Source organism: Diceros bicornis, chromosome 3, assembly GCF_020826845.1.
Source record: "Diceros bicornis minor isolate mBicDic1 chromosome 3, mDicBic1.mat.cur, whole genome shotgun sequence".
In the NCBI taxonomy this organism is placed as follows: Eukaryota; Metazoa; Chordata; class Mammalia; order Perissodactyla; family Rhinocerotidae; genus Diceros; species Diceros bicornis.
Window position 1 is genome coordinate 25,472,761 of NC_080742.1, and position 144,179 is coordinate 25,616,939.

Sequence of the window (144,179 nt, forward strand, 5' to 3'; positions counted from 1 at the left end):
TGGAATAGTATTTTAAAGCTGAAACGTATTTTCTCTCTCTGCTGATAATTTTTTTCTCCATCAAGCTAATTCTTGATTCTCTAAGATTGAATGAATATTATGTGTAAGATATATAGAGAAATTTAATCATTTTAATTGGGAAGTTTATACATTGCTTGGTAGAGCCGTAAATTAGAACAAGGGATTTTTATAAAAGTAAGAATAATGGTTCCCTCTGGGGCAGATAAGGAGTTGGTAATAAGAGTGGGACACATGGCAGGAGCTTCTGTGGCTCTGGCAGTATTCTGTTTCTTCGCCTCAGTTGTGCTTACATGGATGTTCTCTGTATAATTATTCTTACTGTACATGTGTGTCTGGAGTACACTTTTGTTGATATGATATATTTCATACCCACAAAGATATCCCTTGAGAATAATTTGTGATGGCTAACTACTACCATAGTTGAAAGCAAAGCAATATCTATGTTCTATCTCAACTTGTGCTAAGCTTTTGCTTTAAAATATGTCTGAATAATAAAATGGGAAGTCTGCTTAATGACCAGGCAAACATCCAGTCAAATCCATAAAGCCCTCCTCTCTTGGAACTAACAGTTTAGCAGCGGGAGGGGAAGGGTACTGACAACCACAAATAAACAAAAGATGTCATATAAGAGCTGAGGTCAGTATTATTTGGGGAAATAAAATACTCTGTTAGAGTCATAGGGGGTACTATTTAGAGAGATTGTTCAGAAAAGCCCTTTTTGAATAGTTAATGTTTGAGTAGACACAGAATGAAGTTTTGAACTTAGATTTCTTTTCCAGTTTTCCTCAGTGGAAAGGTGGACCAGAAAAAGAATAAGTCTGCCAGCAAAGGGAGCGAGGCAAACCTTGTGTGCTTCTGCCTAGTTTCTGAGCTGGGGGAGAGCATCTGTCCACAGAAATCAAAATCTCAGGCCTCCCCCTCAGGTGCACTTAGAGTCTGAATTTATAATCCTCTGTGGACTAGGGAGCTCTCTCTCCCCAAACCTGAGGGTTTCTCATAATAAACGAATCCTAGTCCAGTGATACTACTAGCATATCTGGTAGAAGAAATGAAAAAGGGCTCAGAATTAATGAACTAATCATCCAAATTAAGAAGTTAGAAAAAGAACAACAGAGTAAAGGAAGTATAAGAAGGAATTAATGAAGATAAGAGCAAAGATAAATTTAATAGAAAATAAAGATAAAAAAGCAGAGGGTTGACAAATCCATAAATGAATTCTTTGAAAAGACTAATAAATAACGAAGTATTTTGTAAGTTTAATCAGGAACAAAAGAATGAATAAGAAAAAATTGCTACAGGTAAAAAAAATCTATTTAAAAAATTACAATTTTTTACCAATGTTTAAAACCCTGATGAAATAGACAATATCCTAGAAAAATATAGATTAAAACTCTCACTTAAGAAGAAGAAAACTTGAGTAGACCTATAATCATTAAAGGAATTGAATCCACAGTTAAAGATCTCTATCCCAGCCCCTACATACACATATACAGGTAAACAAGCAGAAGCCACCAGTCCAGATGATTTTACAGACAAGTTCTACCAAAACTTCAAGAAACAGATAACGCCATCTTACACAAATTGTTTCAGAGAATGAGAAAGAATACATAGAAAATTGCTAGTTCATTTTATGAGGCTAGTGTACCTATGATACCACAACCAGACATGTATATGAGGAAGGAAAATTATAGGACAGTGTCACCTAAAACATAGATGCAGAAAGTCTAGAAAACTTATTGGTTGAACAAAGCCATGTGAAAAGTATCAGGATTCAAAGTAAATCCTGAAGATGTTGGCTTTATCTCATGAGTGCAAAGATGGTTTAACATTAGGAAATCTATCAATATAATTAACCACATTAACAGATTAAAAGAAAGAAACGTTTTTTTGAGGGATGGGAAAGAAGCATTAATTACATATGATTCATGACAAAAACTCTTAGAACTGGGAATAAGAAATGACTTTATTACCTAATAAAGAGTATATACCAAATTCCACAGGAAATTTCATACTCAATGGTAAAATGTGAAAAACATTCCTTTTTTTTTCTTGTGAGGGAGATCAGCCCTGAGCTAACATCCATGCCAATCCTCCTCTTTTTGCTGAGGAAGACCGGCTCTGAGCTAACATCTATTGCCAATCCTCCTCCTTTTTTCCCCTTTTTCTCCCCAAAGCCCCAGTAGATAGTTGTATGTCATAGTTGCACATCCTTCTAGTTGCTGTATGTGGGATGCCGCCTCAGCATGGCAGGAGAAGCGGTGCGTCGGTGCACGCCCAGGATCTGAACTCAGGCCGCCGGTAGAAGAGTGCGCGCACTTAACTGCTAAGCCACAGGGCTGGTCCCAAAAGCATTCCTTTTTAAAATAGCGAATGAGAGAACTATGTCTGCTAGCATCGTGTCTATTTAGTATTGTACTGGTACTAGATAATAAGATGAAGAAGACAAACAGGAGTAATAATAATAAATGAAAACAAAAAAGAAAAGCTTTAAAAATAGGAAAACAAGAAACAAAACTGTCATTGTTCACAGATGATCTGATTGTCTACCTAAAAATTCCAGTAGACTCCTCAGAGTAACAATGTACAGTAAGATCTCTGGGTAACCTGATCATGATTCAGAAAAGATGACATTCCTGCGAACCAGCAGTGAACAATTAGAAAACATGTAGTATCTCTTCAGTTCTAAGATGCACATTTTTTCTCTCACAATCCACCCTCTCTGAAATTGAGAAAAATCATACAATCAGTGTCATCTTAGAATTGCTGTGGGTCTGGATTGAAGTCGAGTTCTTCCAGGCAGGATTTGTGTTTGCTTCTGCCATTGACTGGGGGCACTGCTAAGCTGAGACGACCTTACCTTAAGTTCTTTGTCCAGGAGTTTTTGAACCACGTGGGTAGTGTGAATTCATACTTCAGACCAGCATGAGTACTGCCTGATGGTCCAGATTCTCAGAGGAGGTGTTTTGTTCACGTCAACTTTTGCCAGGGTTGAGACAAGCAAGTTCTCACTTTCCATGTGTCATGTATTTATTATACTGAGGCTCTAGCCCTTTGGGTCCCAGCTGTATGTGGAGTGTCCTATTAAACTGTATGCTACATAAAATAACAGAATAACAATACTTGTTACAATTAGTGACATCCTAAATTTGAGGAATGTGATAATATTTTTAATAGATACTACTGTTAACAACAAAAAACTGTAATAATGTATGGGATGTAACCTGGGTAAGGAGAGAAAGGACATTATGGGAGTCAAGTCCAATATTCCGAACTTAGATAAATCTGATCATTTAGTTCACTGAAAGTTTAAAGGAATTGAGATCATTTTTTTAATGTAATGATTAATGAAGATTGATAAATGATAAATGAAGATGGTGATCAATTTTTTATTGTAAGAATAAGCAAATGGGCTTACACAGCTATATTCCAAGACTGATTTTATGTGTGGAATCATTTCTTCAGAAGATACTAGTTACTGGAATATATCTTTGAAGGGACGTGCTCCCTTGGAGAATTGGAAGTTAGATTTGCCTGGAGATCAAGAGTAGCCTTAAGACTATACCTAATGACCTAAGGTTCTTTCCAGTTTGGCTGTTTCTTGCAAGTTCACTCATTCAACAAATGTAGCCAGCATCTACCACAAGCCAAGCACTGGGCTAGGCTCTGGGTTTTCAATAGTGGATCGGAAATAGAGGATGTCTGCCCTCATGTGAGCCTCAGTGAAAATAGTAAGGTGGAAAAAAAGGGAAGGAAGGAAGGAGGAAAGTAGGAAGGCAGACAAGAAAGAAATCATCAAAGAAATGAATTAAATTACAGATTTTTAAAATGTGCCACGGAAGAATCAAAGAGTGTGCTGATGAGGGTGAGGAGGCCAAATTTACTGTAAATATGGTGGTCAGGGAAGCATCTTTGAGGTTTCATCTAGGCTGAGCCCTGAGGGATGAGGAAAACCCTGTTGTCGTGGGGGTAGGGATAGAAGAGTCTCCCAGATTTCCCAAGGTGGCAAAGACTTTGGTATGTTCTAGGAACTATTCTAAGGCTTGTGTGACTGGAGCTCAGTTGAGTGAGGGGAGACTGAGGTGAAGAGAGGCTGTTGAAGGTGGGTGGGGCCAGAACTTGAGGATTTGCAGGCCATGGTGAGGAGTTAGGATTTTATTCCAAGGGCACAGGGAAGCAGTTGAGGATCCTAAAGAAGGGAATGACTATCCATGTTATAAGAAAATTTCTCTGTCTGTAATTGTCTGGTGAATGGACGAGAGCAGTCAGAGTGGAAGCAGGGAGAACATTGCAAAGGCTGTTGTAACGGTCCAGGTGGAAGGGCTTGTGGTGGCCTGATCAGGACCTCAGGCGGGAGAGGGGTGACAAGTACATAGATACAGGATGTTTTGGAAGTAGAATTGATAAAATTATCTTAGAGCAAATATAATCCTTCAGTTTTCTTTCTCGTTCTACCTCTTCCCTTCTCTGCTTCCACCAACACAAGTAACTAAGGTCTTAGTCTTGAAGTCTCTTCAAATTAGTGGCTGCAGGAAGGAGCTGGCTGTGTTGGAATGGAAATTTAAGCAGAATCTAAAATGAATTTAATTCAGTACTATAGAATAGTTTTCTTCTCCTGATTTAAAAACATTTTCTCCCTTCCGTTTTACAAATGTTTACCTATTAGTATTGATTTCTGTTTGCTTAACAGAAGCAAAATTATTCCTTGCTCGTGTAAGTGGCTATTTGCATCACTGCTAAATGTTTTCATAATATTTAAGAAGAATAATCTTTTCTAAATATCAATGTTTTGTTTTGTAACTTTAGGCCGTTTTAGGAACTCCTGCTTCACTTACCATTTTCATACTAATGCTTTTAATGAATGGATGATTTTAATATCGAGTTTTTTATTGCGATATTTTTAGTGAAATGCTAATCAAAAAGCCTGTGTAAAAGGAGTATTGTTTATGTCTCCTCCCTCCTTACCCCCTTCGTTTCTTCATTTATCTTTTCTGGTATCTAAATGATTTTCTTCCTTGCTGTTACCTTTTCCCGTGCAAATGTTTCTTCTGGCTGCATGGGACAACAACATATGAGTGAAATGATTTCTGGGTTAGTCTCGGTAAGGAAGAAATGAAATAAAGGAGATAACAGGGTGTGAGTCACAAGCGTTCAGCTTCTTTAAATGTAATCGTTATGTCTGGTAGTAACTTTCACCTCAGGTCAGCTCATGAAATGGGAGATAGATATATGTCTATATGTAGATATATATTTATATACATGTAGATATATGAACCATTGAAATATGTTTCTCAAAAATAATTTGTTTATTCAAAGATTATAACTGGCAAGTTGGGGGACATTTTTGTGTGGAGAAACTCTAATAATATGTTACTATTTTATCACTATAAAGTGCTGTTTCAGTTTGGTCTTCAGGGGACATGGTGGTCATGTAAATTTCATTTGGCTTGCTTTTGTAACTGCTAAAGTAGCTGGTTAAAAAAAAGTCATAGAGGGGGCCGGCCCGCTGGCGCAACCGTTAAGTGCGCACTCTCCACTTCGTTGGCCTGGGGCTCGCAGGTTCGGATCCCGGGAGTGCACTGGTGCAGTGCTTGTCAAGCCATGCTGTGGTGGCGTCCCATATAAAGCAGAGGAAGATGGGCATGGATGTTAGCCCAGGGCCAATCTTCCTTGGCAAAAAAGGGGCAGGATTGGCATTAAATGTTAGCTCAGGGCTGATCTTCTGCACACACACACAAAAAAAGTCTTGAAGGCAAGACAGAATGCATGCTCATAGCTGAGCAGGGCTTGAACTCTGCTCTACATTTAATGGAACAAAGCCTCCAAAGAAAATTAATGTAATATTTATATAGTCATGTTTTTATGGATTAAAGACTTCAGAATATGAATTCTATGCAGAAGTAAGTTCTTTCATTTCAACAGTAATGAACTCCTTTCTGCAAGGCATTGTTCCAAGGTTCTACAGGGAGTTGTGATTAAGAGGCTAAAGGTAGGTGTAAGGCTCAATTATAATCTGTCCTATTTCTCTAATAATTTTACCTTGATTCTATATTTGCAAAAATCCTTCTTTTTCTTTGAATCTGGGCCCCATTAGCTTATCTCCACATTTCTCTTAAGCAGAAGAGTCTTCTGTGTTCCTTTCAAGTGAAGATAAAGTTACAGACACCATCTCCTTTAACTTTAACATTAGAAATTAACTGCTCTCCAAGGGTTTAAAAAGTACTAGAGTTATCATCTGGGAGTCAGCTTGAAGTCATTAGAATTGGAGAGAGAAAATGTGTCAGTAGTCTCCTGCATTGTTTTTGCTTTTTGTTCGCTTCCTTGCTTTTGCCCTCTTTTGTGTAATTCCCTGTATTTGCTCTAAGAAGTATTAATGGATGTTCTCCAAGTTTGGCTAATACAGTGCAGACCTTTGTGCTGTGTACAGGTTACAGGCTTATAGATGTGCTGAGATCTTGATTTGCTCAGCCTATGAAGCAGCCAGAAGGCCTTGGGTGGCCCGAGCCCCTTTCTCCAGCGGTGAGCAGCCATGACATGACCAATGTTGGGAAGCATTGAGAGAGGGAAAGGGATGTAGGCAATGTGCAGAAAGGCTAAGGAAGGGGACATGGATAAGTAATGATGGATTAATATACATTTTTAAGCCAAATAATTTTTGCAGGGCAGTGATTTTAAAAACAAACTTTTTTGGGAATAAGATAAACTGTACAGTTGATTTAAATGTCAAAAGTATTAGATAGCAATTCAAAGCTCTCAAAATGCTCTCACACATGTATCCTCTCACTTGGTCCTTCCAGCAGTCCCAGGGGGAGTCAGGATGGAGATCAAACTATCTCCAAAGTTTCCCTAACTTTCAGAGATTTAGAGGACTTACTCATGTTGAGCACTTTCTAGCATTATATCTCCTGTTCATTAATAAATTTACAAGGCATGCAGATTTTAAAGGGAAAACACAAGCGTGTTTATAGCTTCTAATTTTGTCTTGTGTATGAAGCAATGCAAGTTCTGGAAGTTTGCTAAATATGACTTCACTTTTTCACTATTGCTAAAGCCAGAAAAGGAGCTTTTAGAAGACTCTCTCCCCAATTACTTAATGTCTGTAAGCCTCAGTTTCCTGTTATGCAAGAAGGGATTAAAATAGTACTAACATCCTAGGGTCAATGTATGGACAAAGGAGAAAATACATGTACAGTGCCTACCACAGGGCTGGGCACTTTCTAAGTACTCAATAACCATCGTGGTATATTGGCCCATTTCATAAGATTTGTCAGTATATGTGATGATTTTTGTTACTTCTTCTAGGTACAACAGAAACTTAGAAGAAGCTAAAAGAATTGGGATAAAGAAAGCTATTACAGCCAATATTTCTGTTGGTGCTGCTTTCCTGTTGATGTATGCATCGTGTACTCTGGCATTCTGGTATGGGACCTCCTTAGTCCTTTCAGGATAATATTCTCTTGGGCAAGTACTCACTGTAAGTGATGCTGTATTACGAAATGAATCCTTATTAAAAATTCCAGAGAAATTGAGTTGTGTTGGCTTGACTGTAGGAGAATATATGTTGAAGAACTATTGAATAATACACAGAGACATGCACTACTAGGTTAAAAAGTATAAAGGAAATTAGATGTATTCAACAGACACATTTGTCTTTTTTTAGGTCCCTTGCACAGTTTATCCTGTAGCCTAAATAATGTTGACATCACCTATCTCTGTAGCATGAACTTTGATTTGTTGAGATTATTTCTTTGTGCCAGACTCTATGCTAAGCACTTCACTTTTATTTTCTGATTTACTATTCACAACAACAAATGGCAAAGTACCAGTTTAACTTCTTGTCAAATTCTTTTGAGTGACATCTAATCTACCTCATAAATTTATGGAAGTATAAATTGTTACTTTCCTAAAAGAATCTTCCATTAAGATGTTCTCTGCCTTTCAGACCTCTGTAGAAGCACAGAAGGCCTGCCATTTGATGCTATCCTTTCTTATTATTTCTTATGAAATAATTCACAAACCAAGCTCAGTCTGTATCTTGATCTAATAAATCACATACTGTTGGGAGAGTCACTCAGTTCCTTTTTCATAGGCCAAGCACGAGCATATTGAGTAATGACAGACTGTATTTTGTTGAGTCCTTTCAAACAGTACCCTTTCTCAGGAACCACATTTGTAATGTGTATGTAATAATTGCATCTCTTGTTTTTTCAAACTGTTGCCTCATGCAAAATGTTTGAAGTTATTTAGTTAAGAATGACTTTTCCCAAAAAGCTCTTATTAGGATAGTGATGCTGTGGGTAAACATAGGTTGTGATAAGAGGTGTATTCTGCTTAATTATACTGTAGATAAGCAGTTTCAAATCCAGTGTTGACTGAACCCAGATCTGCCTCACAAACTGCAAGCACCCGGAATAGTAAGAGCTCAGGAATTGATATCAAGCCAACTTGGTTTGGATTCCAGGTGTGCCACTTACTCGCTGTATGATTTGGAGTGGCCACCTAGACTTCTCAAGCCTCCGTTACCTCTTCTGCCAAATGGAAGTGACAGGAATGATGTGCCATAATTTTTAGTATTGTTGTAAGGCCTAATTGAGAAAACGACTATAGAATCACTTAGCAGAATTCCTTCTACGTAAATTATTGGGTACCCTAATTCCTGTGTCATTTAGAAAGAAATGAATAGTGGCATTAGTTCTCTTTAAGCCTGAAGAGAAACCAAGTCAGGTCTTTACCAACAACAAACTGATTTGGGCAAAATGGAACAAAACCAGAAAGCTGTTTATCAGACTCCAAAGAGAGCGCAGTCTGGTAGTGGAAAAAAGACTTAACCCGAAAAAGAATAATGTGTTATGTGTGTGGGCTTTATAGTTTACAAAATTGTTTCGTTTGATACAACAACTCCCTTAGAGTAGGGAAAACAGATAGAATCTTGCCTATTTTTGCAAATGAAGAAATGGAAGCCCAGAGATCCTAGGAGAATTGCCTGAAGACATATAGCCAGTTAGTGCTTAATCCGATTCCGATGTGGACCCGGCTCTTCTGCCTCTCCTTCTAGGCTTTCTTTCCAACCTGTGTATACACTGCTGAAGATCTAAACCAAAATACTTAGCAGTAAATAAATATAAATCTGTTGTATTCTCATATTCTGGTCCTATAGAACTTATATCATTGTTTCACTGACCAAGTAAGACTAATTCTGCATTGTAAATTGAAAACTATTTAAATTTTTAAAATGTTTTTGACACCCAGTATTCATGAGTTTCCTTGCCATTTTAAAATTTAATTAGCTGTGTTAGAAGAAAGAAGCAGTATGAAAAAAATTGTAGTCAACACTATCTGAGTAACTTCATGGTTTTCCTTCACATTCCTCAGGTCTTCTCTTCTGTATTGATTGGGGCTTTTAGTGTTGGACAGGCATCTCCAAACATTGAAGCATTTGCAAACGCAAGAGGAGCAGCTTATGAAATCTTCAGGATAATTGATAGCCTAAGTCTGGGCTAGCCATTTATCCATCTTTCTAAAAGTTTTTCTGATTAAAAGTCAATACCTTTATCACTTAATCCAACTCTCCACAAATGTCACTAAAAGCAGTTATTGTAACCTAGTAATCTTCTGAAATTTCCTTCTGTTTAGAAGCCAAACATTGACAGCTATTCGAAGAGTGGGCTCAAACCAGATAATATTAAGAGAAATTTGGAGTTCAAAAATATTCACTTCAGTTACCCATCTCGAAAAGAAGTTCAGGTACAATGATAAATGATTAATCAATGGTTCAACAATGTATTGCATGAAGACTTTCTGATACTTTCCTTTAGAGATTGTAAAAAAAAAAGTATATTTAAAACTAGTTTTGAATTGAACTGTCAGTTCATAGTCCCAGTGCCTGTGAGTGGTCTTTAAGTTTGTGATTCGTCCTGGTACATGTTGAAGGGCCTCAACCTGAAGGTTCAGAGTGGGCACACGGTGGCCCTGGTTGGGAGCAGCGGCTGCGGGAAAAGCAGGACAATCCAGCTGATGCAGAGGTTCTATGACCCGACGGAGGGTGTGGTGAGATGGCTCTTGCTGAACTAGATGCTGTACCACTCAGCAGTTGCCCCTGTAGATCACACGATACAAATCCGCAGTGTATGAAGATCACATTTCCTCTTTATTTCAGGTTAGCATTGACGGACAGGACATTAGGACCATAAACGTAAGGTATCTTCGGGAAATTACTGGTGTGGTGAGTCAGGAACCTGTGTTGTTTGCCACCACAGTAGCTGAAAACATTCGCTATGGCCGTGAAAATGTCACCGTGGAGGAGATCGAGAAAGCTGTCAAGGAAGCTAATGCCTGTGACTTTATCATGAAACTGCCTAATGTAAATCCTTCCTGATCTTTGTCGTGCTCGAGGTTCACAGAATAGAATGCTGGCCTGATGCATAAGAATTTAGGAAACTATTGTAAATTGGAGGAACCTCCTAAGGTGAGAAATCCAGATTACATCAGATTTTAAAGCTTGAGTGGTATCAACTAGTAGCAGGATATTTTTAAAAACGGGTTCGTTATTACTAAGTTTTAAGGAACTGGACATTAATGCCTGTGAGGTTTGGGTTGATTACTTCCCATCTTAAAGTGTGAGCTAACTTGTTTTTTTGCTAAATCTTCCTGTGTTTTCTGTATTGTCGAAGTTTGACACCCTGGTTGGAGAGAGAGGGACTCAGCTGAGTGGTGGACAGAAACAGAATCATCATTGCACGAGCTCTGGTTCATAACCCCTAGATCCTCCTGCTGGATGAGGCCATATCAGCCTTGGACGCTGAGAGTGAAGCAGTTGTTCAGGTGGCCCTGGACAAGGTCTGTGAGCCTCAGTTCAAACCGACCTGATTGATAAGCATAAGAACATGCCACTGTGAATTCTTCTTAATATTAAAAAAAAGGAAATTTCTGATTGCTTCTAAAGTGATCCCTTCAGCTATCAAAATAAAATCATCAGGCCTCTTTGCATCTGTTTGTTTAATTTCTATTCATTTCTCTTTTTTTTTTTTGAGTATAGATGAATAAACTTTCTTTGAAAAGTACTTGCTAATTTTAAAAATTTCACAATGAGAAATATAGACACCAATGAAATTGGTTTTCATTGCGATCTTGAAAACTCAGCCTTAGAGATAACCCCGTTGTTTAGGTTTTGTGAGTTTTACTGTTGTCAACAAGAGGAAATAAAATCTGAAGGTTCACATTTGATTTCCAAGATGTTAAATGCCTGTTGAAGACTCCTTGGGACATGAGATACCTCTCATCCACGGGAGGGGGGCTGGAGCCGATGATGTTGGAAACTTACCGAGCCCTTGAAATGTCCTTGACTATCAACAGAGTTTGAGCTTCCTGCAATTCTGGAGTCCATGTGACTCATTCACCAAATTGGATTTGAGTGCTCCAGCTATGCCAGGCACTGTGCTTGGTCTCTGACATGTCGTGGTAACCAGGCTAGCTCTGTGAGGACAAGGAATGTGGAGACCTTTTAACCCAAAAGTGCTCTGAGGTGAAGTGTCACAGTAGAAGTCAAAGATGAACTCGTATTTGTTCCAACTCTCCTCCTCTCTAGTAATAAAACAACACTGGATCTTCCTTTAAACATCCTGTCAGTGTGCTTAATAATAGTTTGTTGAGGGAGGAAAAAGCAGGTTACTAACAATTTTCTGACCCACAATAGAGGCAAAAGGGATTGTGGCTGCTTTATTTCCCTTCACTTTGCTTATCTGTAATTTCACATCTGTGTTTTCTTATTATTCTGCAATGGATCTATGTATTAAATTATAAATGAACAATTTTACAAGGTTGCATTTAAAAATAATTTTTCTTTAGAATGTGAATTTTGGGGGTATCCAACATGACTCCCTTTGCTTGAAAACATCCAAAAATTGATCCATTGTCTTCTCTACTTCACAGTTGCTGCCACCTAATTTTTCTCATATGTATTTTTTTTTTTTTTTGTGAGGAAGATCAGCCCTGAGCTAACATCCATGCTAATCCTCCTCTTTTTGCTGAGGAAGACCAGCTCTGAGCTAACATCTATTGCCAATCCTCCTCCTTTTTTTCTTTTTTTTTTTTTCCCCAAAGCCTCAGTAGATAGTTGTATGTCATAGTTGCACATCCTTCTAGTTGCTGTATATGGGACGCGGCCTCAGCATGGCAGGAGAAGCAGTGTGTCGGTGCGTGCCCGGGATCCGAACCCGGGCTGCCAGTAGCGGAGCGGGTGCACTTAACTGCTAATCCATGGGGCCGGCTCCTCATATATATTTTTTTATCTTCTCAGAGTTTTCCACTTCGCTTTTGCATATTGATCCTAATACCTTCTTTTGTTAGTTTGTTTTGAGGATTTTATTGCTACTTCCTGGAAAGAAATAAAGAGTAACAAAAATCGTAAACATTGCGAAAGTTATAGAGGTTAAAGAAATCTCAGAGAAGTTCTGGTTATCTGGCTCTGCCCCGTATTAAAATAAAAATGAGATTGGGCATTTAAAAACACTGACATAGCTCTTCAAATTTTCCATAATGCTTCTACCTAGTAGTAAGTGTCCTTTATTAGGCATTTACTGTGTATAGGTCACAATGCTTTATGAGCATTATTTTAGTCATCGCAGTTACTCTCATTTTGTCTATATGAATAAACTAAGCCTCATACAGGTTAAAAGATCTGGATAAAATCCTGGAATTCATAAATGGGAGAACTAAGATTTGAGTTCAGATCAATGTGATGCTGAAGTCTGGACTTTGCTTCCTCACATTTATTGTCCACCTTGACCATCCACTGTCCTGTGAGATAGGACATTATGATGCCCAGGACTGATCGCTAGCTAGTGAGCACCAGTACGGCACACCGGCCTGTGTCTACTCTGATTGCCCAATGCCTGGGCTCTAGGCTTTTTTTCACTTTTATAAGCCCCTGCTTATTACTATAAACTTAGGCTGATAGAGATTAAGTGAAATACTTAGAGGCTTATATAATATTAATATGTGACTATCATATGTGTGTTTATATTTATTATAATAAAACATCACTTCAAACCTTTATCAACTGACTATATATACATTTATTGAAGTGAGAGACTATCTTATATAGCTTAGACAGTCTTCAACGTCCAAGGCACTGGTATTCAATAAATACATAAGTTGAATGAATGAATTTTTGCATATAATTATTCATGTATTCAAAAACTAAATTTTTCTCTTGTTAGGCCACAAAAGGCCGGACCACAATTATGAAGCTCATTGCTTGTCTGCAGTTTGTAATGCTGATGTCATTGCTGGTTTGGATAATAGAGTCATTGTGGAGGAAGGCGATCATGATGATCTCATGAAAGAGAAAGGCATTTACGTCAAACTTGTGACAATGCAGGTATAGTCTGACTCTAGAGTTTCCTAAAGTATCTGAAGAATAAGGTGATTTGGCTGTGTTTTGTGCTATAAATAAATATTACTTAACTTGATTATCTTGAGGAGTGGGGAAAAATTCTTGGATTCAGGATCAGACCAGTGTTTTAAATATGTTTTCCTCTCTTGAAAGACGGGAAAATAAAGAAGGAGAATTAGAGAAGAAAGTAAGGAAAACTTTAAAAAGATTTTTTTTAAAGCTGAGCTGTCTACTCATTCTGGTAGCGACTAGCCCCATGTGGCGTTTGAGCACTTGAATAGTAGTTAATCTGAATTGAAGTGTTGTAAGTAGGACGTGCATCCCAGATTCTGAAGACTTAGTACAAAGAAAGAATGCAAACTATCTCAGTTAAGTTTTTACATTGATTACATGTTGAAATGCTAACATCTTTGATACATTAGGTTAAGGAAAATATCTGATTAGAGCTGTTGTAACGTCTTTCACATTTTTTAATGTGGCTACTGAGAAAATTTTAAATGACAAATGTGGCTCACCGGATGGCTTGCACCATATATCTGTTGACAGAACCAGTCCAAAGCAAATTTGAGCCGAAATCACGCACAAAAAGGGCATGGCAAGATAAGATACATGGAATGGATTCCGTGTTATTTCAGCATTATCAGTGGTATTCCTTCTTATTTCATGGTTTTAATTTTCAGATATCACAAAAATATCACAATATCACAAAAAAAGAGCCGTTTAACTTTATCCTTTCCTGTAATTACTGAAATTACCATTTTCCTTGATATCTGATGTTCAGTGATTTATGTTGGTTAACTGAGCCTAACAGGCTTATGCACATTTCTTGTTTATTTTAGACAAGAGGAAATGAAATTGAATTAGAAAATGCAATTGGTGAATCCAAAAGTGAAACTGATGCCTTGGAAATGTCTCCAAAAGATTCAGGATCAAGTCTAATGAGAAGAAGATCAACTCGCCGGAGTATCCGTGCACCACAAGGCCAGGAGGGAAAGCTTAGTACAGCAGAGGGCGTGGTGTGGAGGAGGATGTAGAGTTATGGCTTCAACCCTTCTGTTGTGGCTTCCTCATTTGGTGGGGTAGGGTGGAGTTAGGAGTGGGAATAAGAAAGGGTTATCCAGAATCCTCCTGTCCTATCCCCCAGAGTGTTCCACAAACTAAAATCTCAACATTTTAGACTTGGTTTAGCATTTCCGATTGAGATTTATAAGATAAGAATTTTAGAATTAGAATTTATAATATGAAGAGACAGACCATAATGGTTCTTCAAATATAAACATTTCCATTCTGTTTACCCCATCTTGTAAATATTCTTGTCATATTCCAAACGTTGGTAAGAGTTAAACGTTGGTGGAAACATCATTTATTTATTAAAAAATAGAGGAATAATCTAACAGTCTGTCAGCACTTTTTTAAGCTAAATTGCCATCAGTTGATAAGGAAATAGGAATAGGGTATGTTCATTTAAAAACCTTATGCATATGGAAGAAGTGTCCATGATTAAATCAATTAAGTATCAATTCTTTTTCTAAGTAGCCTGTAGTAATATTTGGTGTTTTCCAGGATGAAAATCTACCTCCAGTTTCCTTTTGGAGGATTCTAAAGATGAGTATGACCGAATGGCCTTATTTTGTAGCTAGCGTATTTTGTACCTAGATGAATGGAGGCCTGCAACCAGCATTTTCAGTAACAGTTTCAAGGATTATAGGGGTAAGTGTTTATGTCCATTTTTGGATTTACCTGTGAGTCCTGACTGAAGAATGAACTGTTGGTTTGTAAATGTATACATAAGCCACAAAAAAACACGTACCTTCATACGAAACTAAGCAGCTTGCAGATGTAAGAACAGAAGTCTGGTTTGTGATAGAAAAGCTAATTTTTCGAACCTTCCTTTGTTCTGGTGGTTGTTTTTGATCCTATGACCCTGGAGACCAGATCCCTAAAATAGGCGATGACACTGACTAGATGACTGTCCCTCCCCTGCCATCACTGAGCTCTGAGTAAAGCTCCTGAGCTGTTGTATCACCAGAGTGCAAAGAGAGGTCCTCACATGTGTGTCAGACAGGCTTGAGAGAGAGCTGTTCTCTGACATGCGCACTTGGCAGGACATGAGCAGGCCTAGCACGCTGCCTCTGTGAGATGTCCATCCCACTTGTTAAGATGAACACAAGTGGAACAGCTTCCGAAAGATTGAGGTTGACATGTGTTTGTTCTCTGTACTTTCTACGGGTTAAGAATATGTCTGTTACTAGACTGATTGTGGCCCATGTGAAGGGAGTTGTTTGTTTTCTTTCCCTGTGGAGTGATTGTTCCCTGTCTTCCCCATCTCGGGGAAGGTCTCCATGTGTGGTTCTAGGTCAGCTGGCTGTGGTTCCCCCACTGGCCATCTGTCTGGCCATCCTATAAAGAAGGCGGGCTCAAGGCACCTTCTTTCTTTCTGAAAGGCCTGGGCTGAGTGAATGACCACCTCTCTCTGGTTCACCAAAACCGCCCCAGCAGATTTTCTGCAGAGACCTTGGGACAGTTTGAAATGTCCAAATTGTAAAGCAACGCATTGGCCTCCAGTGTAGTTTCCCCCAAAGGAGGAAGAGAGCGTCGTTCCCGTTTCTGCTTTACACAGGAGCTGTGGCACTTGTGGCGCTCGTTACTCCAGGAGGGAGTATGAGCAGAAAAGTATTGGATCAATTGAGGAGTGACAGACCCGTTCTTGGCCCCTAAGGGAGGCAGAGGGCATACACTTTCAGGTTTGGCATTAGGGAGGCAACCCCAAACTCCGTTACACTAAGGCTCTCTTGGCCCCGAACCCTGTGCTAGGTGGCAAATGGGTCACACCCAGAATGGCTTCTTCAGTGGTTGAACTGAAAACCTTTCAATATTTTCTTCACAGGTTTTTACCAGAGATGAGGATCCTGAAACAAAATGACAGAATAATAACATGTTTTCACTATTGTTTCTTGTCCTTGGAATTATTTCTTTTATTACCTTTTTTCTACAGGTAAATGTCTATAATTTTACTTTATTCATTTTTGAGAAATGGGTCATCATTCAACTGTGGAATTTATAAACATCTGTGTAACTTTCTTTTTAGTAGAATTGCTCCTCTCTTAACTGGGCTATTAGCAGCCAAGTTTCTTGGATGTATTTAAGGCAAAGATGTTTTGTTCCCTTGCTTAGCTCCTCCTCCCCTTTCACCTCCCCCAATTGAAATAATAATAAAACCAGAAGGAACAGAGCAAAGTTCTAAAAGCATAGTATGAGTAAAGCAGTATGGGTGTTGGTGTTAGAGTTGGGGTCGAGTACAAGTTGAACCACTTCCTAATTTTGTGTCCTGGGCAAATAAGTAGTTTAAATTGTCCAAGCCTCAGTTTCCTCATCTGTAAAATAGGGATAATGGTACCTGCCTCTTGATGATTAAAAGAGGTCATGTGACTACGTTCCCAGGCCTGTGTCGGGCAGCAGCAAACACACAGTCACTTATTGAACGAATGCTTAGCAACATGTATTTTTTTTTTTTCTTGTGAGGAAGATCGGCCCTGAGCTAACATCTGCCAATCCTCCTCTTATGGCTGAGGAAGACTAGCCCTGGGCTAACATCCATGCTCATCTTCCTCCACTTGATATGGGACGCCGCCACAGCGTGGCCTGACAAGTGGTGCATGGGTGCACGCCCAGGATCCGAACTGGTGAACCCCGGGCCGCCGTAGTGGAGCGCGTGCACTTAACTGCTTGTGCCACCGGGCCGGCCCCAAGATGTATTTTTTTAAGATAAAATTCTGAATAGGTCTCTTTATTTCACATGTTGTAACCATGTACTAATTTTTTTTCTATAAACAGGACATTTTTCTTGACATTATAGGAGGTACAAATGAAAACAAACTGAACTCTCTCATTACTAAGTACTTCAAGTCTCACTGGGGAATCTGACCTTGCCATCATAGATGGGACACTCTGTGTACACTTTATAACTATGTGTTCTTTGCATGTGTTTCTTCCTTCTCTCTCAGTAATGTCCAGCGCACTACTGGGGAGCACAGAAGAGACACGGTTGCCCTCCTCCACTTCTCTGATTCTGCAGGAGACTCAGGCCTGTTAGTAGGGCCTCTCCTCTTCTGATGCACCACACAGCCGTTTCCACTCTTCTTTCCCCATGCCATTGTGTGGCAGGCCTCTTCCCAGAGCTCCAGCAAGAAAGGGGAATTCCTTCTAGTTTTGTATCCCCAAACTGATCGGGATGAGGGTTCTGTTGTCCTTCCTCCCCAGAGGTGGCCCAGCATGGCCACACAGTCACATCTCACTGTGTTCTTTCCCGCTAACTCTCTTCCCTCCTCCAGACACAAGTTTCTATCCTTGGGGGATGGAGAGGGCAGTGCAGAAAATTCTCTTTCTGTAAGCCACCTCCTCCAACCTGTTTTGCTCCTTGACTTTGGCTTTTCTAAACTTAGAGACTAAGAATTTGGTATCTTTGTTCTCTGCATCCTTTATGCCTGGGGTGACTGTATATTCCCATTTTCCCAGGTGACACCTCAAGTCCTGCTGAAATTACTAATAGCACCCCTTTGCACTCTCGTAATTGTCCTGCTTTGGATGATACATAATATTGCCACCTGTTTAGAGTGCCCCTGCCTTGGAAACAACTCCAGCTTCCTGAGTGTCAGCCCCTGGTTCACTGGGAGAAATAAGCAGGGATAGGAGTGGAGGCAAGAAAACACCTTTCCAGTAGATCCCTGATCAGTCTGCCAGCTAGCTGTGGAGTAGCAGTATGAATTTCAAAACTGGCCCTCCTGGCTATTCCACCAGGGCGGCTGTGCACCATAGTACACAGTCACCGAAACGTAGGCAACTCTTGAAATCAGCTTCTGACTTTGTGTAGTGTCCTGCTTTAGCAATGACATCATGTCCCCCTCCTTTTGTGCAGTCAGCGGCTGGGTCTCCTTCCTGTGGCATGTTCTCATTCTTCACGGGGCTACACATTTGGCAAAGCTGGAGAAATCCTCACCAGGCGACTCCGATACCTGCTTTTCTGATGGATGCCGAGACAGGTATGTCTGTTGAGGATTGTGCCCTGGGCTGTACAGAACTCCACACATGGGCCCTGTGGTCTCAGGCAGTGGGAGCGCTGTCAGGTTACTGGGAGTGAAGTCCTGTATTGATCTTCCCTCAGTCTCATCTCAGAGATGCAGCTGAACTGCCCCCCGGGTCAGGCGCAGAGGCCCTGCTGTCTGTGGGCTGTGGGTGGGCACAAGGAACGGATCACTGGAGACAAAGAGTCTCCAGAGCAGGTTCACCTCCAGCCTTTGTCTCAGCAGCTGTAGGCAGAGTAGGCAGAAGCCATCTTCAGTACCCTCGTCCCTTTCCTCTCTTTCTTTCCTTCTTCCCCCTGGGAAACCCAGGACACTTGTGTTTGTTCCCACCAAGAGATGCCCTCTGTACCCTTTCTTTCCACAAATCAAAATTCATCCCCAGGGCCCAGTTTCTCTGCTGGGGCTGGACTGATTTACTCATTCAAGCAGCAGTGTTACTAGCTGATAAGGACTTAATGGAATGCCTCGCACATTTTACACCTTCAGAACTCGAACAACAGGCAGATGTGAATGTTTTTCTGGGGAAATGGGGAGGAGGGATTCTGGGGATGTAACCCAAAGCAGCCAGGTCAAAGGGGAAAGTTTCTTTAAGAATCATAAAAATTTTGTATGTGACTTTATAACTTTCCATTTTAAAATCACTAATGACTTGGCAGTGAATCAAATGATGCTCTAGAAGGATTCTCTGGATGTGGCAGGGGTAGTTGAACCCTGGCTGAGAAGCATCAGTTTGCTGTATTAGGATTTGTAGATGACATTCACATTTTCCCAGCTGTCTTTGGTTCCTCAATCCTTTCCCACTCCTACCAACACCACTTAGAAAGAAGACATATTTATGGAAATTGCTAGCTAGTGAGTAACAGAGCCAGGATTCAATCTAATGAGTGAGATAGCACTGTTTGATGGCGGGCCGTGTCCTAGGACTCGCAGTCAAACCATATTTGTAACTAAGATTCCACTTAGGCTTGAGGCTGACCTTGGTCCTGGGCCAAATGCCCCATTATCCCCCCAGCCTCCAGGCCAACTCCCAGGTCTCTTATACTTTTGAAGCTGAGCTGATGGTTTGTGTAATGCCCTCTCCATAAGTGATTATGTCTGGCTATCATACATTAAGTGCTTTCTGTTTATAAGGCATAATACTAAGTGTTGTAAGGCATTCAGACCTAAATGGTCCCTGTCTTTAAGGAAGTTACATACCAGTGCAGGAGGCACTTAAGTGCTTAACAATTTTAAAAAGCAAATTGAGACATAGTATAATCAGTGATAATCCTTTGGTTTTTCTTAAATGTTTGGGGGAAAAATGATAGATACAGCTTTAGTGCAAATCACCAGTTCACATAACTTCATAGGACGATAGTTATTTTTGTAACAGTCATAAATTCATACTTCACACTCACAGTCTTTTTAGTATTTGTTTATATTAAAATGTAAGTGGTTTTACAAAGAAAATCCTATTTCACGTTGAATGTTAAATTTTAATCTGTACTTTAAAAAATTTTTTTAACCCAATTTATTTATTTTGTCTTAGACTATAGTTATCTAACCGCTGATTCAGCGTCTCAATTTGGATGTCTAATAAGCATTTTATACTTAACATTTCCACAATGGAACTTGTGACTCTCCCCTCCCCACAGGGCTTACTCCTTACCTGGTCTCCTATATCAGTAAATGGAAGCTCCATTCTACCAGTTGTGTAGCCTAAAAACCCTGGAGTCATCCTTGATTCCTCTTTCTTGATTCCATCTTACAATAGCGTCCTTACTGGTCTCACTGCCTCCATCATTATCCCAATCCAATAGGTTCACTTCACAAAAGCCAGAGTCGTTCTTCTAAAATATAAGTCAAATCACATCCCTCTGCCCAAGACCGCCATCCTCTAGCTAGAGTCTCTCTAGGCTCTAGCTACAAACAGCATATCGTGGTAAGAACTTCCCTTCCAATCAAGGAGTAGGTTGAGAATATGTTCCATAAACCCTCCCCTGACATGGCTCAGACTACCACTTGGACTAAGTGGCATGCCTTTTTGTAGCAGAGGAGCACCCTGTCCGTCTTCCCACCGTCTCTCGAAAAGCAGGTACTCCTAGGCCGTATAGAGATGGTAAATCCTCCAAATGTCTCCACCCCTATTCCTGTGGTCGCCCCTGAGGCCTGCAGAGAGGGAATGGGGGAAATTCCCACTGATGCCTGGTATACAGAGGCCTGGAAACAGACACAACTGTAATAGCCAGTGGGTGAACTCAGAGCAGTTGGCTAGTGAGCCTTGGCCATTAACCCTTTGCACCGACAGTTGGGCTGTTCTAAAAGGATTAACCCTATGGCTTGGATAATGGAAAGCCGAGGGGTAGATGATCATAAATAAGCCCTTGTGAGGTCAGGATACGTGGAAAGCCATGTGGGTTTGCCTGTAAGAGCCTCAGATAATAATCCTCACTATCTTCTGTGTCCTAGCTCATAAGGCACTGACATCTACTGGCAATCAGGAAGCTGGTACCCTAGCCGAGGTATGAGCCCTAGCAACTGACCCTTCAGTAGATACAGCAGATTGGGTGCATAGGAAGAGCAGCCACTGTTGCACCTGGGTGGGATGGCGTATTGCCAAGTATGCCACATTGCCCTTGAAATACAGTGCCTTGGTTAATGCAGTAACAGCATGTTGTCATGTATGTTCTAAACAACACTCAAGACATCTGCCAAAGGAGTCTGGAGCCATTCACCAGAGTTCCCAACTGGTGAGAGATTGGCAGATTGATTATACTGGCCCCCTTCCTCCAAGTGAGGATTCTAAATATGCCCTGGTTTGTGCGGACACTGCATCTGGCCTAACCCAAGTTTTCCCCCGTCACCGCACAAACCAGGCTGCCACCATTAGATTAGAGAAGCTGGGTACCATGTGTGAATACCCTCGTCAAATAGACAGTGATTGGGGGTCACATTTCAAAGATCATGATGTGGGAGACTGGGCAAAAGAACATGATGTTGAATGGAGATTCCATCTCCCCTATAACTTGCAGGTAGCAGGGTTCATAGAAAGGAAAAATGGAATATGAAAGCAGATTAAATTACTAACAGGTAAAACCACCTTAGCTGGCTAGACTCAAGTAATGTCCCAGGTTTTGAGGCATTTGAATGATCAACCAGTAGGTCCTGTTGCCCTATGTGCCAGACTGAGGATCCCTGCCAAGAAACCCAGGGCTGAAAAGGTACGGAAGTCGTGGGAACCAGCCATTGCCCCAATTCTTAGTGTGGATCAACGTGCTGTGCTGCCGAGGACACCAAGCCCCATCACACCTTGGAAAGGATTATCTACTGGAATTGGCAATGGGACGTTCCACCGGGTTGGGAGAGTTACTTCATACCCCTGGGTGAGGCAGAACTACTCAGTCTCCACTGGGATCCCATTGTCCTGCTGCAAGGTGGATCTGGAATGCATTTACCTGGAATGGAACGTGGTCCACTGAAAGAGGAGAGAAGGTGAAGATCTTGGTTTTGCATATCCCACCCCCAGTTCATCTCCTCATGCCTGATAGTGCTGCCTCCCGTGGCCAAAACGTATGGTATGCACAACCAGGTCAAGTTCCGAAAGCTGCCAACCTCCCTCTCCTAAAGGCAAGATGGGCAGTTCTGCTTTCTACTGGTACACTCATTTGGCCATCGTCTTTTTTCCCTCCATTGGCCTGGAGGATGTTATAGCACGTATACCAGCCCTTACTAAATTTACCCAACAAGCCTTAAGTGATAGCTGGCAAAGCCTCTCTTTACCAGATACTGAAATATCTAATGAGAAACGCTGTTTTCCAAAATAGAATGGCTTTGGACATTATTACTGCCTCACAAGGAGGCACCTGTGCCATCATCCAAACAGAATGTTGTGTGTTCATACCTGATGAGTCTGCTGATGTATCATCTTTATTAAATCGCTTGAGGACACAAGTGAACCTGAGTGATCCAACCTCCAGGTTCGGGGACTTAGTAAACCAATGGTTCAGATCATGGGGCTCTTGGTGGATAAAATTAGTACTTATTTTGGGAGTCATCTTAGTCTATGTGTTCTCTTGCATGTGCTTATATTGTTGCTGTGGGATCTGCCTCCACTGTAGCCAGATAGCTGCCAAACAAGCCACCTCCATGCTGGTGAAAACCCTTGCTGACCGCTCAGGGCACATTGCGTGCAGAAGAGGGGGACATGTAAGATTGTAAGAGCGGCTCGTGCAACGTGGAGTGTTGGAAGAGGTAATCAAGAAGACTTGACTGCCAGTTGACCCTCGAGCTGAACCTGGGCAATCTGAGGCTCCTCACTCCCTCCCCTGTCCTTGGAATGTACGCTCTGCCTACCATTCCCACAGGGGGAGCTATTCTGAGGACATAGCCTTGAGAGAGTAAGGTTTGTTAAGACCATCTGGACTGAACACAGGACTGAACCCAGTTAAGGCCTCTATATAAACTTTTAAGATTCTGGTGGGTGGGTGTGGAGATCTACTCGTCTTGTGGCTGCCCAAGACAAGCCTCGTAAGTGAGTTCCCTCATTATAACCACCGCTTATCAATCTGGAGTGGTCTGCCTCTTTCTTTGGTCTCTCCTTGCCGTCCATGTATAGCGGCCAGTTTGTGAAGTAACACAAGTTGTGCCTCTTACCCTCTCCAGTGCATCCAAATTTGTGTTTTTTGGCTCCAGCGGTGTGCTGCAACTTCTCTTCTGGAAACCTGGACTTCTACAAGAGCCCTCTTGTCCATGGGTGATTATCTAAGCCATTTTCCAGGGGCTCTCGAATTGAGGCCGTGCGGGGCTAGAGCCAGTTCACAGGCTACTGTGGGGTCCCCAGCCAAGACCGAGGGCTGTATGCCTGTTACCCAACACAAGTGGGTGAGAATCCTCTGAGGTCCCTTGGTTGGATCCCACGGCTGTCCCAGAGGCACTTTTGTCTGTGGATGGATGCCTACTTTTTGAGGGCAAAATGAGGGACATGTTTTTCCACTACAAAACTGATGTTACTCCTCAAGGGTATGTTGTTTGAGTCTGCATTTCTTTGAGCCTGTGCACTATTTGTCTCATGTATTTCTTCTTTGGGAATTACCTGACCATGTCTTTTGCCCATTTTTCTTTGGAGGTGATGCCATTTTTTCCTTTTAAAATTCTTTATATATGGAGGGTGTCAATAGTTTATAATAAATATGGCAAATAATGTTGCTAGCTTGTGCCTTTCAATCTTGTTTATAGTACTGTGCTATTTTTTGTTGTTGTCAGAGTATCCTTCTTTTTGATCTTTTTGATATTTTCTTTTTTTATCGTTTGCATGATGATCTATATAAATTTAACGGCACATTTTTTACATCTGCCACCAAAAGGATCAACTTTGGAAGAGACCAATTACTGGAAAAAGTGATTCTAATATACATCAGAGTATACACTTCATAATTGTGCATTCTCTGCCCCACCTCAGCCCCCAAAATCTTGTATTGATCTGTGTGGTCGGTTTGAGAGGCATCATAATGTGGAAGTGCAGGAATCAGCAGGATCAAGTCCAAGACGAATGAAGCCAGATGATTTTGTAGGACCCAGTGTGAGAAGATATTTACACTAGGAATTATTTACACTATTTAACCTTTCCCACAAAAGTTAATGGGAGTTTTAAAAGAAGTCTTTTTTTTTTGAATGCAGAAATAATCTTCAGTATTCCAAGAGGGAGATGCTATATTTACAGGCATTTTAGACAAGATGACTCCAGTCATATAAAAGTTTAGTTTTATTATAGGCACTTTGTGCAAACATTGAGTACCTTTTGCTACTTCTATAATTTTAGCAAGGCGGTCAGCTATAGTCCAAATAAGAAAATATAAACCACGATTATACACTTTATTACCAAAATCTACTTTGAAGTATTTTATAAGTTTCATAATGCAATTAAAACCATTATTTTATTCCGTTTCATGATGTTTCTTTCTGTTCCTTTCATTACAGTCTCTGAAGATTCAGAACTTGGTAGAATGATCTCCCACTGTGGCAGGAAATGTTAAACAGGTAACTCTACATAGTTTATTGAGTAAGCACTCGCTTCTTAACTTTGATTAAATGCCACATTTAACAAATATTAGAAAATGTTTAACAGCTCATATGGTCACAGTTCACTAGCGCTTTGCTCCAGCCTGGACGCTGACCAAGGTAAAATAGATGCCTTTCTGCGCCAGCAGCTGTTGGTGTGTGCCGTGCTCCTTGACTCTGCCATTCTGAATCACCACTATTAAGTCTGCGTTCTGGATGGTGGACAGGCGGTGAGCGATCACGATGCAGGTGCGGCCTTCTCTGGCTTTGTCCAGAGCTTCTTGGACAACCTGTTCAATGATCACATAAATTGATTCTGATAAAAATAGTCCACACTATGACAAGCCTTCCAATTTCTCCAGCGGTAGGTCCTTCTATAACAATGGTGTCAGTGACATATAATAGATTTTACAAAGGAAAGGATTTGTCATATCAGAATATTGAATCCTACTTTGAATTAGTTCTGAGGCAGGAGTTATCTCTTCTCAAAGTTATAACAATAAATATAGTCTGTCAAATCATCTGAAGACATTTACGGGTATGCCTAGCCAAATAACATCCTTCAAAGCAGCCCTTTAGTCCAACTCTGCAGAAGACTGAACAGAGGCCAAACACAGCCTCCTCGAATTTTGGGATTTTTAAGATAGGGAACATCTCAGAATTAGTTTGTCTTTCAGATAGCTAATACTCAACATTTTCTTGAACTGAAAATGATTACTAATATTTATCTTAAGGTACAGTCAGCTTTTAACATTCTATTGCCCTCACTTTTTTATACAGTTGCTGAGAAGATGCTGCTGGTAGAAATGAGAAATAATGGCTCCTAGATGCAGCTTCTCAGGTCAATACACAGTGATGCAGTGCTATTTCTGGGAGCACAGGTGCTTTACTTTGCCTTGCTTCATCTTAGGTCTCTTGAATCACAGCTACAGAAAGTGTTTCAATTCCACTGAAAGCTGACATAAGTAACAATCAACACATCTGGCTAAATTTTGTTCTCTACTGTGGAAGATAAATTTAAGAAGGATAAATTTAAACTCTTTAAGGACGACTGATTTAAGCATAAATGAGTCCAATTTAAATTCTTACCTTCTCACTTTCTGTATCCAGAGCTGATGTAGCTTCATCCAAAAGCAAAACCTGAGGCTGTCTCACAAGGGCACGAGCTATGGCAATGCGCTGTTTCTGGCCACCAGAGAGCTGAGTCCCTTTGTCTCCTACTCTGGTGTCATATTTCTGTCAATAGGGTTTTGTGATTATGAAAAGTAGAACGAATAATAAAGTTCTAAAAAAGAGTCTGCTTACAGAAAACAGGATGACTGCTTCCATACACACAAAGAAGGTTCAGGTACAGAAGCTAAGAATAGGTTCATAGAGAGTTAAACAAAAACATAGCTCTAAATGGCAGGTTTGATTTCTCTCCTTGAAAATAGACATTTGGGTCTTGAAAGTTCTGTTTTAGTGTAAGCAAGTCAACATTTTTATGAGGAAGCATATTGTTGCAATGTTAGTCTCTGCCACTCTTCTGATTTCATTATATTTGGGAGAAAGACTGGTAGGAGGAAGGAAATTTGATTTGAATAGGCTTGTATAATAAAATACCTGAAGCTCATTTTATTGATAACCAGCAGGTGACACTCTCTGCATTATTTTAAAGTGAGGAAGGGAAGAAATTCTTGGGATGCTAGCCTTTTGGTGTCTGTTTTTATAAAACTATCTCCAACACTTCAACACTTTTATTGGATGTTAAAGAATTCTATTTTGATATCTAATTTTAAAAGCTGAAATCTCTTTTTTTTATTTTTGTTTTTAGAGTGCTCCTGAAATTCTTCACATATTGTTTCCCACAGTAGATAATTGGCACTAACTATTCAATATGATGATAGGGAGAGGAGTTAAAAGGGTATGTTGGGGAGAACAGAAATGTGATGTGACAGACAGCATGTGTAACCTGGAAAACAATACTATCTTATGATTCTCAGGCCCTTGCCAGGCAGAAATTTTAGTCAAACTGTGGGCTCTGATTCTAGCACCAAGAGTTTGACTTTAAAAGCATGTTCAAAGTAGGGTTGCCTATTTTTATTTGCTGTTTCTGGCAACCCTAGGTCCTTGGCATCAGACACAGGTCTCCACCTGCAGATGGAGTGAGAAGACTGCAGGGGAGGTTCTGTCAGATGCTGGGGACTGGCTCCACCCCAGAGCTGCAGCTGCCTGGGCAGGGGAGCACTGCAGTGTGCCCAGGTGAGGTAGGGGTGCCAGGTTGCACTTATTAGTATGGATCCTGTTGAGGCAGTAAAGGCAGGGCTGTAACCCTGAAGGAAGGAGGTAACTAGTACGGCCCTGTGCCAGGTGAGGTAAGTCCAGGTATGAATCACTCAGGCGAAGAAGTGGGTCCTTAGACAGCAGACAGGACTAAGGGGTTTGCCTTCTCCTTCCTCGTCTAGACACTGAGGAAAAGAATCACGACGTCTCCAGGTGTGCTCTGTGTGACAGACAGAGCTCAGGAGCCCAGAAAGGTGGGGCTCCTGTGGTAGACAAATGCCAGAGGGGCAAGTATAATCAATGAGCTAGATAACAGTTACTCTGTGTGATTGTCTTTGGTAAGCCCTAGCCCAGTGGTTCTCAAACTTCAGCCAGCGTCGGTATCACTGGGGCCATTAAAACACAGATTGCTGGACTCCACCTACAGTTTCTGACTCAGCAGGTCTGGGGTAGGGCCTGATATCTGCATTTCTCACACGTTCCCAGGTGATGCTGATGTGCTGGTCCATGCATACCCTTTGAGAACACTGACCTCATTGTTAGTAAAGGGGTTTGCACTGTACATTTTACATGTTCTAGCCTTGGGAACGGCCAGTTAGGCAGAGTTGGGCTAGAAGGTTACAGGAGGGGAGGGGGAGAATGCCTCCTCCCTGGGGCCTATGATGTGGCAGCAGTTATCCAAAGAGGAGCCTCAGGAAAAGGAAATCTTGGGAAGAGTGGGGGCCACCTGGTATTGCCATCCTTCTCCATGGGGAGATTGCCTTCCTCACCGGTTTGAGGCAACTGAGCTTTCTTTTTTAGGGGGCACTTCCTTACAATAAAGAACATAACTAATGATAATGGAGGCGGGTGGATACCAACCTAAGGGGCTTAAGAGAGGGCAAGAGGTTCCGTTTATCTAACTTCCTAGGAGGAATTCAGAGGACATCCACAGGATAACAGCCCAGGGAGCCGAGGGAAGGTTTCAGTAATCAACCCTGTAAGCAGAGCTTGGGGCCCATGAAATGTGCAATGGTGAGAGATTACACGACCCCATGGTCATTCAGTGACTCAGCCCTAATCAGAGAGAGCCTTCTGGCTAGCATGGGTCCAGTTCCCTGGCCTGACGCCACAGATGGAGGTTTGAGCCTTGGGGGAGAGCTGCATGGAGGCAGAAGGAAGACTGGGAGGAAATGGGGAGGGAGGGTGATGCCTGCTTCTGCGGGCCCTGCACTTAGACTTAGAGGGAAAGGCCGTCCCAAACATATGCGCTCTCGGTCAGGCTTGCTCACAGGGAGTAAGGTGGGTGATGAGGTAAAACGTAACATCGAATGGGGACGGGAAGTGCAGCCAGATGCTTGTTTACAGGTGGGTGTGTGTTTTGGTTGCTCATTTCTCACCTTTGGGAAACCAGCCCTTTAGCAATCAAACTATAGGCCACGGAGGCTGCCACATGCTCCTGGGCTCCTAATTTGGAGAGAGACTTACATTAGGCAGTGTCTCGATGAAGCGGTGTATGTTGGCCTCTTTAGCTGCCTGCACAATCTCTTCCTGTGACACGACCCGGCTGTTGTCTCCATAGGCGATGTTCTCACCAATGCTGCAGTCAAACAGGATGGGCTCCTGGGACACGATGCCCAGGTGTGCTCGCAGCCACTGGACATTCAGGTGCTTTATTTCTTTGCCATCAATCAGCTGAAAACAAGAGGTCACAGATCCACTTCAGGACCAGCACATTGTGAATTTAGCAAGATTAATATCATTATTTCATACATTAAAATTGCCAAGTTACTGTGAGAGTGCCCTTTGTTGTTGTTTTTAGTTTGGATTGTCAAGGTTAATTGAATAAGGTCATAATTTTATGCTTTGAGGAACTGTCATGTTTCTTCTGTTTTAACCCTGGTTTCTGATATATGCATGTGTTGGGCAGAATAATGCCCCCCACCCCAAGATATCCATGTTCTAATCCATGGGACCTGGCTGTATGTTATGTTACATGGCAAGAGGGAATTAAGGTACCAGAAGGAATTAAGGTTGCTAATCAGCTGACCTCCAAGTAAGAGATTATCTTGGATTATCCACGTGGACCCAGTGTAATCATAAGGGTTTTTAATTGTGGAAGAGGGAGGCAGGAGAATGAGTATCAGAGTGGTGCAGTATGAGAAGGACTCGACCCTTAATTCTTGGCTTTCAGGATGGAGGAAAGGTCCAAGAGCTGGAAAATGCCAGAAAAGGGATTGTCCCCTAGAGCCTCTAGAAGAAACACAGCCCTGTTGACACCTTGGTTTTAGCCCCATAAGACCCATTTTGGACATCTGGCCTCCATAACAGGTAAGATAATAAATTTATGTTGTTTTAAGCCACTAAATTTATTACAGCAGCCACAGGAAACTAAGATAATGCATTATATTTCTGGAATGTATCCTGGTATTCTTATTCTTACCTATTGGTTATTCACAGGAAAAGTAGCCAAGATCAGAGTGGAAATAAATAACTACTATGACCACATAATAGGTTTCTGGTGAGGTTTCTGTTCTGACCTGAGTTAGTTAGGATCAGGTTTTTGAGGAATCAGATGCAGCAGTTAAATGGAATAGAAATGAGTGTGGGAGGGTGGCTGCTATATCTCTAAGTAGTTGTTGATCTTGGGAAAGTGAATTAATTTCTCTGACTGTTTCCTTGTGGGTAAAACAGGAATGATGATAATTCCTAAACTCAGAATTGAGGATTAAATGAGATCATGTAAGGATCCTACTTAGCACAGTGCTGGGCACAGAGGATGTGCTCAAGACTGTCAGCGGTTTGTAACTGGTGTGTGTGATATACTTAGAATACAGGTGGATGAAAGGATGGACGAACATCTACGATGCTGAGCCAAGGGAGTGGGAAGGAGAGGCTGCCCTTTCTCTACTGACCTGTCTCACTTGATTATCCTGCAGAAGCCTGGGGAGTGCCCTTTACAGCCTTGCTGATAAAAATCCTTCCTCTCTGATGCAGGTATGCCTGCCCAAAGACCTACTTTGCAGGAGAATTCTGGCATTCAAGTGAGAGAGTTGTTCATCCCCTCTGAAGAAGACATCAGTGACTCAGCTTTGAGCTGTACTAATAGTGGTGATGAGTATATACTAAGCTGTATAAACTCTCTGAATCCTGTGTGCCTGGCTGGGCACCTCTGGGAGACAGCTGGCCAGGGGTAAGGTACATTCTTTGCTGCAGGAGCACAGCTTCTGTTTGTGAAGCTGGCAGGTGCAGGAATGGAAAGCACAGCCATGACCTTATTAGTACCAAGCCCAGTTGCCATGGAGACTATTCCGAGCATCTGTGCTCCAGGCTTCCTTACAGTGTCAATTGAAGGTGGAAAGTAGAGGGTGGAGAGAGGCAGGAAAAACCATGCAAGGATGTGGCAAAACAGCAGATCTTGTTAGATGGAACACTGTACTTGAGAAATGGAAATTTGAGGAAAGAAGGAGTGATTGGTTGTTTTTTTCTTTTTAATTTTGTCTAGGCTTATGCCCCTGGGAGGAAAGTAGACACTGCCTAGGTAATATAATCAGACAAATTTCAACAATCCTAGCAAGTTTTAATGACTTTCTCCGTCACACTGAATACAGTAACACTCTTGGGCCTCCTCATCTCCACATGATACACTAGATTTGCAAGGTATCTAAAACCTGTGTTAGCTGAAGAGTTCTTTCTTTAGGGAAGACGTGTTTAGAACCCAAAATGTAAAAACAGATCAATGCAGAGCTTCTTAGGCTGAGGCATGGGTGGTGGTCTGAGGGAAAACAAAGAAACTCTGGGAAATCAGTGAAAACTGCTCAAAGGCTACTGCCTAAATAAAAACTTAACTAGGAAAATAAACACATTGGTAATAATAATGTAAGGCCAAATTAAAATGACTAGCCGTCTCTATTCTAGATTGTTGAATCTACTGCTTGCTTTCATTAGCACAATCAAATGTTAAATGTGTATTATTCTGCTATATGTATTTACTCTGAAATAAAGATTATAAGTGAGTTATTGGGCACTGAATATATTCTAGGACCTGTGATAGTATGTCTTATAGATTCTCTTGTTTAATCTTCACAACAACTCTTGTGAGGTAGGTGTGATTTTAATCGCTATTTTACAGATAAGGAAATGAGCAAAGTTAAGGAACTTGTGCAAGGTCACACAGTTAGTAATTGGGGAGCTAGGATTGGATCTACACACTATAGGTTGGGCTCTGGTAACACAAGTGTCTCATAATTGAAAGATTTTCTGACCTCCCTCAAAAGAAGAATGTCCCCATCTTAGTCTATGCACCCCTGGGTAATACCCAGACAATGACAACAGGCTTCTAACTATATCCAAAGAGGGACAGAGGACTCTGGTGGTATGTGGAAGGGACAAGAGAGAGGAGAAGGGGAAGGTCAGGGGAAGACCCAAACCAGAGGTGATTTAACAGTGATGCTAATGAAGCTTAAGCTTCAAGGGCCCTCAATTACAGATGCATGCTGGGAGTTGAACAGTGTTCTGGGTGGGAGAGAGGCCAGGCTGCAGTCAGAAGGCTCTTCTGGGTAAGACTGATGATAACCTGCCTAAACAGGAAAGAGACCAGAATCTTTAAGGTTTCAATATTTTGTTCTGATTTTTTTTTCATTCTAAGCAAATATTCACTTTTGTACCTAATTTTGTATTCATAACTTTGTATTCTTTTAAGTAGAGTCCGTAAAATTGTATAACTTTTGGGCTCCGCAAAACTTGGAACCCCCCCTCTGTACATTTCTGTAACTTCGTTTTTCAAAACTCTCCACGGTTTAACCTAAACCTTGCAAATCGATCAGTTCAGTGGTTCTCCAACTATGGTTGGCATCAGAATCACCTGGCAAGATGGTAAAATTTAAAAGGTCAGGCCGTAACCTACTTGAATGAGCCAGGGTGGCTGTGTCCTTCATGAACTCTCTAGGTCATGATGATACATACCAGTTTGAGAACCTCCACAGGTCACTGTTTCTCAAAGTATGATTCAAGGCCCACTGATGGTCAGGAGAATTTCCTGACCTCAGGATCAAGTCATTTCTTCAGTTCTTATGATCAAATGATGCTCAGATCCACAGACTCATTTTTACATGGCAATAAGAACTCATTACTAGTAACCTACTGACTTATTAAGGGTTACTAATTGATATTCATAAACAAAACTTGGCACATTTACTAGTGTTTATTGGGACATTTCCACTAAGAAGTCTGGCTGCTGTGCACCACTTGGCAGTGTTTCAAAGCTCTAGTGCAAATGCACAGGAGCAGATAATCGTATTCCTACCATAGCTGAGGACACTGTTTTCAGTGCATTATCAGTGTTGTCTTGAGAAGGTAATCATCCTATGCACTCAGCTTTCGTTTCCATATTCTCCTACGTCTGCCCTTCCATACATCAAGGACTGGAAAGCTAAAAACTATGTTCCAGACTTCCTTCTGGTTCTGGAAGTAATTGAGGTTCTACCAGTGAGATGCATTGTGAAAAATGTGGAAGGCAGAGGCTAATTCTCTGTAGCAGCCGTGGTAAGCTAACACGTGTTCTGGGAGACGGGAGTTTTTGCAACAGCCAGACTCTGGACTTGTGTCTTCAGGTCTGAGCAGATGTGGCATTGCATAATTTTCTGCAACTTCCTGGCCATAAAATCCCAGCTGCAGTGCTGTGATATGAATGGCCAGGAGCATTTACTTTCACTTTTTACATCTACTCTTCCAGCCCTTGCTGATGATTTTGTAAGCACTTCACTCCCTTTATTAAATATTAATCTACTTGAAATACCTAGAGCAGTTTCCATTTCCTACGCTGAACCATAACTGATATGGTCCATGATTTTAATTATCTTCTCCTTGTGTTTCTGTATGTGTAGAATAATCATTAATTTCTTTACTTTCTTGTTTAATTACTGTACTGTGTACCACTGTTGTTTTCAGCTCCAGCACTCTGTTATCACTGTTTTTTCCACTAAAGTGACTATGAGTGCAGTAAGGTGGCCATGAGAGTTTTTGTCATTCCTATGTAGGTAATGGTCAAAAAACTTTGAAAACCATAGCTCTTATTAAATCTCCTATTTCAGCCAAACTAGCCTATAGGGACATTGGGGACAAATCACTTATCAACCACAGCTCATATCTCTTGCATCAAATGACGTTCTTGACTGTCACCCCTCATGCAGCCAGCTCTAGGCCTATCTTCTTCTTTAATCTAACTCATGGAAGTATATGCCCCATCTCTTCAGTTAAAGTCTTGCAGGGCAGACACCATACCCTGTAACTATTAGAGCTCAACATTTAACACGTTGCTTAATACATGTCTGTTAAAGACTATAATCAGTGTCTGAGAGCTAACATCTTCTCCTCTAATTGCTACATTTGTCAGCGAAGTCTTCATTTAGAGTCCTTTGTTCAAACTTCAGCCACAAAATTGAAGCATCAAATCAGAATTCACACAAAATATAAAACAAGGTAGTAAACACCAGGATCAAAGCTTATGTAGCTATGGAAGAATGGACTGAGTAAAGGCACAAGTGTCTGAATACAATAAAAAATATTGATGAATAACCATGATTGCTGTGGGGAAGTAAAAAGAGCCCTGGACTACAGGTTGAAAAAGTTCTATTTTCATGTCAGTCATCTGTGCAAGAAGGGCCCATATGGAGCTGGGCATCATTATGACTACATGGAACAGCTATCCATTCTGGTTGATCGGTGCCCATGCTATTCCAGTTGTTTCATATTTTTAATATCACTTCTGAATACAACCAGTAAGTAAATGCGTACATAATGAATATTTCTTGCTGTAAATTCTGTTCCTTCCTAATTTGATTCTGTTCCTATTCTCCATTATAATCATTTAAAATTTCACTACTCCCTTCAAGACTCCTATCTCATCCTCAGTACCTGAGACAGTCCCTGACAGGCACTCAGTAAAGGTCTTCTTGAATGTTGAATGAATAAATCTGACCCTTCACTTAATCTCTTACTGCAGAAAACAAAACGGAATCTCTCTGTATTCTTTGTGTGATGCCCAAATTTGCTGATCTCACTTTGCTGTTTTCTCCTTAAAAGGTGTTTCAATGCCCTCTCTCCAGCAATGGTTTTCTCTCATCCTCAGCCATAAACATGCTCAAAATTCCACCTCCTAAACAATTTCCCTGGATTCTGCCTCCCCATTCAAGTGGCTGTTATTTGCCTTTCCTTCACCTTTGATCTTCCCGATAGTTTACACTCAGCTCCATTTCCCCCCCTCACCATACCCTAGCCATGCTAAACTGTTCTACCACCACCACTTCACTGAGAATTCTTTAAATCTCAGAATTAGCCTATTATTTGTTAAGCCTATCATGTCTTTTCAGTCTTCATCCTACCCTATCTGTCCCTAGCACCTGTCATTGCTGATTACCTTCTCCTTGTTGAAACCCTCCCCATCCTCGGCTCCCATATTATTTGTCTCTCGTAGCACCTCTCCTCTATCTTTCTGGCTACTTCACTTTTTCGTGGATCTTCTCATGCAAGCTGAAACCTAACCAAGGGAAGGGAGATGGGTGGTAAAAAGGCTGCTTGCAAAAGAGGGTAGAGGGGCAGTGTTGAGAGAGAGCCTGGAGAAGATCAGCACACAGAGTGGAGACCCTATCTAGGATGTCAGCCTTTAAGTGGGAGTGTTGTTTAAAGGTTTGAAAAACCGTGGTCTATAGACAAGAATTAAATAGACGCAGGTATTAAGATGATGAAAAACCTGAAATGAGCTCAATGAGAAAGTGTGCTCACCACTGTTCCAGCCAAGGGGTCATAGAATCTCTCAAGGAGCTGGACCACCGTGCTCTTCCCACAGCCGCTGCTGCCGACCAGGGCGAGCGTCTGGCCCTTCTTCACCTCGAGACTCAGCCCCTGAAGCACTGGGACATCTGGTCGAATGGGATAGTTGAACACGACTTCATTAAAGGTCACATTTCCTTCCAGTGTATTCTAAAATGAGAGCAATAACAGTAAATTTGCTGTCAGTCTGAAAACTCATTGCATAGTCAACCCCCTCTACCACCAGGTGTCAGAAGGTAGTGAACTTGTATAACAATTAGGATTCATTTGTAACTGCTAGAATGTAATCAATAAGATGTAAAAGGGTCCGTGTTTTCATAGTATGCATTGTTAATACAATACAAATATAACTCAAATCTGTTCCCCAAGAACAGAGTAACCTACATATAATAAAAGCCTTTTAACAGGATTTGCTTATAAATTGGCAATATTTCTATCCCCCTGTTGCTTTGTTATACAGAAATACTGGATATTAACATATATTATTAGCACTTACTAAAATGAACCAACGATCTAGAAAGTTTCATTTTATTACCAGCAAATAAAAAAGCACAGATTTTATTAAATTTTCTCTTAGAAAAACTTCATTGGTCAGTTAGGAGCAGATTATACAACCAAAGCATCAAACTCACTGGCTGTAGGCCTTCGGTGCTATAGCTGTCGATCACAGGGGTTCTTTCAATGATCATGATGATGTGGGCTGCTGACACTTTGGCTTTGGCATAGTCAGGAGCAAATGAACTCACCTGCCCCACTGCCATGGCACCAAAGACAACAGCTGAGAATACCCTGCAGAAAACAAAGACAAAACATGTGCAACGAGTTATGACTGCAAAACTAGAAAGTCGGTACTTCTACAACCAGAGAGCATTGTCTCAACAATTACAAAACAGAAGTTTAGAAATAAAACACTTTTCCTTATTAAGTTCATCCCAGTGTAATAGATTGACTGTAAAATGGCCCATTTTTCATCTTTGTCTGTATCCTTACCTTCTTGTAATGTGACTTTGCAGCTCCTCCATTTAAGAAGTGGAATTTGTTTTCCTACCCTTGGAATCTGGGTTGGCCTTGTGATTTGCTTCAGCCAACAGGATGTGGTGGAAGTGACTGTTGCTAGTTCCAAGCCTATGACTCAAGAGGCCTGGTATGTTTTTCTGTCTCTCTCTCTGCCACTACTACATGCCTAGCCTGCTAGGGAACAAGGCACAGATGGAGGATAGCTGTGTGGGCCAAGCCAACTAGCTCGTAGCTCACTGCACACATGAGTGAACTTAGCTGAGATCCACTATGTCCAACGCAGAACTGCCCAGCTGACCCATAGACTTGTGGGCAAAAATAAATGTTTATTATTGTATTTCACTGGGTTTAGTGGTTGGTTGTTATGCAGCATTACTGTGGCAATCAATACTGGATATAGGCAGTGATGCTCATTACATCACATTCTTAGAAAACCTCTGAGCTAGACAGCAAAGACAGACTTCCTTACAGAGCTAGATTTCATGCTGCTCTCAAGATGCGTCAGTATTCTTAATCTATGACGTGGGAATCAGAGCAGCTTCAAGTTGGGAAGATGTCACAAGATGTCAAGTCCAACTCTCAGTGTTTGTGCCCAGACACTTCTCCTAAGTTGGCTTTCATCCTTTGTTTTAGGAAGTAGCAAGTGTGATCAAGTAAGTCTATTGTTAAAAAGTTCTTTTTCAAATTGAAGAAAAATGTACCTCCTTTTGCATGATACGGCCCTTCAAGTACTGGAATATTGTTAAAAAAGCCCTTGGCCTCTTTGATAACTCCTTTCACTCTCAACATTCCAGCTGCCCTCCTCTGCACGCAATTATCCACATGCCTTTTTAAACAGTGGGCCTGGAACTCACATAGCACTTGGGGACCCTCCCATACTAATCCTGAGTCCATCGTGTCCTCTCCCCTCGACTCTAGGCCTGTGTTAATGTAGCACACAGCGTCTTTTCTTTTTTTAAAATAGCTCTAAATAAATCACACACATGGTTAATCTTGGGCTTGTTATTATTTAGACCTGTGGGATCTTTTTAAAATGGACTGCTCTTCAGACAGGCCTCCCCTTTCCTTTACTTGGAAGATTGATTTTCCGAATCAAAACGCCCAAGTGTCAGCAACTTTCATCAGTTCAATGCCTTACCCTGGAGTAAAGCAATATATCAAATAATTATCTAACCAAAGCCCCTATGCCAATGATCCTGGTTTTGATCTTTTGGTCATAGTCATAAGTAGCAGCTGCATATCATTTTTCAGACAGAGATATTAAGTGGAAATTTTAAATCTTCTGTTGGGGTCATCCTGAGCAAACTATAATGCAAGTACAAGTCAGTGCCTAAATAGGATGGAAATATTATACTAACACATTATATTGCCAGGCTTAGATGATTCTGTTTTAAATGTAAAACTGTATTACCACTAATTATGGTCGCTATCAAAGGGCAGAATCTCACCCATCACCAAATCTAGATGCTCAGAAAGATTACACACACTTTTCACGACCAGACTGCATATTTGAGTGCTTTAGAGTATAAGTCAGTCCAGGCCTGTTTTCCCCATGACTGAGGTACAATTTTCTGCATTCACAGAGATGTAGCAGAAATCCCAATCTAGCTTTTCCTTTGTCATTTCTGAATTTCTCCAGCTCTCACCTTCTAGCTGCTCTTTTTTATCAAGGAAAGCAAATTTATCCTGGAATCTCCCAGGCCTTGCAGAACTCAGTGCTCCACACCTGTTCTTTACCTGCCTGTTCAGAGGCTCCTTTAAAAGGAGCCAGTCAGGCACTTGGCTCAGGTTTTGGCTTCTTCCCAAATGCCAAGGCCTTCTGGAAACCCCTTATTGAATCACTACCCCACCTAGCCAGAGATTCAGAAAGGTCAAATGTGTGAGTCAGTACTGGGGTGTGGGGAAGTCACTGATCCCCCAAATGAAATGGGGTGCTTCAGTGATAACACATGGAGACTCAGAGGCAAAATGCCGCCTTCTGAATCACAGATATCTTCATGAAGCTTCACAGTAAGGTTTTCTATCCAGACATGAAGAATGTTCACCTTGGTTTTATTTCCAGAGTTTAATCGTAAATATTAACCCGATACTTACAAAAGTACATTCTGAAAGCTCATCAACTGATGTGCCACCAGGTAGGCACCAAACCGGAAACTGCCAGCATAGGAAAAATACATCATTGCCTGGGTGAGGGCAAATGTGATTCCAAAGATGTGTGCTTTCCTCAAGGAGTTTCTGAAAAGAAGACATTTTGAAACTTACTTCACTTTCATTTCTCAGTGCCTAAAACACAGCATTTGATACATTAGCAGTGGGGCATGGAGCCAAGGGAAACAAAAATGGGTTTAGTTTCAAAAACATTGAGTTTGGTCCTCACTTGACTACTTGTGAAAATTTAGGAAACTGCCTAATGGAGGATTAACCACACACACCTCAGAGTGTTGAGGTAAAGTTAAAATGAGCCCAGGAAAACATGAAGAGCCTGTTAGGGATTAATAAATAGAAGTTCCTTCCCTTTTTCCCCCACTCTTGGACATATAACATGTATGTGCTCTATAGTAAACATTCATTCAGCAAACATTTGCCCAACACCTACCAGCTGCAGGGACCACGCTGGGCGACACAGAGGAATCAGGCACGTTCTTGCCCTGGGGAACCCAGGGATCAAGTTGGATTATAATTTATGCAGTGGAGGTAGCTTGTGAATAAAATGTTATGGGAAGAAAGGAGGTAGCACTTTACTCTCTGGGGGAGTTATAGAAGGCTTCACAAAGGAATGAACATTCGTGGATTTTCTGAGCCACGTGGAACTGGGCAATGTGGAGTCAGGCTGGTGAGTGGGCAGCCCTCTGGGCCATCAACTCCTGTTTCAACCAGATCAACTCTGCTTTTATCTGTTTCATATATTGGGATTTCAAATAAAATTTTTTTCAGAAAAAAAGGCTCTACTATCATTAAAAAAAAAATTTGAAAATTCGTCAATAAAGTCCAGCTTTCTCCTTTCACCACAGAAGAAACTGAGACTCAGAGGTTAGGCTTGCTTATGTTCACATCACTTTTCACAGCCCTCACTGGATGAGTTCATCAAAGGAAGAACAGAAGGTCCACTGGAGAAGAGTAAAGAGAGGAAGGGAAGGCAAACTCAAGAAGCACCACCTCCTCGGGTCCAAGAGATACCTCAAATTTCATGTTCCATAAAGAACTCATTTCCAACGAGAGCAAATAATAGGGTCCTTATCCAAATGTGGCATCGGAGCGTCATTCTCAACATCCTCTCTCTCCCCTTCCCATCAGTTACCTGCTCTTACAGCTTCTACCTCAGAGATGCCCCTGCCTTAGGTCAGGGTCTTGTGATTTCTCTCTGGATAATTACAAGTGCTTCCCAACTGGTTCCCTTCCAGTAGTTTCTCCACCTGTTCCCTACCTTTCAGCCAAAGTAATCCTCCTGAAAACAAATCTGATGATTGAAAAACTCCCCACTCTCCCCTCCCACTCTTCAGTGGTTATTACCTATATGGGACTTGCAAACTCTGTGCATACATATCTTCAAACTTCTGCTCCCGAGTCAAAGAAACAACAGTTCGGAAGTTTTCTGTTGCTTCAGTAGCGATCTGTAACAGAGAACACCCAGTCACTAAGAGGCCCAAAGGCAAACAGTGGCAATTAGTTTGAATTCCATAAGAGAGATTCATAAAATTAATTTTATATTACACATTTATTTACTATGACCTATGAGCTTCTTTACTATGGAAAAGGATTCTAAGTAATTTATCAAATCTAGTTTTAGATCTGGAAGGAAGACTGGCTACTTTCAACTCCTCTTTACAGAAACAGAAGCTAAGGCTTAAACAGACAAAAGCATTTACGTAAAGATACATAGCTTGACAGTGGCAAAACGAACCTGAGAACTCAGTATTTTACTTCTATTGCAGTGCTCTTCTATGATGGCCACATCTTAAGTTTATAGTTATTTTATATATATATTTTAAATGTGATGTTTATATTTTTCTCTCTTAATTGTCAGTCATGACAACTGAAAAATATTTGGAAAATAGTGGTAAGATAAAGATAATAAAAAATTACATATTGGTTTATTTTACATATTAGCTTACATGTTGTTTTTACCTAAGCATATACATATTTAACAAAATTGGGATCAAATTGTGTATTTGGCTTCATATCATTTTTTACCGTAACAAATATCAAGAACATTTTCCAAGGTCATTAAATATACATTACTAATGGGATGTTTAATGGGCCACTTACTATCTCGGCTAGATAAGCATTCCTTTACTGCTGAACAAGGTTTTCAGTTATTTTCTTACTAAAAATAATGCTGTGATAAACATCCTTGTACATAAACATTTATCCAAATTGAATTATCTTCTTAGGAGAAGTTCTTAAAAGTGAAATCACTAGGTCAAAGGGAATAAACTAATTTTTAAGGAACACGGCACATATTATCAATTTCTTTACTAGAAAGTTTCTATCATTTAATTGTGTTTTAATTGAATGCAGCTTCCATCAAGACTATTTGATTAGGACAGATACATCCTTTACCACCTTTTGGCGTCTGGGTAAAGGTCTGTGGAAAATATGAAAAACCCCAGTGCACAAATGAGATTTCAGCCTACATTAGCCATGGGACCTTGAAACACCTCTCTGTCTTGTTCTCTGCCACTTGTGACAACATGGATGGACCTTGAGGGTGTTATGCTAAGCGAAATAAGTCAGAAGGAGAAAGCCAAATACCATATAATTTCACTCATATGTGGAAGATAAAAAAACAACAACAACAACAGACATAGATACAGGGAATAGATTTATGGTTACGAGAGAGGAAGGAGGTGGGGGGAGGGTGAGAGAGAGGAAGGAGGTGGGGGGAGGGTGAAAGGGGTAAAGAAGCACATTTGTACAGTGACCGATGGCCACTAGACTTTTGGTGGTGAACACGACGTAATCTATACAGAAGTCGGAATATAATGATGTACACCTGAAATTTATATAATGTTATAAACCAGTGTTACCTCAATAAAAAACTAATAAAAGTTTTTTTAATGATGGGGATGGACGAGAGGGTCTCTCAAGTCCCTTTAACTCTATAATTCTAAGAGAAATTAATTTCCAGAATTATAAGTCTGAATTAGAAATCAGTCAGTAAGAGAAATTATTCTTACTGTTTAAGATGTTCTTCCTTTCTCTGGCTTTTATGCTGATCAGAATTGATTCTAATAAAGACACATTCAATTACATTGAGTGAATTATAGCTTAAAAATCATAAACACAAAATCTCACTTATGCCTCACTGAATCCTATACAAATTACCTAACTCAAAGATAATAGGAAATATTTGATATGACATTGTCAGTTTTAAAGACTGAGGCAAAGAGGTATTAGAAGAAAATAATACCATATTCTTAAAAACAAAACTTATTTAAACAACAAAGTTAAAAATATTATAGTCTGACTCAGTAGGCCAAGAAAGTTGACTTATTTTACCACAGGTTACTTACAAATATAGGAAGATGTCTAGATTTAACTTATGTTAAAATATTTTATAAAATTCTTTACACATTATAAATATAATGTATACTCATTTTAGAAAATCCTAAAAGTACAGAAAGCAAAAAGGAAAAAACTTCACCTCTAGTCAAACCCCCCCAAAGACAATCCTTGTTAAGACCCATGTTAGAAATATTTTCAATTATAAGGTTTCAAACAAACAAATAGAAGAGGTTTTTTGCATTAGTAAGAAAATTCAACAAACTATAATAGCGTTTACTGGAAAACAGATTTTACTGTAAATTTCAATGGAATGGTTTTAAGAAATATTTTCTGTGCACAATTTCCTAAGTCAGAGGTGTTTTGTTTGTGATTGGTTAGTAAATGTCATTTTTTAGAGTGTGAACAGCCCAATAAAAGAGAGTTTGAGTCACAGACCTTGCTTGCTGAGTAAAACAATATAATCACTTCACAATTGTCTTCATTTTGCCACACAATGAAGCAATTAGGAAAAGTCTTAATTAGTACTTTGCATCCACACAGCTTCATTTATTCCAAGAGTTTTCAATAGAGACTCAGTAACCACTGAGGAGAGAGAACTTCTAATTCAAGAAGAGGAAATAGCACTGAGTTTCCCTCAGAAACTATCATACACTCAATAATTGTGAAGACAGGAAAAAATATTTTTGTTTCTAGAAAGAAAAATCTCACACTTCTCTTCCTACCCTCAAATAAACTGAAGTTTGATTACAGCTTTTATTTCTGAAAAGGAGAAAATCTATTTTATAAAAATGTTCATTAGTCAATAATAATGTGACAGAAATCTGTGGAGCACAGATCATGGGCAGGGTAGAGGTTATGAGCAGGCTCTGACATCACACAGTCCTGCTCTGGAATCCTGGGCCTGCTCTGTCCCTTTAAGGGCAAACCAACAGATACGGTCCTGGTCCCCATAGAACTTATGTGTTAGTAGGGCAGAGAGACCATTAATCAATAAACAAAGAAATAGGAGAGAAACATTAAGTGCTGAGAAGTGTCACGAATTAATTCAAGTGTCAGAAAAGGTCTGTCTGAGGAGGTAATAATTCTGAGATGTGAATAATGTAAAGGAGCTGGTCATGGGAAGATCAGGGGGAACCAGCTTGGAGTGTTCTAGGAACTGAGAGAAGGCCTGTGAGGCCAGAGCAGGGTGGGCATGGGAGAAAGTAGTACAAGATGAGGTCACAGAAGTCGTTAGGGGTTGGGTCATAAAGAGGTTTTTTTTCCTAATTGACATATAGTTTACATACAATATTGTATTAGTGTCAGGTGTGCAACACAGTAATTCCACATCTATTTATGTTACCAAATGATCACCCTAAGACTAATTACCATCTGTCATCATACAAAGTTATTACAATATTGTTGACTATATTCCCTATGCTGTACATTACATACCCGGGACTAATTTAAATAATTGATTGTTTGTACCTCTTAATCCCCTTTACCTATTCTACCCTTCCCCCTACCGCCCTGCCCCCTCCCCTCTGGCAACCTCTAATCTGTTCTTTATATCTGTGAGTCTGTTTCTGTTTTGTTTGTTCATTTGTTTTTTTTTTAGATTTCACATATAAGGGAAATCATATGGTATTCTTTCCCTGTCTGGCTTATTTTGCTTAGCATAATACCCTCTAGATCCATCCATGTTCAACAATCCCATTTGCAATTACATCAAAAAGAATAAAATATCTAGAAATAAGTGTAACATAGGAGGGGAAAGACCTGCACACTGAAAACTATAAGACACTAATGAAAGAAATTGAAGATGACACAAATAAATGGAAAGATATACCATGCTCATGGATTGGAAGAATTAATATTGTTAAAATGTCCACACTACCCAAAACAATCCACAGCTTCAATGCAACCCCTGTTAAAATACCAATGGCATTTTTCACAGAACTAGAACAAATAATCCTAAAATTTGTATGGAACCACGAAAGACCCTAAATACCCAAAGCAGTCCTGAGAAAGGAGAAGAAAGGTATCACACTCCCTGATTTCAAGCTATACCACAAAGCTATAGTAATCAAAACAGTATGGTACTGGCACGAAAACAGACACAGAGATCCATGGAACAGAATAGAGTGGCCAGAAATAAACCCACGCATCTGTGGACAGCGAATTTTCGACAAAGGAGCCAAGAACATACAATGGAGAAAGGAAAGTCTCTTCAACAAATGGTGTTGGGACAACTGGACAGCCACATGCGAAAGAAGGAAAGTAGTCCATTATCTTACACCATACACAAAAATTAACTCAAAATGGATAAGGACTTAAGAGCTGAAACCATAAAATTCCTAAAGGAAAATATAGGTAGTAAACTTTTTGACATTGGTCTTAAATTTTTTTGGATATGTCTCCTCAGGCAAGGGCAACACAAGCAAAACTAAACAAATGGGATTACATGAAACTAAAAAGGTTTTGCACAGCACACGAAACCATCAACAAAAGGAAAAGGCAACCTACTGAATTGGAGAATATATTTGCAAATGATATATCCAATAAGGGGTTAATATCCAAAATATAAAAGAACACATACAACTCAATATCAAAAAGACAAATATTCCAATTAAAAAATGGGCAGAGGACCTGAATAGACATTTTTCCGAAGAAGATGTGCAAATGGCCAACAGATACACGAAAAGGTGCTCAACAGCACTAATCATCAGGGAAATGCAAATCAAACCCACAATGAGATATCACCTCACACCTGTCAGAATGGCTGTTATCAAAAGGACAACAAATAACAAGTGTTGGCAAGGCTGTGGAGAAAAGGGAACCCTCTTGCACTGTTGGTGGGAATGTAAATTAGTGCAACCATGATGGAGGTTCCGCAAAAAATTAAAAATACAACTACCATATGATCCAGCAATACCACTTCTGGGTATGTAGCTGAAGAAAATGAAAACACTAATTGGAAAAGATATATGCACCCCTATGTTCACTGCAGCATTATTTACAATAGATAAGATATGGAAGCAACCTAAGTGTCCATTGATAGATGAATGGATAAAGAAGATGTGGTGTATATATAGAGTGGACTATTACTCAGCTATAAAAAAGAATGAAATCCTCCAGTTTGGGTCATGCAGAGTTTTATAAACCAGGGTAAAAGGTTGATTTTATTCCAAGTGTGATCAAAAGCTATTGGAGGGTTTTAACTAGGGGTCAGCATGATCTTATTTGTGTTTGTAAGAGATCGGTGTGGCTTCTGTGAAAGGAATGTAGGAAGTGGGTGGCCAAGAATGGAAGGAGTAGAAGCAGGGAGATCAGTTAGACTGTTGCTTTGTGACTTTGGGCAAGTTACTTGACTTCTCTGAACCTTGAATTTTACTGTCTAACAGGGATAATTCAAAAGGGTTATTGAGAGCATCAAATGAGATGAGATATGTAGAAGTCTTAGCATGTGCCTGGTATCTAATAAATACTCAATAAATGGTAACCTGAGAGGGATAATGAGATGAGAGTTGATTTTCAATATTACGTGGACTGGTGGGTGCAGCACCACCCCTTTCCCTACCCGCTTTTGTCCGTCTCATGAACCACCACTGAACTGGAGCATTTATCTCAGGCCTGACCTTTACTCAGAAAGCCTGCCATATTCACACATATCCATTTCCAGCTGCGCCCCTTCCCTTGCCCCCTCTGACAGAACTCCAAGAGTCTTAAAACTGACGCATCACTTCAAAGGTGCTAACCTGTGGTTTGCAACGAATTAGCTTATGATCGATCATATTTTTCCTATCAACAATCTAAGACTCCTTTCTGGGTCATTTTGAACACCTCAGTAAAGGACACTTAAATAGTGATGAATTTTCCTTTTATACCTTTTGCCCTAGATTTTTCCATCTCTTCCTCAGATGAAGAGTCAACACCATAGGGGGAAGAAACAACAAAGTACAATATTAAATGAAGTGACTGGTCACAGGATGTATTTGCTGGCAGGGGCCAGTGTTACATGGGCCCTACCACAGCCAGACGCCTGTGGTCCGCACCACCCTGCTGAACCTCAGGACTGGGCCTCCAACGGCCTGAAGGGAAACCTCACATGAGATCTTTCCCCATAGACACCGGTTGGGAAGCACTAGAACTGGTCTAAAGGAGTTTCCTGAAGGAATACCAAGGAAATGGGATAAAAAAGTCTAAGGAGATAGCAGGGAGGTGGAGGACAAAGTCTTAGTAGTGATGACCAACCTCCAGGATCCTCTTCCTCATTCTTATTGATGAGGTGCCTGGACCAGAGACAAAGTACCTCAGACGCCTGGGCCTACTGAGAGCCGCGGCCACTGACACTGCCTGGGTCCCTGCCCTGACTCTTGGGAACCTTGCAAGGGCCACTGATAGATAAATCCCCATCCCAGACGTTAGGCCCAGTTTAGGGGGTCAGCCCTTCTCTGACTGCTCATTTCTGCAGTGGTACAGATCATGTGATATCAGATTATGTTCTGCCATCAGTAGACCTCTTTGTTTCTTTACAGACAGAGGCACAACTTCGGAGCATGACTGTCTGGGTTTGAATCCTGGCTCTGAGACTTCTCAGCTCTCAGGCATTGGGGGCATTACCTGCCTGTGCCTCAGCCTCACCTGAAAAAGGAGCTAATAATAGAACCTACCTCACAGGGTCACTATGAGGAGTAAAGCATTTGCTGAGGAAACACAGTAAATGCCATAAAATGCCATATAAGTATTTGTTAAAAAAAAAGAATAGACAAGTATGCAGCCAGGGGAAAAAAAAGGTAAGGATAAACAGGAATAAGAGGAAGGGAGGAGGCATGATAAAAAGGAAAAAATGGTAATAATAATTTAAGCCAGATAGAATAAAGACCTTTAGGACTTTTCCATATTTTAATCTCCCACATCATGGGTATAAGAGGCCTACGTTTCTCAATAAAGGAACGGATTTCAGCTTGCTTGAGAGAAAGAAGGAGAGAGAGAGAGGTGGAGAGGGAGGGAAAGAGGGAAGGAGGAAGGAAGAGTGTGAAGACAATGGCCTGAAAGTAGAAAAGCCTGACAAAATTCATTGTCAGTCTATGAACCTAAGAATTTGTTTTGCTGCTTTTCTTCAGTTTCCAATCTGCAGAACAACCGTCAAATAAGATGGCTTTGAGGAACGGATATAAAAATGTTCTCTGAGCACAGTAAGTAGTAGTGAGTAGCACAACACTGATTTGGATATTTTACTGTACTTAGGTCAGCAGTTATACTTAGTTTGACTCACCTTCCCAGCACCTTCTAGTTCTTTCTTATCTTTCAGTGCTTGTCCAGACAACATTTTCATTTCAACAAGTCCTGCTATTGCAAGGATGGGTACAATTGCTAAGAGTAAAAGTGTTAATTGCCAGCCATAGATGAAGGATATGATAATGCCTGTCCCAAGATTTGCTATATTCTGGGCAATTATAGCAAGCCTGGAACCTATAGCCTGTAAAACAAACAAACAAAAAAAACAAATGAGAGGGACATTTTCATATTATCTTTAATCCATGCTTGTATTTTCTTAAGGATTATGACAGTTCAGTTTTATGAAAATCTATTAATTATATTCTCAGTTATGAAATGAAAAGTAACGGTTTACTTCTAAGTTTACTTGGTTTCCAGAATGAAGATTTCCATGACTTCAGAGTAAATACTGAAAGTAGAATATCAGTAATTTAGAGTTCAATTACATATTTCTATCTTTTCTGATTTTTAATACCAAAAAAATTTTCATTTATCAATGAAACCCTGATCACTAAAGCAAGCTCTGCTAATTAGCAAGACAAAATAGTCTGACAATTATATTCAACTGGAAATGTTGGAAATTTCCAACGTTAGATGCATAACTACTCATAATTTAAGCCTAATATTTGTCTATAAGGATATTCAAATATATCTGGCCTATTTGAGAAGCTTATTGTGTTTAATTTAATCTTCATTTGATCTGGAAAAACTACACAGAGCCCAAAGTTATGGAATTTAATTTAGGATATTAAGCAGGCATCAGAACTTTCAGTTTGAATGCCAGAGGCAGCCTGACATGTGACTTTCAGAGCACGCAGCGATTTCCAACTCTACAGCTAGAAGTCACACTATGAAGTCAATTCACTTACTGCTCTACACTTCTCTCCTCCACCCTTGGAACACCCCGTGATCTCAAGCCATTCCAACTTCCTGCTCTGGCCCCAGATCTGGTTCTTCTGGAAATGACCCATCCTTTCTCCACTTCCGGAATTTCCTCTGCCTGAGTGGGGCTGGTCCCAGGTAGATTCTGATGGAGTCCAGTCTAGAATGGTCACTACCAACTCTGTGACTTTCGACAAACTTCTTCCTACTCCCAAAATGAGCAGGTATACTGATTAATATCCAAAGCTTCTCTCAGCTCTGAATTTTACGACAGAATCCTTTACAACCCATTCCACCCAATGTCAACCCTCTGAAATCCTTCAACACCTATGTGATATAACCACTAGACCAGGAATTAGGTGGAAAAGCTGCTACAACTACCGGTAGCCTCTATACATTAAATTCCAAACCAGGGAATTGCACCTCGGCTGAAGGAGACAGCATAATTAATAGAGCATGCATTTTTATCTGATGCAGTCCCTGAGCTTATACGAAAGGGATGCTTAGCCAAATTTGGCATGAGGCAGAGGGAAGTGGCCTTCAAAGTCAGCTCTCTGTATCTGCACATTTTCAATTTGAAAGTCCCAGGTTACAACCTGCAGAGTCTGCAGCACAGAGATGATGCAGATTGCCCCTGTTCTCAGTATCTGCAAGTCCTACTGAGAACTCATTTCCCACAGCAACTGACTGAGAGAATGACTCAGAACACCCCCAAGTTCGTGGCAGATGAGTTACCCCAGACATATGGGTGTTCAGCTTTGGATGGTAGGCAAGGCCACAGAAGTGAGTAAAATGGATCAAAGATGACAAATTCTTCTTTAATGTACCTGAAAGGTGAATTAAAAGATCTAGAACCATCAGCTGGGGGGAGGTAAGGTTCCTTGGCGTAATTTGATTTAGCACTTCAGGCGACATTGCACTGGTTACCGTTTCTTTTCTTAAGACTAAAGCTCACTACGGTCCCACGTCTGTTCCCCACACAGAGTGGGAATCTCTAGAGCTCTGAGGATCACCACGAATGAGAGAGCATGGGGCAGTAGTAGCCAGATAGTTTTCATTTCAAAGAGTAGGGCTGAGAGGAGATAACACTCGGAAACCACAGCCCAAGTGTGAAGCAAGGTAAGACAAAAATGCTTCAACACTTGGAACCCACCCCGACTCTCCTCACAATCTCTCCCTCGCACTGTACTTCTCGTATTAGTATCTCACTCCCCCTCTGACTCAATTTTCTCTCCACCTTTCCCTGTTTCTCCCTCTCCTGCTATTTATTTCCTCTTCAAAACTCCACCATGTCACTTGAAATCTAATTCTAAAATATTTGTGCTTATTGAAAAATAAATCATATTTCCTGAACCTCCTTTTGAAATTAGGAACATTTAACTTAATCCTTCCCTCAACTACCTTCTCTCAGAAAAGAAATTTTAAAACTACATAGTTGCTTTTGATTTCCATATGGCTCTCATTTGCTATTTTGTCTGCAGAAATCTAGTCCGGTACCAAAAAAGCCCACAGTTTCATAGGCAAAATGTTGAGACATATTTTCTTCTGATTTATGTTTTGCAGGATTAAGCTACTTACTCAAAAATACATCTCAGAAAATGTTTCATTGATGATGAAGTTAAACATGAAAAACATTTAACCTAGGTAAACGTTATCATTAACTATAAACACAAAACTTGAGTCGGCCCTGCCTTTTGTGGCAATGATTTGTGACAGCACAGCTTCCCTCAGATATTTTTATATATAAAAAATTAATTACAAGGCCAGCCCCAGTGGCCTAGAGGTTAAGTTCATATGCTCTGCTTCGGCTGCCTGGGTTCGGTTCCCTGGGCATGGACCTATACCAGTGGCCACGCTGTGATGGCGGCTCACATAAAAATAGAGGAAGATTGGCCATAGATATTAGCTCAGGGCAAATCTTACTCAGAAAAAAAAAATTTTATTTTACTACATCCAATTGTGGAATAGACAGATACACACATATGCATGTGGTATACATATATATGTGTATGTATATGTTTGTATATATGTGTATGTACATGTACATATTTATACTCACACACGTATCCCCCATCACGAAAGGTCAGCTGGTGATGTAAAGTGGATACAACTGTCCTCTCTCAGCCAATTTGTGGTAACAGCTATACTGGGCTTTCCTGGTTCCGATGGCACTCACCAATCTGCTTGCTTCCTCCTCTCTGGTCTTACTTTTCTAGCCACTGTTTTAAGTTCTGGAGGACAGTTCTGACTCAGAGTGGCTCACACGAGGTGTGCAGGTGTCTGTGCTAGGGGGGCCATGAAAGTGTGAGTTTGAGATCCCTTTGAGGAAACCAGTGAAAAGCAGATGGTTGACAGCAGCAGGCAGTTAGGGACTAGTGGAGTTCCCAGACACGGCCAAGGGCCTCAAAGACAACACTGTAGCGGGAAAGGACTGACCAGTTTACAAATATAGGAAAGCACTGTGGCCTAAGGCAGGCCATAACTCCAGAGGAATTTAGGGAGGGGACTGCCGGCACACAACACCCAGACCACATCTGCTCAGGGTTCAGCTGCAAGGGACTGAGTCAGTGTTTCCCCAGGGTTCTGTCCTCAACATCAAATGGGATATGGGATGTGTGTGTCTGTGAGAGCACAGGAGTACATGTGACAAGGTCTCTGTGAAAGGTAGACTAAAGTTACAGCAGCTATGTTTAGCTAAGGAATACAGAATCTGGAAAACTTGAAGATAATTTGTTCACAGTGATCACTATCCGCAAGAAAGACTCCTCCAGGAAGCTAGCAAGATGGATTTACCCCAAGTTTGCTGCTTGTTTCTCATGTCAATTTAAGTACAAATAATATAGAGACTAATACTTCACATCCTCCACCTACCACCCGTTTCTCTGCCCCATTTACCAGGAAATCCTTTAACCGTTTGTCCATCTGAGTCCTATTCCCCCTTCCCCTCTCTCCTGAGCCCACTCCCGTCAGGTTTTGGCCCCACCTCGCCTCTGAAACAGTTCTTGTTAGAACCCTAGACTCCTCCACGTGGCTGCAGCACTGTGAGATGCTCCATCCTCCTGCAAGCTCATCAGCAGTATTTGCTATCCTAGCTGCTCCCTCCTTAAAACGCTTTCTTCATTTTGTTTCTAGGACACCGCTCTTCTCCCTCACTGCCCACTCCTTCTCCCTCTCCTCTGCTGGTTCATCGTCACAGCCCTGAGCTCAGGGCCCAGCCTTGCCATCTTCTTTATCTACACATGCTTCCTTGGCTATCTTCAGTCTCATGGCTTTAAAAGCCAGCAATGGACTGAAAAAGCTCCAAATGTATATTTCCAGACCAGAGTTTTCTGCTAAACTCCAGGCTTGCAAATCCACCTGCCTTCTTGACACCTCCACTTGGATATCTAATGGGGGATCTCAAACTTACTATGTTCTGAATAGAACTCTCAATTCTCCCCGAAACGTGCTCTTTCAACAGGCTTCCCAGCTTCATTAAAAAGCAACTCCACTGTTTCAGTTGTGCAGGTCAAAAACTTTGGAGTCATCCTTAAATCCCCTTTCTCTCATATCCCACATCCAAGCAGCCAACAAGTTCTGTTGGGTGTACCTTCAGAATCTGATTGCTTTTTATCACCTTCACTGTGACCACCCTAGTCTAAATCACTATCATCCCTCCCCTGGATTATTGCAGTAGACTCCCTGCCTCCACCCTTGCCCCCTGCAGCCTATTCACAGAGCAGTCTTTAAAAATTTCAGATCATGGCACTCTCATCTTCAAAACTGTACAATGCTTGAGACAATTTCCCATCTAATTCTGGATGTAATGCTGACCTCAACTCTTAGGACTAATCCTTTCACTCACTTTACTCCAGCCACACTATCCCCCTTCTGTTTTGGAAACAGTGGAGGAAATGCTCCAGCCTCAGGGCCTTTGCACTTCCTGATTCTTCTGTTTAGGACGCTCCTCTCTAAACATCTACAGGCTGGGACCTTTCCTTCCTTCATGCCTCTTGCATATATCACCATATCATTGAGGCCTTCCTTCCCTGGCAACCAGCAACTTCCTACTGCCATATCGTGCTGCCATTTTTTTTCTACAGCACTTATGACGATCTGACATACAGTGTCGACTCCATTAGGGCAGGGTTGTTGTCTGATTTAGGAAGTTCAAAGTTATTTCAGTAAGTGCACATTCTGTTCAGTTAGGTTCTATACAGCTTGATCTAAAACTCAATTTTTGTTGATTTGTTTGGTTTAAGCAAAGAAATCTATATTAAAACAACAATTCCTAAGAATTATATTTCAATTTTATAGGTCTCTGTATGCTTCCACATTCATATTCTAATTTATTCTTACAGAAGCCCCATATATTAGACAGAAGGAATGTTATTATAGTACTACAGTACGGAAAGATTAAAAAATAGATTGATAAGGCTCAAGGGAGGGAAAGACAAGGCAGAGGTCACATGTCTTTTTTCAAATTCCATATCATCTTGTGGATTTTTGCTATCAACAGCTGTAGTTGTAGAAGACATTGTCACTTCATCCACAAATCAAACCTCCTGGTTCAACAGTTTCTACTTATATCAATTAAAGAGATTCAGGTAGTAGCAAAATTTAAGCTTTAGTCTGATAAAGCTGTTTCTTCTACCTTTGCTTTAATTTGTTCATGTGCTTTTTGTTTCTTTCAACCTTCTTTTAGATTTTCTTGCCCCTCTTCTGAACTGTACTTCCCCTAAACTTTCTTACAGCAGCTACACATTTGTTTTTTCAGTAGCAATTACAATTTTCTGTTGATTAATTGAACATTAAACCAGTCTGATCCTACATGATATGCTGATAAATACTTCCTTTTCTCAGTAGTTATCCTTCCACGTGTATTTCGTTAATGGCATGAATAAGATAGCAAATAACAAAAGAAGACTTGTAAGTTATCTATATACTATACAGTATGTGATGTTTAAATAGTTAACATTTTTGTTATAAGGCACATGATGTATGGTTAAATATTTATTTAACATTTTAATGATGATGAGAACTAGCACCTGTAATGAGAAAATTAGTTTCATGCTGAGATTCAAAATGGGCAATTCAGACAGACACCAGCAGAAAGGAGGCACATACCCCTTTAACTTGAGCTGCGTCGTTGGCAAGCCTGGTAGTCAATGCTCCAGTGGTGTTTTTAGGGTTATCGAACCAGCTCACATCCTGTGGCACAGAAAATGATGTTATGATCTTAAAGCCCTGTTTATGAAACTCTTGGTGCCGGGGACAGTGACAGGGTCTGTTCTGATTATCACTTGTATCTCTTGCATATAGCACTCAGGATTTGACACTCAACAGATGAGAAAGGGACTTAGACAAACACAAATAATTTCCCTTGTCAAAAATTTTTTTGAGTGCCTCCTTTGTTCCAAATGTGATTTGTAAGCGTTGGATCTATACAACAGTGAACAAAAAAGACAAAGTTGCTGCTTTTGTGAAGCCTAGATTCTAGAGATGAAAGCCACAAGTAAATTAATATATACCATGCTAGGTGGTAATACATGCTATGAAGAAAAATAGAGCAGGATAAGAAGGAAAAAAGTAAAGAAACACACTATTTTATAGATTGGGGAGGGGACTGAGAAGGACTCTCTAAGGTGACATTTGAGCAGAAACTTGAATGAAGCGAGGGATAAGAATATCTGAGATAAGGAAGAACAGCATGTGCAAAGGCCCTGAGGCAAAGGCATACTTGCTGTCTTCATGCACTGGCAAGAAAGCCTTAAGGGTGGCCACTAGCCTTGAAAGCTGTGTGAATTTGTAAAAGCTGCCTCTTCCTCTGAACAGGTTTCCATTCTCACTTGGTTCTCCCACTCTCTCCCTCTCATACCTTTCTGCACTAAGCCCGTGTGTATAGAGTAGACTATGTACTGAAAAAGGTGTGAAAATGTAGGAGATGAGGTCTTAGAGGCAATGGGGGCCACATAATTTATGACCTTATAGGGAACAGTAAAGATTCCAGATTTTACTCTCAGAGATATGGGTACCTTTCAGCAGGTTTTGGGCAGAGAGATGTTTTGGCTTATATTTTAGAAGAAAGGCTGTGGCTCCTGGGAGGTGAACCTACTGGATTGGGATAATGATGGAGGCAGTGAGACCAGTTAGGAGGCTATTGTAATATGAAACAGAAAGAGAGGAATCAAGGATGACTCCAGGGTTTTTAGCTACACAACTGGTAGAATGGAGCTGCCATTTACTAACATAGGAGAAGACCAGGTAAGGAGTAAGCCCTGTGGCGAGGGGAGTCACAAGTTCAACTGTGGAAATGTTAGGTATAAAATGCTTATTAGACATCCAAATAGAAGTGTAGAATAGGCAGTTAGATAACTGTAGTCTAAGGCAAAATAAATAAATTGGGTTAAAAAAATTTCTTAAAGTACAGATTAAAATTTAACATTCAACATGAAATAGGATTTTCTTTGTAAAACCACTTATGTTTTAAAATAGACAAATACTAAAAAGATTGTGAGTTTGAAATATGAATTTGTGTTGGCTACAAAAATAACTATGGTACTAAGAAGTTATCTGAACTGGTGATTTGAATTAAGCAGTATCTATCATTTTTTCCCCCAAATATTTAAGAAAAAGCCAAGCATTATCATTGATAAGACTGTGTATCAGTTTGCTTTTTAAAATTGTTCAGTGTCTCCCCAACTGGAATATAAATTCCTTGCAGACAGGGACCATTTGCATCTGAATGCCTAACAACACTTAGTATTGTGCTTTGTAAACAGAAAGCACTTAATGTATGATAGCCAGACATAATCACTTATGGAGAGGGCATTACACAAACCATCAGCTCGGCTTCCAAATTATAATAGACCTGGGAGTTAGCCTGGAGGCTGGGGGGGGGGGGGTAATGGGACATTTGGCCGAGGACCAAGGTCAGCCTCGAGCCTAAGTGGAATCTTAGTTACAAATATGGTTTGACTGTGAGTCCTAGGACACGGCCCGCCATCAAACAGTGCTATCTCACTCATTAGATTGAAGGCTGGCTCTGTTACTCACTAGCTAGCAATTTCCATAAATATGTCTTCTTTCTAAGTGGTGCTGGGAGGAATGGGAAAAGATTGAGGAACCAAAGACAGCTGGGAAAATGTGAATGTCATCTAGAAATCCTAATACAGCAAACTGACGCTTCTCAGCCAGGGTTCAATTACCCCTGCCACATCCAGAGAATCCTTCTAGAGCATCATTTGCTTCACTGCCAAGTCATTAGTGATTTTAAAATGGAAAGTTATAAAGTCACATACAAAATTTTTATGATTCTTAAAGAAACTTTCCCCTTTGACCTGGCTGCTTTGGGTTACATTCCCAGAATCCCTCCTTCCCATTTCCCCAGAAAAACATTCACATCTGCCTGTTGTTCGAGTTCTGAAGGTGTAAAATGTGCGAGGCATTCCATTAAGTCCTTATCAGCTAGTAACACTGCAGCTTGAATGAGTAAATCAGTCCAGCGGAGAAACTGGGCCCTGGGGATGAATTTTGATTTGTGGAAAGAAAGGGTACAGAGGGCATCTCTTGGTGGGAAGAAACACAAGTGTTCTGGGTTTCCCAGGGGGAAGAAGGAAAGAAAGAGAGGAAAGGGACGAGGGTACTGAAGATGGCTTCTGCCTACTCTGCCTACAGCTGCTGAGACAAAGGCTGGAGGTGAACCTGCTCTGGCGACTCTGTCTTCAGTGATCCTTTCTCTGTGCCCACCCACAGCCCACAGACAGCAGGGCCTCTGCGCCTGACCCGGGGGGCAGTTCAGCTGCATCTCTGAGATGAGACTGAGGGAAGATCAATACAGGACTTCACTCCCAGTAACCTGACAGCGCTCCCACTGCCTGAGACCACAGGGCCCATGTGTGGAGTTCTGCACAGCCCGGGGCACAATCTTCAACAGACATACCTGTCTCAGCATCGATCGGAAAACCAAGTATCGGAGCCGCCTGGTGAGGATCTCTCCAGCTTTGCCAAACGTGTAGCCCTGTGAAAAAAGAGAACATGCCACAGGAAGGAGACTTGTCAGAGACGCAGCCTGATTACACAGAAGGAGGGGGACTTGATGTCATTGCTAAAGCAGGACACTAGACAAAGTCAGAAGCTGATTTCAAGGGTTGCCTACGTTTCGGTGACTGTGTACTATGGTACACAGCCGCCCTGGTGGAATAGCCAGGAGGGCCAGTTTTGAAATTCATACTGCTACTCCACAGCTAGCTGGCAGACTGATCAGGGATCTACTGGAAATGTGTTTCTTTACTCCACTCCTATCCCTGCTTATTTCTCCCAGTGAACCAGGGTCTGTCACTCAGGAAGCTGGAGTTGTTTCCAAGGCAGGGGGCACTCTAAACAGGTGGCAATATTATGTATCCTCCAAACCAGGACACTTTTGAGAGTGCACAGGGGTGCTAATAGTAATTTCAGCAGGACCTGAGTTGTCACCTGGGAAAACGGGAATATACAGTCACCCCAGGCAAAAAGGATGCAGAGGACAAAGCTATCAAATTCTTAGTCTCTAAGTTTAGAAAAGCCAAAGTCAAGGAGCAAAACAGGTTGGAGGAGGTGGCTTACAGAAAGAGAATTTTCTGCACTGCCCTCTCCATCCCCCAAGGTTGGAAACTTCTGTGTCTGGAGGAGGGAAGAGAGTTACTGGGAAAGAACACAGTGAGATGTGACTGTGTGGCCATGCTGGGCCACCTCTGGGGAGGAAGGACAACAGAACCCTCATCCCGATGAGTTTGGGGATACGAGATTAGAAGGAATTCCCCTTTCTTTCTGGAGCTCTGGAAAGGCCTGCCACACAATGGCATGGGGAAAGGAGAGTGGAAACGGCTGTGTGGTGCATCAGAAGAGGAGAGGCCCTACTAACAGGCCTGAGTCTCCTGCAGAAATCAGAGCAGTGGAGGAGGGCAACCGTGTCTCCTCTGTGCTCCCCAGTAGTGTGCTGGACATTACTGAGAGAGAAGGAAGAAACACATGCAAAGAGCACAGAGTTATAAAGTGTACACAGAGTGTCCCATCTATGATGGCAAGGTCAGATTCCCCAGTGAGACTTGAAGTACTTAGTAATGAGAGAGTTCAGTTTGTTTTCATTTGTACCTCCTATAATGTCAAGAAAAATGTCCTGTTTATAGAAAAAAAATTAGTACATGGTTACAACATGTGAAATAAAGAGATCTATTCAGAATTTTATCTTAAAAAAAATACATGTTGCTAAGCATTCATTGAATAAGCGACTACGTGTTTGCTGCTGCCCCACACAGGCCTGGGAACGTAGTCACATGACCTCTTTTAATCATCAAGAGGCAGGTACCATTATCCCTATTTTACAGATGAAGAAACTGAGGCTTGGACAATTTAAACTACTTATTGGCCCAAGGACACAAAATTAGGAACTGGTTCAACTGGTGCTGGACCCCAGGTCTAACACCAACACCCATACTGCCTTACCATACTATGCTTTTAGAGTGCTTAACTCCTTTACTCTGTTCCCTCTGGTTTCATTATTATTTCACTTAGGGGAGGTCAGAGGGGAGGAGGAGCTAAGCAAGGGAACAAAACATCTTTGCTTTAAATACGTCCAAGAAACTTGGCTGCTAATAGCCCAGTTAAGAGAGGAGCATTTCTACTAAAAAGAAAGTTACACAGATGTTTATAAATTCCACAGTTGAATGATGACCCATTTCTCAAAAATGAATAAAGTGAAAATATAGACATTTACCTGTAGGAAAAATGTAATAAAAGAAATAATTCCAAGGACGAGAAACAATAGTGAAAACATGTTACTATTCTGTCGTCTTGTTTCAGGATCCTCATCTCTGGTAAAAACCTGTGAAGAAAATATTGAAAGGTTTTCAGTTCAACCACTGAAGAAGCAATTCTGGGTGTGACCCATTTGCCACCTAGCACAGGGTTTGGGGTCAAGAGAGCCTTAGTGTAACGGAGTTTGGGGTTGCCTCCCTAATGCCAAACCTGAAAGTGTATGCACTCTGCCTCCCTTAGGGGCCAAGAACGGGTCTGTCACTCCTCAATTGATCCAATACTTTTCTGCTCATACTCCCTCCTGGAGTAACGAGCGCCACAAGTGCCACAGCTCCTGTGTAAAGCAGAAATGGGAACGACGCTCTCTTCCTCCTTTGGGGGAAACTACACTGGAGGCCAATGCGTTGCTTTACAATTTGGACATTTCAAACTGTCCCAAGGTGTTTGCAGAAAATCTGCTGGGATGGTTTTGGTGAACCAGAGAGAGGTGGTCATTCACTCAGCCCAGGCCTTTCAGAAAGAAAGAAGGTGCCTTGAGCCAGCCTTCTCTATAGGATGGCCAGACAGATAGCCAGTGGGGGAACCACAGCCAGCTGACCTAGCACTACACATGGAGAGCTTCCCCAAGATGGGGAAGACAGAGAAGAACCACTCCACAGGGAAAGAAAACAAACATCTCCCTTCACATGGGCCACAGTCAGTCTAGTAACAGAGCCATATTCCTAACCCGTAGAAAGCACGCAGAACAAACACGTGTCAACCTCAGTCTTTCAGAAGCTGTTCCACTTGTGTTCATCTTAACAAGTGGGATGGACATCTCACAGAGGCAGTGTGCTAGGCCTGCTCGTGTCCTGCCAAGTGCGCATGTCAGAGAACAGCTCTCTCTCAAGCCTGTCTGACACATGTGAGGACCTCTCTTTGCACTCGGGTGATACAACAGCTCAGGAGGTTTACTCAGAGCCCAGTGATGGCAGGGGAGGGACAGTCATCTAGTCAGTGTCATTGCCTATTTCAGGGATCTGGCCCCAGGAGTATAGGATCAAAACCAACTGCCAGAACAAAGGAAGGTTTGAAAAATGAGCTTTCCTATCACAAACCAGACTTCTGTTCTTAGATCTTCAAGTGGCTTAGTTTCATATGAAGGTACATGTTTCTTGTGGCTTATGTATATAGTTACAAACAAACAGTTCATTCTTCATTCAGGACTCACAGGTAAGCCAAAAATGGAAATTCACACTTACCCCTATAATCCTTGAAAATATTACTGCAAATGCTGGTTGCAGGCCTCCATTTATAATGGCACAAAATGTACCAACCACTAAATAAGGCCATTCGGTTATATTCAGCTTCAGAATCCTCCAAAAGGGAATGGAAGGTACATTTTCATCCTGGAAAACACCAAATATTACTACAGGCTAGTTAGAAAAAGAACTGGTACTTAATTGATTTAATCATGGACACTTCCTCCATATGCATAAAATTTTTAGATGAACATAGCCTATTCCCATTTCCTTATCAACTGATGGCAATTTAGCTTAAAAAAAGATACTGAAAGATTGTCATATTATTCCTTTATTTTTTAAGAAATAAATGATATTTCTACTAACATTTAACTCTTACCTGACATTTGCAATATGACAAGAATATTTAAGAGAAGAGATAAACAGAAATGTTTACATTGAAGAACCATTATGGTCTGTCTCTATATTATAAATTCTAATTCTAAAATTCTTGTCCTATAAATCTCAGTCGTAAATGCTAAACCGAGTCTAAAATGTTGATGTTGTGGTTTGTGGAACACTCTGGGGGATGGGACAGGAGGATTCTGGATAACACTTTCTTGTTCCCACTCCTAACCCCACCCTAGCCCACTAAACGAGGGGAGCGACAGTGGGAGGGTTGAAGCCATAACTCGACATCCTCCTCCATACCAGGGCCTCTTCTGTACTAAGCTTTCTCTCCTGGCCTTGTGGTGCACGGATACTCTTGCGAGTTGATCTTCTTCTTATTAGACTTGATCCTGCATCTTTTGGAGACATTTCCAAGGCATCAGTTTCACTTTTGGATTCACCAATTGCATTTTCTAATTCAGTTTCATTTCCTCTTGTCTAAAATAAACAAGAAACATGCATAAGCCCATTAGGCTCAGTTAACCAATGAAAATTAATTGCTGAACATCAGATATCAAAGAAAAAGGTAATTTAAGTACATTACAGGAAAGGATAAAGTTAAACGGCTATTTATTTTTTTGTGATATATATGAAAATTAAAACCACCAAAGAAGGATTCCCATTGAATACGGACAAATAACACAGCATCCATTCCATGTATCTTATCTCGTCATCTTCGCTTTGTGGGTGTTTTTGGCTGAATCAAATTTGCTTTGGACCAGTGCTGTCGAGAAATAGATGGTGCAAGCCAAGCTGTGAGCCACCTTTCTCATTTTAGATTTTCTCAGTAGCCACATTAAAAAATGTGAAAGAGAGAGGTAAAATCAGTTTTAATCATATATTTTATTTAACCTAATGTATCCAAGATGTTAGCATTTCAACATGTAATCAATGTAAAAACATAATTGAGATAGTTTGCATTCTTTTTTTGTACTAAGTCTTTGGAATCTGGTATGCACGTCCTACTTACAACACCTCAGTTCAGATTAAATACCATTCAAGTGCTCAGTAGCCACGTGGCTGGTGGCTACCATAGTGAGTGGACAACTCAGCTTTAAACCTTTTTAAATTTTTCCTTACTTTTCTCTAATTCTCCTTCTTTATTTTCCATTCTTTCAAGAGGGGAAAACATATTTAAAACACTAGTCTGATCCTGAAACCACCAGGTATTTTTTCCTACTCAAGATAATCAACTCAAGTAATGTTTATTTATAGCACCAAACACAGCAAAATCACCTTATTCCTCAGATACTGTAGGAAAATTCTAAAGTCAGACTATACCTGCATTGTGACAAGTTTGAAGTAAATGCCTTTCTCTTTCATGAGTTCATCATGATTGCCTTCCTCCACAATGACTCCATCATCCAAACCAGCGATGACATCAGCATTTCTAACTGTAGACAAGCGATGAGCTATCACAATGGTAGTCCGGCCTTTTCTGGCCTAAAGAGAGAAAAATTTGGTTTTTGGATACATGAATAATTATATATGCAGAAATTCATTCATTCATCTTATGTATTTGCTGAACACCAGTGCCTTGGACATTATAAAACCGTCTAAGATATATAAGGTAGTCTCTCACTTCATGGATGTAGAGTCAGTAGATAAGGGTTTAAAATGATATTTTATTATAATAAATATAAGCACACATATGATAGTCACATATTAACATTATGTAAGCCTTTAAGTATTTCATTTGATCTCTATCAGCCTAAGTTTATAGTAACAAGCAGGGGCTTATAAAAGTAAAAAAAGCCTACAGCCCAGGCATTGGGCAATCTGAGCAGACACAGGCCGGTGTGCCGTACTGGTGCTCACTAGCTAGCGATCAGTCCTGGGCATCATAATGTCCTATCTCACAGGACAGTGGATGGTCAAGGTGGACAATAAATGTGAGGAAGCAAAGTCCAGACTTCAGCATCACATTGATCTGAACTCAAATCTTAGTTCTCCCATTTATGAATTCCAGGATTTTATCCAGATCTTTTAACCTATGTGAGGTTCAGTTTATTCATATACACAAAATGAGAGTAACTGTGACGACTAAAATAATGCTCATAAAGCATTGTGACGCGTACACAGGAAATGCCTAATAAAGGACGCTTACTACTAGGTAGAAGCATTGTGGAAAATTTGAAGAGCTATGTCAGTATTTTTAAATGCCCAATCTCATTTTTATTTTAATATGGGACAGAGCCAGATAACCAGAGCTTCTCTGAGATTTCTTTAACCTCTGTAACTTTCGCAATGCTTATGATTTTTGTGACTCTTTCTTTCTTTCCAGGAACTAGCAATAAAATCCTCAAAACAAACTAACAAAAGAAGGTATTAGGATCAATATGTAAAAGAGAAGTGGAAAACTCTGAGAAGATAAAAAAATACACATTAGAAAAATTAGGTGGCAGGAACTGTGAAGTAGAGAAGACAATGGACAAAGGGGGTCATGTTGCATTCCCCCCAAAATTTACATTCTAAAGAAAAATTATTTTTAAATGCAACCTTGTAAAATTTTTTTCATTTATAATTTAATACATAGAGGCATTGTAGAATAAGAAAACAAAGATGTGAAATTACAGAAAAGCAAAGTGAAAGGAAATAAAGCAGCCACAATCCCTTTTGCCTCTATTGTGGGTCAGAAAAGTTTTAGTAACCTGCTTTTTCCTCCCTCAACAATCTATTAAGCCCACTGACAGGATATTTAAAAGAAGATATAGTGTTGTTTTATTATTAGAGAGGAGGAGAGTTGGAACAAATACGAGTTCATCTTTGACTTGTACTGTGACACTTCACCTCAGAGCACTTTTGGGTTAAAAGGTCTCCACAATCCTTGTCCTCACAGAGCTAGCCCGGTTACCACTACATGTCAGAGACCAAGCACAGTGCCTGGCACAGCTGGAGCACTCAAATCCAATTTGGTGAATGAGTTACATGGACTCAAGAATTGCAGGAAGCTCAAACTCTGTTGATAGTCAAGGACATTTCAAGGGCTCGGTGAGTTTCCAACATCATTGGCTCCAGCCCCCCTCCCGGGGATGAGAGGTTTCTCATGTCCCAAGGAGTCTTCAACAGGCATTTAACATCTCGGAAATCAAATGTGAAGCTTCAGATTTTATTTCCTGTTGTTGACAACAGTAAAACTCACAAAACCTAAATAATGGGGTTATCTCTAAGGCTGTTTTCAAGATTGCAATGAAGACCAATTTTCATTGGAGTCTATATTTCTCATTGTGAAATTTTTAAAATTTGCAGGTGCCTTTCAATGAAAGTTTATTCATCTGTACTTAAAAAAAAACAGAGAAATGAATAGAAATCAAACAAACAGATGCAAAGAGCCCTGATGATTTTATTTTGATAGCTGAAGGGATCACTTTAGAAGCAATCAAAAGTTTTCTTTTTTTTAATGTTAAGAAGAATTCACAGTGGCATGTTCTTATGCTTATGAATCAGGTCAGTTTGAACTGAGGCTCACAGACCTTGTCCAGGGCCACCTGAACCACTGCTTCACTCTCAGTGTCCAAGGCTGATGTGGCCTCGTCCAGCAGGAGGATCTTGGGGTTACGAACCAGGGCTCGTGCGATGGCGATTCTCTGCTTCTGTCCACCACTCAGCTGGGCCCCTCTCTCTCCAACCAGGGTGTCAAATTTCTACAGCACAGAAAACACAGGAAGATTTAGCAAAAGAACAAGTTAGCTCACCCTTTAAGATGGGAAGTAATCCCATAAACAACCCAAGCCTCAGAGGCATTAATATCCCGTTCCTTAAAACTTAGTAATAACCAACCCCAAATTTTAAAAATATCCTGCTATTAGTTCATGCTCCTGGAGCTTTAAATCTGAAGTAATCTTGATTTCTTATCTTAGGAGGGTCCTCCAATTTGTAATAGTTTCCTAACTTCTTATGCATTAGGCCAGCATTCTATTCTGTGAACCTCGAGCACGACAAAGATCAGGAAGGACTTACATTAGGCAGTTTCATGATAAAGTCATAGGCATTAGCTTCCTTGACAGCTTTCTCGATCTCCTCCATGGTGACATTTTCACGGCCATAGCGAATGTTTTCAGCTATTGTGGTGGCAAACAACACAGGTTCCTGACTCACCACACCAGTAATTTCCCGAAGATACCTTACGTTTATGGTCCTAATGTCCTGTCCATCAATGCTGACCTGAAATAAAGAGGAAGTGTGATCTTCATACACTGCAGATTTGTAACGTGTGATCTACAGGGGTAACTGCTGAGTGCTACAGCATCCAGTTCAGCAAGAGCCATCTCACCACGCCCTCCGTGGGGTCATAGAGCCTCTGCATCAGCTGGACTGTCGTGCTTTTCCCGCAGCCGCTGTTCCCAACCAGGGCCACCGTCTTCCCGCTCTGAACCTTCAGGTTGAGGCCTTTCAAGATCTACCAGGACAAAAGACAAGTAAACTTAAAGGCCACTCACAGGTACTGGGACTATGAACTGACAGTTCAATTCAAAGTAGGTTTACATACACTTTTTTTTTTTACAATCTCTAAAGGCAAGTATCAGAAAGTCTTCATCCAATACATTGCTGAATCATTGATTAATCATTTATCATTGTACCTGAACTTCTTTTCGAGATGGGTAACTGAAGTGAACATTTTTGAACTCCAAATTTCCGTTAATATTATCTGGTTTGTGCCCACTCGTCGAATAGCTGTCAATGCTTGGCTTCTAAAAAGAAGAAAATTTCAGAAGATAACTAGGTTACAATACTGCTTTTAGTGACATTTGTGGAGAGCTGGATTAAGTGATAAAGATACTGACTTTTAATCAGAAAAACTTTTAGAAACACGGATAAATGGCTAGCCCAGACTTACACTATCAATTATCCTGAAAATGTCATAAGCTGCTCCTCTTGCGTTTGCAAATGCTTCAATGTTTGGAGATGCCTGTCCAACACTAAAAGCCCCAATCAATACAGAAAAGAAGACCTGAGGAAAGTGAAGGAAAACCATCAAGTTACTCAGATAGTGTTGACTACAATTTTTTCATACTGCTTCTTTCTTCTAATGAAGCTAATTAGATTTTAAAATGGCAAGGAAACTGATGAATACTGAGTGTCAAAATCATTTTAAAAGTTTAAATACTTTTCAATTTACAATGCAGAATTAATCTTACTTGGTCAGTGAAACAATGATATAAGTTCTATAGGACCAGAATATGAGAATACAACAGATTTATATTTATTTACTGCTAAGTATTTTGGTTTAGATCTTCAGCAGTGTATACACAGGTTGGAAAGAAAGCCTAGAAGGAGAGGCAGAAGAGCCGGGTCCACATCGGAATCGGATTAAGCACTAACTGGCTATATGTCTTCGGGCAATTCTCCTAGGATCTCTGGGCTTCCATTTCTTCATTTGCAAAAATAGGCAAGATTCTATCTGTTTTCCCTACTCTAAGGGAGTTGTTGTATCAAACGAAACAATTTTGTAAACTATAAAGCCCACACACATAACACACTATTCCTTTTCGGGTTACGTCTTTTATTCCGCTACCAGATTGTGTTCTCTTTGGAGTCCGATAAACAGCTTTCTGGTTTTGTTCAATTTTGCCCAAATCAGTTTGTTGTTGGTAAAGACTTGACTTGGTTTCTCTTCAGGCTTAAAGAGAACTAATGCCACTATTCGTTTCTTTCTAAATCACACAGGAATTAGGTTACCCAATAATTTACGTAGAAGGAATTCTGCTAAGTGATTCTATAGTCGTTTTCGCAATTAGGCCTTACAACAACACTAAAAGTTACGGCACGTCATTCCTGTCATTTCCATTTGGCAGAAGAGGTAACGGAGGCTTGAGAAGTCTAGGTGGCCGCCCCAAATCATACAGCGAATAAGTGGCACAGCGGGAATCCAAACCAAGTCGGCTTGATATCAATTCCTGAGCTCTTACTATTCTGGGTGCTTGCAGTTTGTGAGGCAGATGTGGATTCAGTGAATACTGGATTTAGAACTGCTTATCTACATTATAATTAAGCAGAATACACCTCTTATCACAACCTATGTTCACCCACAGCATCACATTCCTAATAAGAGCTTTTTGGTAAAAGTCATTCTTAACTAAATAACCTCACACATTTTGCATGAGGCAACAGTTTGGAAAAATGAGATGCAATTATTATATACACATTACAAATGTGGTTCCTGAGAAAGGGAACTGTTTTAAGGGACTCAACAAAATTCGGTTGTCGTTAACTCAATATGCTTGTGCTTGGCCTATGAAAAAGGAACTGAGGGGCTGGCCCAGTGGCGCAAGTGGTTAAGTGCGCACGCTCTGCTGCGGCGGCCCGGGGTTCGCCGGTTCGGATCCTGGGCGCACACCAACGCACTGCTTGTCAAGCCATGCTGTGGCGGCGTCCCATATAAAGTAGAGGAAGATGGGCACGGATGTTAGCCCAGGGCCAGTCTTCCTCAGCAAAAAGAGAGGAGGATTGGCGGATGTTAGCACAAGGCTGATCTTCCTCAAAAAAAAAAAAAAAGGAACTGAGTGACTCTCCCAAAGTATGTACTTTATTAGATCAAGATACAGATTGAGCTTGATTTGTGAATTATTTCATTGTCTTTAAATAAAAGAGGTAGCATCAAATGGCAGGCCTTCTGTGCTTGTACAGAGGTCTGAAAGGCAGAGAACTTCTAAATGGGAGATTCTTTTAGGAAAGTAACAATTTATACTTCCATAAATTTACGAGGTAGATTAGCTGCCATTCAAAAGAATTTGAAAAGAAGTTAGACTGGTATTTTTCCATTTGATGTTGTGAATAGTAAATAAGAATCTAAAAGTGAAGTGCTTAGCATAGAGTCTGGCACAAAGAAATAATCTCAACAAATCAAAGGTCATGCTATAGAGATAGGTGATGTCAACATTATTTAGGCTACAGATTAAACTGTGCAAGGGACCTAAAAAATGACAAAAGTGTCTGTTGAATATATCTAATTTCCTTTCTACATTTTAACGTAGTAGTGGGTATCTCTTTGTATTATTCAATAGTTCTTCAACATATATTCTCCTACAGTCAAGCCAACACCACTCAATTTCACTGGCATTTTTAATAAAGATTCATTTCTTAATATAGCATCACTTACAGTGAGTACTTGCCCAATAGAATATTCTCCTGAGAGGACCAAGGAGGTCCCATACCAGAATGCCAGAGCGTATGATGCATACATCAACAGGAAAGCAGCACCAATAGAAATGTTGGCTGTAATAGCTTTCTTTATCCCAATTCTTTTAGCTTCTTCTAAATTTTTGTTGTACCTAGGAGAAATAACAAAAATCATCATATATACTCACAAATCTTATGAAATGGGTCAATATACTATGATGGTTCTTGAGTACTTAGAAAGTGCCCAGCCCTGCGGTAGGCATTTTACATGTATTTTCTCCTTTTGTCCATAACATTGACTCTATAATGTTAGTACTATTTTAATCCCTTCTTGCAGAAGAGGAAACTGAGGCTTATAGACATTAAGTAATTGGGGAGAGAGTCTTCTAAAATCTCCTTCTCTGGCCTTACCAATAGTGAAATAAGTGAAGTCATATTTAGCAAACTTCTAGAACTTGGATTGCTTCATACACAAGACAAAATTAGAAGCTATGAAAATACTTGTTTTCCCTTTAAAATCTGCACGCCTTCTAAATTTGCTAATGAAAAGAAGCACTTATAATGCTAGAAACTGCTCAACATGAGTAAGTCCTCTAAATCTCTGAAAGTTAGGGAAACTTTGGAGATAGTGTACTCTCCATCCTGCGTCCTCCTGGGACTGCTGGAAGGACTGACTGAGAGGATACACGTGCAAGAGCATTTTGAGAGCTTTGAATTGCTATGGAATACTAAATAAACTGTATAGTTTCTCTTATTCCCAAAAAAGTTTGTTCTTAAAATCACTGACCTGCAAAAATTATTTGGCTTAAAAATGTATATTAATCCATCATTACTTATTCATGTCCCCTTCCTTAGCCTTTCTACACATTGCCTACATCCCTTTCCCTCTCTCAATGCTTCCCGACATTGGTCATGTCATGGCTGCTCACCGCTGGAGGAAGAGGCTCGGGCCACCCAAGGCCTTCTGGCTGCTTCATAGGCTGAGCAAATCAAGATCTCAGCACATCTATAACCCTGTAACCCATACACAGCACAAAGGTCTGCACTATATTAGCCAAACTTGAAGAACACCCATTAATACTTCTTAGAGAAAATACAGGGAATTACACAAAGGATGGCAAAACAAGGAAGCGAACAAAAGACAAAAACTATGCTGAAGACTACTGACACATTTTCTCTCTCCAATTCTAATGACTTCAAGCTGACTCCCAGATGATAACTCAGTACTTTTTAAACCCTTGGAGAGCAGTTAATTTCTAATGTTCAAGTTAAAGGAGATGTTGTCTGTAACTTTACCTTCATTTGAAAGGAACACAGAAGACTCTTCTGCTAAAGAAGAGAGATGTGGAGATAAGCTAATGGGGCCCAGATTCAAAGAAAAAGAAGGATCTTTGCAAATACAGAATAAAGGTAAAATTATTAGAGAAATAGGACAGATTACAATTGAGCCTTAAACCTACCTTGATCCTCTTAATCACAACTCCCTGTGGAACCTTGGAACACTGCCTTGCAGAAAGAAGGAGTTCATAATTGTTGAAATGAAAGAACTTACTTCCGCATAGAATTCATATTCTGAAGTCTTTAATCCATAAAAACGTGACTATATAAATATTATATTAATTCTCTTTGGAGGATTTGTTCCATTAAATGTACAGTAGAGTTCAAGCCCTGCTCAGCTATAAGCATGCATTCTTTCTTGCCTTCATAACTTTTTTTTTTTTTTTTTGGTGTGGAAGATCAGCCCTGAGCTAACATCCAATACCAATCCTCCCCCTTTTTTCCCGAGGAAGACTGGCCCTGGGCTAACATCCGTGCCCATCTTCCTCTACTTTATATGGCATGCTGCCACAGCGTGGCTTGACATGCAGTGGACCGATGCGCGCCAGGGATCTGGGTCTGCGAACCCCGGGCCAATGAAGCAGAGAGCGCGCACTTAACCGCTGCGCCAGCGGGCAGGGGCCCTTCATGACTTTTTTGTAACCAGCCACTTTACCAGTTACAAAAGCAAGCCAAATGAAATTTACATGGCCACCATGTCCCCTAAAGACCAAATCGAAACAGAATTTTATAGTGATAAAATAGTAACATTAGAGTTTCTCCCCACAAAAATGTCCCCCAACTTGCCAGTTATAATCTTTGAATAAAAAAATTATTTTTGAGAAACGTGTTTCAATGGTTGATATATATATATAGCTCTCTCACTTTATGAGCTGACCTGAGGTGAAAGTTACTACTAGTCATAAGGATTACATTTAAGGAACTTGAAGGCTTGTGACTCACACCCTGTTTTCTCCTTTAGTCAGTTCTTCCTTACCGAGACAAATGCAGAAATCATTTCACTCCTATGTTGTTGTCCCATGCAGCCAGAAGAAACATTTGCACAGGAAAAAGCAACAGTAAGGAAGAAAATCATTTAGATACCAGAAAAGATAAATGAAGAAACAAAGGGGGTAAGGAGGGAGGGGACATAAACAATACTCCTTTTACACAGGCTTTTTGATTAGCATTTCAATAAAAATATCACAATAAAAAACCCGATATCAAAATCATCCATTCATTAAAAGCATTAGTATGAAAATGGTAAGTAAAGCAAGAGTTCCTAAAATGGCCTAAAGTTACAAAACAAAACATTGATATTTAGAAAAGATTATTCTTCTTAAATATTATGAAAACATTTATCAGTGATGCAAATAGCCACTTATAAGAACAAGGAATAATTTTAGTTAAGCAAACAGAAATCAATACTAATAGGTAAACATTTGTAAGACAGAAGGGAGAAAATGTTTTTAAATCAGGAGAAGAAAACTATTGTATACTACTGAATTAAATTCATTTTAGATTCTGCTTAAATTTCCATTCCAACACAGCCAGCTCCTTCCTGCAGCTGCTAATTTGAAGAGAAAGACTAAGACCTTAGTTACTTGTGTTGGTGGAAGCAGAGAAGGGAAGAGGTAGAACGAGAAAGAAAACTGAAGGATTATATTTGCTCTAAGATAATTTTATCAATTCTACTTCCAAAACATCCTGTATCTATGTACTTGTCACCCCTCTCCCGCCTGAGGTCCTGATCAGGCCACCACAAGCCCTTCCACCTGGACCATTACAACAGCCTTTGCAACGTTCTCCCTGCTTCCACTCTGACTGCTCTCGTCCATTCACCAGACAATTACAGACAGAGAAATTCTCTTATAACATGGATAGTCTTTCCCGTCTGTAGGATCCTCAACTGCTTCCCTGTGCCCTTGGAATAAATCCTAACTCCTCACCATGGCCTGCAAATCCTCAAGTTCTGGCCCCACCCACCTTCAACAGCCTCTCTTCACCTCAGTCTCACTCAACTGAGCTCCAGTCACACAAGCCTTGGAATAGTTCCTAGAACATACCAAAGTCTTTGCCACCTCGGGAAATCTGGGAGACTCTTCTATCCCTACCCCCACTACAGCAGGGTTTTCCTCATCCCTCAGGGCTCAGCCTAGATGAAACCTCAAAGATGCCTTCCTGACCACCATATTTACAGTAAATTTGGCCTCCTCACCCTCATCAGCACACTCTTTGATTCTTCCGTGGCACATTTTAAAAATCTGTAATTTAATTCATTTCTTTGATGATTTCTTTCTTGTCTGCCTTCCTACTTTCCTCCCTTCCTTCCTTCCCTTTTTTCCACCTTACTATTTTAACTGAGGCTCACACGTGAGCAGACATCCTCTATTTCTGATTGACTATTGAAAACCCAGAGCCTAGCCCAGTGCTTGGCTTGTGGTAGATGCTGGCTACATTTGTTGAATGAGTGAACTTGCAAGAAACAGCCAAACTGGAAAGAACCTTAGGTCATTAGGTTGTAGTCTTAAGTCTACTCTTGATCTCCAGGCAAATCTAATTTCCAGTTCTCCAAGGGAGCACGTCCTTTCAAAGATACATTCCAGTAACTAGTATCTTCTGAAGAAATGATTCCACACATAAAATCAGTCTTGGAATATAGCTGTGTAAGCCCATTTGGTTATTCTTACAATAAAAAATTGATCACCATCTTCATTTATCATTTATCAATCTTCATTAATCATTACATTAAAAAAAATGATCTCAATTCCTTTAAACTTTCAGTGAACTAAATGATCAGATTTATCTAAGTTTGGAATATTGGACTTGACTCCCATAATGTCTTTTCTCTCCTTACCCAGGCTACATCCCATACATCATTACAGTTTTTTGTTGCTAATAGTAGTATCTATTAAAAATATTATCACATTCCTCAAATTTAGGATGTCACTAATTGTAACAAGTATTGTTATTCTGTTATGTAGCATTAAGAAGGCAGTTTAATAGGACACTCCACATACAGCTGGGACGCAAAGGGCTACAGCCTCAGTATAATAAGTACGTGACACATGCAAAGTGACAGCAGGAGAACTAGCTTATCTCAACCCTGGCAAAAATTGAGGTGAACAAAACACCTCCTCTGAGATTCCGGGCCATAAGGCAGTACTCATGCAGGTCTGAAGTATGAATTCACACTACCCATGTGGTTCAAAAACTCCTGGACAAAGAACTTAAGGTAAGGTCGTCTCAGCTTAGTAGTGCCCCCAGTGAATGGCAGAAGCGAACACAAATCCTGCCTGGAAGAACTCGACTTCAATCCGGACCCACAGCAATTCTAAGATGACACTGACTTTATGATTTTTCTCTATTTCTGAGAGAGTGGATTGCGAGAGAAGAATGTGCATCTTAGAACTGAAGAGATACTACATGTTTTCTAATTGTTCACAGGAATGCCATTTTTTCTGAATCATGATCAGGTTACCCAGAGATCTTACTCTACATTGTTAGTCTGCAGAGTCTAGTGGAATTTCTATGTAGACAATCATATCATCTGTGAATAATGACAGTTTTGCTTCTAGTTTTCCAACTTTGAAAGCTTTTCTTTTTTGTTTTCTTTTATTATTCTTACTCTTTTTTCTTTCCTTCCTCTTATTATCTAGTACCAGTACAATCCTAAATAGAAATGATTCTAGCAGACGTACTTGTTTCATTCTTTATTTTTAAAAGGAATGCTTTTAAAATTTTATCATTGAGTATGAAATTTCCTGCGAAATCTTTATTAGCTTAAGAAAGTCATTTCTTATTCCTAGTTATAAGAGTTTTTGTCATGAAATATAGGTAATTAATGTTTTTTCCCATCCATCAAAAAAAAAGTTTCATTCTTTTAATCTTTTAACAGGGTTAATTATATTAATAGATTTCCTAATGTTATACCATCTTTGCATTCATGAGATAAAACCAAGATGTTCACGATTTACTTTGAATCCTGATACTTTTCACATGGCTTTGTTCAGCCAATAATTTTTCTAGACTTTCTGCATCTATGGTTTAGGTGACACTGTCCTATAATTTTCCTTTCTCATATGCATGTCTGGTTGTGGTATCAAAGTTACACTAGCCTCATAAAATGAACTCACAATTTCCTATATATTCTTCCTCATTCTCTGGAACAACTTGTGTAAGATGGAGTTATCTCTTTCTTGAAGTTTTGGTAGAACTTGCCTGTAAAATTATCTGGACTGATGGCTTATGCTTGTTTATGTGTGTATGTGTATGTAGGGGCAGGGGATGGAGATCTTTAAACTGTGGATTCAATTCCTTTAATGATTATAGGTCTACTCAAGTTTTCTTCTTCTTAAGTGAGACTTTTAATCTAGGATATCCTTTTTCTAGGATATTGTCTATTTCATCAGGATTTTAAACATTTATTGGTATAAAACTGTAATTTTTTAAATAGTTTTTTTTACCTGTAGCAATTTTTTCTTATTCATTCTTCTTTTGTTCCTCATTAAACTTACAGGATACTTGGTTATTTATTAGTCTTTTCAAAGAATTCATTTATAGATTTGTCAACCCTCTGCTTTTTTACGTTTATTTTCTACTAAATTTATCTTTGCTCTCATCTTCATTAATTTCTTCCTATACTTCCTTTACTCTGTTGGTCTTTTTCTAACTTCTTAATTTATATGCTTAGTTCATTAATTCTCAGCAATTTTTCATTTTTTCTACCTGATACACTAGTGGTATCACTGGACTAGGATTCTTTTTTTAATATATTTTTTTTGTGAGGAAGATTAGCCCCGAGCTAACATCTGTTGCCTAGCCTTCTCTCTTTGCTGAGGAAGATTGGCCCAGGGCTAACATCCATGCCCATCTTACTCTACTTTATATGGGACGCCTGCCACAGCATGGCTTGACAAGTGGTGCGTTCGTCTGCGCCGAGGATCCAAACCGGCGAACCCAGCACCACCAAAGCGGAGCACGCCAACTTAACCCATCCGCCAGGGGGCTGGCCCTGAGGATTCATTTTTACCGTGAAATCCTCAGCTTTGGGGAGAGAGAGCTCCCTAGTCCACAGGGGACTAAAAATTCAGACTCTAACTGCACCTGAGGGGGAGGCCTGAGATTTTGATTTCTATGGAGAGATGCTCTCCCCCAGCTCAGAAACTAGACAGAAGCACATAAGCTTTGTCTGTCTCCCCGTGGTGGTGGACATATTCTTTTTCTGGTCCAATTTCCACTGAGGAAAACTGGAAAAGAATTTTTCATTCTGTCTGCTCAACATTAAGTATTCAGAAAGGACTTGTCTCAATAATCTCTCTAAATAGTAGCCCTATGACTCTAATAGAGTATTTCATTTCCCCAAATAATATTGACCTCAGCTGGTATATTACATCTTTCGTTGATTTGTGGTTGTCTGTACCCTTCCCCTCCCCCTGCTAGAATGTCCGCTCCAAGAGAGGAGGGCTGTATGGATTTGTCTGGATGTTTGCCTGGTCATTAAGCAGACTTCTCATTTTATTAGTCAGATATATTTTAAAGCAAAAGCAAAACCTTAGCACAAATTGAGATAGAACATAGATCATGCTTTCCTTTGAAATATGGTAGGGACTTAGCCACCACAAATTATTCTCAAGGGATATCTCTGTGGGTATGAAATATATCATATCAACAAAAATGTACTCCAGACACACATGTACAGTTTAAAGAATAATTACACAGAGAACACCCATGTGAGTACAACTGAGGTCAAGAAACAGAACACTGCCAGACCCACAGGAGCTCTGGCCATGTGTCCCACTCTTATTAGCAACTCCTTATCTGCCCCAGAGGGAACCATTATTCTCACATAAAAATCCCTTGTTCTTATTTATGGCTCTACCAAACAATGTGTAACCTCCCAATTAAAGGGATTAAATGTCCCCATAGATCTTACACAAAATACTCATTTAATCTGAGAAAATCAATTATTAACTTGATAGGCAAAAAAATTGTCATCAGAGATATAAAGTATGTTTCATACTTAGGAAAATATTCTATGTTGCTACCCACCTAGCAGATATAAGAAGGGTACAACTAGAATTGCAACTTTTCCAGAATATTAGCTATGCTGTAATATATCCATAAAGCTACGTGAGGAAATATATATATTTGAGAATACACTTATAATCGACACTGTCAACCTGAAAGGCATATAAGATGACACAGAATTTAACATTTCTATCAACTTAAAAAAAGAGACTCAAACCTTTCCAGTTCTTTCTTCTGTCCTCCAAATGCAATCACAGTTCTGAATGCTGCCAAGACCTCTTCAGCGACTGCTCCAGCTTTTGCATACGCCAAGAGTTCTCGATTAGTAAATGAAGAGAGTATCTGTTTAAAAATGCAATTTCAGACCATTTAAAACTGTTTAACAAGTTAATTGTATCTTTCATAAAGTAAAAATGAATATATACACAAATGCTGCTTGTATGTTCATGTATGTGTAGAAGAAAATCTTTTACTTGTCTTTGGTCATGATGTTCTATTTTTTAGTACATATATATTCACTCTGTAAGCCACTTCAAATTCTTTTTGGACTGAGATGGTAGATAAATTATAACAAAAGTTTTATTTTCTCACGAAATACCTCATGGATCCTCATCTAAATGAATAAAACTGTGACTTCCAGGAGATCTTAAATTTCAGAAAAGGAGGTGTATACCAAAACCGTAAAGAAAAATAGAAAAAAAGGCATTCTATCAAGGAAATACGGTGTGTGTTGAGACACACACCGCTAGTGGTATTCTGGTACAGAAGTGTCAAAGTGGGAGGCCAGAAGAACACAGGGGACCAAGTGCTGTGCTCTGACAGGACTTCAAGAAGGTTTCACATGCCAGGGGAAGCAGACAATTCCCTTTGCTGGTGGCTCCTAAGCAAAGCAATACATTCAGCCACCAGGGAGGTCTTTGTTTTATGGATGCTTCTTGATCCTTCTGTTTGATTCCTGAGCATTTATTCCGTGGAAGGAACAGAACTGGGTACTTTGTATACACAGGATCTCACTTATTCTTCTCAATTGGACATAAAGTAGGTATTATTTCCCCCATTTTATATATGAGGAAATAGAGAGATGAAGAGGTTATTTGCTAGTAAGGGAAATATCCATGATTCAAGGCTCAGTCCATATGGCTTCAAAGTCTGAATTAACAGCCACTAGAGTGGCTCTCTCTCTCTCTCTGAAACCAGCCACTGACACGTGAACTGGGATCCCAGAGGGCCCTATTATGAAAATTGGATCAACTGGCAGGGCAAGGACTAAGGTTACTATTTGTACCTGGGATGCCTAAGTAGTCAACCATAGAACTAAAGATTATACACACAAGCAATTCATAATAAAAATCTGATTAAATAGTATTACACTTTTTGAATAAATAGTTTACAGGCATTTGTGGACTCATCTGGATGAAGTAATATCAGTCTATTCCATACTGTCAGAAAAAGCTCAAACTTGTTTTGATTTTAACAGTGCATTGCTTCCTTTGCTGTGTGTGAAAGTAAAAGGAGCTATGATGTGGGGACCGGTGGGTGAAAACAAATGAACATTTCATAACTATGTTCCATGTGCAGATATTGTGCTGCATGTACTTCATCTTCTTTGGTACCCAAAGCAATAACCCATGATGCCCCAAATCTTCCTGACTTCTCAAAGCCACCTTCCTCGGGCTGTCCCACCACACTCGCCAGAATGATTCATAGCGCTGGGTCTGAGGCAGTGTGGTCACCGCCATCCCTGAATAAACAGGTCTGCATAAGATAAGAGGCCCACACAATATGAATCAGCTATTCGTCTCTGCTCCTCTTGAAAACTCACCTCACAACAATCACCCACACCAGAGGCAGCCAACAACAGGAAGATTACCAGAAATATTTTTGAATTAGGAGTTTCAAAATATGCTATTTTAATTTATTAATATATCAAGTACCGATTAATTCAGTAAACCTAGCTCTTTTTCCCTTCTGTGAACTTCCATAATTATAAGCAGATGCTTAGGCAAGACTACGGTATAATCTTCGTCAAGTGTTTTGTTTTGTTTTTTAGGAGATCAAGTCTGTTAACAAAAAACAAACAAAACCCCATACTATTCTTAGCGATATGAAAAGCTATATCCTTCCACTGTTCCTCTGATATAAAATAATAGAATGGTGATACTTCCATTATTACAATTACCCACATAAACTACAGATAGTATCACTAACTCATCCCTTCTTCCAAAGGCTGCTAATTTCTTAACAAAGCCTAATTGTATTCATTTGAGACATAGGAAATTGTTATTTCTGTAAGTTAAAAGCTGTCTAATAACATAGGCTATTTGGTATTGTTCAAACTAATATGTTCAGAAGCAATATTTTTGACCACTACAGATATTTTGACTTTCATCTCTGTCCCATTTCTCAATGTAGGATTTTGTTTTGTTTTTAGATAATTTATACATGCTTTATGTTTTTTCAACTTTTTATTCTTAGATAATTGTAGACTCATATGAAGTTCTAAGAAACAATACAGTGAGATTCCATATATGTTTCATCTCGTGTTCCCCAATAGTAACATCCTGAAAACTACAGAACAATATCCCAACCAGGATTTCACATGTAACATTAATGCATCAATGTTACTCAGATTTACCACTTTTACATGCACTCCTTTGTGTGTTTGTATAGTTCTAAGTAATGTTAGCACCTATGTAGATTCATGTGAGTACAGTCATGATACAGAACAATTCCATCAAAAGGATCCCTTGGTGCTACCTTTCATAGCCACAGCCACCTCTTTGTCCCTCTCCTCCCCTCCCCACCATTAACCCCTGAAAAGCACTAATCTGTTCTCATGTCTATAATTCTGTCGTTTCAAGAATATTATAGAAATAGAATCATATGGTACATAACCTTTGGGAATTGGCTTTTCTCGTATAGTATAATTCTCTGAAGATTCATCCAGGTTGTTGTGTGTATAGATAGTTCTTTCTTTTTTATCACTGGGTAGTATTCCATGATATGGATGGACCACAGTTTGTTTAACCATTCACCTGCTGAAGGATATCTGGGGTTGTTTCCGTTTGTGGCTATTACAAATAAAGCTGCTATAAACATTTGAATGCACGTTGATATGTGAAGCTAATTTTCTTTTTCTCAGATAAAAGCCCAGGAGTACAATTGCTAGACTGTAAGGTAATTGCATGTTTAGTTTTATAGGCGACTGCAAAACTGTTTTCCAGAGTGGCTATACCATTTTACATTCCCACCAGACATCCAGGAGTGTTCTGGTTTCTCTGCATCTTGTCTGCATTTTGTGTCTCACTTTTTTTTTTTTTGCTGAGGAAGAATCGCCCTCGGCTAACATCTGTTGTCAATCTTCCTCTTTTTGCTTGAGGAAGATTCGACCTGAGCTAACATCTGTGCCAATCTTCCTCTATTTTGTATGTGGGTCGCTGCTACAGCATGGCCACTTGGGTGGTGTAGGTCCACGCCTGGGAACTGAACCTGGGCCACTAAAGTGGAGCATGCCAAACGTAACCACTAGGACATGGGGCTGGCCTCACCATTTTCTATTTTAGCCATTCTGAGAGATGTGTAGTGATATCTCATTGTAGTTTAATATGCTTTTCACTGATGGCTAATGATGCTGAACAAGTTTTCATGTGCTTACTTGCCATCTGTAGATCCTCTTTGATAAAATGTCTGTTCATATCTTTTGCCCATTCTCTAATGGGTTTGTTTTTTACTATTGAGTTTTGAGGGTTCTTTATGTATTACAGATGCTAGTCCTTTGTCAGGTATGTGGTTTGCATATAATTTTTTCCCAGTCTGTAACTGATCTTTTTATCCTCCTCACATGCTTTTACACAGCAAAACTTTTTAATTTTGATGAAATCTAATTTATAAATTTTTCTTTTCAAGGATTGAGCTTTTAGTGTCAAGTTTAAGAACTCTTTGCCTAAGCCTAGATCCTAAAGATTTTCTCCTATGTCTTTTTCTAAAAGGTCTATAGCTTTACATTTTACATGTAAGTCCATGAACTGTTTTTAGGTAATTTTTATATACAATGTAAGATTTAGGTTGAGGTTCTTTTTTTTTTTTTGCCTGTGCATGTCCAATTGCTCCAGCGCTATTTGTGGAAAAGGCTATTCTTCCTCTATTGAATTGCTTTTGTACCTTTGTCAAAAATCAGCTGGGCATATTTGTGTAAGTCTGTTTCTGGGTTCTCTATTGTTTCATTGATTTATGTGTCTATCCCTCCACCAATATACTATAGCTATATAGTAAGCTTCATATCAGGTAGACTTGTTCCTCTCACTTTATTCTTCTTTGTCAAGATTGTTTTAGCTATTCTAGGGCCTGTGTCTTTTCATATAAATTTTAGAAGAAGCTTGCTTGTGTATGTCTACACAAAACCTTACTAAAATTTTTTACAGGAAATGCCTTATACCTACAGATCTGTTTGGAAAGAACTGACATTTTTACTATGTAGAGTCTTCTAATCCATGAACACACCATATCTATCCATTTATTTAGCCTTGATTTCCTTCATCAGCATTTAATAATTTTCACCATACAGATCCCACATATGTTTTATGAAGTGTACACCTAAGTATTTCATTTTATTTGGAGTGATTGTCAGTGATATTAATTGTAATTTAATATTTAAATTTTGGTTTATGCATGTTTATTGTTAGTATGTATAAATGCAATTGATCTAGTATCCTGTGACCTTTCCAAACTCTGTTATTAGTTCTAGGAGATTGTTTACAGATTTCTTGGGATTTTCTACATAGAAAAAATGCAATCTGTAAGTAGATATAGTTTTATTTCTTCCTGTCTAATCTATATGCCTTTTCTTTCTTTTTCATGCCTTACTGCAGTGCTTAGAAGTTCTAGTACTTTGTTGAAAAAAAGTGGTGAGAGCAGACTTCCTTGCCTTCCTTATTCCCATCTTAGAGGAAAAGCATTCAATCTTTCACTATTAAGCATGATATTAGCTGTAGGGTTTTGCAGATGATCTTTATCAAGTTGAGGTAGTATCCCTCTATTCTTGACTTGCTGAGAAGGTTTTTTTTTTTTATCATCCATGGATGTTGGATATTGTCCAATGATTTTTTGTGTCAATTGATATGATCATATGATTTTTCTTCTTTAGCTTATGGATATGGTAGATTATATTGATGGATATCAAATGCTGAACCAGCCTTGCATAGCTGAGACAAATCCCACTTGGTGGTGGTATATTATTCTTTTCATACATTGCTGGATTTAGTTTGATAATATGTTATTGAGGAATTTTTCTTCTTAGTCCATGAAAGGTATTGGTCTGCAGATTTCTTTTTTTGTATTTCCTTTGTCAAGTTTTAGTATCAGGGTAATATAGTCATCTGTCACTTAACAACAGGGCTATGTTCTGAGAAATGCATTATTAGGCAGTTTTGTCTCTGTGCGAACATCATAGAGTGTACTTACACAAACCTAGATGGTACAGCCTACTACACACCTAGGCTATATGGTACTAATCTTAAGGGACCACCGTCATATATGCGGTCTGTTGTTGACTGAAACGTGATTATGTGGGGTATGACTATACTGGCCTCATAAAATGAGTTGGGAAGTGTTCCCTCTTCTGAGAGAAAGAAGAGAAAGTGTTTTCTTCTGGGAGAGACTGTATAAAATCGGTGTTAATTCTTCTTTAAATATCTGCTAGAATTTTCCAGTAAAATCATCTAGGCCTGGAGAATTCTTTCTCAAGAGCTTTGAAATTACAGAATAAATTTCTTTAATGATTATAGGACTATTCAGATTGTCTATTTCATTGTAGTTGGGTGTTGGTAGTTTGTAGTTATCAAGGATTTGATCTCTAAGTTTTCAAATTTATGAGTGTCAAGTTTTTTGTAGTATTCCCTTATTATCTTTTTAATGCCCGCAGAATTTGTAGTGATGTCCTTTATTTCATTCTTGATACTGTGATTTGTGTCTTTTTATTGTTTTTTTTTGAAGAATCAGCTTTCTGTTTTATTGATATTCTCATTATTTTCCTATTTTCAATTTCACTGATTTCTGCTCTTTCCTTTATTATTTCCTTCTTCTCCTTGACTTGGTTTTATTTTGCTCTTCTTTTTCTAGTTTCTTGAGGTTGGAACTTATATTACTGATTCAAGACCTTTCCTCATTTCTAATGTAGACATTTAATGCTTCAAATTTCCCTCAGCACTTCTTTAGCTGTATCCCAAATATTTTGATATTTTGGTTTTTGTTTTCATTTACTTATATGCACTTTTTCCTTTGAAATGTCCTTTATGATCCATGGATTATTTAAAAATGTATTGCCTAATTCCCACACGTTTAGAGATTTTCTCATTGTCATTCTGTTCTTTGTTTCTAGTGTGATGCCACTGTAGTCAAAGAAAACACACTTTATGGTTTCAGTTCTTTTAAATTTGTTGAGGTTTGTTTTATGGTCCAGCATATGATCTATATTGGTGAAGGTTTAAATGTGTATCCTGCTGTTGTTGGGTAGAGTATTTTATAAATGCCAATTAGATCCGATTGGTTGATTGTGTTGGGCAGATCTTCTGTATTCTGATTTTTTGTCTAGTAGTTCTATCAGTGCTGAGAAGTGAGTGTTGAAGTCTCCAACTACAATTGTGACTTTTCTATTTCTCCTTTCAACTCTCTCAGTTCTTACTTCATGTATTTTGAGGCTACATTATTTGGGTCATACACATTCAGGATCATTATGTTTTCCTGAAGGATTGATCCTTTTATTATTATGTAATGTTCCTCTTTTTTAATAGTAATTTTCTTTGTTCTGAAGTCTACATTATCAGATATTAAAATAGCCACTCTTTTCCTTAAGTTAATGTTTGTAAGATGTATCTTTTGCCATCCTATACTTCCATTCTACCTATGTTGTTAAATTTGAAGTTTCTTGTAAGCAGCATATAGTTGGGTCATGTTTTTAATCTGCTCTGCCAATTTCTCTTTTAATTGGTATATTTAAACTGTTTCAATTTAAAGTTATTAGTGGTATGTTACCAGTTATGTCTACCATTTTATTATTTCTTTTCTATTTGTTTCCTCTGGTTCTCATTCTTTTGCTTCTCTTTTCTTGCCTTCTTGCAGGTTTCTTGATCAAGTTTTAGGATTCAATCTTGATTTATTTACAATGTTTGTGAATATATCTTTTGCTTGGGTTTCATAATGGTTACTCTGTAATATTCATATGTGAGTTATAAAAATCCACTGGCATCAATATTTTACCACTTGGTTTTTTTGGTTCAATCATCAAATATAATTTAGAAATCTCCTGGGGAAAAGGAAAGTCTATGGTATATTCCCAAATTTCTGCTCTTTCTGGTGTTCCGTTTCCCTTCCTGATCTTCCAATATTGCTTTTATCATTTCCTTTCTGTTTGAAAAACTTAATTTAGCCAGTCTTTAACACTAGGCGTGCTAGTGGAAAATTCTTATACTTTTCCTTGATCTGAGAACGTTTTTATTTCCCCATCACTCCTGAAGAGTAATTTTACCACATACAGTGCACACAGTTCTTTTCTTTGAGCACTTGAAGAATATTATGCCACTTCCTCCTGGCCTTCATGGTTTCAGATGAGAAATATGTTGTCATTCAAATTGGTGTTCCCCTATAGGTACTGTGTTTCTCTCTAGCTGACTTCAAGATTTTCTTCTTTGTCTTTAGTTTTCAATAGTTTAATTATGATGGGCTTTGGCATGGATTTCTACCCTGTCTGGGGTTAGCTCAGCTTCTTGGATTTGAAGCATTGTCTTTCACCAAATACTGGAAGCTTTCAGCCATTATTTCTTCCAATACTCCTTCAGCCCCACTCTCTTTCTCCTCTTCTTTTGGGGCCTCAAGGGTAACAAATGTTGGATCTTTTGCTATTTTTCCACAGATCCCTGAGTCTCTTTCCATTTTCTCTCTGTTTCAGAGTGGGTGAATTCTGTTGTGCCGTCTCCAGGTACACTGATTCTATCCTGCCATCTCCACTCAACCAGATCGAGCCCATCCATCATGACTTTTATTTCTGCTGTTTTATCTTTCGCTTCTCTAGTTTCATTTTGTCCTTTTTTTATAACTGCTATTTCATGGCTGATATTTTCTATTTTTTTCTTTTGTTTCAAGAGAAGCTGTAAATGATTAGTGAAGCATTTTTATGACAGCTGTTTCAAAATCCATGTCAAATAATTCTTACATCTGATTTATCTGAGTGTCGGTTCAATTGATTGTTTTCTTCTCATTCAAGTTGTGATTTTCTTGGTTCTTGGTAAAACAAGTGACTTTTTATTGTATCCTGGACATTTTGTCTATTATGTTAGGAGACTCTGGGTCCTATTTAAAGCTTTTATTTTAGCAAGCAGTTACCTTGTTTGGGTTAGCCTGCAATTCTTGGCCGACTTTTGTGAGGTGTGGTTCCAGTAGCAGTTTTATATTCAGAGACTTTGTGGTATTATTTTTGTCGGTGTGGTTTTTCTGGAGCTGCTGCGGCTCCTACTGGCCCCAGCTTCTGCTACCTGAGGGAGTGGAAGTGGTTTCTTAAGGTCAGAGCACCAAGTATCCTTTGGTGGGGCAGGGTGTTGTGGTTTCCCCTACCTGTGCTCTCTATCCACCATAGTGTCTCTGGGTGAGGGAAGAGAGGCGTCAGCACACAGGTCTAAAGAGGCTTCCTGCACCAGGAAGCTTGCTGTGACTGGGTCCCTTCCTGCTCTGCCTTCTTGCCCCAGTGTCTCAGGGTTGGGGAGGACAGCCTCAGCTCACAAGGACAAAGAGGCTTCCCAGGCTAGGCCAGATTTGTTTTTTAATATGGCTGACAACGAGAGAATTTAAGCAATTTGTTTGAAATCATACCAAATATTTATGGCAGAGTGAGGATTTAAACTTAGGTCTCCAGCAATAAGCCTGCGGCTCTGTTTATTAAATAAATAGTATCTGAAGCAACGTATAATTAATTGTTAAAAGATTAACTTACTGTCTGTTTTCCTAACTTAACTAGAATGAGCATCAATACATTTTAAACAGTTTTTAAGGAGATACTGATAAGAGTTTGCCACCTAACTTGCTTAATATTCTAGTAAATAAAAAATTAACTAACACACAAAGCTTTTGCCAGATATTTCAGCTGACTCATACAGATGCAGTTTTACTAAGAACACCATTTAAACCCTGTATTTCTCTGAGCAACAAATTAACATAGTCCTCAGAACTTCAGTTTCTTTCTCTGTAAAATGAGATAATACCTATACTTCAGAAAGATAACATATGTATTTGCCTGACATACTAGATGCTCAATAAATGGTAGTTACTATTTGCAAGAGCAAAACAATATCCATCCTACAGAGTAAAAAATGTAAAAGTTCTTCATATTTACAGCCTGATTTATTTTGTGTTAGTCTTGGCTTTGGTTGGCCCTCCATTATTGTATAACCTTTGGTCACATGAATTTGTAATGCTTTCTCCAAGTTGTTTTGAACCCAACAGAAATTACATTCTCGGCCAATCTCTCGACCACAACCCACTCTTACATCAAATCAGTTTAAAATGAACACCATACCCAGTCTTAAAAAGGAAAATAAGTTTTATAAGATCATTGTGCAGAGGTGGAGAAGGCCATCTGTACTGCTCTGCCTTTGTGATTTGGAGAGAGAACTGCACGCTTAGGATTTACATGCATATGGGACTAGAAAGTATTTTTTTAAATTATTTTCTACCAATGCATTCAAATCTGTATAAACATAAAACCATTTACAATGCTGACAAAACTGTAAAATCAGTTTACAAATTAAACAAAATCTTCAAAACCAAAAACATTTAAACCAATAATGTTTGTTAATTGAATGGGACACGTGTTGTTCACTGAACTTGACTCCATATTTGCTGTGAAAATATGGAGTCTGTCTACTACAGAACACAGCTCTTTAAGAGGTGAGCATGCCTTTTACATGAAGGGGAACATGAGATACGAGAGCTGCTGCTTTCTTTCTCATCTCTTCCCCAGATAACCACATGGCCCAGGACAGCATGGAGTCCTGGCAGGAGCAGGACACAGAGGCTGCATCTGCTTATTCCCACTGATTTTGAACAGAAGATTTAAAACTAAGGATCAAGTATAGAGTCAGGGTCATCATTTGGTAGAAACAGCCTTCCACTGTGGGGGGTGGGGTGGAGACAGTTTCAAATCTGGATTCACCTACCTTTGCCCACATGGCAGCTGACAGTCCAAGAAGAGGACTGACGGCCAAAATCACAAGGGTTAGCTTCCAACCACGTGTAAATCCTAATATAAAACCGGCGAGAAAGGTTGCTATTGACTGAAAGAACATTCCAATTTTGTCACCAATTCCTTCATTAATTTTGGAGACATCACTAAAAGAACAGATAGTGTTAGAAATAAACATCAGAATTGTGAACACAGAACTTTTCTCCTGAATCTAGTTGTTTCTGGTTTGTTTTAGCCTGTGGTAAATTAATTAACATCCAAGGCTCTTGCTGGGAAATATCCCCAGAAAGCATCATGTTGTTGCTCTACTGCACACTCTCCGAGGATTTCTTGAATCTGGCAAGTGCAATCCCTCATTCGGGGCTAGTCACTGAGGTCCCCTCATGCCCTGCTAGAGTACTGGGAACAAAAAGACTCATAAGACATGGTCGCTGTCAGAAGGACTTTAGTCTCATAACTACTTCTGAGTGATGCACTAACCTCCTAACAGATCTGATGACATCGCTTTCATTTTACTAAGAATAAGAACCATGTCTGAGTTAAAGATACAACTGGGTACTTACTCTGTGAGCCGGGTGTTAAGCTCCCCAACATCATGCACGTCAAACCAGCCTATCTCCTGTTGCATTATAGCATGAAAAAACTGTTTTCTAATCTTGTGTATTTGTCTTCCAGCTGCCAGGCACCAGAATGAAACCTGAATGTAGGCAGCAACAAGCACACCAGCACCAATTCCAGTGTAATAATAGGCATACCTGAAAAACAACAAGAATACTGCACATACTCTGTTTTCTAATCTATGCCTCTTTCCCAAAAAGACCACTGAGTCTTACTTTTTTAGTTATCTAGCTATCTTGCCATCCTTAACAAATAATAAGGGGTTGTAACAAGCAGAGTTTATGGTCGGCATCCAGCTATGTCTGCACCAGTATAGTGTGGAATGGTTAAGAGTGTGGTTTCTGCTTTGGCTCAAATCCCAGCTCTTAACGGCTGTGTGTAATCTTGGGCAAGCTGCTTAACCTTTCTAAGCCTCAGTTTTATAATTGGTGAAATGGAGATAAGAATAGTAAGGCAGTAATGCATGTAATACACTTGGGCCAATGCCCGACACATAGTAAGCACTCAGAGAATGCCAGTTATTGTGAAAGACTTGTGTGGCGCCTGGGAGCATCACAGCATCAGGTAAGATCTACCATTGTAGTCCTGCCTACCTGGATTACCTCAATATCAGCTGATGAGCACTTTGGGGTGGTTTCTGCACACTGGGGAATGGAAAGAAGTGACAGAACTTCCCAGAAAGTGGAACCAAGAGATAGGAATGGTCTCCTGGCCTTCTGGACTATTAATGTGGCAGAGCTTAGAAGCCAAGAGACAATGAAAATAAAAAGTATTTTTATATTGTCTGTGTAACTGGCCATCGTGAGTTATCCTAAAATGCTTAATGAATCAAATAGTAGTCCCTTCAGTTTAAACTCTAACAATAAAAAATGAAAATCTTCTAAAACCAGACCCTTGATCACCTAGAAATGTTGAATTTGTTTCCTCACATTGAGTCTTCATATTTAAGGAAGCAAACATCTCTTGGGTTTTACTAAGTAGGTAATTTTTAAGTTCAAGACAAACATTCTAAAATGAAATATAAGATATCAATATTCCCATTTTTAAAAGTTTACTACTTGCCATTTTCAAATAAAAATGTTTGTACGAACCACAGAGAAGCTATAAAAATGGCTACGTAATAACCAGAAAGTTGCTGATGTTACTGTTCACAACTCAGTGTTCAACCCAGCAGGAATCTTGGTAAACATATCTTCCCTGAGCTACACCTTGTAATTTACAATGTATTTGTCAGGGAAGATGTACTTAGAATACTAAATTTTACTTAATAGATAACTCAATAATTAATCATTATCCATGTGTTAATGGTATAGCAACAGAGAGCTAAAAAGAAACACCATTTAACAAGAGGAACTCATGCTTTGAGAATCAGTGAATGTATGTTAAACCATCAGTCATTGTTTACTCAAACAAAATATATTTATATTTCAGCATTTATAAGACAGTTACAACACATTCTCTTTTATTTTCCCTAATATAACAAAAAAACCTTTCCAGAGGACGGCCCAGTGGCATAGCGATTAAGTTCATGCACTCCACCTCGGCGGCCCGGGGTTTGCGGGTTCGGATCCCAGTCGCAGACCTACGCACTGCTTACCAAGCCATGCTGTGGCGTCCCATATAAAGCAGAGGAAGATGGGCATGGATGTTAGCCCAGGGCCAATCTTCCTCAGCAGAAAAGAGGAGGATTGGCAACAGATGTTAGCTCAGGGCTAATCTTCCTCAAAAAACAAAAATATAAACAAAAACCTTTCCATAGGAATATTTGTAGGTACTTGCTTCTCATCTTTCAAAATATGATCAAATGTCTCCATTTTCTTCAAAATTAGCAGATCATTTATAGGATAAGGTGGAATCATTATCTTCTGATTCACCAACTCATATCTTTGCATACCTTTTATAAGCCCTTCTGGGGAACAAACTTCAAGATATGTAAATCATGAACGAAAACTTACCCAAGGTGAGTTAAGGTTATAGAGTTGCTATATTTATTCTGGGATGTTTTGTTTCATTGTTTAGAATTATATGCTGTGTTTAAAAAAAAAAAAATCCCATTGACTGATCTCATTATCATTACATGACTGAAAACATCCAGAAAGCAAACTAATAATTACAAAGCCATTGCAAATAATGTGATTTTTATTTTAACCACATTTTAAAAGGCCACTTTGAACTCCTCTAATTTCCCTCTATATGATATTCTGTATTTACCAGTGCATACATAAATCTAACCTAGGCTTAACCTTAACTTTTGTATATCTTATGCAGCAAAATCCTTTCTTAAAAAACAAACAAAAATCATCTACATTGTCTCCTCTTGGAAAACTAACAATGGTATTGTCCTCCTCAAAACCTTGAATCATTATTATAATAATGCAAAATTTTAAACATTGCTACAATTGGATCAATACAGAAGAGCTTAACGATAGTAAGGAAAATGTCTAATTACGTGGTCATTTGCTCCTCCAGATTGTTGAGAGGTGTACCGCTGCCATTACCTAGATCACCACAAAACAAACACATACCATTATGTCTCTTTGTTCTCCATTAAAAATAAGCATATGAAAATGAATCAAACTCGTGTCATTTAATTTACACAAAAATAGTTCAGACTGATTCAGTTTTAATGGTGTGCAAGCATTGTGGCACCCGTTCAAATCCTTCACTGCTGGCCAGGTGCAACCACACACACGCTCAATTCAAAGAAGCTTATTTGCAAGAAGAAACCCACACTTATTAAGAAGCAGTCTGTCTGTCGGCAGGAATATCGGCATCCTTGAATTAAAGTACTTTATGAAATATCTCTCCAAGAGGACAGAAAGAAAAATCTTTTCTAGGGTCTCTGTCCTGATAAATAAATATCAGTGCATACTTGACACTAAAGCACTTAGTACTTCAAATCTAACACTGCATTTCTCCAGATTTTATTTTTATTTAAAAATATAAATTATAAACAATAATGTAATAAATACCAGTGAGCACATCATGCAGTATTAGCAAATGTTAACATTTTTAGATGAGTATGTTAAAACTTTAACAACCCACTCCCCAACAGACACACAGAATAATCACTGTTCAATATTTTGGTGTGTATTTTTTCAGATTTTCTTTTCTGTTGGCATGTGTACACATACACAAATACACATAACACTTATTAAAAAAAATAGAATCACAGCCCACATTCAGTGGCCAATTTTCCATGTCAGTGTGTGTGTGTGTGTATGTGTTTCTATTTTTTCAAAGTTGCATCTATTTCAGTTGTTTCCAATATTTTACTGTTACAAGCAATACTGCATTAAACATACCTTTACACATATATTAGATATGAATATACGGTAAATATTTTTATAGGATAAATTATCATAATCAAGATTGCCAGATCATCAGGGAAGGCACACTTTAAATCTTGTAGTCACTTCAAAAGTTATGTTATAATATGAGAGGGCCTGGTTTAAATGAATCCGATTTTGACAGGAGTGGGAAAGAAGAGGAAAAGTTTTTCTGACAAAAGCAACCAACATGGATGGGCAAAAGTCCACAGCATGTTTGAACAGTGAGTAAGCTACTTTGGCTGGGGTGTGGGGCGTATTGTGTGGATGGGAGGAGGTGGATATGTGGCTGGAGAGTTAATCTGGGCCCCGCAGGTAAGGTGTATAAAAACTAGTAGTCATTCAGTGGTTTTGAGCAGAAAAGGACAGGATTAGATAAATGGTCTAGGATGACTTAGCTGCCAGCTGGAATAGGCAGAGGCTGAGAGACTTGAGCTACTGCAATTATGTAAGGAAAGAGGGTCTAAATGAGAATAGAAAAGAAGAAAGTACCCTAAGATTTAGAGAGGGAGAAGTTACAGGCCCTAGCAACTCATGGCACAGAAGTCGAGACAGTGAAAATAAAAAACTGAGGGCCGGCTCCGTGGCTTAGCGGTTAAGTGCGTGCGCTCTGATGCTGGCGGCCCGGGTTCGGATCCTGGGCACGCCCCAAGGCACCACTTCTCCGTCTAACCCGAGGCCGAATCCCACGTACAGCAACTAGAAGGATGTGAACCTATGACATACAACTATCTACTGGGGCTTTGGGGGGAAAAAATGAATAAATAAAATCTTAAAAAAAAAAAAAACAAAAAAAAAAACCGATCAAGACCTCAAGTCGAGGGCCAGCCCCATGGCTCAGCGGTTAAGTGCGCGTGCTCCGCTACTGGCAGCCGGGGTTCGGATCCCGGGCGCGCACCGACGCACCGCTTGTCCGGCCATGCTGAGGCCGCGTCCCACATACAGCAACTAGAAGGATGTGCAGGTATGACCTACAACTATCTTCTGGGGCTTTGGGGGAAAAATAAATAAACGAAAAAAAAAATTAAAAAAAAAAAAAAAGACCTCAAGTTGAAGCATTTGGAGAATGATGGTGTCATGGTAGGAAATGATAAGTCAGCAAAAAGAGCAGGTCTGGTCAGATGTGAGATTATTATTTCAGTTTTGAAGGTTTTTATTCTGTGGTGCTTGGGACATTCAGTTGAAGATGTCCGATTATCCCAGATGTCCAAGATACCACTGTCTCCTCTTCCGGCTTCCAGAACCTCATTCTCCTAGTTCTTCCACCACTCTGATCTCTCTCTTTCAGTCTCATTCACTGGTTCCTAGTGCTCTCCCTCCTCCCTACATGCCGGTGTTTCCCAGAATCCCATGCACACTCTCAGGGTGACCCCAGCTACTCCCACAGCCTCAGTGACTCCCATATCTGCACTGGAGCTATTCAAACTCTCTCCTTCCTCACCGTCAATGCCCTGGTTCAGCTCCCCATCATCTCTTCCTTCTACTCTAACAAAAGCCTCCTAACTGATCTTTCTACTCCAATCAGGTCTTCATATTGTCACCAGATTTTATCTTGAGAAACAAAAATATGATCATCTTGCTCCCATTAATAAACTTTGGTGACAGTCTACTGCATAAAGGATAAAGTCCAAGATCCATAACATGTCATATTAGTCCCTTCACAATCCTGCCACAAGACACACATGCCAGGATAACACTTTTGAAATGTCAACCAACGATTTTCCAGATGTTCTCCTAACCCCACACCTTTCTCCTCATTCCAGTAGCTAGGGCACTGTGCAGTCACTGTCTGGAGGGAGGGCTGCTGCAGCATAAAAGAAAATGGTGCCTAAGTTTGTTCTTGGCTGTTGTGTTCTTGAAGCCTTTGCCCTTGGGGGCTGGAGAGGAAACTAAGCATAAAGAACATTTTGCTTAAATTTCATGAGACTAAGCTCGACCCTTTTACACTAAAAATATTTTCCACCTGATGGCACTGATGACAGCTTTCTTCCTCCAAGCCTGTATTCACTCTCCTCTCTCTATCTGGAATACCTTTTACCACAATTTCCCTCTTGGAAAAGACTCCTCTTCCATGAATGACCTCAAATGTGACTTCCTCTCAAATGGCTTACCCGAGCAGAGTGACCCAGCTTCCTAGAGAATTCCACAGTAATTGACACACAATTCAATTCACTAATTCAAAGCTAGACTAGAAGTATGTTGGTTTATATCTATCTCCGCCTCCCACTCCCACTGGTGTCAGCTCCTAGAGAACTGGACTATGTCTTACTTATCTTTCTATACTCAGTGCAGAGCCTGCTCCATCTGCTGTAACCTAGCTTGTCCCAAAGATTTACAAGTGGTTTCACAGAGCCACCACACATGCAGACCATTTATCAAAATATTCCATCCAATCGTTCTCCTATTTTGTATGCAACTGTCTCACATATCATAAGGTTACAAAGACATACAGTAGACAACTACCTTACTACCCAAGCAAGACTACAAAGAAACCTACAACTAAATAGTGCCCACCACCTTGACTAAAGACCCCATATCATTTAAGAATCACATTACATTACACTTCTATCTGACCCTAATACCTCAGAATGTTTAGTAATTTCACCCACTGAACACTTAAGAACAGTATGAATAAAAAGTATGTGGCATAAATACCTTTGTGATTTCCTAACTGGTAAAATGAGATTATATCATAAAGTTGGTTTTCAAACCATTTTCCACAGAGCCTTCATGCTAGGCACTGTTCCAGACACTGGAGACACAACCTAGAATGAGAGAACCTTTTTTTCTAATCTCATTAAATTTCTGTGCAAGCAGGAAATCCCTTCACTTTCAGGCCCCAACCTCATGTGACATGGTACCATTGCTGAAAAATCTAAGACAGTTTTTCCCAGGAATTTCCTTTTTTTTTCTTATGTCTTTCTTGCTGTTTGAGAAGCTGTAATAAACAAGTAAACCAATAAATTAACAAGATAATTTTAGAGTAATAAATCTTAATAAGTAAATAAAGCAGTGATGCTATAGTGACTTTGGTTTGGGTTGGGGACCAAAGGTCGTTCTGAGGGAGAACGACCCTACTTATCACTGATAAGAAGCCATTACAGAAACATAGATGGGGTAGGTTCCGCGGGGCCCCCAGCCAGGAAGAAGACGGGAGTGTTCACAGAACAGAAAGAAGGTCAGCGTGGTAGGCTGTACTGAAGAAGTAACAGCAATGAGATTGATGGGGCAGGAGGGGGCCATGTAGGCCAATGTAAGGAATGTGTATTTATTCCATGCTATGGGAAACCAGTAGGAGAGATTTATGTTTGGAAAAGCTCACTCAGACATTGTGTGGAGAACTGGACACAGTGGGCAAGAATGGAAGCACACAGAGGAGTTAGCAAGTTAGAGTAGTGTAGGCAAGAGATGAGATGAGGACGGCGATGGGCCCAGGTTGCAGCCAGGTATATATGTGCTGGGCTATATGTGGAGTGACTGCAACACTGCTGCCAGGTGGTAGGAAAGCAGACAATCAGCAGAGATCCTGGCCTGGGCTCCTTTCCACCACTTTCAACCAAGGAAGCCTCCTCTTGAGCTGTTTTACCTGATGGGCTTCCATGACAGATGTTATTTACACTGGTGGGGGTGGGGGGCAGGGGTTCTCTGATTAAAGAAGAGTTAGTAAAGCACTGACTTCACTGATCCACAAGGTCCGTTCTAGCTCAGGAACACTACAATTCCAAGTTTTCCAGTCTTCTTGTGCAGGAAGCTCCATCAACCACAAGCAGGAGAAATTTGGACCTCTGCCTCAATGATCAATCCCTCTGGCATTTGCCCAGGCAAGAGCCTGCCACTCAGTGTGGCTGGGCTTACTGCAGTGACAGAGATGACTCCAGGAGCCACGATCTCCTCATGTGTGCTGCTTTCACACCTCCGGCCTGGGGAGCTGTGCCTTGTGGCCCACCTGCCTGACACACCAATAAGCAAATCTACAGGATGGCATCTCAGGGAGAGAAAACACCAAGTGAAAAATGCTGGCATTTGCTATAATTTTAGGCAGAGTTGGAAACCACTAGTAGAGTGGAAAAAATACCAGACTGAAAGGCAGGATTCCTGGCCCAGGAACTCATCTCTGTCAACTAGCAACTAATTCCATTGTGGCCACATTGCTTCAAATTCCTGGGCACTGGTTTCTACATCTATAAGATTATGGGCCGGGGCCAGATAATTTCTAGGCTCTTTTTCACTTACAAAATTCTGTGAGTCAGTCTTTCATTTATTCATCCTGTTTCTTAAGCACCTAGAATGCATCAAGTACTGTATATCTATTTTTCTCTTTGCTGTTTTTATAATATATTATAGAGATTACACTGTAACTCATCTACTTTTTGCCAACTATAGCATGCATAGGAACCAAAGAATTCAGAGAGAGCACTGAGAACTTCCTTTGGTGAATGGTATAAAAGCAAGGTGCCAATTCAAAGGTGGTGCAACACCTTTTGGCAGGTCTCTTTGAATGCCATGAGGTACGTAATAAATGAACAAGAATTTTACATAGCTCAAACATACCATAACATTTTCTGGCCCAGCTCATTACCTGCATTCACAAAATTGAAGTAGTCCTGCCTCAGGGTAAACAATGTGCTCTTCAGAATCACAAAGAAGGGGTTCCCAGGACCCAGGGACATGTATCAAAGGATCCATAAATACCCCAAATTTGTACGAATATTTATGTGCATGTTTCTGGGGAAAGGATTCATAGCATTCATCAGAGACTTAATGGTCCAAAAGTTGAAGGGTCATTGTAAAAGCTACATGGTATCACTGTATTCTCAAGTCTATTCTCAAACAGGCATTTTCAACATTTCTACCACTTAAGCACACATCAGGTTGTAAGTTTTTTGGCTAGTTTAGTTTCAATCAATCTATGCTTGACCAAAGGACTTGGAAGCTCAGGGCTATCAACCAGTCCCTCCTCAATCAAGCGTGAGAGTGTGAGTGAGTGTGTGTGTCACCCAAATTATTTCAACAGTCCATTCACTTTTCCACTCTCCTGGAGGATTGTTTGAGATCTCCTTTCTTTATCAGCCAAATGTTTTGCTTCCTACTTCACTAAGAAAATTAAGGTAATCAGAAGAAAACTTCCACAAATTCTCTCCTCCTCATCTATCTACCTTTGGGCATTGGCACTCAAATACTCTCTCTTCCTACTTTTTATTGTGTATGAACTATCCAATACACACACACACACACACACACACACACACACACACAACTTCTCTAGGCTCCATTTCTCCATTTTACCATCAGTTTCCAAAGAGCCCAACTTGTGACAGTGTCCAAAATTAAATTTCTGGTGTTTACTGCTGAAACCTACTCTCCCTCCACCTTCCTCATTTCAGTTGATGGTAACTGCATCCAGTTTATCCAGTTTCTCAGGCTAAACCTTTAGAATCATCCTGGACTCCTGTCTCTTACACCCATATCCAGTATGTCAGAGAATCTCATAACTGATTCCTACCTATCATTCAAGGTCCAGATTAGGTTCCTAGACCTCTTCCTGGAGCTTCCAGGGACATTTCTGACTTCCTAGCGCTCTCTCTTTTTCACATATCTCTGCCAGCACTTCCATTGTGCATTCTAATGCTTGTGAATATTATCTTCTCAAACTCTTTACAAATATGAAGTGTAGCTTAGACCCCTCCACCTCCCACACCACTAAACACACCACTGCATACTTAGTAAGGGCTCCACAAACATCACTCTCAGCGACTGACTTTCCCTCAAGCTTCCAATAAAATCAGTACCACAAACAATACTTACCTAGACTAGTCATGTTTCCTAAATTTCCTAAATTAGCAAAGCTATCCGTCATTTCTCCAAAAACCAGCATCATGAGGGGGAGTCCAGCTCCGTGGATGATGGCAGCCGTAGTCCCCAGCAACATATACAACCTATCAAGCCAATTTGAATAGCGAAACTAAAAAGAGAGAAAATGTAGAGAAAAGGAACAATTAGCGCAGTGTCATGGATGTTTTTATCTACTTTCCAAATATATCCAAAATCCAAACAATTCTCAGACTACTACTGCTACCATGGTGGTCCAAGCTAAACTACTGCAATAGCCTAATTAGAAATGGGCATTTGATTCTTCTATTGAATTCTGACCTACTTCTTCATATTGGACTCTGTCTTCTCTTCTTATTTGTGAGGATTCACGAGAAGGATGGGACATTCTGAGAAATTGTAGAAGTCTTTACTGGTACAATAATAGAAATATAGTAATTGTTGCTCTGATTTCCAAGAATAGAAGCCACCTTTCATCTCAAAATTTTTTATCAAGGAAAATGTTCATTGCCAAAGGCCCCTCTGAGGACACCATTGAGGAAAGATTTTGTTTTGTTGCTTTAAGAAAGTGGCTTGAGTCAAAGATCTGTTGCATAATTGCATTAGCATAACTGTAAAATGATTTTAATGTAATTAGGCCTCAACAGTGAGAAGGAAGAGGGAAGGGATGAGTCAGATGTATGCTTCCCAAAGAAGAGATTTCCTGAGAAGATAGAATGTGGCCATAATGACTGACCAGTGCAGATCTGCCTAATCTCTTCGATCAGAGACAAGTCACAAGAAGGAAAGAAAGACTTCTCTGGACCCAAAAAGTGATAAGAAGAGGACACAGTAAGGGGAAAGGGCTTAGGGCTCTGTGACAGGCCCACTTGGGAAGCAATTAATACTTCTCCTGTATAATTCAAGGAACTAGTTAAGGACCAAAGATAAACCAAACAAAAGAAAAAAAACAAAGAGGATGAAGCCAGCTGTGGCAGTTTCTGGATGAACCCCAAGGGAGATGGTTGTCACGTGGATGCACTATGTAGATGTAGTCAGCAGGTCTGTAATCTAGGGAGGAAACAGGGTAAGAAGTCATAGGTCTAGGCAGGGAGGTGAGAGTTCTGGCGCTCTCACTCCCTCAGCCCAGGTTCATTTCCCAGTCAGGAAACCACAACACTCATCTCATACTGTGGCGGCTGCGTATTGCTGTGATGCTGAAAGCTATGCCACCAGTATTTGAAATACCAGCAGGGTCACCCATGGTGGGCAGGTTTCAGTGGAGCTTCCAGACTAAGACGAGGAAGAAGGACCTGGCCACCCACTCCCAAAAATATTGGTCATGAAAGCCTTACGAATAGCAGCAGAGCATTGTCTGATGTAGTACCAGAAGATGAAGCACGGTACAAAAAGACCAGCTCTGCTGTACACAGGGTTGCTAGGAGATGGAATGGACTCAACGGCACTAACAACAACTAGGCAGTTAATATAAAACAAAACAAAAATCGAGATCAGGCAACATGAAAGACACAACAGCAGAAAGTAAGATTTTAGAACTTACATATATTTCACAAAAGAGACAGAAACCAATCCTAAAGTTAGCTAACAAGAGACTTACAGTAGTAATAAGTGGGAATAAGTATTGAATTGACAAGTGGAGAACTAGAGCAGAATAACTCGTGGCAGTAGTGAATGGCAGTCCATAAGGCGGGAAAGAAAAAGTGAAGCTGAGTTATTAAATTAGCGAAAACAGAACTCTGATGTAAGGAGAAAATCTAAGATACTCTTAGGTATTTGCATTTAAAATTTTTCTAGCTCTTAAAAATGTCATGGAGTGAGCTTGGGTTAATGACATATACTTTCCATTATCTAACAACTATCATCCTCTTTACAAATTAAAACTTTTAAAGGAGAATATGTTTCTGGCATAGTTTTTTTTTCATATTTCATTGAAACACAGGCAAAATTTTGCCACTATTTACTTTGTCTTAACTAAGCATTCATCCACCTCCTAAAAAACACAAAGAAGAAGAAAGAGATGGGCAGAAAACATTTCTCTTCTCTTAGAGACTCTATTGATGTGGACAAAATGTCAACTTCCTCAATAGAGAAAGAGAAGATGACATGCAAGGATTTCTCTCATCACCACCCCCACAGCACATTTCACCTCCAAAACTAATCACTGGCTGTAAGAAAAACAAGCAGGCCACGAATATAAACATTTACTAAATGCTACTCAGTGACTGATAAAAGCCAGAGATAAATACCAAAGACATAACTCCTGCCTTCAGAGTGTTTAAAGAGAAGGAAGAAGGCAATGCAGAAAACATATATGCAATAAATATTCTGCATGCTCTGACAGCAGAGTGTGCAGAGTAGAGCAGACACAATATGAGCGAATGATCATTTCCTCCTTTGCAGAAAAGCTTCACAGAGGAGGTGATGCTTCCGCCCAGTTTTGAAAGTTCAGCAAGTGTTTAGAAGCAAGAAGAAAGGCATTCCAGCCAGAAAGAACAGTAAGCAGAGCAGGAATGATCACAATGTGCTTAAAGAACACTGTTGTCTCCAAAGCTTGGGGTGTGAAGTACGGAAGCAGCAAGAAAAAGCTGATTGACCAAGAAGCACCCTTCACTGAGCTGGGGCAAACCAGAAGAGGCAAGAGTTTGGGGGAAAGTTTCTGTTTGATTGCCCATTCTGGAAGTGCTATCCAGGAAATATGTGGAGAGAATTCAGAGTTTGAGGCATAGTTTTGTGACACTAGCATATGTAGCAGAAGCATGGGAGTAGATAAAATCATCCAGGAAAAGATAAAGAGTAAATGGGATTAAGAGTAATTTGGACAACAGCGACGACAACAACAAACAAACACGTAGATACAGAGACTGGATTGGTGGTTACCAGAGGGGAAGTGGGGAGGGAGGAGGGCCAAAGGGGTGACAGGGCACATGTGTGTGGTGATGGATTGTAATTAGTCTCTGGGTGGTGAACATGATGTAGTCTACACAGAAATCGAAATATAATGATGTACACCTAAAATTTATATGATGTTATAAACTAATGTTACCTCAATAAAAATAAATAAATAAGAAAAAAGAGTAACTTGGAGATGAAGTAGTGGAGACAGCATATTGACCATCCTTTTGATGACCTTGGGGCAAAAGGAAAAAGAGAGAGGATGGTTACTAGAGGCAGAAGCCATGTCAAGAGAGGACTATTTAATGAAGTCTTACACATGTGTACAGGTAAATCAGTCAAAGAGACGATGGTGAAAATACAGGAAGGAAGCTGAGATGGAGCAACGTCCTAAAGAATAAAGGAAACAATTGTTTCAAGAACATGAGTCAAGGGATCATCAGTGGATGCTATAACTATGAGATGAAACAAGATATCCTATGATACCCCAAGATGCCTCAGAGTTGCAAGGGGTAGAGATCCTTCTACAATGGAGGGATCCAATCTACCAATACCTCAACCAAGTGATCAAACTTTGTATCATAAAAAAGCAGAATACCATGGAGATGTGATGTTTCTAGATGTGATGAGACATGAAGTACACAGCATCCCCTATGCAATTTTCTTACCAAAAATATTTAACATGAATGTATTATAACCTTTAGACCTAACTTTTAGCATATAAGAAATGCAAAGCATGAAAGAACAAGTTAAATGATGTCATAAGGAGGCAATAAAAATAGTCCAGAAGGTGAGGCATTCTATAGGACAACTAGTACAGTCTTTCCAACATGTCACTGTCATTTAAAAAGAGGAGAAAACTGTTCTCTTCTCAGGAGACACAATATCCAAATGTCATTGACTGGATCCTGTTTTGAACAAATCAATTCTTAAAGACATTTTTTGGAGATACTTGGAAAAATTTGGATATGAACTGAGAATTACATAATATTAAGGAATTACTGTTCATTTTGTTAAATATAATCATTGTATTATGTTTTATAGGAAAATGTTTGGTAGGAAAATTTCTGAGAGATGTAAACTGAAGTAGATATGTATGAAACATGAAATCTATAATCTCAGGTGAAATGTATGGCAAATGCTAACAGTTATTAGAAACAGACAATGGGTATATGAGTGTGAATTTTACTTTTCTAGCTTTCTGTATATTTGAAATTTTCATTATAAAACTTGGTGAAGGGAAAATGGTTCTCAAACAGGCAAAGGTCCATCTCTTCATGTCAGGCTAGAAGGAACGAGCTAAGTGTGAGCCCAGATACAAACAAGCTTCCAAGAATAAGGACAACGTGCAAAGAGTTCAGAACCTCATGTTTGTTTCCAACATGAGGCAACATTGATTTCTGGAGACAAAGTGGTGAGAAGATTTGAAGAATGTGGTAACATAATGCTGGGTAACACAAAAGCTTCCATGAAATGTCCTAGCTCTGTCACTTACAGGGAAGGAGACTTTGGGGGAAAAAATGTAATAACTTTGAGCCTCAGTTTCTTCATTTATACAATGAGGAAAGTATCCATATACACAGCAAGCCTCACATAGTTGTTGTGAGGATAAAAATAAGACTTAATAAAAGAGACTTTTATTAGGCACACAATATAATAATATACAATATAAGGAGATACTGTTATTGGTTTTGGAACAGTAAAAATTAATAAGACTTTTCAGGAGCTTACAGTGAAGGAGCAGGTAGACCAAAAAAGTTGTAACACATCAGGTGAAATGGAAGACAAAGGTATAGACTAACTATAATGGGAGCCATTTAAATATAAGGAAATGGAAAATATTTCGTTAGATGCTGATAGGGAAGAGAGAGGGGTGAACTAGAACCACATAGAAGGAAGGTTGATCAGCACTGAAAGACAAAGTTTGGGCTTTCCAGAGCAAAGAAGTACAAAGTGCTGGCAGGAGAGTAGTTTAGGTAATAGTGAGAGGGTAGAGGGTGAACATGACCTTACCATGGTGCCTGGATTGGAGAGGGAAGTCACTGGATTGGAGAGGGAAGTCACTAAATCCATTCATTCAACATTCAAAACATATTTATTAAGCACCTAATAAGGGTCAAGTTTGGTTCTACATACTGGCAACAACAGTGAATAAGACAAGCTACCCGTCCTCATAAAGCTTACATTACATTTCACTATTATGCAAATAGTAAAAGAGAGAACAGAAGCATTCAACATTCATTCAACATCTTAAGTACCTATTAAAGTTCCAGGCACTGTTCCAGGCACTTGGAGCATAGCAATGAAGAAAACATACAAAAACCCCTGCCCTCATGGAGCTTACATTCAGAGAGAAGACAAACACATCAACAAGAAATTAGACAGTGCTAAGTATTCAGAAGAAATATCACACAGTGTGATGTGCCACAGTGACAGGCAGGGCCAGCTGACTCAGATTGGCTGGGCAGGGAAAGGCTCTCTGAGAAGCACAATCTGAGCTATGACCTCAGTGACAAGAAGGATACACTTAGTGATGCGACAATCTGGGGACAGAGCATTCCAGGCAGGAAGGGCAAATTCAAAGGTCCTGTGGTGAATATAAACTCGGTGTGTCTCAAGGACCAAACTAATTACCACTGCGTCAAGAGCAGAGTGAAGATTTGTCTGCCATGAAATCAGAGATGAGACAGAGGTCGGATTATGTGGGGCGTTTTATAGCCACAGGAGGGAGTTCAGGTTTTACTCTAAACATTCTGTCTAAGTGTAAAGGAAGGGCATTAGAGGGGTATAAGTAAGGAATGAAGTGATTTGATGTGGCTTCTGTGAGTGAAAGGAATAATTTTAAGAAGAGCAGAAATGGAGGAGAGGGACTAGGAGTAAAGAGAGTGGGTGACAGAGCCAAGTCTTGACCAGGTGTGGTAGACAAAACAATGCCCCTCCCCAAACATGTCCACATCCTACTCCCAGGAACCTGGGACTATGTCTCCTTACATGGTAAAAGGGACTCTGCAGATGCTAAGGATCTTGAGATGGCAAGATTATCCTGGATTACCCAAGTGGGACCAGTGTAATCACAAGGGTCCTTAGAAGAGGGAGCCGGGGGATCAGAGTCAGTAGTAGGAGAAATGACTGAAGTAGAGGCTAGAGTGATGCAAGAAAGAAGTCATGAGTCTAGGAATGCAGGCAGCCTCTAGAAGCTCAAAAAGGGAAGGAAACAGATTCTCTCTTAGAGCTTCTAGAAGGATCCAGCCCTGCTGGCACCTTGATTGTAGCCCAGTGAGACTTATGGCACCAGAACTGCAAGGTAGTAAATTTATGTTGTTTTAAGCCACTAACTTAGTGGTATTTGGTTATACCAGCAATAGGAAATGAATACACAATGTCAAAAAAAGGACAATAAAGAGGAATGGCCAAGATAGAAGGAATCAGAAGTTGGGGTGGGGACTGATATATCTGAGTTTACAGCTTCATAGATGGGAGTCCACCCAGATGATAAGCCCAAGGTCCTTGTCCACTGCATAACTTACTAAAGTAGAGCAGGGGTGAAGGTTGTTGGAACTGAAGAGGTCAAAGGATGTTGAGCCTAGCACTCATTTTATAATAAGGGTACCAAAACAGAATACTGAGAGCATAGGTGAATGAAGTAGAAGCAATCAAATGCCAGTGTCCTCAAGGGAGGAGCAAAAGTTATTAGAAATCAGAAGGATACCAGTGAAAAGGGACAGAAGATACTATAACTGTGCAGAATGAAACTCAACTGAGAAAGGAGTTTTGCATGAAAACAACTGGAAATGGCTGTGTGAAAGCAGAAAAATGCCAATACCATCACTGACTCCTGATATAGAGGGTTGAAGAAATCTAACTTCACAGGCCAAGGTGACACAAGAGAAAAACCAAAGGGCTGGGAGGAAAACCAGCAGACTGTGGCATCACAGAAGCAAAGAGAAGAAAGAATATGGTGGACAGTGTCAAGCGCTACATAAAGGTCAAGACAGAATCAAAACATGTCCACTGAATTTGGTGAGCAATGGAGACAGAAGCCAAATGACAAAACGTTAAGAAGTGATTGCAAGGCGAAACTGAGACAGAAAGCAAAGGCAGCTCCTGTGCGTGAAGCAAGCTAGAGAGGGATGGATTTAAGGACGTTAGTGAAATTAAAGACACCAATGTAAATGCCAATGGCAAACACCCCCTTGAGAGAGAGAGACTGAAAATACCGAAAAGAAAGGAAAATAATAATAAAAGTTCCTTGAGAAGGCAGAGGATGTGGAAGCCAAAATATAACTGAGTGATTAGTTTTAAGAACCAGATGCTTCCACTGTTGTAGTAGGAGGGAAGGAGGAGGGAATCGATCAGGTTCTGGTACCTCTGCAGACTGGGAGAGAAGAGCTGAGAAACTTCTGTTAGGTGGCTTCCATTTTGTTTGTGAAATAAAAGGAGAGGTCATCCACCAAGAGTGAGAGGAGGGGTTGGGAGTCGGGGGAAGAAGTGGAAACTTTGAAAAGAATCGAGGTTTGACATAGTCAGTGAGAAGAGGAGGAGAAGGATGTCCGTGGCGGGTACACCCTGTTGTGAGATTTTCTCCAGCACCAATGAGGTGTCGGGGTTCAGGCACTAAGAAAGCAGATGGCTGATTTTGCCTGGGCTGTGTATGACAAACGAGAGGTGAAAGGAAGTTTATAGTTTGGGTGAGAGAATAACTAAAGTGATGGTCATTACTCTAAGCTGGATAAGAGAGTGAATGAAGACAGGAAGAGGCTGATGGGAAGTTGATGGGTCAATGGGCTGCAGAGCCAGAGAGAACAGTGAGCAGACTGAAAAGAGAAGAGATGGCTGGCTAATTTAAGGTGGCTGCCTGAATTGGTCACTTTGGAGGGAGAACAGTTTCAAACAACAAGAAAATCCAGGATGTGAGTATATGAGTGGGTGGCTGGGGTGAAGGGGAGGCAAAGACTATTGCAGCTGTGACGGTCAAGGAGAAGTTATTCGTAACACCATAAAAGTCACCTAAGATAGTAGGAGTGCCAGGAGTGGAAAGGGAGACACAGAGTCAGGGGGTAAAGTCTCAACGACTGAGGAATGACAGATGGGCAGAAGATAACAGCATCAAAGAACTCTTAATTCCAGGAAGGTAAAAGCTTAACCAATCAGAAACTATCATAAATGATTCAAGTTATTAAAAGCTCTGGCTCTAGACTAAGTGGATCTGGGCAAAATTGGAACTATACCTTACCTCTTTTCCATCACTTTCTCAAGACTGCTAAAAAGACTCATAGTAGAAATAAGTTAACAGGGATGGTGTGCAGAAAACAGTTTACATTTTAAGCCTGAGACTGCTGTGTAGAAAAGCCTGCATTCAAGGTTGGCCCGTGGCTGGCATCTAGAACTTGGACTTTGGGAGGGTTACTATCACCCTAACTGATAAACGTGGACAAACTGTTTGTACAATGTGCTTTATGCTGAACACCTGCCATCCGTCTGAGAGTCTGGAACTTTGGTACATGCTGTGCCTACATGATCAGCCCCCGGTAAAAACCTCGGGCACTGAATCTCCAACAACCTTGTCTGATAGCATTTCACACGTGTTGTCACAACTCACTGCTGGGGGAATTAAGTGTGACTCCACTGGGAGAGGACTCTGGGAGCTTGTGCCTGGTTTCTCCTGAACTTCTCCCTCTCTCTTTCCTTTTCCCACTGCTGATTTTGCTTTGCATCTTTTGGCTGTAACAATCATAGCCATGAGTACGACAACGTCCTGAGTCCTGTGAGTCCTCCTAGTGAATCATCAAACCTGGGGCTCTTGGAAACCCCTGACACACATGAGTTTCTGTCTTCGCTGGAAACTGTGGTTAACAAGCAACAAGCAATGCCAATAACATCAGCATTTTACCGTGAAATGTCCTGAACGTGTTCCTGTAATTATATATTTCATATACAAATTAAATTCACAGTTTACTACACCAACTCTTCAGGAAAAAGATGTGAGGAACAGCCACATAAGTGGTACAGCTCTTCATCACAAAGGGCTTAGAACATCTTCCTTCTGTGCCACCCTGAGCACTATGATTCAGAACATGACTTTCCCAGGTTTGAATCCTGCCCCGCTGTGTATCACTGGGCAAGTTAATATGCCTGGCCTCGGTTTCTTCATCTGTAAAATTAGAATAATAATAGTATCTATCTCAAAGGGAGTTGTAAGGATCAAATGAGTTCATATATAAAGTACTTAGAACAACATGTGGCATATAGTGCTATATATTATTATTACCTCATATTCCAACTCCAGATTTTTATCTTTTGTGGCTTCAATTGTATTGATAGTATTACCTCTATATATTAGGTCTGTTAAATTTTCTAAAATATAAGACTTTTTAAAACATTTAAGCTACAAATAATAAAAACTAAACTACAAAAGACAGAAATGTTTTGGTCTCAAATGACAGAATTGAAATTAAATCTTGGGAGTAAACCCTACTCCAACATAAAAGCTTCTTTCAATACAAGAACATAAGAATGAAATCTAAAACAAAAACTGTCACTTGGTCACTCAGGTAGTCTTTCTGAGAATGACTCAAGTGTATGTCTCACCTCCTGAAAATTCCAAAGAGAGTAGACATAGAACCAAAGGTGGAGCCAGAGCCAGAGCAGTTGTAGCCCAGGAAGATGAAGATCATATCAAATAACCAGCCAGAGGCCCCAGTAAATGCCAGGCGACTGTTTTTTCCTGCCCATATGTATTTCTATATTCAATTTATTAATATCCACTTTACAAGATAGCCTATCACTCCCGCCCCACATTTAAAAAAAGTCTGGTGTGTTATGCCTGAATTATAAAGTGTGTGCTGCAAGACTTAATTGGTTCAGTAGTCTTCTAGGTTCTAATTGCACAGTTCACCTAAGTCTGCACCCTTAGAATAAAAAGCGGGATCCTAGTAGAGAGACAGCACCAACCAGCCACACTTATAAAATCCCTGTCTTATTCCAAGTCTGATTAAAGAAAAGCTTCCAAGTGACCACTGTGCAACCAGAAAATGAGATGATTATATTAAGCTGGGGCTGGCCTGGTGGGGTAGTGGTTAAGTTCGTGCACTCTGTTTCAGTGGCCTGGGGTTTGTGTGGATCCTGGGCACGGACCTACACACCGCTCATCAAGCTATCCTGTGGCGGGCTCCCATATACAAAAAAGTAGAGGAAGACTGGCACAGATGTTAGCTCAGGGACAGTCTTCTTCAAGCAAAAAGAAGAAGATTGGCAACAGATGTTAGCTCAGGGCCACTCTTCCTTACCAAAAAATAAAAATTAAAAATTAAAAAATAAAAAAAAAGAATTATATTAAGGTTTTCAAATTCTAGATTTTCAGTTATTCAGCACAGAGGAATAATGACATGTACTGTCATAGTAATAAGTAATCCATTACTAACTTCTATTATATGGGTGCCTAGGACTTTGCCCTAAAACCTGCCAGGATTTCAAAGCCATTGATGACAGGCAACCTGGTGTCTCATTTGAACCACAATCCATGTGGCTGGTTTCCTCTATCCAGATGGCTGAGACCATCACTGGGAAAAGTGCTTGCATGGATAACATATCACTGGCAACATAACTAATTAGGAGAATACTGAAATCTAGGCCAAGAAGGGTGTCTGTTGAGGCTCAATTCACATGGTAAATGATGACTGGCATTCCCCTGAAAACAAGCTAAATTAAGCCAATTCATTTTACCTCTCTATTAACATACTCCACAGGAAAATATTATACCAGATGAAATATCTCTTTTCTAGGTAAGGAGAAGTCAAATTTCCAAAGCATTTTGAATAGTGAATAAATTCAAACTCACCATTGCAAATACACTGACAGTTGGTTTCTTTTCTTTCTTCTCATCTTTTTTACTGAAAAACATAGCAATAAAATTACACAAAACTTTAAAATTTATATAATTTTTTAAATTACCAAAGTAACACAGAGTTTATATTTAATAACAACTAGAACAAAGACACATATCTACAATATATTATTCAGTAAAAACCAGAAAGGTTAATAGTATGGTCCCATTTATGAAGTTTCAATATAAATATGTTTACACGTATCTTAGAAATCCACACATGTGGTTATCACTGGGTGTTGCGATTTCTATCAAAATATTTTCTTCCTTGTGCTTTTGGTATTTCCTAATTTTCTATGATGAATACACACAGACACACAACTTCTGCAATTAGAAAAAATAATACTAAAAAGAGCTTCCTGGTTTTATTCTAATTACAAAATCATTCACGGTCTCCAGAGTTAATCCTCTGAATTATCATCTCAGACACTCTATCTATCTACTACCTAGATATTATCCTTAATCATTCCCTTTACTAAGGGAGAGTAGTGGCAATCAGATGCTGGGCATAAACTAACCTGGAAGAAAGGTAATTAAATCACTTTCTATGAGCAAATCTAATGCTGAAAGGATGTCTGGAGCCCTAAATGGACCATTATGGCAATAAATGCAATCTAGAAAAGCTACAGTCAAAAAAGATGGTCTGTAAACTATCAAAAAGCTGCCTTCAGGGATAAAAAGGTCAATAATTATTTTGAGCCCAGATTCAAATGAATGTAACTCTGTAACCCAGTTTCCACTCTATGTAACTGCCACCAAGGACATGAGAGCAAACCAACCACAAGCTGCCTCTGCATCTGTTTTTTGTTTTGTTTTGTGTGTGTGTGTGTGTGTGTGTGTGTGTGTGTGTGAGGAAGAATGGCTCTGACTAACATCCACTGCCAATCCTCCACTATTTGCTGAGGAAGATTAGCCCTGAGCTAACATCTGTACCCATCTTCCTCTATTTTGTATGTGGGACACCGCCACAGCATGGCTTGATGAGCTGTGTGTAGGAAGCAGAGCCTGAGAACTTGCCCACTATGCCACTGGGATGGCCCCCCTCCGCATCGGTATTTTTACACATACAAAAGAAAGACAATTTCAGAGAAGAATCTCATTATCTTTACACAGATTTTCAAGTTCCAAAAGTAAATTAATCTGTCTTTGTTTTTCACACTAAGCAAGGTCAAAGAGTTGAAGAGACTTCTACAGAAAAGAATCCAGAGTTTACCCCATATTTGGCTTTGGAGCACTGTTAGATGGACATAAAAACACACAAAATACACAAACACAACTCTTCAGATCCGGTCCCAACATAGTCCCAGTAAAGGCATGGTTTCAGTATCCCTGGAATCAGGATGAGGGGAGCAAAATAGCCAAACATAATTGAATTTTAGCTCTAAGCTTTGTATTTTTAATTTTTTCGTTCTCTAAAACACCCGCTACTCTGGAGAATTTATAATGTTTCAGCCTCTGGCTAAGTAAACACTTCCCACACACGATCTCATTTAATCTCATCTTAATCTCTGTGGGGCAGCCGTATTTTTGTCCTTTTAGAGATGAGAAAACTGCGGGTGAGAAGAGTTAACTGACTTGTCCAAGGTCACATAGCTAGAACAAAGCCAAGATTTAAACTGAAAAGTCTATCCCCTAAACACCAAGATATTCTGTGCAGCCTCGGACTTCTGAGATACTGCATTGCATGGAAATGCACTTCCTCACTGGCTTTCCTCCCTACTAGATTACTCATTTATCCCCATCAGCTCAAAACAGTGCTCACAAAAGGCAAGTCGCTTATCAAACCTCATTTTAATGAGGAATCTTTACAAATACAGATATTCCAAATGGTACTATTATCCAAGCATTATACCTATTAGCAAAGCCACATGCTTTTTTATAATTCCAAATTAGAATATATAGTTTTAAAAAAATACCCAAACTCATAGAAAAAAAGATCAGATTTTTGGTTACAGACGGGGAGGGGGAGGGGTTTGGAGGAAGGTGGTCCAAAGGCACAAACTTCCAGTTATAAGATAAATAAGTACTAGGGATGTAATGTACAACATGATGACTATAGCTAACACTGCTGTATGACACATAGAAATGTTTTTAAGATAGTAGATCCTAAGACTTCTCATCACAAGGAAATTTTTTTTCTTTTTTTTGTTTTTTATTGAATTTCTATGAGATGATGGATATTAACTAAACTTGTATAATCATTTCACAGTATATGTAAGTCAAACCATTATGTTGTACACTTTAAACTTATATAGTGCTATATGTCAATTCTATCTCAATAAAACTGGGAAAAAAGAATATATATTTTTATTGAGAACAGATAAAAAAAGTCAATGACAATCAGCACAGTTTAATAAGAACTACTTAACTAAAAAAACAATTTCTAGTTTGAAAAACATTTTGTAGGCCATGATAAGAACTAATAATAAAATGAAAGTATCTGCAGGCTCAAACAAATTTCTTTACCATTTCCCTCCACATACCTTCAATACTTCCTACTCCAAAATCCTTAAGTGTCTGTGTCATAAGTATATAGTTCTTTAAGGTACCAAGTTAAAAAAAAAAGTTAAAGAAAAATGGAAATATCTACCTTTCACTCTATGAAGTCTTTTTTTCTTTTTGTTTATATGAAAAATTTTTCTTATGAAAATTTTCAAATAAACAGAAAAACTGAAAGAATAGTCATAATGACTACCCATATAAAATTCACCTAGATTCAACAATGGTTAACATTTTGACCATATTTCTTTATCTATATAAAGAAGTATATATTATCACTGTTAATATTTTGCCGAACCATTTGAAAGTAAGTTGCAAACATCATGGCACTTCACATGGTTTCTTACCATTATCCCATCTGAGAAAATTAATAGCAATTGGGATATCATCTAATATCCAATCCACATTCAAATTTCCCAAGAATGTTTTCTACAGGTTTTTTCTTTTTTGAACACTGATGTAATCAAGGTTCAGGCATTACATTTGGTGGTTTTCTCTTTAGTCTTTTTTTTTTTTTTTTTTCCATCTAGAAGTCCTTCTGCAACACCTCCAACATTGACTGTTTGTAGGAACAAGAACCAATGTCTTAGAAAGTCCCACATCTTGAATATGTCTGTTTCAAACTGAGTCCAAATTGAGATATGCAGTATAAAATATACAGATTTGAGGACTTAGTGTGAAAAAGGAAATGTAAACCATCTCACTAATAATAATTCTACTTACATGTAGAAATGATAATATTTGGGATATACTCTGTTCTTTAAAATATATTTTCAAAATTAATTTCACCTGTTTCTTTTTACTTTTTTAATGTTGCTACTAGAAAATTAATAATGATAAATGTGGCTCACATTATATTTCTATTGGACAGCATCAGTCTAGAAACTTGGTTGGATTCAGACTAAATGTTTCTGCAAACATACTTCCTAGGTGTGTCACTAACTTCCTAGGTTTCCTGTCACTAACACAGTCTGTTCCACCATGAGTGATGCCAGGTCTGATCACTTGGTTATGGTTGCTAACTGCCGAATCTCTCCACTAGAAAACCACACTTTCTTTTCTCCAATTAGTAAGAATTTTGGATAATTCCTAGTTACAACTTTTCTCTGAGTGGTTTAGGATCCATTAACAACCCTTGCCTGAATCAATTATAACAATGCAGGTTCCAATATGATAGCTGGCATTTTTCTGTAAAGAATGTTCCTTTATTCTGTCCACCTCTCCCATCCTTTTAGTTTTCCTCCCCTTCTCAAAGTTTTAGTAAGGATTCATGGATTGTACTGTATTCAATGTTTCATAATCAAGTATTGTCATTATTCTTTTTGATGCTCAAATTGTCCCAGACTTGGCCAATGGAAGCCCACTCAAGTCAGCTACTGTGTCCTTTTTGACAATTCCATAAAACTCCACTTCCTTGTTTTCAGGTACTACAAGATACTCCAGGCTCATTTTGTATTTTCCCGGCCCCAGACATGGTTGGAATTAGCCATTTCTCTGTGGAGTGTGGATTCCTTTTAGTGAGGAATGGTATATAGAAACCAAGATATGGCACTAAATGTGCTCATTACTACTGTCCCTTACAGTGGACAGAAAGAGAGAAACAACTATTTAAAAAATCAGGATTTCATATTGAAGTTTCCAATTCAAATTTAACATTTTTAAAAATCTTTTTTGATGTTCACTTTGTATTTTTTTTCCCACACTGAAAAGCTTGGTTTCCAATAATATTAATATAGTTACTAATTTGTTTTATTTTACAATTTATATTAGAGTTTACTACTAACAATGAACCTACTGTGTGAAGTTTAAAATTTCCTGTGTAGAGATTTACATAAAGTAATTATTTTCCCTATGTGGTTACATTACCACTTCTATATACAGTCAGGATAATTTCACACCATGCTAGCTTCTTTGGTACTGCAGTCTTCTCTTTTCAGAATGTCTTCTACAAGAGCTTCAGAGTATCCATTAATTTTACAAAATTAACACCTAAACGTAGTTTTGGCCTGCTGTCCCATCTGCCATGCCACAAACTTACAATGTTTATGTGGCTGTTTGACCAGAAGCAAGAGACTGGACCACAGAGCAGAGCACAAGCAGCACACGGTCCAGGCGATCAACTTCGCTGATAAAGCAGAAGGTTGTAAAACACAGAAAACACATTGGCTTGTCTGCGGCCTGAAGCTGAAGCAGCAGCTCACCAAGGCGATGTGCTCAGCTCAGCCAGAGAACCTCTACATGGCAACCGCTGGCGTTTCAGATAAGAGTAAAATCATCATCATCAACTCTTCATTCATTTCAGAGCTGGAGGCTAGAAACAAATCGGCCAAATCTCTCAAGCCACGCAAAGTATGAAAGTAAAACAAACTGGCTACCTTTTTTCGTTAATTTTCAAGAAGTTCTTCTTCCCCCTTCTTCCACTGCGGCCTCCTTCAAGATCCATCGTGACCTGAGGAGAAACCACAGCCCATTAGACACACGCAAGGTCCGCAGGAGGCGGAAGCGAGACTGAGCTTTACGCCCCCGCGGAGCCAGGCGAGCGGGGTCCCGCCCTGATGCTCTAGCTGCTCGGGCCGCGAAGGTCTCCGCAGGGGCCGCCTGCGCGCCGGGGCTCCGGCCTGCCGACGCGCGCCGAGTTGGAGGACGGCGGCTGCTCTGACTTTGCCTGGCGCCGCCGTGGCTCTCCCTCCAGGCTCCCCTCGCCCGGACGACGCTCCCTCCGTCCACCCTCCGCGGGATCAGAGGCCGGCTCCCCGCACCGCGCTGGCCCTCCGCGCTCTGGGCAGTGTCAGCCGGTGCGCGCGGCTAGCGCCGAAAACTGTGGGCTGGGGGAGCTCCAGGGGCTCCCCGAGTGAGACTAGGTCTCATCCCACTTGGTCCCCATGGACTTGCCGATTGAAATCTCCCATCGCTTCCCCCGAAGTCCTTCTCCCGCAGGGACCAAGATCAGGAAATTGGAGAGCCCGACCCTTCCTGAGAACCGTGCCCACCAAGTCCCTAGCTTCGCGCGCCCCTACCTCGGGCTGTGCCCGGGGCGTCCACCGACAAGTGGATTTTGGAACAAGAGATTCAGACTTGAGCTGAAAGACAAGGCGGGTGCGAACAGCGCCCCGGCTTCTTGGATGCTGGAGAAGCTGCTGCTCGAATGCGCCCAGTCTTCTGTAGATAAGGGAGTGAGGAGGAGTTCTCAGCCCACACTCTCCCCAGCCAATGAGCCTGACCGCTCAGGATGACTCCTGGCCCCGCTCGATTGAATGATTATTGCACAAGTTACAAAACAGGTTGGAATTCCAGTAGGAATGCCCTCACTTCTTTTGTCCCTCAGCTAAAGGGCGAGTAGAGAAACGCATTATCAGCAGAATCATCCGGGACCCTTAGGTGTATAGAGTCGTGTCTGTACCCGTCCACGTAAGTCTCCATATCCACAGGAGTATGTTTATGTAGATATGCAATTGCCCCTGGATCTCGAGTGGATAGGGGAAACTGTCTTGGGCATCGCATCTAATACACTTAATAAAACAACCTCCAACCTCGCCCATTCTGTGGTTAAAGTGAGTTCAACTTTCCTCCTAGAAGCACCTTTAAAAAGGCAAAGTGAAATGTTTCTACAAGAGTCTTTCTTCAGTGTGTTTGACAGTTTCTGAGGTGTATCTGTGCATCTTTTATTTGAAGATAAATGGAAGGAAATAAATAGAAAGGTTTTTAAATATGTAAATAAGACATTTCAGGGTAGAAAGAGTATTTAAAAGTATGTAATATTTTCAAATTTTAGCCATCAGATCAATGCCCATGTTTCTCCCAATGCATTTCAAAACTCTTACATTTTATTTCGGATTATTAAAGTAAGTATTGTGTATCTGAGCGTATTACTTTAGCTGTAATTTCATTCCATATTTACTGCTACCATTTACTATTTTTTTCTTGTCCACTATTTTCTACATTGATGAAAAGTAAGTGCAATCTTCACAATTCAAATTCATAAAGCAGTTGATTCACATCAGAGCTTTCTGTACTTCTTATAAATCTAGGGAAAATAGATGGTTTTGTGACTTTTAGTCTGCATCCTCTGACTTACACGCGTTGCCTGTCGGCTCACTGCAAAAGTTTAAAAGAAGAAAATGTTTTTATTTTCTACTGCAAAGTGTGAGTATTCTCCCTCCTTTCTTTAAGTAAATCATACTTCAAAGCCATGATTTTCTTTCCATCCTTTACTCCAAATTTTCCTTGCCTGGATTTTTTTCTTAGCCGTACAATCAGGTTTCTTTCCTCACATACTGTTAATTAGGCTTTCTAACAGGCCACTACTTTTCTCTCTGTTCCAACTGGATATGCATGTGTACCGCATTGGTTCACTGCTTAAAGGCTTAACGTCAACCCTGTGGCCCACCTGGGGCAAATGTATAAACCTTTCATCTCCCTCAGATGCATTTTTATTCTGATTCAAGCCTCTGCTCTCTTTGTTTTACTTTGTCCCACCTTTAGTTTATGTGATCTTATTATGTTTTATATATATATATAAAAATATATGTAACATTATGTGTATTTATATTTATCATGTAATATATAATTTATATATTTATATTTATATATTATGTATAATATATATTAAAAATATATTTATATTTATTATAAATATATATTTATCCTTGTAAACTGCCTTAAATATTCTCTAAAACAATGCAGGATATTTTAAAAAGTATTATATTATGCCAATTGTACTACTTCTACAGGCTTGAGTTTCAAGTGAAAATCTCTGTCAAGGACATATATAGTTTAAGGATCAGAATAGCCCAGAGAATTGTTAATAAAGCTCTGTCTTTCCAATATATTTTTTTGAATTTCTTTGCTCTACTGACGTGAAAATATGGATATAAAACATGATGGACCTAAAACAATGGACAATTCTAGCCACGTCCAAGCCACAGTCCTTGACTTCTTCTCAGATGTTGACTCCTGGCTCCCGTTACTGCCCACCACTCCTGGTGATACCTAACGGCTGGGCTAGGCAGCGACTCTGGGAGCTTCGTTAATTTCCGGTGAAACCCAAGCAGCCCCTTTCCAAGTCTTCCCTCACACGCCTTCATTCAAGCAGCTATTTTTCCTTTTTGACGTGGCTTCCCCGTGATTCTGCACCTTCCTGTCCTCCACCGGCGTGTAGTCCTTTCTCCACCTTGTCTGTACTCTCCCAACGCTCAAGACTTGTGTCCCTGCTGCTGTCTATCCTATACATACCTGTGGGGTAATAGTAATAAGTGACATTTAACAAAACACTGGCCTTGTACCAGATACTGTCCCACGCACTTGAAAGAGATGAACTCATTTAATCCTCACAAGAACCCTAAGAAGTAGGTACTATTGTTGTTACTCCTACTTTACAGCGGAAGAAACTGAGGTTTATGTTATTTGCCCAGAGTCACAAAATTGGTAAGCGGCTGACTCAGGACTTGAAAGCAGTCCAGCTCTCACAACTGCACTCTTAACCACTAGCCTACACTGTAGTGCACTCTTATAGCACATCTACTGCACTGTCTTTTCCAGCCCCATGAAACATTTTCATCTTATGACTCCATTTTAGAACGCCTGCAATGGCTCCCTACCACCAACTGCATCATATCTGAGTTTCCACGCAGTTTTTGAGGACTACAACACACTACCTCTCTCTGACCTTCCTCATCCACCTCACTTTTTTTTTTTTTTTTTTTTGTGAGAAGGACCAGCCCTGAGCTAAGATCCAATGCCAATCCTCCTCTTTTTTGCTGAGGAAGACTGGCCCTGGACTAACACCCGTGCCCATCTTCCTCTACTTTATACAGGACACCGCCACAGCGTGGCCCAACAAGCAGTGCGTCGGTGTGTGCCTGGGATCCCAACCGGTGAACCCGGGGCCACCGCAGCAGAGAGCGCACACTTAACCGCTTGCACAACTGGGCCAGCCCTCCACCTCATTTCTTAAACCCTCTCCCTCGCCCCCAATACATGCATACCTGTTCATTCCATTTCAGCCCAACTCACCTCTCAGGTGATTTGCTCTTTTTTCCTACTCTGTGCCTTTCCACATGTAAATCTTTAAACTAAATTGATTTACAACAATTTTCTTTTTCAGTACCTGATGCCAGTAAACAGTTTGGGCTTTAGAGTCAGAAAACAGATTCAAGTACCATTTCTGTTTTTGCTCTGTAGATTTGAACAGCTTACGTAACTTTTCTGCCTTTCAGTTACCTCTTAGGTAAAGAGAAGGTAATAACAGTACCTTATAGTATTATTGCATATTAAGTCATTTGTGTGTTTAAAAGGCTTGTGCAGTGCCTGAACCACCCCAAACACTCAACAAGTGCTATGTGTTAGTAATGATACCCCCTTCTCAGTCTATTCTTGCCCTTCCTTGGCATTCTTCAGGACTCATGTACGTAGCTCCGTTTATTTTTTCTCTATTATTTTCAATAGAGTAATAGAGAAAAAAGCCAATACCTAAATAATAAAGAAAACGAACAAATAAAATACCATTTCACACTTTTATTTATTTTGTTTATTTTTATTGTTTGTGTGTGAGGAAGATTGGCCCTGAGCTAACCTCCATGCCAATCCTCCTCTTTTTGCTGAGGAAGACTGGCCCTGAGCTAACATCCATGCCCATCTTCCTCCACTTTATATGGGACACTGCCACAGCATGGCCGGACAAGCGGTGCGTCGGTGAGCGCCTAGGATCTGAACCCAGGCCACCAGCAGCAGAGCGTGCACACTTAACCGCTACGCCACGGGGCTGGACCCCCACACCTTTATTGCCATGTAACTATAATCATCTCCAAAGAGGTTATTTCTCTTGACATCCTTTAACTAATGCTGCAACAGCCTCAACTTGGGTGTAATGGTGATCAAATGATAACAAATTGACTTAATTTAAAACTAAGTGATGGGGGCCGGTGCTGTGGCTTAGGGGTTAAGTGTGCACACTCTGCTACTGACGCCCTGGGTTCGGATCCAGGCGCGCACCAACGCACCGCTTGTCTGGCCATGCTGAGGCGGCCTCCCACACACAACAACTAGAAGGATGTGCAACTATGACATACCACTATCTGCTGGGCCTTTGGAGAGAAAAAAGAGAATAAAAGGAGGAGGGTTGGCAATAGATGTTAGCTTAGGGCCGATCTTCCTCAGCAAAAACAGAGGAGGATTGGCATGGATGTTAGCTGAGGGCTGATCTTCCTCACATTAAAAAAAAAAAAAAACTAAGTCATGTAACCATGTGTCAATAATGGCAAATGGAAGCCTGAATTTTACTCCTCCCTGAACCCTTCTCTGTTTACACTAGCCAGAAGTGATTTCTACCCCTCCCCAATCCTACTGCTCATTATCCATACCTCTCATTTTGTATTTATTATTAATGTTTTATGTGATTATGAATTTCTTTTTATGTTTTAACAGTGCAGCAACTTGCACAAAATAAAGATTCAATAAATGTTGTCGAGGGCCGCCCCCTGGCATAGTGCGTGCGCTCTGCTGCTGGCAGCCTGGGTTTGGATCCCTGGCGCGCACCAACGCACTGAGGCACCGCTTGTCCAGCCATGCTGAGGCGGCGTCCCATATAAAGTGGAGGAAGATGGGCACAGATGTTAGCTCAGGGCCAGTCTTCCTCAGCAAAAAGAGGAGGATTGGCATGGATGTTAGCTCAGGGCTGGTCTTCCTTACAAAAAAAATAAAATAAAATAAATGTTGTTGAAAATATGAGGTGTTGCGAGTCTCATATCAGAGACTCTTTATAGAAGTTAGACTGGTAGGTTAACTGCCTAACTAATCGTTAGGTGCTTCAAAAGTCCTATAGCCTCTATCAGCCTTAAAACTCCTTTAGAGAATCATCCCTCTGAGTAAGTCACTGTCCTCTATTAAAATAAATCCTCCATAATAGCACAAGAAGAATTTTTTAATAAATTACAGAATTAATGGGAGAGAGGACAGGGGAGTGAGATCAAGGGAAAGATGGGAATGAAGTGGGGCTCAGGAGGGTTTGAATTCCCACTTCATCACTTATCAGCTGAGTGGTTTTGGGCAGGTTACCCAGCTTCTCAAAACTTTGATTTCTGCATCATTAAAATGGAGAAAATAACAGAATCCACCTAGTGTTTTAGTAAGAAGTAAATCAGGTAAGATTTGACACGTGCTTGGTATTGAGTAAATAGTATTATTACCCAGATAGCCTATTAGAGATGATCAATGGGATACCAAGATAGGAGTAAAAATCAAGAACTTGAGTAAAAGTGTAATCACTGGAAAGGGCTGGTGATGCATTGAAAGTAAATAATAACATGGAAATAATTATAATAAAATAAAGCTAAAAACATAAAAATTATTTTGAATAAATTCAACTTTAAAGGCAACAACTCACCAAATAGCTATTCATTGCAGATATCACAATGGGTTAATATTCTTAATACACAAGGAGCTCATATAAATGGATAGAGAAATTCAAAAGCCCAAATAGAAGTGGGCAAAAGACACAAATAAACACTTCACACAAAAAAGGCCATAGTGCGGTCAGCCCAGTGGCGTGGTGGTGAAGTTCGAGCACTCTGCTTTGGCGACCCGGGCCTCACAGGTTCAGATCCCAGGCGTGGACATACGCACCACTTATCAAGCCATGCTGTGGCGGTCCCACGTATACAGTGGAGGAAGATGGGTACGGATGTTAGCACAGGGCCAATCTTCCTCAGCAAAAAGAGGATTGTCAACAGATGTTAGCTTAGGGCTAATCTTCCTCACCAAAAAAAAAAGCATAGTACACAGGAGAACAAAGAAGTATATAGTGAAATGTTCACGCTAACTACAAAGAAATGCAGATTCAAACAGCAGAGACATTTCGAAAAATGACACTATCAAGGTTGGAAAGAGTTAAATAAAATAGGTGGGAGGTGAAAATTATTAAAATGAATAGGGAAACAATGTGGCAATATATACCTTAAATATGTTTGACTCATTAATTGACTTTTAGGAAATCTGTCCTAAGGAAATAATGCAAAGTACAGAAAAAAAATCAGGCACAAAGATGTTTGTTGCTGCTTTATTTGATAACAGTGAAAAACAAGAAGTGACCTAAATACTTCATCTCATCATATGAATGGCTGAGTAAATTATGATACATTTACTTAAAGTATAATATAAAGTGTGCTTACAAAGAGTTTGTAATAATGTTGGAAAATATCTATGTTAACATGTAAGGAAAAAGGACAGGAAAATTGTGACAGCATAATATTAACTATCTAAAGCAATTTAATCACAGTAATTCTAGAAAGAAATAAATTAAAATGTGAAGAGTGGGGTTTTTTAGTGATGAAAGTTAGATGAGGTTTTTTTTCTTTAAACTTTTCTGCTTATTAAATTTCCTATATTAAAAGTCTATTATTCCTATAATTAATTTTGGATATTAAAATTTCCTACGTTAAAAGTGTATTATTTTTACAATGGAATACAATAAAAGGAAATTTTATATAAAGCATGGAGATGGGGATAAGGAAGAAAGTCCAGGATCTGGCTTGTTATCCATCTCTCAGTGGGGTTTGCTGTTCATTAAGGAGCAAACAGTCACGTTTAGTGTTTTGCTGTTCATTAAGGAGCAAACAGTCACATTTAGTGATGGCCAAAATTAACTGGCTAAAACAAGTAACAATGAGAACTCACGGTAGTCTACATTTCTTCAAAATTTTCACATATTTCTGAAAACTTCCTGCAGCATGTTTCTGAGGAAAGAGAGAAAGGGGTAAGGGGTGAGGGAGAAAGAGACAAAAATAGAAAGAGACAATCTTTGAGTGATAAAAAAATCTATGGTACTCTGAAATAACCGGAGTCTAGCTTTGGTTTGGCATCAACTCTTCATGTAACTTGGATATATTTTTATCTAATTGCTGTTTCCATGTCAACCTCAAGGAGCAATCGGAGAAGATCAAAGGCCTGCAGGTAGTTTTCCTAACTACGATGCAGTCATCCCCGGTATCCGTGAGGGATTGGTTCCAGGAACCCCCACAGATACCAAACTCCCCAGATGCTCAAGTCCTTTAGTGGGCCCTTGGCATCTGGCAGGTTCCGCGTCCTTGGATTCAACCAACCTCGGATCATAAACATCGTACCTACACGATCTGCGGGTGTTGAATCCGCAGATGCGGAACACATGGACACTGCAAGCTGGCTGTACTTCTACCCAAGGAAGATCATAAGGAGCGGGGAGGACCAATTAAGGACTTAACTGTCACTCCCCTGAAGAGGTGAAGTTCTATGAGAGTAGGTATCTTGTCTCTTTTTTTTATGCTGTACAGCTAGTGCCTAATGCAAAGCACAGCACACATAGTAGGTACTCAATTTCTGTCTGTTGAACGGACCTAGAGAAATTCCCATTAACAGCACTATCTGACATTTTAAAGCGTATCCAAACAAATAAAGAGGGCCTTAGCTGGAGCAATTATTTCTTTTTTGATTTTCTTTTCTTAACATTTTTATTGAGAACTAAGCATATGGCAGGCACTCTGCTGGATGCTGGTGATATGAAGATGAACCTGCACGAAGTCCCTCAAGTTGTGTATGTGTGTTTTTAAGGGTGAAAAGAATTAGTATAATTTTAGTATACAGGGTGATTATTTTGTTTTTATTTTTTACAAACAAAACTGAACTTTTACATCTAAAATGACCACTACCCTTTTCAAAGTAAATACCCAAGGAACCTCTGAAGCAATTTCGATGATGCTGCCAAGAAATAAAGTAATTTGAACTTTTGATTGGATTTGTCTTTATAGTCTACAAAAATATGCTTTGAATGTCCTCAATAGTAGCAAATATTGCCTTGAATGATAAATTTAAGTTTTGGAAACAAGAGAACCTGGCATTTCAGTGAAGAGAATGGGCTTTAACATTAAACAGATTGAGTTTAAGTTCTGGTCATTTGACATTGGACAATTTATTTATTCTCCCTGCAACTGAAATTCCTCATTTGTAAAATGAGACGGTGAATGTAGAGCAGGTAGTTTAGCACCTGGATGTATACATTCTGAACGTTTACTTTTGTTGTTCTTGTCGTTATTGTTATTATTAATAGACTAGTGAGTGACTTCCTTGAGAGGAGTGTCAGCTAAAAATGAAATATGGCTATGAAAGAGCCCAATTTTCTTGTGTGCTTAGTAAATTTGTTCTGAAGATTATTCCTAAAGGGAAATTTCTTTGAAGTTCACTACTTATTTGCTTGGATCAATCCCAGTATATATACATTTAATCACTTTCTTACTTTATAGCCAGACCTTTTGCCCTCAGAGATTAGCACTGAGGAATTCCTAACGTAATAATATTATTACCCTAAATGGTTTTTAATCTTCAGAGCACGTAAAAAGATGTCATTTCCTTTTAGCTTTTTAATTGCTTTATGATTCATTGACTTTGACCTTCCCTAATCTTAAATGAACTCTCTCTTGGGAACAAGGTCAAGTCAGTTCGAAGAGCTGATATTCACTCATTTTTTAAAAAAAGGTTTGTGTTATTTCAAAAGACAAATCTACTTAAAATATACTTCCATATGTAAGGAACATCATGCTAATAGACCAATGCATAGTTGATTAGATCTGATTTTACAATTGTAGCTTAAGTTAGGGAATGTTTCATTTTAAATTTGTATTAGGAATTCTCTCATTCATCCATTCAACAATGTTAGTTGAGCTCCTACTATATGTCATGTGCTATTCTAGGTCCTTGCCATACATCCATGAACAAAACAAACAAAAACCCCTGCCCTGGTAAAACTTATATTTGGTGGTGGGGGCATGCAGATTGACAACAGCATAAAAAATAAATGATTTAATATGTTAAAAGGTGGGAAGTGCTACGGAGCAAAACAGCAGAGGAAGGAGACTGGGTGTGCCAGTCAGGGAAAGATTACAATTTTAAGCAGGATGACCTCATTTGAGCCAAGACAGGATAGGGCTGAGGAAGGTTTTGAGTGGTGCAGTTAAAATCTTGGAAATCCCTGATTATTGATGCTTTTAAAATTATTTCTGTAAAATGGTTTCTACTGTAGGGTAATTCTCATGCTTTGGGGTTTCTCTCTAGATGCATGGATACTTAGGCTTGTAAGAGAATTTAGAGGTCATCTAGTGCAGTTCCTTCATTACACTGAGTCTCTGAAATGCTAAGAACTTGACCAAAGCCACACAGTCTGTTAGAAAGAGGGTCAAGTTAACAGCATAGGTTTTCTGACACTGAGTTTGCTGTTCTTTCTATTATATTGAGAGGGGATTCTAATGGTGAGGATTTAAGATTGGCTAGTGTGGGATACGTGTTAGGGGGCCAGGGGCAATCATGTTCTCTAGCTGTTTTACTTCACTTTTGTGTAACCTTTCTCTCATCTTGGTTGTGTTTTTGCCCTCTATCAGTCTACTAGTCTGTTTTAATCACCATTCTTCTGGACCTAGGAGAAGGGCTAAAGGTCCTAGACTGTATTCTATCTGTTTGTCTTAGTAGTGTCTGCAGTCCAATATTCTAGATTTTAAAGATGGCCAACTGAGGCCTGAGGTTTATTTTTTTGGGCAATACTTGAAAGAACTATTGCTGATGACAAATTGCATTTTTTGTGTGTGTGTGAGGAAGATCGGCCTTGAGCTAACATCTACCAATCCTCCTCTTTTTGCTGAGGAAGACTGGCCATGGGCTAACATCCATGCCCATCTTCCTCCACTGTATATGGGACGCCGCCACAGCATGGCTTGTCAAGCGGTGTTGGTGCGCGCCCAGGATCCGAACCGGTGAACCCCAGGCCACCACAGCGGAGCGCGCGCATTTAACCGCTTGCGCCACCCGGCCGGCCCCTACAAGTTGCATTTTTGTTGTAAGTAATAATAAAATTATCTATTAAAATACCTTAAATGATATTAATACATAAAAAACAAACACATGATGCTAACCGCAGTAATGTAAAAGAAAGATGCAGGGGCTGGCCCAGTGGCATAGCAGTTAAGTTCGCTAGATGTAGATGGCCTTAAATGTCGTAGGAACATAATTTGTAGACTTGAGTAATAACATTGCTAGAATAGCCTATTAATAAGAAGTGATCAAAGAAGAAGGAGAGCAAGAGGTCGTTTCAGAATTTCCAGGGTTTATAAATTTGAAAAGGCACATTTAATCTAATTTTATATTGGAAAAAATGGATTTTTCAATACTAACTACAGAAAGTAAAAAGTTACAAAATCTTCTTGACTGGTGGGGATGGCAGATATTCAGAAGATCAAGGAAGAGATCATTGAAAGAGAGCCTAACAATTAACCTTGTGCTTGGCTTTGTTAATAAATCTGTTCACAGTAAATGGAAAGCATAATTTATACCTCTATGGCTATTGCTTCGAGTAGGTATAACATGTTTTAGGAGAGTAGATTTTAACATAGAGTTTGATTTTACAGTAATGGGGTAAATTAATAAGAAGCATCTGCCCTGTAAAATTATCTGTGTGTTACCTATATCTTATATTGGTATCTCCTATTACTTGGAATAATAAAGTATGTTAAGTGTGAGCATATCCTGGGCTGTTCCTGGATTGTTGTGACTTCTGCATTGCGAGGCTTTGGAAGTCTTGTGCTGCATAAGTATATAGAAGAAAAGGACAAAGATCATTTAAAACACCCTATTGGGTGTTCTTTATAAGACCATGAAGAAGAAATGTCTGATAAGGAAGGATAGATGTTCTGTCCAATCTGGAACTGACACAATTTCTTATGTTAAAAAATCAATGTTAAGGTCAAATTCATAAAGCCCTTGCCAAGGCATGTAACAGAATTTTGGGGACACTAGCTGAATCCAGACTTGATGTGCTCCAGGAAGAACAATTAATAATAACAGCTAACACTTCTGGAGCATTTACTGTACACCAGGTCTTGTTTTAAGAGCTTCATTTGCTTTTTATTTAACCTTCCCCCCAAACCCTATGAAATAGGTACTATCATCTTTATCCCAACTGTAGAGATCAGAAAACTGAAGTACACAGAAATTTTGTAATTTCCCCAAGATCACATAGCTCATGAAGGACAGAGCTAAGAGCTATTATACAACCTCGTGGTGAGGGTGAATAGAATTGTCTGAGAAGAACTCAGTAGGCCCTTTTCACTGCATCTTTCCCCTAAGAAGTAACAAGAAAACCTACATATATTATTAATGAGGAATGGGTAGTGTGATGGCTAATTTTACGTGTCAGTTTGACTGGCTGTAGGGTACCCAGATTAAACAGATTTCTGGGTGTGTCTGTGAGAGTGTTGGGGATGAGATTAGTATGTGAATTGGTGGTCTTAGCAAAGTAGATTGCTCTCCCCAATGTGGGTGGGAATCATCCAATTGGCTGAGAGCTTGAATACAACAAAAGGCAGAGAAAGGAGGAATTTACCCTTTTTTTTCCTGCCTCACTGCTTGAGCTGGGACATCTCACCTTCTTCTGCCCTTGGACTGAGATTTATACTATCAGCTCCCCTGATTCTCAGGCCTTTGGACTCAGACTGAATTTCACCAATTACACCTATTTTTAGGAACCTACTATGGCTTTAAAGCAAGAACTAGAGCTTTCAATCACAAAGCCCATAAAACCCTAAGTCATTAGGGAAACTCCAGTGAAATCTTGCATTTTAAGTGCTGCCAAATCTTAATGCTGCAGCACTTTTTACTTGCTGTTTTCAACCACTCTCCACATGGCAGCCAGACTGATCATTTCAAAACTCAGATATGGTCTTGTCAGTCTCTTGCTTCAAACAATTCCAAGGGCTTCTCAGTACTCTTAGGATAAAGATCAAAATGCTTAATGTGATCAATGAATCTCTGTGTAAAGCAAATCCTGTCTTCCTTCTGGTCTTGTTACCAAACCAGGTTCATTTCTACCCGCCGCCCAGAAAGCCAATCACTGAGATGACGAGATGGCAGCAGAGAGGGTTTAATCACAAGGCAGCCAAGTGAGGAAAACGGGAGAACAAGTCTCAAATCCGCCTCCCCGATAATGGGGACTCAGGGATATTTATGGGGTAGGGGAAAGGTGGTCTGAAATGTGGAGATAGATGATTGGATGTGAGCAGAGGTGAGGTAATTGATGATCTGCACAAGCATAGTCAGATTTCATGTGAAACCAGCAAAAAGTTGGCCATTGGTGATTAAGTAGCTAGGGACTAAAGACTAAAGTTTTTTTCCTTTTTGCAATTACTGGCTATAGCTTTTAGCTGTTTACCTGCCCATTGTTAACTGTGCTATTTAGGCAATATGCTCTCTGACTCCCACTAGGTTCCTATAGATAACATCTCCTTGAAGCCTGAGTCACCATGGTAATGGATGTTTGAGCTGTTTTTCAGGAATTTGAACCCCTTGTCCGCTTCAGGCCAGGCCGGTTGCGACCACCAACCCATCAACTGGGCCCGTGCAGATGTCCTATAAGCGACCTTTTGACATCAAGAGGCTAAAAACTCCACCTTCGGGTCACGCCAACGCTGCCATTTTGTGAACACGCGTCCTATGAAGAGGCATGAAGTCTGACTACACTTGCGCAGATCATCAATCACCTCACCTCTCCTTTCCTCCAATCATCTATCTCCACATTTCAGACCACCTTGCCCCCTTCCAGATAAATATCCCTGAGTCCCTATTTTTGGGGAAGCGGATTTGAGACTCATTCTCCCCTTTCCTAATGCGGCTGCCTTGTGATTAAACTCTCTCTCTCTGCAATCTCGTTGTCTATGTGATTGGCTTTCGGGGCGGCAGGCAAAACGAACCTGGTTCGGTAACAATTTGGCGAGCCAGCCGGGAGGTAAGCGTAGGTGGACCTTTTGCCCGAGACTCGTCAGCCCTTGACAAGCCCAGCAGCCGCCAGGAGCACTTCTCCTGGGACCCTTCCCGGATTCTTTCCCTGGCTTGCCACTACAGACTCCTTGGCGCATATTTTCACTTTGCACTAGAGGGACGGTTTCTGGGTTTGGAAGACGTCTTTTTGGTGAGTAACTTCCGTACGAATAACCGGATCCTTATTTCTTCTTCCTTCTGGTTTGACTTCCGAAAAGGAAGCCTTGGTTTGGGAGGGGATGCCCTCCGTGTCTTCTGAAAAGGGAGCTTTGGTTGACCTTCATTGTGAGGGTCTTGGTTTTGGGGATGCCCAGTCTTAAGGAAGAACTAGGGGATCCGCTCACAGAAGTGCTCTTGACTAGGTTTGGGAGGGGACGCCCTCTGTGACTTCAAGATCTGGTTCTAGCTGCAGCATAAGTATACTTTGACCACCGTGTCTAAATTCTGAAGCAATGGGAAATGCTAACTTGATTCCCACATGCAGCCCCTTAGGCTGCATTCTTCAAAACTGGGCAACTCTCAGTTATGAGTCTATGAAAAAGAAAAAGATGGTATTTTTTTGTAACACTGCATGGCCACAATATGCTTTAGACTCTGGAGAAGAATGGCCTGAAAATGGATCCTTAAATTATAATAAAATCTTCCAATTAGACCGGTTTTGTAAACGGGAAGAGAAATGGGATGAAATACCTTATGTTCAGTCTTTATGTTGTTATACCAGAATAAGCCTATGCAGAGGAGATGTAAGATCTTGGTTCAACAAGTGAGAAAGGTAAAAAAAACCTGTTTTGCTTGATTCTAATGAAAAGGAGGATGATTTACTGATAATTCAGCGGAATACTCCAGCTGCTCCTCCTCCACCCCCATATGGTGGTGCTGTCGCTCCTCCACCACCACCGCCTGAGCCACAGCCTCAGGCTCAGGGTCCCCCAGTCTCTGAGGGTCAAAATATAGGAATGGTCTCCCCCTCCCATACCCGCCGCGGTACGCAATTTGGCCAGGGAGCTGCCCAAACCCAGGTGGGGCAATATCTGTTAAGGCAAGTCCCCATTGGAGGTATAGGTGCTGCAATGGGGCAGCTGGTGGGACTAATTTGGGTCCGTTCTCCCTTTTCAACTTTGGACTTGTTTAGCTGGAAGAATAACATGCCTACCTATAGAGATCACCCAAAAAGAATGGAAAATATTTTTTCATCAATTTTTGCTACCCATAACCTGACCTGGGCGGATGTACAAAACCTATTGAACACGCTCCTCACTTCTGAGGAGCGCCCGATGGTTTTAGAAAAAGCTAGGGAGGACGCAAATTGGCTACATGCAGAAACTCCAGGCAACCCTGTGAGGGCTGAGGCAGCCCTAGCAGTGCCAACAACTGACCCCAATTGTGATGTAAATGCGGGGGATAGAGCCAGACTTGAACATTATCGGGACTGTGTTTTGACAGAGCTTGGAAAAGGAGTCCCAAAACAAAGGAGCTTAAATAAAGTACAAGAGGTAAAGCAAAAGCCTAATGAAGACCCTACGGAAATTTTAGAAAGAATTTTTGAGGCATATAGGCCATATACAGATATAGAGAGGAGGCAGCAGAGAATTTAAAAATGGTAAATATGACTTTTATCAGAGTGCCCCAGATATTCACAAAAAACTGCAAAGATTGGAAGGGGCCCTAGGGATGCAGATGTCGCAATTAGTTGAGATTGCCTTCAAAGTTTTCAATAACAGAGACCAGGTTCAAGAAACAAAGGAGCAATGGAGGACGAAACAACAAGTCACCCTGCTGGCTGCTGCCCTGACTCAAGGACCATCCCGTGCCCCACCACAAGGAAGAACCCGACCTAAGGTAGGCGGCCCTGGGCCCCCAACTCCAATTCGCAAGGGACACCCTACTGTGGGACCCCGCCAATGTGCCTACTGTAAGAAGGAGGGCCATTGGAAAAAAGAATACCCCAGCCTAAGGGAAATTCCTTTGAGAGGATGGGCCACAGGCAGTGTGCCAAATGCCTCAGGTCACTGATAGTGATCAAGAATGGCGGGGCCCAGGGGCTCCTCCCGACCTCACTGACTTTGTCACGATTTCCCATGCAGAGCCCCAGGTGACTATGGCAGTGGGAAATAGACTTTTGGACTTTCTGATTGATACAGGGGCCACTTTCTCAGTTTTGAATGTTGGGCTTTCTAAGCTCTCTGAATAGACAATGCTAGTGTGGGGGGTCTCAGGGGAAACCTTGAAAAAGTCACTTCTCAAACCCCTAGACTGCAAATGGGAAAAATGTACTTAAAAGGTAGCTTCTTGTACATGTCTGAGTGTCCTGTTCCATTGCTGGGACGAGATTTGCTGACCAAATTAAATGCCAGAGTGACCTTTGCACCTGGACGGATGGACATTAAGGTACTACCTGAATAGGCTTGTGCCCTCCAAGCGGCGCTGTTACAGGACTGAGGAGCCTCCAATAGAGATTCCAGAAGAAATCTTACGATAGGTAAGACCGGACGTATGGGCGGATGAGAGGCTGGAACGGGCAAAGACAGCAGTGCCTACACATGTTAAAATTCATACCGAGTCGAAAATTCCAAATTTGAGGCAGTACCCACTAAAGGATCATGCTAGGCGAGGTATTCAACCTCTTATTGACTGCGTTTCTCAAGTATGACCTCGTCTGCCTTTGCCAGTCCCCATAAACACCCCAATTTTCCCAGTGCAGAAGACTGGCTCACAGGAATATCGCTTTGTGCAAGACTTAAGGACAATTAACCAGATCGCAGAGGATATCCATCTGGTGGTGCCCAACCCTTATACCTTGCTTACCTTGTCTGAAGATTTCAGTTGGTTTACAGTTCTGGACCTCCTAGATGCATTTTTTTGCATACCCTTGAGTCCTGACTCTCAGGAGCTATTTGCTTTTGAATGGGAGGATCCTGAGACTAGAGCCAAACAACAGTACTGTTGGACTGTCCTCCCTCGGGGCTTTAAAAATGCTTCCACTATCTTTGGAGAAATCTTAGCCAGAGATTTGAGAGATCTCCGATTAAAAGATGGAGCTCTTCTCCAATATGTGAATGACATCCTGGTCGCTAGTAAGACCAAAGAGGCCTCAGACCAGAACACGATTCTGACTCTAAATTACTTAGCTGAGCGAGGCTACACGGTCTCCAAGAAGAAGGCCCAGATCTCACAGCTGTCTGTTAAATGTCTGGGTTTTGAACTGTCACGGGGCAAAGAAGCCTACTCCCTGACAGGAGAGAAGCACTGACTAGGGTAGCAGTGCCTACTTCTAGGAGACAATTGCAAGGATTCCTGGGCATGGCAGGATTCTGCCACATCTGGATCCCCAACTTTGGACTGATAGCTAAGCCCTTCTATGAGGCTCTCAAGGGTGGAGACAATGAACCCCTTAAATGGACTGGAGAATGCCATAGAGCCTTCCAAACCATTAAAGAGAAGCTGCTTACCACACCTGCTCTAGGCCTCCCAGACATTAGAAAGCCATTTGACCTGTTTGTTCATGAGAGGCAAGGAGCTGGCCTCAGGGTACTAACCCAGAATTTGGGTAACATGAGAAGGCCTGTTGCCTATTTCTCGGAAAAAGTGGATATGGTGACTAAAGGATGGCCCGTTTGCCTGAGACAGGTAGCAGCCTCCTGTGACTTGTTAGAGGAGGCGGAAAAGTTTACTTTGGGCCAGCCCACCACTGTGCACACTGCTCACTGCGTACTTCCTCTTTTGGAACACAATGGAGGATACTGGCTCACCTCTGGGAGGCTAGGCAAGTATCAAGCCATACTGCTCCACGATCCTAACATCACTCTGAAAGAAGTCTCAACCTTAAATACAGCCACTATACTTCCCACTAGTACTGAAGAACCTGTACATGATTGTATTCAGATAATTGAACAAGTTTACTCCAGCCGTCCTGATCTGACACAGCTGCCATTGGAAAACCCAGACCTTGAGATGTTCACGGATGGGAGCAGTTTCATGGAACGGGGACAACACTGAGCTGGATATGCGGTAGTAACCCATCAAAACACTGGAAGCAGGAGCCCTGGCACCGGGTACCTCTGCGCAAAAAGCAGAAGTTATAGCTCTGATGAGAGCCCTCCATCTAGGTAAGGACAAGAGAGTAACCATTTTTACTGATTCCAAGTATGCTTTTGCAGTGGTCCATGCGCATGGAGCCATCTGGAAAGAAAGAAGATTATTAACTGCAGGGAAAAAGGAGATTAAATATGCTAAGGAAATTTGAGACTTACTAGAAGCTGTCTTGGAACCAAAAGCAGTGGCCATTGCCCACTGCCCAGGACACCAGAAATCAGACTGTTTTACTGCCCAAGGGAACAATCGGGCAGATCAGGCTGCGAAGCTAGCAGTCAGAACAAAAGCACCTAGGTCCCCGATAATGGGCCTGATTCCTGAAGTGGATTTAACAAAATGCTCCTGAAGACTTAGAAAGGGCCGATAAATGGGGATTTAACTGGGGCCCTGCCTATTCTCAGGATGTGGACTACAGTTACACCAAAGAAGGGTGGATTTATAATGGGCAAGGAATAATCCTTGTCCCTGAACATCTTATGGAAGATGTAATAAGTCATATACATCAGAGCACCCACTGTGGGAGGGATGCCACCCTCCAATGGATTCAGAAATTTATTATAGGACAAAATATGCAAAGGACCATTCAAAAGGTGGTTCAAAAATATATGACATGTGCCAAAAATAACCCAAAGACAGGTCCCCCACCAATATTAAAAGGAGTCCAATCCAGAGGCACCGGAGCTGGGGAAGATTGGCAAACTGACTTCACAATGATGCCAAGAGCTGCCGGGAACTTCAGGTATTTGCTGATGTTCGTGGACACATTTACTGGCTGGGTAGAGACCTTCCCCTGCTGGTCTGAAAAGGCCTCTGAAGTGGTTAAAGCCTTATTAAAAGAAATAATTCCTAGATTTGGATTACCTATGTCTATTCAGAGTGACAGTGGAGGGGCTTTCATAGCAAGGATTACACAGGAGGTATCCGATGCCCTGAATATGTGCTGGAAACTACATGCTGCTTGGCGACCGCTGTCTACATTCAAAACAGAAAAGATGAATCACACCCTTAAAAAGACTTTAGCTAAAATTTGCCAAAAGACTAATTTAACTTGGGACAAGGCCTTGCCAGTTTCCCTGCTCTGGGTGAGGGTAGCCCCTAGAAGCAAGCTCCGATTGAGCCCCTACGAAATGTTATATGGGAGACCCTTCCCATATCTTACATATGGCTTGGGGGATCCAGAAGGAACTCAGATTAAAGAACTAGATAGTGTCAGGTACGTACAGTCTTTGGGAGCTACTCTAACTGCTATACATGAGTTTGCCTCTAGCAGGTTAATGTATCCCACAGATGATCCTCTACATCACTTGTGTCCTGGAAACTGGGTCTTATTAAAGTCCTGGAGAAACAAGCATCCAGAGGACCAACTCCACCCTCACTGGACTGGGCCCTATGAAGTGCTGCTAGTAACCCACTCCTCAATAAAGCTGAAAGGAATTAAGCCGTGGATCCACCACACTCGAGTCAAGCCAGTCCCATGAGAATCACCAGACCCACCGTGTCCCATCTACCAGAACACCACGGGAAATGGGAATTACGTCCTGGAAGAACCTCGTTGTCAAGATCATCCTGACCTTGGCGGGTTCCAGACTTCAGACACTGGCTTCTCACCACGTGCCTCTTATTTTTGTGAACCTCTAACTGACTTAAAGTTACTTTTCAGGAAAAGGAAGAAGACACGAGAGTGATGTCCACAGTTGACCGGAGTTCTTACATCCTAGCCACACTTGTTTTGATTGTTGCTTTCTTTGTGATACTTTTCTATTTCTTACAGACCAGCTGTGCATTCACCAGCACACTGCGAGGGTTGAACCGTTTTCTTTGCAAGTGCCAGATAAGTAACTCCACAGTCTATTGCTAATCTTTTAAAACTACTCCTCTAACAATCATGATCTCAGTAAGACGTGGCTTCGTCTTTTCCCTCAGCAATTATTTCATCCTTGTTTATTGTTGGAAGGATAATTCACTTGTGAGTATCTCCCAATCTTGGGCAAAAGCTGGGAACCTAACTGAATGTTGGATATGTCATCAGAAAGTTCACTCAGTACATGAACATCAGGACCCTTTGGTAATCCCTGTAACAAACTTTACTGGCATACCAGACATTAATTGTAATTATTCAGGCCCACCAACAAACATAAGTTATAGAGTGAGGGTGCTGCATCCTCACTCCCCCATACCCTGCATGTACATATCCACGGTGATAGCTTATTTTACATGGATGAAAAATTGTTCAAATGTCAATGAATGAATTCCTTTCAAATCTTTCCATAATTTCAAAGGAAAGCTTCCCTGAGTGCTCTAAAGAAGTAACAGCCTTATGGCTAAATAATACAAAAGTTGAAATGCTCACACCAGGAATTCAGACAGTATGTGCCCCACCTGGCTATATTTTCGTTTGTGGGTTTGATCATCAGCGCTGGGCCTACAATTGCCTGGCCACCTGGCTCATACAGGGGTACTGTCTTTTGGGGTACCTGACTACATCTGTATCTATATATAGCTCAGGAGAGGCCCAGCATTGGACCAGTTCTTTTAAACCTTTTTCTAGAACTAAGAGGTCCATGCCAGGTGATGATACCCATTACTTGCCTGGCTTTCAAGAGGATGGTGCTAGATATTTCTTTGGATGAACTATGTTGCCTTGATGGGGTATTGCAGCTCATGAGCATATGATAAGGAATCTCTCTCTCACCTTGGGGATACTCGCCAATGAAACAGCACAGGCAATAGCAGGCCAACAGAGAGCATTGGATTCATTGGCAAGGGTCGTCCTGGACAATTGGATAGCTTTAGACTATATCCTAGTCGAACAAGGAGGAGTTTGTGCAATAGCTAACTTATCATGTTGCAGGTACATCAACACATCAGCAGAGGTTGAAACTCATATAGAGGAAATCAGACAGCAGGCTACCTGGCTGCAGCAGGAATGCCCAGAGGTACTGGGTCCAGACTGGTTTTCAGGACTGTTTACTTAGATTCCCCAAGGGATTAGGTCTATTTTCCAGGGACTGTTAAAATTTGGGTTATCTATACTTCTTATTCTACAGGTCGGATACTTGATTTTAAAATGTGCCTTTATATATTATTCCAAAACTGTTGAGCAAAGTACAAAAATTCTAATAAGGCAAAATGTCAAACTGAAGCCGAGAACAAGAGAATATCTCCAAATGAGTGCTAAAAAGTTTCATTTCTCTAACCCCGATCTACACCCTGATTCAGCAGGAAGTAGCTAGATTGGTCGTCGCCCCTAATCCCTGAGGAATGAGGAATGACCAAAGAATAGGGGGGATTGAAACTGGCAAAAAGTTGGCCATTGGTGATTAAGTAGCTAGGGACTAAAGACTAAAGTTATTTTCCTTTTTGCAATTACTGGGTATGGCTTTTAGCTGTTTACCTGCCCATTGTTAACTGTGCTATTTAGGCAATATGCTCTCTGACTCCCACTAGGTTCCTATAGATAACACCTCCTTGAAGCCTGGGTCACCATGGTAATGGGTATTTGAGCTGTTTTTCAGGAATTTGAACCCCTTGTCCACTTCAGGCCCGTTGAGACCACCAACCCATCAACTGTTCCCGTGCAGATGTCCTATAGCGACCTTTCGACGTCAAGAGGCTAAAAACTCCACCCTTAGATCATGCCAGTGCTGCCATTTTGTGAACATGCGTCCTATGAAGAAGCATGAAGTCTGACTACGCTTGCGCAGATCATCAATCACCTCACCTCTCCTTTCCTCCAATCATCTATCTCCACATTTCAGACCACCTTGCCCCCTTCCAGATAAATATCCCTGAGTCCCTATCTTCGGGGTAGCGGATTTGAGATTCATTCTCCCATTTCCTCATGTGGCTGCCTTGTGATTAAATCCTCTCTCTCTGCAATCTCATCGTGTCGGTGATTGGCTTTCGGGGCGGTGGGCAAAATGAACCTGGTTGGGTAACACTTGCTTCTTCATAGGATGTGTGTTCACAAAATGGTGGCGTTAGCATGACCTGAGGGTGGAGTTTTTAGCCTCTTGACGTCAAAAGGTCGCTTATCAGACATCTACACAGGCCCAGTTGATGGGTTGGTGGTCTCAACCAGCCTGAAGTAGACAAGGGGTTCAAATTCCTGAAAAACAGCTCAAACATCCATTACCATGGTGATAACCAGGAAGATGTTATCCATAGGAATCTAGTGGGAGTCAGATACCATATTGCCTAAATAGCACAGTTAACAATGGGTGGGTAAAGAGCTAAAAGCTATAACCAGTAATTGCACAAAGAAAAAAAACTTTAGTTCTTAGCTACTTAATCATCGATGGCTAACTGTTTGTGGTTTTCAGTCTTATGTCCAACAATACCCTCTTAGTCCTTTACTCTACGTGTTCTAGCCACATTACCCTTAGGCAGAGTGTATTTCCTCCAGCCATGGACCATTTGTACAAGCTTTTCCTTCTGCCTGCGTACTTTCTCCCACCATAAGCCCTTTTAATTAGTTAATTCCTAATTCCTCCTTCACTTCTCAGCTCAATCATTACTTCCTTCCCTGACACCCCTGCAGGGCCACAGTGTTGTTCAACTCCAGGGGAACTGTTGACATTGTATTCTATAGGAATTGTACCTCCTGGACTCCTGTTCCAACTTCCCGTTTTATGTGTTCTCCTCTCCTTTGGAGCATTTATCATACTTTATAAGTTTATGCATGTTTATTTAGTTTTTATTAGTACCTCTCTCTCCTTTCTAAACCTTAAACTCTCTGAAAGCAGGCACACTTACACCCCTACAACCTAGCACAGTGTCTGTCTCATAATGGGCAACTGTGATGGTTAATATTATGTGTCCACTTGACTAGGCTAAGGCATCCCCAGATAGTTGGTAAAACATTATTTCCAGACGAGTCTGTGAAGGTATCTCTGGAAGAGATTAGCATTTGAATCAGTAGACTGAGTAAAGAAGATGGTGCCTTCACCAATTTGGGTAAGCATCATCCAGTCCACTGAGGGCTTGAATAGAACAAAAAGGGAGGACTGGCAAATTTGCTCTCTTCTTGGACTGAGACATCTATCGTCTCCTGCCCTTGGACACTGGCTCTCCTGCTTCTCAGGCTTTTGGACTCAAACCAGGACTTACGCCACTGGCCCCCGGAATCTTGGGCCTTTGGACTCAGACTTACACCATCAACTTCCTGGTTCTCAGGCCTTCAGACTCAGACTGAACTACACCACTGACTTTCCTCATTCTCCAGCTGGCAGACCCTGGGACTTCTTGGCCTCCATAATCGAGCTCTGTCTTATGAGAAATCTCCTCTTATAACTATCTTCACATATATATGCTATTGGTTCTGTTTCTCTGGAGAACCCTGGCTAATACAGCAACTAAAAAAATATTTATTGAATGAATAAAAATGACAAATGTTGTTTTCCCAAGCCTTGGAGTTCACCAGTAAGTTGATGGTCTCTTTGAAGTTAGCTGTATCAAAATTCCTATAAAGATATCAATAGAAGTTGTTTGGAGTGATAAGGAAAATGCCAAGTTAATATTTAACAAAATGCATTCTCTTTAAGGGACGCATTGCTTCTTTCACCACTATGTTAGGCAAAATCCTGATAGACCTTATGATCTCTACTCCCTGGTATTACTCCCATGATTACATTACCTTATATGGCAAAGGGGATTTTGCAGACGTAATTAGGTTACTAATCAGTTGACCTTGAGATAGGGAGAGTATCTAGGTGGGTCAAACCTAATTACATGAGCCCTTTAAAAGCAGAGTTTTCTCCAGCTAGTGGTGGAAGAGGAAGTCAGAGTTTCGAAGCATGAGAGGGTTTCAAGTTGTTGTTTTCTTGAAGATGGAGGAAGCCACGTGGAAATGACTTGAGTGTGACCTCTATGAGTTGAGCGCAACCCCCAGCCACAAAAAAAACAGGGATGTTGCTCCTACAACTGCAAGGAACTTGATTCTACCAACAACCCAAATGAGCTTAAAAGTAGATTCTTCCCCAGAGCCTCCAGGTGAGAACACAGCTGACACTTTGATTTCAGCCTTATGACACCCTGAGCAGAGAATTGGGTCGTTTGGGGCCAGGCTTCTGACCTACAGAAGAGTGAACTAATAAACGAGTGTTTTTAAGCTATTAAGTGTGTGGTAATTTGTTATATAACAATAGAAAACTAATATAACTGCTAAGTATTGGCATTCAAACTCTGCCAAGCGGTATCTGAGAGGATATTAACATCATTATTAAGGTCAATTATATGAAACAGTGAATTAAACATAAGCCTGGTAAAGATCCGAAGGATGATCATACCATTCTTCTTTTCTTTACTTAGGTTCATTGGTTGACATGGGTAAATATACTTGGTCAGATTTATGAGTCGAAGGATGCAGCTGTCCAATTGTTGAACACCAAGCAGAGATCTTAGTGATCATAAATTAATACATATATGTGAATAAATATATGAATATATATATGATTAGATTGACCCTGAAAATACCGGGAGCAATCATTCCTATCATTGTCATTTTGATATATTTTAAGCTTGCATCAGCAAAATTCAGCTTTGGACATAAATTGGTACTAAAATGTGTTTTAATTCTCTTGACTTTATGGATATCTCAGGGAGAATTTTCCTGAAAATGTTTTAAGAGAAGCAAGTCTTGTTTAGTCTATCTGCAGGAAGAATTACAGCAATATTTTTTTGACATCATGGCTTAATATTTTATTGAGAAGTTTGTGGTAACCCATTCTCACTGACATTTAGCCTTTGCCAAAATATCCCCAAGATGACTATTTTTTAAGAGCTTATGTTTGAATACGTTGCCTAATATAACTTACAAAAAATTACTTTGTAGAATTGGTATTCACACATTCTTAGCTATGAAAATAAATTCTTGATGTTAGAAAGATTTGTGTGCGACTCCATTAATCTCACTATTAATCTTTTTGTTTTTGAGATAGTATCTTGCTATTTTATAATATGCTTTTATATAACTTTACAATATATTTTAACATCTGATAAAGCAAGTTATCCTTTGTTACTCTTCTTTTACCAAATGGTCATTTGCATGTTTATACTTACAGATGAAATTTAGAATCACTTTGACAAAACCCAAAAATGTAAACCTACTTACTTCATCAATGGACAATTAAGTCTTTCTGATAAGTTGCTAATATAAATAGTAATAAGAATCATAATAGTTATATCTAATACTTATTGAGTATTTACCAAGTGCCTGTCATGCCACACGAATAAACTAAAATGATATAACTGTTTACCTCGAAAACTAAGAGAATCAACTGAAAACCTGTTAAAAACAATAAGTACACTCAGAAAGGTAATTGTGCAAAAAAGGGTAGCTTTTCAACGTAAAAATTATAACTAGTTAGAAATATAATGGAAGAAAAAAATGTCATAATATGAATCTTGAAGTCTGTGACAAAAGCTATAAAACTTTACCAAAAGTGAAATAAAAGAATACGTGAAGCAATAGAGACTATGGTCTTAAAACATAACAAATATTGCAAAGATGTTAATTTTTTTCCCCTAATCTATAAATGCACTGCAATTCTAATCAGAGTCTCTATATCCTTTTTTAGGGCAGAATGTGTCAAAATGATTCTCATATTTATATGGAAGACTAGATATTCTAAAATTACCTGAGAACATTCTGAAAGAGACTAATTAGAAGATACTAGCCTGAAAAACAAAAACAAAACAAAAACAAGATACTAGCTGTACTAGATATTTAAGAGAAGTATAAGTCTTCAGTGCTTATTACTTTTTGGTAACACCCGCTCACAAATGATATCAATGGATCAGAATAGAAAAGCCAGCAATAGACTCAAATATATACAAATATTTAATACCTAACAAAGGTAGCATTTCATATCAGTGAGAAAGGATGCATTACTTAATACCAGAATTGTATAAGTATTGGCCATTTTGATAAGCTAGGCTTTTTTATCGACTCTTACCCCAAGATAAGTTGTATAAATACCAAATATACAAATGCAAAAAGAAGAAACATACTGCAGAAAGAAAAGTAAAACAGTTTCATAATCTAAGCAAACACAAAGCTTTTCTAAGCAGGAAAACCCAGAAACCATAAAAACAAATAATACCTAACATGTAAATAAATAAATACATAATACCTAATATGCAAATTAATAAAAAATAATACATAAATTTGACTGTATAAAAATACAAAATTTTTGAAAGGAAGAAAACATTATAAACAAACAATTGTGTGACTTTCTGCAAATTACTTAACTTCCCAAATCTCTGTTTCCTTGTTTGTACATGGGAGAGCATAACAGTGCCTACTTCAGAGAATAACTCTGAAGATTAATTGATGATATATTCCATGCAATGTCTATAGTCTGTAACATTTGGTTTGTTGACACCTCTCTCCAAGATAATTAAGGAAAGCAAAAAAAAAAAGCCCTCTTAACTAGGGGCTCATATTGCCCTCCTCAAAGATACTGTAAGACCAAATCCACCTTGTTTTGATCAGCCTTTATCCAAAGATGAAGACTTTTGACAAAGAACAAGTTGTGAGACCTGTCAAGGTACTCTTCAGCATAGCCTGTAATGCCAGCCTCACCATTGATACCCTATCATACCAACATGTTTTCCACTTCCTTGCACTTGACCGCCACCCCCCTTCTATGATGCCTTCTGGAACTTTTGCTCTGTGACCAATAACACCTTATATCCTCCACTTCTTCTGAGTGGTCCTCCATCCTCTTTCCTCAACAGAAATCTGGATCTCCTTTGAGGGCTCTGCTTCCGTTGTTGTACTCTCAAATGGATGTTTTTATTTTGTTTTGTTTTGCAATATTTTCATCCCTTTCATACCTCAGGGCCAGAGGAGTAGTGTTTTCCCTGGTTTCTATTGCCTCTTCTAGACCATCATCTCTCCATCTCCTTGTAGAAAGCTAGCAAACTAAGAAAATTTGCTCTCAGTCCTTGAGGCTTCGGTAATTTGACAGTATTTTCATCTACCAGTCTCCCATTTACTCTCTCTAAAGTATTGAAGATAACACAGCAGCTACTGTGTATTCTAAATCCTGCCATAATTCTGGGTGACTTCGTAACATAAAAGGCCATTCAACTGTCTGTCTGACTTCAGAAATTTTTTAGTTCTTTTCATTACCAGACCTACCCCTCAACTCCTCCACTGCCACACATTACCATGATTACACCTTGGATTTGTCACCACCCATAACTACTCTAATTCCAAAATTGCTAATTCAAGCATACCATTCTCTGACCACAATCTTTAATCTCCTCTCCTAGCTTTATGATTATTCTTTGAACTCAACAGATCATCCAGTCCTCTGATCCCTCTTCTCTACCCCAATCCGTCACTTCTCTCCTTTCTTCTTTCCCTCTAAATCCAATTTTAAAGTACATTAGAATCACAGTCTTGTTAATATCCCAAATGTCCTTGTATTTCTGTCTTTTCCTTTTACCCTTTCATAAAATCTCAGTCATTTGTAAAATCAACATCTTCCTTATTACTTGCATGTCAGCAGTCTAACTGTTCTGGACTGAATGCTTGTGTTCCCCCAAACTTCATACATTGAGGCCCTAACCCCCAGTGTGATGGTGTTTGGGGATGGAGCCTTTGGGAGATAATTAGGGTTAGATGAGGTCATGCAGGTGGGCCCTAATGATGAGATTAGTGCCTTTATAAGAAAAGACACCTAGAGCTTGCTCTCCCTCTCCCCTACCCCACCCCCTGCACACAAAGACAAGGTCACGTGAGTACACAGGGAGTGGTGACCACCTACAAGCCAGGAAGAGAGCCTCACCAAGAACCAGATCGACTGGCACCTTGGTCTTTGACTTCCCAGTCTCTAGAACTGTGACAAGATAAATCTCTGTTGTTTAAGCAGTCTAGACTATGGTATTTTGTTATGGCAGCCCGAGCTGATTGAGACACTAACAATGCCAAAGAAAGTCACACAATAGGGTGGCTGTGTCTCATTGTAAATTCATCGTCACCGATCTCAAATCAGTCCTCAAACACTGACCAGGAGTCCTAAATATCATTAGTCAACTATTCATTTATTGTGAATAAGTCATAAAATGACTATTTGAATCTCTCAGTTGGTGACTTTGTCTTTTATTTTACAGAAAACGCAGAAGGTATCAGATGGGAAATTCTTCAACTTTCTAATAATAAAACTTCAAAACTACTTATATCTGCGTCCATACTCCCACCCTTCTCTGTGGTTATAGCTGAGAATTAGTACCTTTAACCAAAGCTCAATCCATCCATCTGTGCTTTGGATCTCATTGCTTTTCTGCATTCTCACTTCTGATCATTTTTTCTCCTTCTTGCATTATTAACCTTTCCCTCCTGGTGGGTTCATTCCATCAGCTTTAAAATGTGCTCAAATCATTTACATGAAAAGTAACAACACAACAGTAGGGAGAAAATGCCAACATCCCTCTCTACTCATCATTCCCCTATGCCACTCCACTTTGTTTCTACCCCTTCACAACAAGTTTTTAAAAGAGTTGTGTGATTCTCACTTCCCACTGACTCTTGTACTCTCACCTATTTGGCTTCACTGTCATTCTTCTACTGAAACAGTTCTTATTGATCTGCAGAGTATTGTGTATATAAAGGAAATTAGCTTTTTGTCCATGATATGAGTTTCAAATATGTTTTCTCAGTCTGTCATTATTCTGTTCATTTTGTTTATGGTGAAACTTTCTTTGTAGGTTAAAAAAAAATTGTCTTCATTTTTATCAGTCTTTTCTGTATGGCTGCGAAGTTTGGGCATAGCTAGAAAGTCCACTTCTTATTTTAGATTAAAATAGACGATGGTTTGGTAATCTCTGTGGCTTGTAGCATTTTAGATTTGAGGACATTTTATACGTTAGACTTGTAATTTTGTCTTTTTTGATGAGAAGAAGTAGGGGAGTGGGAACATGATGAATGAGTATGGTCTGCCCATTTAGTTCTACAGAATTCTTATAGGTTAAATTAGGCATGTACGGTTTTCATATTTTTATTGTGAGTCTTTTCACATCTCTGATAACCTTTGCGCAAATGGTCAGATAAGTAAAATAAAGAATTGCAAAAGGTGCTGAAAGAAGTTCAAAAAGTAGTGTAAAAACTCATCTGGCTCTATAGTAGTGGTACAATACTTTGTACTGGATACAATTGATTAATTATCTCTAGATTAGCAATGTAGAGAAAGAATGAGACCCAGGACATACAGCTCAGGATAATAAAGAAAAAGCTTTATCAAATAAGGCCCCCATGTGGCAGTTTAATGACACGCTATACATACAATGGCTTGTCTCAAGGCGAAATCTTGTTCAGCAAGTACCAACGTCAACTGATCCCCCTAAAAGTAGCATTTGAGGGGCCGACCCGGTGGTGCAAGCAGTTAAGTGCGTGCCCTCTGCTTCGGCGGCCCGAAGTTCACAGGTTCAGATCCCCGGCGCTCACCGATGAACTGCTTGTCAAGCCATGCTGTGGTGGCGTCTCACATAAAGTAGAGGAAGATGGGAATGGATGTTAGCTCAGGGCCAATCTTCCTCAGCAAAAAGGAGGATTGGCATCGGATGTTAGCTCAGGGCTAATCTTCCTCACATACACAGAAAAAAAGTAGCATTTGAAAAGCAGCATTATTGTCTAATCATCCAAGATGGAGGTTTACTAAGTCCTCAGTCATAAATTCGTAGTACAAGTAACATGAAAATATACTTGAGTCTAGAAAGCCAATTTTGAGAATAATGACACCTCACCTCTCTCTGTTTGATATGACCACTCAGTTTTGTCATCTTGGTGAGTGTTTCAGGCATGTGTCTCTCCCTCCTGCAGGACAAACCAGCATGGGTGTCTAGGCATTTTCCTGATAATTGTTGGCTTTCCACTCTTTCCCCTATGTAGTTTTAATCTGTGTTTAAAAGACAAGAACAATTTCAATTTGAGTAGAATTCATCATTGCCAGTGCAAATGTTTTGCCGAGACTGCCTGCGCAGCCAGTGCAACTGTTTCCTGATGGTGACTTCTGAATTCAAACTGTTGGGCTACCAAGAAAAGACAGGTCAAGGTGGAGCTTCTAGGAGGGCAAAGCTCCTTACAAGCCTCTGTCAACATAGAGCAGACAAGAAATGTTTGGGGACAAGTGCACTGATGTAAAAAACCCTCCCGCTTTCATTAATGTGAAAGATAAAGTTTGAGTTTGTCTCAATTATTTTCTTGCACTTTTAATGGGTGAATATGTATTGCAGTAAATTAAAGATAAATATTTTTTCCTACACAGATTTTTATTCTACTATGATTAAACTAAGTAGCTGAAAGGGCTCAGTTTTTGCCCTGATGATTTTAAATAGAAAATTAAATTTTTTAACACTCTCAGAAATTAGTAATGTACGGCTTTATTATACAAAATTCTGTTTTAAAAGTTCAACATAGAGTAACAGTACGTCCTCTAGTATTTGATATAATACATGAGAAGTATAGAGATATCTACACTAAAAGATATATTCTATCATATTTGTGACAGAAATTTCAAAACCAGAGCTTCAAAACCAAACAGAGGGGCCGCCTGGTGGCCCAAGCGGTTAAGTGCCCGCGCTCAGCTGTGGCCACGTGGGGTTCCCGGGTTGGGATCCCGGTGGCGACCCTACGCACCGCTTGTCAAGCCATGCTGGGGCGGTGTCCCATATAAAGTAGAGGATGATGGGCACGGATGTTAGCCCAGGGCCAGTCTTCCTCAGCAAAAAAGAAGAGGATTGGCAGATGTTAGCTCAGGGCTGATCTTCCTCACACAAAAAAACAAAAAACAAACTTCAAAACCAGAAACTCCAAAACCAGTTGTATGGATTTTGGAGCCAGCAACACTGTAAAATTTCGGTAAAATAAGGCAAATGTGACTTGAAGTTAAATTTAACGAACAGTAAGTTCTACGCACAGCCCGTGCTAGGCCCCACGGGGACAGTAGTCATTAAGTAAAATCTGGGCATACTGATGCAAAGAAGGTCGAAGGCCGACTTAAGTGAGTGCCAGAGACCCGGGCGAAGCCAGCACCTTCCCGCGGGGACGGCCTGAGGGGTGGAGCAGCTCTGGAAAGTGGGCGCGAGGTTCCGAACCCGCGCGACGAGGGCGGCGCTCCCGGCCTCTGCCAGGGAGCAGCGGGCCCGGCCAAGGCCGAAGTGCCCCTAGGCTCACCGTCCCCCTCGCCCAGTCCCGGTCACTGCCCAGGCCGGAGCAGGGCGAGGGCAAGACTGGACACTCGCACCGCGCTCGTTCTCACGCGGGCGGTCGGTCCCCGCTGCAGGCCTGCTGGCGCTGGGGTAGGGGCGACGTGGCGGGGAGGGTCACGAAATCCCACCACAGACGCCCCAAGAGGGGCATTCCAGGGGCAATTTCCCGCCTCGGCTATTTGTCGCTGCTTTATCAGGCAGGGAGGGTTGGGACAAAGGGAACCCCCCTCCCTCCCTGGGAGTCGGGCCCTGGGTCGGGTGCGGGAGCCGGCGCTGCCGCGTTCTCGGCGCTGCTGCGACAGATGCCACAGGACCTGGGAGTCGGCTTCCGGGAAAGTGATCAGCCTTTAAAGCTAGAGATCCCAGCAGTTAGGCTAGAGTCGGTGATCCGCCCGGGCCTCTCGCGGGCTCCGCACCTCACGAGCCGGGTGCGAACAGCAGCGCTGCTCCCCTGCGTGCCGACCGTGTGCAGCACACGGGCTGCAAGCGCGAGCCCGACGTCCTGACAGCTGCCCACGCGCCGGGGCGGGGCTCGAGCAGGTCCCTTTAAGGGTCCGTTGGCCGGCCCCGCCCCTCGCGCGCTGCGATTGGCTGAGGGTGGGACGGCGTTGCCCCGGTAGGTGCAAAGGGGCGAAGCTGCGCGCGCGAGGCCCCTGGTCTCACCTCAGCGGCGGCGGCTGGACTTCGCGTGTTGGCCGAGTGCGAGTGGCTGGGCGTGCGGGTTGTGCGGGCGCGAGACGGGAAGTAAGAGAGCGCCCGACGCGGACCCGCACGCGCTGCCAGGCGACCGGCGGCGCGCGCGAGGGCGGGGGTGGGGCGTGCGTGTGCGAGAGTGTGCGTGTGTTTGAGGAACTCGGGTGCGAGTGCCCCGCCGTCTTCCACACCCTCCCTCCGTCTCCGCTCCTTCCCCACGACGCTCCCGCGGCCCCACGGACGCAGACGAGGGGGAGCTCGGGGAAGCAGGTGGGGGGGGCGGGGGCGGGCGGGGTCTCGCGAGACAACTGGGAGCGGGGTCAGCTCGCCATGGCCTCCCGGAGCCTGGGGGTCTGAGCCGGAGCCGCGGCGGCAAGAAGAGCCTGAGCGCCCGCAACGCTGCGGTGGAGAGGAGGAACCTGATCACGGTGTGCAGGTACGGCGCGGCCCGCCGCTCGGGAGCAGGGAGGAGGCCGCCGGCGCCGCGGGCAAGGGCTTTGGGCGAGCGCGCGAGCCCCTGGGGGCCCGGAGCCGGGGGGCTGTAGCCCCGGCGCCCCAGCCTCTGCCGCGCGGCGTGTCCGCGGCCGAAGCGCCCCGAGGGGGCCCGAGCCTGGGCGCCGCCGAGGCCCCGGACTTTTCCGTCAGTCCCAGGGCTGGAAGCCGCCGAGGGTAGGGCTTGGGGCGGGGTTGGGGGAGGATCTGTTCTGAGTGTGCGACGTGGTGTCAGAGAAAGGAGGAGGGCGGGGAGCAGGAGCTCTGGCGTGCAGTGCGCGGAACGCCGTCAGCCAGCGTTTGGTCAGGTGGTGGTTGCCGTGATTGTTTACTGTGTTGCTCAAAAGCCGAGTGCATTTTGTTTTTGTTTGGCTTGTTTACATATAAATTCAGTCGTTTCCTGCCACGAATACTAAATGCCTGCTACAAGCCAGCCACGTGTGTGTGTGTGTGTGTGTGCCTGCTACAAGTCAACCAAGTGTGTGTGTGTGCGCGCGCGCGCGTGTGTATTCCTCTCCACTTTTAAATTGCAGTGCTAGTGCTGTTTTCTGCAGTTGTCAAGAGTGGGCCTGTGGAGGACACGTAGTCTTCGTGTCAGTGATTTATTCCAAGGTCTGTCTTTCCTTAGATGTTTTCTGATTACAAATGTAGCATTCCCTTAGTCTAGAAGATATAGAGACGTAAAAGGAATAATTACTTTCCATAAGCCTAGTATTCAGAAATAACTGATTTTTAACATGATGATTTATTTTCTGTAAGTCTTGTTTCTGGTATTAAAAAGAATTGAAGTCCTAGCCATCCTTTTCTTAGGAACTTCTTTGAACCATTAAGTTGTTTTAAAATTACTTGGTTCCGTTAAACCCCTCATCATCAGCCATGGATAATCCTCTAAGAATCAGAGAATGATGAAACCTTTTCCTCCTTTACAGTCTTTGTCTATATTTTTTTCTTTTTCTTTTGTAAAAATGTGTCTAGCATCTTAAGCAGCATACCTATATTATACTACGACTTATATTCAATAACTTTGAGTGACTTTTTGTTTTTTGGACTAGAACTATTACACATAAATACACCTGTCTAGCAGGAAGACCTGCGTCACTGACTGTTATGGCACTTTGAGCTGTAAACAGTAAAATAATGTGGAATCTGTTTAATGTACCATTTGTGCTGTCTAGGATGCAACCTTTTGAGAAAGACTGTATGCTGATTTTCTTAAAAAGAATTTTTTTTTTTTTTTTTTTTTTAAGGAGGATGGTCTCAAGCAGGCTCCAATTTATACATTGCTTCTTGGGATAATGTATGTCATGAAACCTCCATCATAGTTAAACTTCACAGAGCAGCTATCTTGTCTATCTTCTCAGGATTCTTTTGTTTTTTTTTTTTAATTCTTACTTCCTGCTGTAGCATCTAACACTCAGTAAATATTCATTGAATGAGTAAATTTAGTGGTAGGTGCTATTCCTTTTGCTTCTCCATTTTTGTCATGGCTGGTTTTAGGTCATTTAATGTTCATTTGCTCCCTCATCAGAGGCAGTTTAGGAGAAGAAAGAGACTTATACCTCAACCTTAATTTAAATTACATTTTAAGTGTTGTTTAAGAAATTTCAGTCACATCATACTGATTTGTGTGGACAGCAATCTGGGCGAGCTGTATTTTCATTATTTTTGTTTGCTCAATTATTCTTTTCTACTGTGAAATGAATATAAGTGCTAACTTTAGTTTACCCATAAATTTAGTGTTGTAGCTAAATAAATTTCAATTTCTGGCTTAGATTTCAACTTGTGTATTTATTTTTTGGGCTAATATTACTAAAGCTGTTCTTAATGTCCAAGTAGTTGATGGTGCATATAAACTATCGTCTACATCTAGTTATGGGATCTGTTTGATAGGCTTTGTCTGAAAGGCTTTTACGTTCTGGAAAAAAAGTGACTGTAGGCCATTTGGATGTCTTGTGTAGTCCTGCCTCAAACTCAGCCAAATGAACAAATCAGTATTTATGAATTTCTTTCACTTTTCTCTGCCTTTTAGAGTGACCAAACCCTTGGTATCTCACCCATGTTCTTAATGAATTCATTTTTTAATGTTTATAAATCAAATCAGAGGTGATTTGATATTTAAGTTGAAAAGTTGGTTTAGTGGAAATATGATTGAGTTCTAAGTTTACTTGGTCATTATCTAGTTGTACGTCCTTTAACAAGCTGTGCAACTTTCCCATTTTCCCCTTTTCTCATCTATAAAATAATCTGCGACTAAGTCATTGGTAACCTTCAAGACAGCCCTAAAAGTAATAATAGCCTTCAAGCAAAATGTGCTCATATTTGGTTTTGAATTTCTCCAAATACTAGTGGGGAATGGTCAACATAAGTTTAAAGGTAGCTAGATGAGGCATGGGCATTTTTTCTCTATAAACAAAAGCATTTTGAACTCTGCCTTCCGTTTTGTGATTCTCTACTGATGTTCTGGAAAAACTGAGAAGTTTACAAAACGAAACCAAAACCAAGTCGTCCCCCCCCCACTGTCATTCTAGTGTATCTATTAATTTAGTAACAGTAATGTAACAGTAAAGCTTTTTGTTACCGCTTGAACAACTTAGACATACACTCAGTTTAGATTTAAAACCTTATTATATAACTACACAATTCTTTAGGTTTAAAAATGCCTTATACAAGAGCAATATTGTTATGGTTTCAACTTTGGAAGGGGGTTGTTTGGTTAGGTAGGAAAGTCAGGAATTGAAATGATTTAATATGGGTTCATTGTGATTGTAATTATTGCATCAGGTTTTTTTTCAGTTAACATTTATATATTGTAGACTAAAAACACTTGGATGGTACTTATCTCCGCAAACAAGTAGTTTTATCATTCTTTTCACAGGTTGTGGTGGAGACAAAGTAGGTCATTTGAGTCCTCTAAATGTTCCACATTCAGCTCCAGAAGATTCGTAGACTGACTTTGGTTCTGTGCACCAACTACTATTTTCCCCGCATATTCTCTACCAATTAGAACTTTGAGAAATTAAATTTTTAAAATCCTTCAGGTTTTTTTTTTCTTACCTGCATTTTTCACCCATAGAAAACTAGGTATCAGTCATTTTTTCTGTCAATTTTAAGCTTCATAGATTATTGAAAAGCTTACATGTTTCTTTGATTTTAGTTCTGTTGACAAAGCGAGTTACAATCTAAATTCTCTTTCTATAAGCTAACGTTGTTTATGAGAAAATTATTAAAATATATGTTTAAATATATTTTCATACACAGATTTAAAAATAACATTTATTAAACTTTTGAATCAATACTTTAAGAGAAACTCCCCACAAAATGTCATAATTTTCCTGTCTTGTGGATGGAAGGGACTAATGAGCGATTTAAGGAGATAAGGTGATGAGCTATGCAGAGTGGAGACAAATGATGCTTTT

The 144,179-nt window shown here is 40.4% G+C and overlaps 1 protein-coding gene and 1 pseudogene across 2 annotated transcripts; one reads left to right on the forward strand and one right to left on the reverse strand.

The window, feature by feature from the left end:
* The first annotated feature begins 2,600 nt into the window (after positions 1 to 2,600).
* LOC131422869 (ATP-dependent translocase ABCB1-like) lies at positions 2,601 to 14,419 on the forward strand (annotated as a pseudogene).
* A 9,795-nt stretch (positions 14,420 to 24,214) lies between these two features.
* Positions 24,215 to 109,593, reverse strand: LOC131393766 (ATP-dependent translocase ABCB1-like). Of its 2 annotated transcripts, XM_058524807.1 has the most exons (29): positions 109,467 to 109,593; positions 108,825 to 108,898; positions 103,906 to 103,957; positions 93,153 to 93,309; positions 86,468 to 86,516; positions 83,964 to 84,155; positions 83,375 to 83,546; positions 73,390 to 73,514; positions 65,806 to 65,977; positions 63,544 to 63,657; positions 63,287 to 63,397; positions 62,980 to 63,105; positions 62,667 to 62,870; positions 62,180 to 62,350; positions 59,988 to 60,149; positions 58,968 to 59,144; positions 58,278 to 58,424; positions 56,996 to 57,103; positions 55,846 to 55,902; positions 55,184 to 55,261; positions 52,369 to 52,452; positions 46,379 to 46,582; positions 39,127 to 39,227; positions 37,711 to 37,851; positions 35,232 to 35,388; positions 34,552 to 34,749; positions 28,258 to 28,464; positions 25,618 to 25,764; positions 24,215 to 24,818 (listed from the first exon to the last, which is right to left on the reverse strand). In XM_058524807.1, the coding sequence occupies exons 2-29, from the start codon at positions 108,890 to 108,892 to the stop codon at positions 24,615 to 24,617; spliced, it is 3,885 nt and encodes a 1,294-aa protein (XP_058380790.1). In that variant the 5' UTR covers positions 108,893 to 108,898; positions 109,467 to 109,593; the 3' UTR covers positions 24,215 to 24,614. The 2 variants fall into 2 exon arrangements, with proteins under 2 accessions (XP_058380790.1, XP_058380794.1); XM_058524811.1 differs by lacking the exon at positions 55,846 to 55,902.
* Between the last annotated feature and the right edge of the window lie 34,586 nt (positions 109,594 to 144,179).

Bases quoted from the DNA above. Each gene is read 5' to 3' on its own strand.
- LOC131393766 (XM_058524807.1), bottom strand. From the start codon at position 108,892: ATGGATCTTGAAGGAGGCCGCAGTGGAAGAAGGGGGAAGAAGAACTTC. The intron at 83,547-83,963 runs GTAAGTACCCAG...CTGTTCTTTTAG, and splicing joins CTTAACACCCGGCTCACAGA to TGATGTCTCCAAAATTAATG. The intron at 63,398-63,543 runs GTAAGTCTGGGC...TCTTCTTTTTAG, and splicing joins TTTTCAGGATAATTGATAGT to AAGCCAAGCATTGACAGCTA.